Source organism: Pinus tabuliformis, chromosome 5_2, assembly GCF_031772625.1.
Source record: "Pinus tabuliformis cultivar Carrire ecotype Pingquan chromosome 5_2, CPIR1, whole genome shotgun sequence".
In the NCBI taxonomy this organism is placed as follows: domain Eukaryota; kingdom Viridiplantae; phylum Streptophyta; class Pinopsida; order Pinales; family Pinaceae; genus Pinus; species Pinus tabuliformis.
Genome location: NC_142306.1, coordinates 873,675,262 through 873,819,440, shown reverse-complemented (window position 1 = coordinate 873,819,440; position 144,179 = coordinate 873,675,262). Strand labels below are relative to the sequence as shown.

Sequence of the window (144,179 nt, the reverse complement as noted above, 5' to 3'; positions counted from 1 at the left end):
ATCAGGGTTGGGGTCATGCCAACACGTCTTCCTGCTCTGTAAGAAAACCGCCTAGCCTCAACAACATGATGAATGATGAGAAATTCAGAAATAGTCCATGGTTTCAGGCATTACCTAAATATTACCAAGACACAGTTTTAAAGGCATAAGATCCTACCGTATACAGGCCGTAGATAGCCACGTCGCAGACCACCAAGCTCCCCAAATATCCCTGGATGCCATGAACCAAGAAGGATTCCCAGAGCCCAGACCCAATAAGAAGGTTGCCCCGATACTTGCAATTTGGAAAATTCACGATGGAGGAAAAGGCTAAAACTGTTATAATTGAAAGTGAGGACGAAGATGAGGGTCCTCCCACATACATCAAAGAAGTCCCCCTGAAGAAGATCCTATACAGCCAGTACGGTGACCCAAGTATGTGCCACCAAGCAAAGGGAAGGCCAAGGTACCTGCAAACTTGGATGAAGTCACCTCTGTAATCGTCACCCTGTCGCTACCAAAAGAGGTGCCAATGGAAAACTCGGTGGTTGGCCATGTGGCAAAAATGAAGTTCGAAGATTGGGACCTTGCAGATGTAGTCAAATTTCCCCATCTGGCGATGGACGAACTAATGGACTGGAAGATAGAAGGGACGGTGACAACCCTATAGCCAAAGGAGTGGCTACAGGAGGTGGAAAAAGCTGGATTGCTCTGTCTCTTTTCGATTCCTCACTTCCTCTGACCCCCTATCACCATGTTGGTCATAAAACAACTACTCTGTTTAGTTCATGAGGACATATTATGGGTTGGTAAACCCGTCCGGATAACAATGGAACTTGTTCATCGGGTCTCACACCTCCCCTGCGATGGAAGAGATCCTCAGGAGATTACTGATAAAGGTAACGATGTCGCAATGATAGAACGACTAAAAAAGAAGTACCAGCTCGCCAAGGGACAGTAAGGGTATATCATTGATAGTATCTCTGATAACATAGTCTACGTTGCCACCCAGTTGCTGGCAGGGAAAGTCATGAGGAAATGTAATGGCACTGAGGTCCCCACTCTCATTATCGCTCTTGTAGAGGAATGCACAGTCGACATACAATTCAATTGGTCATAGTTCCTGTGTGAAGAATTTCAGACCAATTGCCGCGAGGTGCAGGAGGAAGGCATGAGATTCTATTATGCATGGTTTCTCCTATCAATCATGCTGGTCACCACTGACTTACATGAGGAAAGCTAGTTTCCAGTCTTGGAACCAGAATGGCTTGAAGCCGCTCGCTATGCTTCCCTTTGAGCGACAAGGGATGCGGGAAAAATTCGCAATATCAAAATCTTTTGGGTATTAATGGATGTGACTATGTGTTAATTGATTAATCAGTTACCCTGCCTAACTGATGAGATCTATGAAAGCATGAAGCACATTGCTGAATTTAAAGCAGACATGCATCATGTCTATAGTAGGGAATGCAAGGACGTGGCCCAGGCATGGAAATCACTCCAGTTTATTGCTATTAATGACATTATTGATGGGATTATGGATACTTGGCCAGTGGCCTGACATGGACCCTTGGTGGAAGAGCATGACGAGGCTACCATTTGGAAAAAAAAAGGAGGAAGCTAAGCGCACCACATAACAAAAGCGAAATGCACAGTTGGCCATGTAAGTTAAAGCAGCTCAGGAGGTGGTGCTCACAACAGCAGGAAAGACACAACCATGTGAGGAGACATCAACAAAGGAAAAAGGAAGTCAGAAGGAAACCACTCAGCTGGTCGCGACAGATTCTCCATCTACTACTACGGGGCCCTTTTAAAGCGCTTAGCGACACCAGAGCAGCCGAAGCCGTGAAAGAAGGCGAAGGCCTCTAAGACAGACAACGAGATGACCACCCCAATCAAAGGTGACCTGAATGACATCGAAACTGCTATTCGTGAGGCCACACATGATGTAGTGGATGAAGCTATGTCTGGGCAGCAGATTGTGTTGGGGGAGCTCCATACGCAGTTACAAATGTTAGGAATCCACGTCGCAAGTGAAAGTACTGCTACAAAGGGTTCCGGTATGGCAGCTATGGAACCATTATTGAAGACCCAAGTCGCCTATTTTGTTGCAATTCCAGAAGGCGCGTTGATCGTCAACAACATGAAGGATAGAGTTGTGCTAGGATGGCTTACAAGACTGGGACTCAACCTAGCCATGTTGCCACGAGAAAGCTTGTAGTAGCTCTAGGACAGTGCCACGATAGAGCTTTGTAACCGGGAAGGCCATACCAAACAAATCCCCCAGGAGCAAAAAATCAATCTCGAACAGTTGTGCCTCCAACGGGACAAAGCCATCACATAGAACCATCAAGTGCAGCGGATTGTCATGGAAGCTTGCTCAAGTTCCCCTGAATTAGAGATTCCGACTGATCTCCCTACTGAGACCCAAATTCAGAATTTGGCTACTGGGTTTTGTAACACTAAAGAGGAGGCCGCAGGGATCCATGGGGAGCTTAGTGTGTAGATTGCAGAGTTGAAATTGTAGACTCAGTCGATGATGCCCCCTGAGATCATGGAGCAGCAAAAGAAAATCATCACCACCGCCAATGCAATGCTTATGACGATGATAAAGGAATGTACGAACCTGTTCACAGAGTCGATTGTCACACACATGACACTTCAAGAGGATCCAACCCTTTAGCGCTTGGAAATCGAAGCTCTGGAGCTTCAGGAAGCCTATGACATAATCAAAGGAACTGTGTCGACTGTTGTTATTACACAGTGCCTGGCTAAGATAAGGGAGGCCCAGGACCTAAAAATCCAGGTTGACGTGGCCCAGCAGAAGGCAGCTATGATTAAAGCTCGTCTTCAGCCATGGCTGGATGAAGCATTTGCAATTTTGACCACCTTAGAGCATAGGGTAGCTCATACGCAAAGCGAGTTTTCCACTACTTAGACAGTGCCACCAGAGACTGAGTTAACAGCCACATGAGTGGAAATGATGCAATGGATGACAGAAGAATTTGTTGTCGGAATAAGTGAAGCACAAAAAATGCTAACTGACCTCCGTGAGAAGATCGCTGCATCAGCCAAGTGACTCGGGATGAGTCACGATGATTGTGTTGGGGGATTGTTGGGTAGCGAAAGCCCCGCGCAACTGTTAGAGGGTGTGAAGCTAGACATTTTGGGTAAATTTAGGGAAAAGACACAATTGAAAGCGTGGAGCACAGATTATAATAGGTCGAGTCAAAGGGTAGTCCACTCGAAAATAATGTAAAGAAAGATAAATAGAGTCGGCCCGCGCAGGGATCGTGGGCCAGGAAAGGGTATAAATAGAGCGAGGCTCTATGGGTAGAAGGAGTAGAATTTTTGATAGGAAATCCGAAATATGGAATGTAATGGGTTCCTAAGGAAGATAGTCTGAAAGCATCTATAAGTCTGAGTTGAGGGTTGGTTAGTAGGTAGAGGCTTTGCAATTGTGTGTGCAGAGGCCTGGAAAGTCTGTAGCTGTGTGCGCGGACCCCTGTAGCTGGGTGCGCAGGGTAGATCTGGATGTATTGGTGAAGAATAATAATAAAAGATAAGTTTTCTTCTATAAATTCAGTGTTATCGCTCATCTGTCTTTATAGTTTACCTTTCTATATCTGGTTAATGCAAATGTGATAAGTGTATGCGAATCTGGGTTCATTTTGTGCATGAATCGATTATAAATGTTTGCTTAAAGACCCTGTTGAGTAGTTCTGAATCATAACCGCTTCCTTCAATAGAAGAGCGCATTAATAAGAAAGATATAATCACTCTGGATTTGTGCGAGTGCCGAGCAGTGCAGAGTTGTAAACCAGTGCGCGAAACCTCCAAACCACACCAAGACATCCCTAGGGTGTGGAAACCTGGTTCCAGCACCCTCCCCTACTACCTTGGGTGAGACCTCAGTCCGCGCTTTGCGGGCTGTTGCCGAAAGGGCCAGTAGCTGTGGGATTTGTTTGGCTAAATAACTCTTCCAACTTGGTTCAGGCCCATATAAGCCAACAATGAGGTAGCGTGTGATGTATTTCTAGGACAACCATACTTGTGGAAGAAACATGTTGTATATGAGTCAAGACCTGGCTCTATTATTATTTCTTTGGGTAATACATTCTATAGGATATTGGAGGTAGCCCCACCTACCACCGCCTCTTTGATATCTGCTAAGAAATGCAGTAAGATCATATGCCAGACTAGGGAATTTATTTTCTTTTTGGTTCACTCTCATAGTAAGGGGAAGATCGTAGCCACATCCATGGCCCCCAAGAAGGGTTCCTCCACACAGCAAAAGCAGGTGGATATGGTCATGAATTAATACATGGACATCTTCTCCTAACCCACAGGGGTACCATTGCACTATCAGGTCAAGTATTTGTTTGATCTAACTCTTGGAGTACCTCTATCCAATGGGCTAATATATCGTCTCTCCATTGTGGAAAATTATAAGCACAAGCAACGACATGATCAACATCAGGTGTCACACAAGTTTTAGGTGGACGACAAAGTATTGTTGCATGTGTAGAAAGAACACCTTATGATAGCCCATCGGAAGCTCAAAATACTACGATATGGTTCTTACACCATTACCAAGGCTATGGGAGACATTTGTTTGGAGTGCAACATTCCCCCATTTCTTAGCTTGTACGTAGTGTTCAAAGTGGACCGCCTTCGACCATGCCTCCCACCATTACTGGACAAATTAGACATTGCAAAACAGCTTACACCAGAAGAGTTAAACCCAATATGCATGGAAAAATTCAAAATTGATCAGATCATGGACACACAGATCAATAACGACTGACAACAAATGATCCAAAAATATCGAGTTGTCAAAGCAAGCCAACTCCTTCACCAGGGCAAGTGGCTCACCAGGGACCAAGTTGAGTCGAAGTTTTCTCATCTCATGGAGGAAGTCAACGTAATGTGTACCATTGCTTCCTAAGGGTGAGGAATGATCCAAGTGGATATTGATGCTATTCCACTTGGACCCCCACGATTTCTTCTTTCAATTTTTCAGTTTCCTCATTTCTAGCACAATTTACTATTTTGGTAGTTTTTTGGTCCTGAAATTCCGGAGCTGTTTTGCGGCCCTAAACATCATTTTTTTGGATGTTGATGGTTTTCCATTGTTTCTCAATAATAAATATGCCTCTGAGCCTCATTGTAACACAGTTCATAGGCATGTAGCCACCACATCTCTTCTCAGATATAAGTTACCATTGCCCGAGATAGTCTTATTTCCATCCTGTTTGTAAGCATATTTCATTATTTGATATCAATGAAATGAAGTATTATTTCTGTTGCATTTCCGTATTTATGGTTATATCTATGAATTGTTGCGTTCCTGTTTAAATTGAAATCAGTGGTGTTAGACGAGTTTGCTCTTTCTCTGTTTTTCTTTTCATTTCCCCAACGAGGTCGGGATATAAGGAATTAGGGCTTGATCTAGTTCAACCTTTGCAAGATCAGCCTCACAAACCTTGACGGCCACCCATGGGGGCAGAAAATAAATATGAGGGAGAAGGAGATCGTATCAAAATATTGCTCGAGCAGGCCCTCAAGAAACAAAGGAATGTGACGATGGACAACTTTGCCGAGATCCTTCAACGGCTATCTAGGGGTGACATGCCTACTTCCAGAAGCTACTCTTGCAGCACCACACTCTTTTAGGTACAAGTTAACTTTGACATCATCATATTTGATGGTCAAATAGATGTAGAGACCGTGGATAAATGGTTGAATTTTCTAGAAGGATATTTTTCTGTTCATGATTTTTCTAGATGGGAAAGGATTGATTTTTATCTTCCCCCACATCAAGGACTATTGGGAAACCTATTGTGAGAAGAAAGATGAAAGTACATTGTTTTCAACTCCACCCAGTTGGAATTTCTTCCGGGACACAATCAAGGAGTAGTGCTACCCTATCAGAATCTATGAGGATAAATACATGGATTGGACCACACTGCGGCAGGGAAAGGACCAAGACGTGCCAGAGTTTACAAATATTTTTTATACCCTTCACACCAAGTTGGGTGTCAAGGATTATGAGCGGAATTTGGTACTCAAATACTTTGGCTACCTACACAAATACATCCAGGATGAGATGGAGTTCCTGGACATCTCCTTGCTTGGCACGATGTACCAATACGTTGTCAAGATCGAGAAAAAGTTTAAACAGAGGAAGTGATCCTTTGGATCTATGAATTCAAAGCAAGGGAAAGGTGTTCCCAAACCATAGAACCTAGGACAATGCCAAGGCATGGTGACCCAAGACAAACCGTTGAAGCTGAAAGAAAAGAAGACCACCACAAAGTCAAAGAAGGACACGAGAAAGTAGTGTGAGTTCTGTAAGAGCCCCACTCACAACATAAGTGAGTTTCGGGCCAAGCAGTCACTGGTGGCTGAGTTAAAGGTTTCCGAATCAGATGCATGTTGTGATCCTGAGTCAGAACCTTACAATAAGAATGAAAAGTGGAAACAGATTATTGATGCAAAGCCTAGCACCATCGTTGACACCACCATGATCCAGAAGAATGAGCTCGAAGATCCAGAGGAGGGGGAGCATCTCTTCGACTCACAAATGTCGGTAAAGGGTTCGCCGCATTAATTCATTGTCGACAGTGGAAGCCAAAAGAATCTCATTTCAACAGAGGCCATGAAGTGGTTGGGCATACCAACTACACCACACTCGCAATGATATAGTATCAGGTGGCTTCACTAAGGACGAGATCTTCTAGTCAACCAATAGTGCCACCTTCCCTATAGCATCAAGCCTTCACATATGAGGTATTGTGTGATGTTGCTCCTCTTGACATACTATATATGAATTGAGACCTCTCTCTATTATTATTTCTTTGGGTAATACATTCTCAGGTAGCCCCACCTATTGCCACCTCTTTGATCACTATTAAGAAATGCAGTAAGATAATCTCCCAGACTAGTAAATTTATTTTCTTTGTGGTTCTCTCTTAAAGTAAGAGGAAGATCGTAGCTACATCCATGGCCCTAGGGAAGGGTTCCTCCACGCAGCAGAAGCAAGTGGATAAGGTCATGAAAGAGTACATGGACATCTTCTCGTCACCCTCAGGGGTACCGTTGCACTGACAGGTCAAGTATTCATTTGATATGACTCTTGGAGTACCTCTACCCAATGGGCTAATATATTGTCGCTCCATTGTGGAAAATTCCATGTACAAGCAGTGACATGATCAACATCGGGTGTCACACAAGTTTCAGATGGGAGACAAAGTTTGGTTGCATTTGCAGAAAGAATGCCTTACCAGAGCCCATCAAAAGCTAATACCACTCTAATATGGTCCTTAAAACATTACCAAGGTTGTGGGAGAAAATTATTTGGAGCATAGCATTCCCCCATTCCTTAGCTTCTACCTAGTGTTCAATGTGGACCACCATCGACCATGCTTCCCACTATTACTAGACACATTAGACATTGCAGAAAAGCTCACGCCAATAGAGTTAAACCCAAACTGCATGGAACAATCCACAACTGATCAGGTCATGGACACACAGATCAATAATACCCAAAAGTAAAGGATCCAACGATATTGTGTTGTCAAAGCAGGACAACTCCTTCACTAGAGCAAGTGGCTCACCAGGGACCAAGTTCAACCAAAGTTTCCTCATATCATGGAGGAAATCAACACAAGGGGACCATTGCTTCCTAAGGGGGGAGGAATGATTCAAGTGGATATTGGTTTCCACCCACCTCTTCCACTTAGACCCCCACCAATGTTTCTTTAAACTTTTCAGTGTCCTTATTTGTAGCACAATTTACTACTTTTGGCAGGTTTTTGGGTCCTGAACTTCCGGAACCATTTTGAGGTCCTAAACGACATTTTTTGGGAAACGGGGGCTAAAATGTGTATTTGACCATGTTGGCTGCTCAAAAGTTGTAGTCTTCAGATAGATATTTCTAACGAGGTATGGTGCACATCAAATGGAGTTCGTATGCCAAAGTTACCACCCTAGGAACTTGATGTACTAATTTACCCAAACAGGGTCCATTGTTTGGTGTTTTGTCTCCCAGGGTTAGGTTATTTGATGTTTAGGGTTTTCCATTATTTCTCAATAATAAATAGCCTCCGAGCCTCATTGTAACACATTTCAGAGGCATGTAGCCACCACATCTATTCTCATAGATAAGCCACCATCAGCCGAGCTAGTCTTATTTCCATTATGTTTGTAAGCATATTTCATTATTTGATAGTAATAAAATGAAGTATTATTTTTGTTGCATCTCTATGTTTATGGTTATATCTATAATTTTCTGCGTTTTTGTTAAATTCAGATCAGGAAACCTCTGTTTCCTCATTGTGATGTCCATCTCCTTTATATGGCATCCATGTGTATGCATTTGAAAGAGGATTGTTGAGGCTTGGGATGGACGGATTCAAAGGAAGGTTTTGCTTGGAGCCGTGGATGGATCAGGTTGTATTCTTCCACATTATTTTGCAATCATCAATAAAGAATCCATGTCTTGTTCCTGATGTTAGGATCTTAGTACTTTAATGCATGTTTTAATCTAACTAATGTATGATTTCATGTTTTATACTTATATTCTTATATGATCTAACACTTATATCATGAACATGCTTTCAATTACTGCTGGTGTATATGCTTTTCTTGAATGAGTTGCAGGTTTTAAGGCATTGGAGGAAGTAGAGGGTTTGGACCCTACAAGAACGACCTCAAACGTAGGACCTTCAGGTAATACTTCTTCTTCCTACTTCAGTAGTTTAAGTATTAAGGTTGCTTGTTTGTTTGCTTCTTGTTGGTGTATGCCCTTTGCTCTATTGGGGTGCTCAACCCATACCCTAGGGTGTATTATTCCCATAACAGAATTGGCAACTCCACTGGGGAATACTTCTAGTATTTCCTAGTTTGGGTTGTTTCTTGCTTGATCTAGGATTTCTTGTTTGGTTTCTTGTCTTTCCAGTATCTTTGACTTGTCTGCAACCTAGGCAAAACTTCTGATCTTCTGGATCAGACCTAATATTTTTTATTTTTCCTTACTGACTTTTATATACGCGAGTTTTAGTTTACACAGTAGCGTATACATACGCTTTTGTCTAAAGAAACATGTGTATACGCATGTTTCCTTGAGAACAATCACATATACATGCTGGTCTATCACTACACAGTCACATATGCCTGGTTTTGTTTGAATGTTTCAAATGTTGAGTCTAGTAAAGGGTTTTGCCTAATGTTTCTTGCTTCTATTTAATCATTGATTATCTTGGAAAGTCCTACTTCTTGCAGATTTTCATTTTCATGTCTCTCTTTGAGAAAAGACCTAGTCAACCTAGGGTTTGATTTTTGGTAAGGTGTTGGTTTCTTTGTTTGTGTTTAAGGCTTCTCAATGAAGTTCTTGGTTGTTCTGAGTCTTTGGAACAAAGAATTGGTTTAAGTTCGTTTATAACTCAGCCTTTGCATTACTTTGCCTTTCTTGATTGAAAGTTGGTGTTCTTGGTTTTTACTTGGCTTTTGAGAAAGTTTTTCTTACAATCTTTCAAAGTTTTGTTGGTATTCTTGAATTCTTTCTTGTTTGCTAGAGTTTGTGTGTGGATCTTCAAATCATTGTATCTGAGTTTGTAGCCTCTTGTCACTCTAAGTCTTATCATGCTTGTGATATCTGTGGCTTGTGAAGTTTGAGGTTCTTTATGCTTGAATTTGATTTTGAAGCCTTTAGTAGTTTTTATTTTCTCAAAAACTCTTTGTGTCCTTAAAAGGAAAAAGATAAAAACATTGTTTTGTTGCCTTTCTATTACATAGTATTTTATCACCGACCTCGGATCCCCTGATCCCAGGTAGAGTCAGTCCCTGAATGGCATCTGCTCTATGTCATACATAAAAATATCTGTCCACATCTTGCATATCACTCAAGAAGATTAACCATGCTCATTAATCCTGAAGTTGACCCTTTTTACCTATGTTTCATGATCATTGCAAGACATCAGTATCATGCCTGCGACGATGGCTCAAAGTGAACGAGAGCCTTGCAACACCATCACAAGAGTACATATGTTCTCAGTGATGATTGGATTTTATGGATCGTCGCGGGTCGTCAATATCCTGCTTACGACGATAGCCCAAGATGCACTAACGCCTCGCGACGTCGTCTCTGAGTCTCAGTGTTTGACCTATGATGACCTAGATATTGCAAATTAGTTCAAACAGAATACTTCTAGGTGGTTCTAGAGCTAGTTGTTGGGTCAAAGAAGTTTGCCTCTCCTCATCTAAGATGGTGATTCTACCTTTTTAATAACCTCCCATGAAGATAAGCTTCCTCTCCCCTAATTTATGGAGGTTCCTCCTCTTATAAAAGCATCGTCCATGGCTATGATCAGCTAGTTGGTGCTAGTTGGTTGGGTTGATAGTTTTTGGAGTGATAGTTCTTAGTTTGGATTGCTGATAGTCTAGCAGTAGCTTGTGAGGTATGAGAATAGCCTTTCATGTTGTGGATTGAAAGTGTAAAATGGTTTTGTAAGAAGGAAGCCTTGTGGTGAGTGCTTTACTTTCATACTTGTTCTTTTGGGTGAGAGAAAGTCATCAGTCTTTATAGGAGACCTTTGAGAGTGAATTCTTATGGAGACATACTGATTGAACCCTTCAAGGAAGCTTGCGATGTCAAGGAATGGTTGTAAGCCTTACTGTTTTTTATATTAATACAATCAATGGTTATTTCCTATATCATGTATGAAATGTATGTTGATAGCTTATGGTTCCTTGACTCTATAAGTAGATAGTTCATTGTTGTGCTCTATTATGTGTTTTGTTATTTTCATATGTTGTTTCATGTGCATCATTCATTAAAGAGAAGAAAGTGATAGTTGAAGTGACGTGACGAAGACTTCATCGAACACAGGTATAAGGTAGGCCTCTTCAACGAGAACTATTTAAGGAATTAGCTATTGTCTTTGTCTTGCTGTGACTAGACCCACTCTAGGGCTAGAGGGTTTGTCTCTGTCTATAGAGGGAACTTACCTACATCACACTTTCTTTTTTCTTTTTGGTTTTTCTTTTGGTCTCTTAACCATTTTGAGCTAGTGTGAATTGTTTTCATTAGGTTGAATTCCCTTGCTTTTGGGAAGAGTTTGTGAGTGAATTTGTTCTTCCTCTTGTCAAGTTTGGCCTCTTGATCTCTTTGAGAAACACATTTTCTTGTTTTTAGAGTAGTCTTTTGAATCTTGCATTAAGCATTTAGTTTGCATTAGGATAGTTTCACTGTAAGAATTTTTAGTCTTTTTCTGTAGATTTTGATTGTGTGAGTGTTTGTTTTGAAAATACAAAAAAGAAATTTTTGCTTTCATGTGTTGTTCATTGAACCTTGTAGAAATATCTTTTCATCAAAAGAAAAAAATTTGCATCTTCATGTAGCCAAGTTTTATATTGATTTATTTTACATCCATAAAATCATAAAGTTGCACTTCCATCTTACTCCTCACCTAAGAAAATTCATTAAAATCAAGTGCTCAATTTAAAATGAACTAGATTTCTTTTGAGTTTTCATAGTAACATCAACTAGTCTAGCTCATATTAAGGCCAGGGAATAGGCGAGTGGAGTGTTAACTCTCTAAGGGCACTCTAAATTTAAAACGTAGAAGTTGATTAAAAGAGTGAAATCTAGCGTCATGACGTTACCCATGAAAGTTCTTCTCTTCTGGGAGTTAAGCACGAGGGCGAGTGAAGGCAGAAAAGAGAGATACCCCCTCTCCAAATTGTTGGATCCCAACAAAATACTATTCGCTCGACTGTCGATATGAACTAGTGACCTTAGTTTCCTTTCCTAGGGACCACATAGGTGACTATGGGGCTGAATACCCATGGTACCTAAGGTAGACATTGTATCACTCTCATTAGTACTTCTGGAGGGTGACCTTACAAAGCTTGGGTACTTACACTGGAAAAGGATTTGATTGGAGGTCAGTGTAACTATTTATGTTACCTTCCCTAGTAGGCTTGGGCCATTAGTATCCCAAACTATCTTTTTAAAGTAATTTATATCACTTTGTTGTATTTTAGTGTCTGGTCATAATCACCTAGAGTAGAAAGACATGAAATTAGCTTGATTGATTGTATCTTTAGGGACATTTTAGTGAGTTCTATTTGCTCCTAAATTTCCATAGATTTATAATTTATTGAGTATTTACAACTTATCCTAATAATTAAAAGTTGTTGATCGACCAGTTCGTCGGTCCAGGAGGCTTCATGGGCTCTCACTTATAACTGTTGAGCCTTCTACTAGAAGACGTAGGAGCAATTGTGCTAGTGATTTTCAATCAGTAGCAGCGAACAGATCGAAGATTGATCCTTCGCATTAGGCTATAGTTTCACATGGTAGACCTAGTGCAAGTCGTGATTTGGATAGGGATGCCCCTATCCTTTCTAGGATCCTCTTCCAGTGAGAAGATGAAGTTGAGCTTGAAGAGATTACTGAGTCGCCTGTGACTACTTCTTCACCTCTTTCTCATAATTATCCAAATGTTCTTTTGTACGTTGGGACCCCAAATCACAGGTTGGAAAGCCTTGGCTTTTATCATCCTTTTCCTTTGATGGCCACTGTTGGGAGCAAAACTATTCCTATGAGTGCTACTAGTGAGAATACTCCTCTTTTAGTTCAAGGAGGAGGTACTATTTCTATATCTATTGTCACTCCTAGTACCGCAATATTTGGCTCTACTTCCATTCCATGTTTGAGTGGAGGCATGCAAGCTTTTGCTTCCAACATTTGTTCCTTCCCCTTTGGGATGCCTTCTAGTGCAATTACCTCGGTTCCTCTATCAACACCATCCACTATTTCCACAACCATGACTTCTATAGCTAGTGGTTCAACCTCTTTTTAGTTTTTCCTTTTGGAAGTGGTCACATACCTTATTTGAATCCTTCTTTAGGATCTCTTCCTTTTTCCGCTCAAGGTCAAAGTTATAATCCTTTTCAAGGGTGGACTAACCCTTCTTTTTATGTCTTAAGAACCAGGAATCATTTTTCTTTTGGTCAACAAGGGAACATGCCTTACTCCTCTGTAAGTTCCTTTCAGGCTTTTTCTTCCTTTGCTAATGCATGGAACCCTTACCAAGGGATCTCCTCTCCTTTTAATACTTTTCTTCGGGGAAGTATCTTTTCGGTAGGAGTTGGTCAAACTCTGAATTTATCTGGACCATAAAGTTTTCCTTATAGTTCAGTTTCTTCTACGAGCAATCCTTGGCAACTTGGTGCCTCTACAAATCCAGGATATTCTTTTTATACTATTGGTAATCCATCTCATAGTGGGTGGAATTCTCAAGCTCCTCCATGCTTACCATTCCCGTCAACCCTAAATTTTCCACATCTCTCAAAATTGACAAGTGATCCCATCCGATATAATCCGGCATGGCCTCCGATTCCTACAAAAATTTCATCGGATATTCCAAAATTCAAAGGAAAGTTTGGGGAGGATCCGGCTAAACATCTAACAACATTTCATTTATGGTGTTCATCTAACTCCCAAATTGGCGATTCAGTCATTTTTAGATTGTTTCAATGCACCTTAATTCGAAATGTTGCTAAATGATATATAGGGCTTAATGCAGGTACCTTTGCTTCATTTGGTGAGTTGGATACTATGTTTTTGAACCATTTTTAGGTGCCTATTTGGTATGATTCTGGAACTGAGATATTGGCTAGTTTCCAACAAGATATGTCAACTCACAGTTTTTACCATATTCGTGAATGGAGGAGAAGTAAGAGGCTCATCAAAGCCTATATTCCTAATGAATTCCCTGTCGAATGTTTTTTAAATCTTTACAGCCAGAAATTTCTAAGGATGTATCACTCTTCGGAGTGTTCACTAAAGAACATGCTATCTTTAGAGCCCAACAATTAGAACTTATATATTCTCAGACTAGGATTCTAGAGAAGATTTTTCTTGATTCTCCTTGATCCAAGATCAGTTTAGCTAAACCAAAGCTAGGTCCCCATGCCGATGGGATTGTCAAATCAACCGATAGTAGTATGGATAACCTACTACGTGAATTTCAATAGTTGTGTTTACAAACTGCTTCTTCAATTCAAGCATTGCCATCAATGTCTAGTCCTTCTAAACCTTCAGCTATTAACAATGTCTAATCTTCCAACCTTAAAGGAAATCAACAATTCGATGGGAAGGAGAAGGGACGAGGTAAGAAGAAACATAAGGATGGGAAGGGTAATGCGAAAAAGCCCAGTAATAATACTGGGGAGGGTAAAAAGGAGTCTAAAACGAAAGTTAAGTTCCCTTTCAAATTGTGCAATTAATACCATTTAACTCTTATTTTCCCTAAGATTCAGGATGCTCAGCGCATGTTAGTGTAGCAAGGTTCTTCTAGATCCCAAGTAGTTCTAACTAACCCTTTTCCCCAGGGGAAAATTTTTTTTACTGGCGTGAATGCAAGTATTGGAAACCCCACAGGGGGCAACTAGGAAAGGGCAAATCCCTCAAATGTATATATGATGAGTACTCATGTCGATGTTGCTACAAGTTCACATGATTATGGTGAACCAAAATCCTCTAAGGCTAAGGTTTTAGAGACGATCCATATTGAGAGCCCGCAACTGAGTCTACACCTCAGATGCTAAAAGGCTATGAAAAACGCTTGATGATTAACCTTAATGTCAAGGCTAACCAAAACTACTCCATTGTCAAATATCTATCCCAAATCCCTTATGCGATGTCCTTGTTAGAGGTACTCCAATCGTGTCTAACATAAAGGAGTGTGCTACTCACTGTGATCGGGGCTATAGATCCTAAAAACTCTCTTATTGTTACATTTTACATGTAAAATATTAAGAAGAGACTACCTCATCACATGGATTTTCAAATTAAATATACATATCGAAAGATAAATATCTTTCGAACTGTAGTTGATGAGGGAGCTTCCACATGTGTCATGTCTATTATATGTTGGAAAGCTATCATATCTCCTTAAGTTGTTCCTTCACCTACTCTCTTGACTGCATTTGATGGTCATTCTCATAGGCTGCATGGAATTATTACATCCTTTTGCATCTGTGTTGGGGGAAAGGTGGTAAATATAGAGGTGGAAATAGTCGATAAAAATTTGGAATATAATCGTATATTGGGACAAAATTTGATTTATGAAATGGATGCCATTGTATCATCCTTATTTCACATCCTATGCTTTCCCCATGAAGGGATAATTTTTGTTGTTGATTAGATGGAGTATTGTCCAAAAGAATCCAATGCGTCCTTTGATTCCTCCATTCCCTTGGTGAATAATCCCAAGCAACCTGTTGAGAATTTATGTTAGAAAATTATATATTACAGAGCAATGGAACACATAAAATATTGCAGAAATAAAAACACAGAAAATTCATAAAACAAGAGAGACACAGATATACATGGTTCACCCAGTTTAGGCTACGTCCATGGAGAAACAACCAGTCCTTCCTTTTATCTTATCCAGTAAATTGAAGAGATACAACCTACAAATAGATTTGTTGTGATTCCCTCTTTGCTCTCAATCTCCTCTCTCTTCCTCACTCAGAATATAGATCTACATAGACGTAATACAATTCCCTGATATATAGTGAGGGGTTGCCTTCTAGTGCAAAAAAACCTAAATTAAACATAACTTCTACTGTCAGATCTTCACCTAATGAACAGCCTAGATTGACTACGAAATTAAAACATTTTACAAGGCAATTTTACACCTATTTTTAGCTTTGGGGGCACTACCCCCTATCCCCCCTGCCATGGGCGGGGCTCCCAAAGGTCGCAGCCACCCCCCTAGACCCTCCATGCAGTGAATATTTTACGGGTGGAATTGCTGCCCCATTACGAACTGGGGTCCAATGCGGCGATACCTTTGAATACAAAAGATAATCAAGCTCCACACCCAACAATTTAGGAGTTGTAAATATTCCTCATTGATGGGTACTTTTGATATTCCTTCTCCTGTTGCTCAAATATTCAATTTCATTGTCCAAGACCCCTTCTCGAAGAGAGTTTTTCAGAACTCATTATTTTTCTTATCGTTGGCCGTTACCCTCTCCTATGACCACATTAGAAGCATGGAAAGTGGGTGGAATGGCATATCCTATGTCTATAGTTAAAATTTCTTATCAATTTATTTTCAACACTACAGATTCTGATCCTAAACCTCTTTCACAAGAGGAATTGGATGGAGATGTGGCTCTGCCTTAGACTCTTGACTCTACTTCTTCTATGGATTTCCTTGATATTGTTTTACCATCTGAGGAAGCAATCCTAGAAGCAATGATGGGTATAGACACACCATGGGATGATTTTCATCATCAGTCATATTTTCTACTAGACTTTTGTGAAGTAGAATCAAGTTTGTGTATTCCTTCATTGGTTGGTAATATTCACATAATTTTAAACCCTTTGGCTCCAGCACATGTTTTTGCTGAAGGAAACATGTCTGTTATTTAAGAAACTATTCCGGTGAGCATCTCTAGGAATCCCAATATAATCGAGAATGTTTTCATCGGAGCCGAATGCTCACCTGAAGAAATTCAAATATGTACTTATCTTTTTAAAGAATTTCATCATATGTTTGCTTGGTCTTATGAGGAAATGCCTGGAATTGATGCATCAATAGTCCAGAATGGGATCAAGGCTTATGTGAATGCGAAGCCTATACAAAAAATATTCGGCTGGTAAACCCTAGGAAACTAGAAGCTATCAAAGCCGAGGTTGAGAAGCTGCTAAAGTTGGCTTTTATATACCCCTTTCAGTTGACTGACTGGGTCTCGAATCTAGTCTTGGTTGATAAAAAAAAAGGAATGATCCATGTGTATATAGACTTTAGGGATTTAAATAAGGCTTGTCATAAATATAATTTCCCCACACTATTTATTGATCGGATTATTGATGAATGTGTGGGAAATGGGATTTTATCCTTCATGGACGGTTTCTCAGGTTATAATCAGATTACTATCTGTCCTGAAGATTATCATAAGACAAACTTATCTACCCCTGGGTACTTTTACATACACAAAGATGCATTTTGGCCTTTGTTGGATCGTTGGTGCCTGACCTAGGTTTAGTGTTAATTAGACAAACAAATACCGGTACTACTGGCCCTTTCGGCAACAGTCTTCAGAGCGCAGACTAAGGTCTCACCTGAATTAGTATTGGAGGGTGATAGAACTAGATTTCCAGACCCTATAGAGGTTTGATGAGCTCTATTGGTCCTTTGTTTGTTCCTTCGCACACGTGGCTTCATGCGCCTTCCGTTCCTCGTGACCTGATACCCTGCCTTCGAGTAGCCCTAACCAGGGGCTGTGCCGTGCTCTGCACTATTACCTGAGATGTTATTTATCTTCCAGTATTGTTTAAGCACCTTCACCTACATAAATGTCTTAAGTTATACTTAGCAATACAAAACATTCATATAGGTTCACACAGTAAATAAACAATATATTTTCAAATTATATCCACTCATGCATTAAACTAGGAAATGATACACAAAATTATAGCAAAACTTCTCTTTATTAATTCATCCAATGGTTACAGACTCAACCTGCCCTCGCACTCAGCTTTAGGGGTCCACGTACTCATCTGTGAACTACTAGTCCTCTATGCACTCAGCTGTAGAGCCTTATCCTACTCTACGACCCATAGACACACTTTACACTTCGACTCAATCACTTAGACTTCTCATTCTTCTTCCCCTGTTTTTTTTTTACACTTAGAGCCTCACTCTATTTATACAATCCCATGGTCCGTAGATCATGGGTAGGTCTATCCAGCCAACATTACATTACAGAAACTAGGGCAGACAACCCTGTGACTCTATCATACTTCGCGCTTTGCGCTTGTAATTCACGGAGCTTTTACAAAATACTTGCTCAAAACTTGGGCTTTAAGCCCCAACACATGCTTTTGGGGGGATTCCATGCCCAACAAGCCCCCAACACAAACATCATGACTCACCCTCAAGTCACTCTGTTGGTGCAGAGATCTTTGCGCGGAGTCCCTCCAACTGTTCTCGAATTGTGGCAAGGTCAACAGTGCACTAAGCTACTGCTTGTTGGATATGTTGCATACGTTATTCTAAAACCTCTATATTAGGAGTGCTTCTATGCATTAAGGTGTGCATCCCCTATAAGTGTGTGAGCTTTCCTTCAATTTCTGCCGTGATGGTGAAGGCCTCGTCCATCCAAGGCTAAATGCGCGCCTTTAGGTTTGCTTCCTTGTGTCGTGCCACATCCACCTGCTCTTTTAGTGCTTTAGCCTTTTGCATCCACGTGAGCCTTTGAGTGAGGACCACCATCTGCGCAATTCCTTAGACGTTGTCATACTACTGTTGGAGTTCTCACACCTCTTTCTTTAAATGTTGGATGTTGGGGTCCACCTACAGATTTGTGAGGACCTCAAGTGATACTTCCAACATATTGTTGCAGTCTTGCACCACATTGCAAATCTCGTCAAATCCCATTGTGATAGCACTAGCATGCTATTCTCTAACTTTTGGGGGGGTGTATGGCTACACCTTCAACTGCAGCTCGGTAATCTAAAGGTTCATCTCCAAATGACCTTCGTCATTTCTTCCCTTGCCTCACGGACCCCTACTACTAACCTATGGATCCGTGCCTCTGTTAGTATGCCTATTGGGATGGCCAGCTCCAGGATTCTTTGGCAAGCATCATCTATTACCTATAACAGTTGGTGATTCTGTAACACCACTTCATCATTGCAAGCTCAAGTGTTCCATATTGATTTTTTACACACTGAGGACTTGCAGTGCACAACTCTCCCTAGCATGCAGCTCTACAGTTATCCCATATTGCAAAACATATAAGGTCTCTCACAGGAGTGCAACCATATTAAGACCGAGACCTTTCAATGCACTAACTGTAGGCCTGTCGGCCTCGTTTGATGTCACTAGTGCCCCTTCTGGTAGCACTATGGTATTCTTCATCCGTGCATGCAACATATACTCTACTGTTGTTGAGCCAACTACGAGGCTAGTTGAAAGGGTACTAGATTGAGGAGGGTGCGCCTGTAATTCCTAACTCTGCACTCTGAGGGCACCCAACACAATCTGCTTCTCCTGCATGAAATCTTGGAGAGCCTTATTAGTGACATCGTGCACCATCTTGTTGATGTCGTGTAGATCACCCTTGGTTAGGGTGATTGGGTCAATAGACAACTTCGATAGCTTGACCTTCTTACGTGACCCTGCACACTCTATTGGGTGTTGGTGCTTCAACTATGTCGATGCGGTTTGTGGGTCTATGCCTCCCTCTTATGTCTCTGCTTCCTCCGCTTCCTACCCCTATGAAGTCATCGTTTGGCGCTCACCCACATTCACGATTACCTCCTATGCTATTGCGGCCTTTTCCTTCTCAGTTTCTTTTTGTGCAGTGTCTCGTGCTGCCCATACTTCTATTGTCGCTGCTTCCTTCCTTCGCTTTTTGGCCAACTCTGCAATGCATAGCTTGGCCTCATCTTTCTTTCTTTGTACCTCCAACTTCTCAATCTCTGCAACATTTGGGGTGCACCACTCTGGCGACCATGCCTCCAAGACGTTAAAAATGACATTGTCTATAGCTATGAAGGGTAGATTTATGCACTGTTTGGTCGGGTCCTTGCGCGCTCTGATATAAATGTTATGCATGTCCGCTTTGAATTCTACAAAACTCTGCAGACTGTTGTAAATAGTGGGTAACAATTGTGGCTTATGGTTGATACCCATTCTGAGGTTCATGTCCATGAACACCCAGAATATTTTCCTATCGCGGATCCTCTTAGCATCCTTTGTGGCCTAGAGGGAAGCATACTTCGTCGCGTCTAGCAGGTCCCTGTCAATTATGGGGAATTGACTATCCTCAGGTAATTCCCCTGCCATGAGAAATATGGACAGCAGAAGCTATGCATAGTGGAACGTTTTGCCCTATTCCTGAGCTTCGCGACAATTTTCTAAAAACACCTTGCAGAGAAACTCCTACCAGTTAAACTAGACCCCCTCCATGCACTGCTCAGCTAGTGCTACCACCGGCACAGGGACTTCATCCGCACGGCACTTGCGCATAACCTTTCCTACCAGGATTTGGGTCACCGTGTGTACTGCTTTCTCCTTGATGCTGGAGATGGTGTAGCCCCTCTTCTTCTTTTCCAGCTTGTATTTTTTCTTCATGGCCTCCGCGATGGCCAAGTCACTACCCTTCCATTCCAAGATGTCCATGGGGTCCTCCCTTTGCATGGAAGTTGGGAGATGGGGTAAATCAAGTCTGTCGTGATGGGGATGGGCTCCTCTAGACACAAACACCCATCATGCACCAGGCAGAGTAGTTTCTTGACGACAAAAATGGTTATTGGGGCGTGGTGGAAATGCAGCACCCAGAGTAGATTCAGTAGCCCCGCCTTTTCCACTCTGTGCAACCACTTTCGTGGCTCTAGTTCTGTAAACCCCACTATGGTGTTCTACTTGGGCTTTATTGTTGGAAATAATACTGAGAGGGGAGGGTGAATTAGTATTTGCAAATCAATATGTTTTTTATTTCCATAATTAGATTTATATATGCTACTACAATGAAGGGAAGTCGTGTGTGTACGCAATTGTTCTTAATCAACCAACATATATCTAGTGAACTTATGATTCAGTTAATTCATCATATGTTGATCTTTAATCTGTGCATTAGTACTTTATTAAACATTAAACAGTAACCATGTGTAGTTAATAACAGAATGAACCATCACACATAATCAACATGCATGAACACTAATATTTAAGGTGGAAACCTAATGTCGGTGAAAACCACCTGGTGCTGTCGTCTTTGTCTTCCTTTAATAATAAGAAAATATGTTTACAACATTGTACTGGTGCAGACTCATACCAGTATGTAGGGTTGTACCTATAGAAGTTTACAACCTTCTCTCATTCTCTAGCTTCTACTGGAAGGGAGCTACCACCCCCTAGCTCTTGTACTAGCAGATATGTTTACTAGTACGTAGGCACCAACCTATAGAAGGCTAAGACCTTATTTCTTCCTCTAGGGACCACATTTCATAAATTTTCAGACTGGATGCTCCTGGTACACAAGAATACACATGAAGGCCTCGTTTCATCCAATTTTCATATTGGACCCATCAAGAACATTGAAGCTTAGAATCAATCATCATTGCAATACAACCATCAACTACATATGCGTCAACCAATTACTGAAACTCAATCATCATTATCTGAATCAACCAAACTCAATCAATCAATGACAACCTATGAACCTCTGACACAACTGAATCAACCATTCAATCATACTTAATCAACTTCAACAAATCCACTGGAATAGATAGATCACTGTAACCAGTACACAGATTTGAACCTAGAATACTGCATCATCCTTCAAAACCAATTGAAACCTAAAAAACATGCACCATAGTGTATACGCAACTTCATCAAAGCGAACCAGCGTATAGATCTGTAAATACTTACTTATAACTTCATTGCACTTCTCGACTTCAAACATAACCAGATCATCAAATATAAAGGATAAAACATGTGTTAGCAATCAGATCTAGCCCATCAGATCACATAATGATTAGTCATTATGATCTCATCCATCATCACTGAAGAAAATCACAATCAATCAATCTAAACACTCTCACCAGAATGCAGTCACCAGAACATAAAACAAAACCCAGAACTCTACATCAACAAACAGAACCAACTATAACTCCAAACATCATAGTTCATAAGGTATATGCTACTTCAATGTGTTGAACCAGCCTGTATACACGCTTTTACCAAAGCGAAACAGTGTACATAACTGCAAATGCTAACTTAAAACTTCACAGACATTCCAGACTTCAGTCATACCCAGATCATATCATTTACATAATAAAACATGTGTCTGTATCGAGATCTAGACTATCCATGATCAAACTACATAATGATAATACATTTAAGGCTTTATGATCCCGATCCATCAACTATCATCAACCACATGGGTGCATCCTTAGATCAGATCAAGCAACACATTAGAAGCTCATAACCTGCATAAATGATCTAACACTTCAGAAGATATTCAATACTTGCACACTTTGGCACAATGATCTTCTCCTCCTTATATAGTTTTAGGCATTTCTCAATACCTTGGACCAAAACCACTTACGACCAATACCTTGGACCAAATACCTAGGGTCAATACCTTGGACCACAATACCTTGGACTAAATACCTTGGACCAAAACCTTGGTTTTCCAACATGTACGCGCCTTTCCTCCTATGAAAGTGTGTGTATACGTATACAAACTTTTTGTTCTGTTAATCCATGTGTGTATGGTCTTTTTATACATTTAACCCACGTATACAACTTAACATACCTAAAAATGTCCTTTTTATCCAACTTCTTGATTCTGATCTGTAGTCCTTTGTTCCTTCATCCTATTCTTTTGTATCATTACTTTGTTCCCTTTGAATAGACTTGTTATAATGTGATTTTCCTTTGTACATTTCTTCTGAACTGATTCCTTTGAGCTACCCTGCATTTTGTAATATTTGTAAACACAAATGTCATGCATTCTATCACATTTGATATCTCTCATGTAGATTCATCTAGATACATAGATTCATCTAGTTACCATATACAAGTGAGTTGTTCTACTATAAGTGGGTTTCCATCAAGTACAACACATCCATCGTAATGCCAACAATCTCCCCCTTTGGACCTGATGGCAACCATGTTGGTGTTGATTATTGCAAGCTGTAGAAACTGTTAGAGATAACAAGCAACACCAAAGAAACACCAAAATACTCTCCCCCTTTGACATCAAGGGCAAAGGGCAGACCAACATATTCTCCCCCTTTGATATCAAGGGAAAAGGGTTGACCAAAATGAAGACTTTCATATCTAAATAGCTGAATATAAACATTGATCATGCTTCCCCTAGGAACATGTTGAATTATTTGATGAACTCCCCCTTTGTTTATGCTGAGATGCACTATATCATCCATGCCCCCCCTGAGCACATGCAGAGTCTGCAAATATTTTCCAAAAGAATAACATGATTCTATAACTCAACTAAGTGACTTTGACCTTCCTATCACCAATGAATCATACATATATCAATCTCCCAACCAAGTGGGGATATACCAAATTTGACTCATCCTCCCAACCAAGTGGGGATATATCAATTTATGCATGTCTGAAATGTAGCAATTATTACATCATCCTTCCTATGCACAGTGGAGGTACAAATTACATCATATGACCAAAAAGGACTCATCAAAAGATAGAGACATATTATTACATCATGGATCTTTATATGACCTTTACATCGAATGATATACATGAAATTTATAACAAAGACCAAATATCTAAACAAGACCATGATAGTCATCAAAAACTATCATACACCATGTATGATCTGCACCATAAGCATCTATCAACAACATCCAGACCTGTAACCTGTATATGTCCATCATCAGTTCTGAAGATATGAAAAAGTAAATATCATCAACCTGTGACTAAGTATGTTGTATATGGATATCAACTCATCCTCTTGATCTCATCAAGATCAACTTGCTTAGTTTCCTTAGTAGAAAGAGCCTTATCATAACCTTCCATGAATCAACTAAGCATATGTCATATCTCCAAGCAGTAACACAAAATCATTCACATCATATCATATGTGAAAATGCCATAGTCATCACATCATCATCAAGAACTGCATGATCTTTCACAAGAATCCTTAATATATCAACCATGTATCATCACTAGGGAACATCCCACATTTGATAAGCATAACATATCTGAGTATCAACCTATCATCATAAGGTAAGAACTCATCATCATTATGTGTCTAAGTAAGCCATGTCTTCAAATATCCACGTCTTCAGATAGCTATGTCTTCATGTGACCTGCAATAACACCATTCTCTTGGCCAACCAACAATATTTATCATTATGCAGCTTAAGTAATCATCCATGTATCCAGCATACTGTATATCCATCAAAGAAATAGCAATATGTATCTAGCTTTCTTGATATCGTCAACGACAATAATGCTCAACCATGGGAGAGTCAAGAACTATAGGAATCATGCATCATAACTACACCATATGAACTTTAGGCATCTTTGAAGGCATGATGACAGCAGCATAAAAGAAATGAGTGGCTCATCATCAAATAATGAAGTTGTGTACTCAAGCTTTGTACTTCTCCTTGTCCTTATGAAGATCACCATGTAAGCAACATATATGTACTATATGCATCATCAAAAATTCATTCACAATCATCCATAAATCTGATATGAATACCAACTCTGTGACCCCAACTGTCATCTGAGATTTTATCATGGGAATCATAACCGTAACATAGCAAGATGTATCATTTAGCCACATAAGCATCATAATCGTTGATTAGGTACCAAAGACTTCTAAACATAATGCCAACAATGCTTTATTAGAAGCATAGCACGTTCTCCCCCTGAACTTGTTCCACCTATTGACTGTCAGATCTGATCATTGCATATATCAGTAAGAAGTATCAAGGTATCATCATCAATAAAAAATACATCAAGTTATCAACAACTTGTGAGGATCAAAAGCACTTCTAAATAACATCCACATACTGTAGTCATCTATCATCACAATATAAAAGATAACTGATAATTTTTTGAATCATATCAAATCAATTTTTCTGAGTCTATCCCACTGCATTTTCCCTCAAACCAATATATACGCAACTCTGTAGCTTCGAACTCACGTATATACACGACTTGTCTTCATGGAACTTGTGTATGAGAGTTAGAACATTGAATTTTCAAACTTTCAGCTCCCCCTGAGTTTGTTATGTTTGTACACTATGCCATGCCACATTTTTCTGACTGTACTTCCTTCTTCTTCCATATCTTCGATGATGATGTTTTCTCCTTTTAGTATGGTGTCCAAAATTTTCTCCTGCATTCCTTCATTATATCTCCAAACTTTTTACATGCATAACATCTTACATGTTTCATATTTCTTCTATAGAAGTCAATGGCTTTGTGACCAAATGTTGGCTTATTTGGGCCTAACCCAGGTTCATAAGACTTATTTAGCCAAACAAATCCTGCAGCTACCGGCCGTTTCGGCAATAGCCCACGGAGCGCGGACTAAGGTCTCACCCAAGTGTTACAATAAAAAATGTCACCATGGCTATTTACAGTTAGTATGGCTCTATCAACAGTCATGCTACCCTCTTAAGCAAGTCTTATGCCTCTGCTATCCATGTCAAACTCCAAGAAGAGAGAAAGTCTTTATAAATGTATTTATCTCTGGGTACACAGGTTCTCTCAACCTTACCTGTGGGTACGCACCCAATGTTCACAAAGCCTGCGTCCAAAGACGCTTTGTATGTAAAGGGGTAGGTGCGTCCCCCTGTAAAGGTCAAAATGCGCAAGTTTCATCTTTAAAAAGTTACTTGTGGTCATTTCTAGAGCATTCTAGAAGGTTGTTCGACGTGTATGAAGCGCCTCCAGATGGTTCATGTACCCCTATCAAAGAGGAACTTATCCCATCAATAAGGGAGCTATCCCATCCAAAGAGGGGATTACCCCATTGATGGTGGACCTGAATAACTTCCTCTTGAACACTATAAATACAGGCATTGGGCCAGAGGGAGGGAGGCTGAAAGCTAATAATTCCTAAGGGTAGATGCTGCTGGAATTGGGACCTCTTTGTGAGAACTTGTGAGGAGAGATTGTCATCTTTACTTGTTTCCATTGGGAGGTGGGTGAGCTTTGTCAAAGTAAAGGAAGACTCTTGTGGACCCTGGAAGGAGCTTGCACAACACCAAGGCTCAGGTTGTAATGGTTCCTTTTGTTACCTTTAATGCAAATTAGTCCATTCTTCTCAATGACTTGTTGTTTATGAGTTGTTTCATGTACTCCTTGGTCTACATGTTGAATATGCTTTGTTTTATGTTATAATCAGGTGCTATTTAATGGTTTGACTGTTGGTGATTGCAGGTTTCGAAGAGAAGGAGGAGCTCATCCGGATCAACGGAGCTAAGCTACTACAATAGCGTTTGGACAAAGGTAAGAACAAAACACATGATATCTCATATCATAATGCATGTTTAGAGAAGGATAGCTCTAGTTTGTTTTGTTTGTCATTAGAATGTCTTAGACTTCTAGGAAGGTCGGTTGTGTCCGCACTATTGACTGATTCCGTGTGACAAAATGGTGACTCCGCTGGGGATCCATTGATGTCAAAGTCTTTTCCTTTGAATAAACTTTGCTCTGAGAAAATTGGTTTATTTTTCGGGTTTTTGACTGTGTGAACTTGTATTTGGGTGGGTTAGCTTAGGATTAAATTGGATTTAGTTTTTCTTGATTTCCAGTAGGACGCACCCTCTGAGTATTGCACAGTGCGTCCAGGGACGCACTGTCTCTATGTGCACAGAGCGGGCCCGCACCTGTCCTAACAGGCTGCCTGCGTCCCCTGCTAAAATTTGAGAAAATTCCTTTTTTTTGCATTTTTTCTCTTAGATTTTGTTTTTTCTTAGTTTTTCCTGCCCAGATCCATTGGTTTACTGTCAGAGATCTTCATCTAAGCTTGTTTCATTGGCATTCTTGCTCTAAGCTTTCATCAATTGGGTGTTTTGAGTCTCTTTTTTGAGAAATTCTTGATTTGTTTTCCTTTGGTCATTACTTGGAGGTTTCTCTCAGTCCTTTCACAATTTTGCATATTTTTGCTTTTGTTTTTGCAAAAAAATTGTGTATGAGTGTTAATCGCCTTTGAGTGTTTTTATTTTTTGATCTTTGGAACTCTCACCCAATTTTATCGACTTGCACTTGATTGGTTCTTAGATCACATTAGAATCATCTTGTGTTTGAGAATTCTTTTGCATAGATCACATTTGCATAATTAGAATTCTCATTTTCGGAATGTGAATGAAAAATGTGCATAGATTACATTTGCATACTTTTCAAGTGAATTGTGCATAGATTACAATTGCATAGTTTACATTCTGAAAAATCAATCGTAGATTTAGATCAGCTTTCTTTGATTTGAATTTACACAAAAATAAAAATTAAAAAAAACTATTTTGGAGTTGATTTGCATTAGTTTTTCTTGATGAAATTAGTGCATTAGAGAATTTGTTATTTTTTCTCTTAGTAATCAATTCTTGCATTGTTGGAAGTGAATGGAAACTCTCTCCTTACTTTAGTTAGGATTCATCGAATTGAAAATATTACATTATCATATTCGATTGCATTCAGTTGAGTCGGGTCATAACACCATTGGTTTCATCTCCATTTACCCATTTGAGTAATAACAGCCTTAATAACACAGCGCTTAATTAAAATTCATCTAGTAATTTTTACATTTCTAGGGCTCTGAAACACCAACATAGCTTAGGCTAGTGTCTTGGAGTAGGAGAGTAATTAACTCTCCAAGACAGCAAAACCAAACAAGTAGCTTATCTTGTGGTAGGATAAATCCAACTGTTGCATTTATACTCTGGGAAAGCTCCTCTTAAAGGAGAAGCACGAGCTCGTGTCCGAACCAGTGAGGGGATCAATCCTCCCTCGTTGGGAACGACGCCAGATACGCACGTACTACAAACGGTAAACCTCGGATTAACCATTGTCGAGGAGCCTGGGGTCACTTATCGGTAAACCTTGGATTATTGTCAAGGAGCCGGTAAGGGGATTGAGCTTGATACTCTGCCCTTGCGTGCTGTCGGAGCATAGACTGTTCCCCCAGGTGTATTTGTTACTGTTGGTGACCTTAGTGACCATTATCTTTAGGATTCTACCCAAGGTGACGGTGGAGGGAAGATCCCACTGTACCTGGAGCAGACGTCGGCTAGACTCACTTGGATTTTCTGGGGGGTTCACTTCACTCGAGACGGTTAAAGTGGAGGAACTTGGTCCAGTCTATTCATTAAGCAGGTTGCCGGGGTAACTGTTCCACCCGCCACTTCTGTACTGAATTCTGCGATGTTGGGCTTCATCACCAACTAGTGTTTTCGGTCCGGAAGGTTACTGTTTGTGTGTGGTTTGACTCCTAGATTTGATAGTGCGTGTTAATTTGTTTGTTTTTACTTTTAGAGACCATAGGTGTGAATTGTGAATTGTTAATTTTAGTTTTAAATTGTTAATAAAATTCACTGAAGTTGAATATAATGGCAAATGTTCCGGAATTTATCAACCTAGGAACCCCTCCTAACGAGAATCCTAGTACTTTTCCTTACTTTGGAAATGTTGGTCCTCCTTACATGGCTACTTTGTCATTACCTGGATTTACAATAGGTTTACCAATATGGTTATTTTCAACTTCGTTGGCCCAAAATACTCCAATTGTTCCATCTCAACCGAATGCTTCACCTCAACAGAGTTCACCATCTCAACATCACCAACCTTCTGTTGACCCTTTACCTTCTTCGCCTCACTTTTCTTCCTCCATTTCTTCCTCTTCGCCTGGTAAAAGCCTTGATGCTAGTAACCAGGAGGCTAAGAAGAAGAAGAAAGGGAAGAAGAAGAAGCAAGATAAGAAAGAAGTCAACCAACCAACCACGACTGTAAGTGTTAGTTGTGTTGAGGAAAACTCCGACATGCATCATAAACCCAAATACCCTTTCAGGCTTTGTAAGGGTGACCACTTCCTTGTCAATTGTCCTGGTATTCCAAAGGTCTTGGAAGTATGGTCAGAAAAATCTCATCAACTTTCCATTGATCCATCAACCAGTGATAGTCAGGTTCCTGGGAAAAAGGGTAAAGTTAGGTTTCCTTGTAAGTTATGCAAAGGGAGTCATCAAACTCACATTTGCCCTCACATGGATGAAGCCTCAAAATTGTTGGAAAACCTTACTGTTCCACAGCAAGAATTTCCAACTGGTTACCGTAAACTTTCTCCCAACCTACCGTCAACTGACGGAGTGATTGATCAAATTTCAAGTATGGTCAATCACACTCTTCCATTGGAGAGTGAAACTCATGTCACTCAGGTTGATGATCCATTAGTTGATCAAGTGGTTGATTCAATTTCACATTCGGTCGATCACACTCTCCCTTTCAAGAGTAAATTTCATATCGCTGATGTTCTTCTTGTTACATCGGATTCTTCTATGCTGGGGGGCATTTCACCTGTTTCTACAGAACCCCCTCCACGCACTGAGGTCTTTTCCTTTGATTGGAATAGACTGACAGAACCTCGTCTTCCTTCCTCCATCCCTTTTCAAATCATTGTCAAGGCTGGTAGTAGGGACATACATCGTACACAGGTAGATGAAGGTGCTTCTATTAGTATTTTATCCTCAACTGTTTGGAAAGCTTTGGGTTCCCCTCAGCTTGCGCCAATTACGCAGAATCTGAAAGCTTTTAACAGAACCATTAGTGAACCTTTAGGTATCCTTCCTAAGTTTTCTATTACCTTGGAAGGTAAAACTGTCTGTATTGATCTTATGGTAGTTCGAGGTCCCTTGGATTTCAATTTACTCCTTGGGCGAGATTATGTTTATGCAATGAAAGCTGTCGTATCGACACTCTTTCGCGTGATGTCTTTCCCTCACAATGGCAGTATTGTGACTGTAGACCAGCTTTCGTTCCCTAGTCTTGTCTCAACTACCAATAAAATGACACCCCTAAATGTTCCTGATTCTAAAGTGGTATCTACCCTGCCACGGGTTAATTATGTGGCAACTGGTCCCATGTTTTCAGTTACCGACGTAAGTGAGCCTCTCATTGTTTGCTCATCTTCCTTTGATTTAGATCCGGTAATTGACATGGAAAACTCTATGGGATTACTTGAACACGATGTTCTTATCCCTTTTGAGTCCCTTGACATGTGTTCCTTCCAGAGAACTATTCTTCCTTCTGATGAAGACCTCTTGGAAGCCATGATCAAGGTGTGTCCATCAACATGTCTTTCTTCCAGTTGGAAGCCATGATCAGTGAGACCGAGGAAAGTTCCTTTTACTGTGTCAACCTCGTTAAAAAATGAATCAGTAAATGAGGATAGTTTGTTCCTCTCTCAACCTCGTTAAAAAATGAAATTGGATGTTGCGAGGATAGTTCCTTTTCCTGTGCCAACCTCGTTAAAAAATGAAACAGGCTGCATCGAGGAAAGTTCCTTTTACTGTGTCGACCTCGTTAAAAAATGAATCAGTGAGTAGTGAGGAAAGTTCCTTTTACTGTGTCAACCTCGTTAAAAAATGAATCAGTGTGTACGAGGATAGTTTTTTCCTGTATCAACCTCGTTAAAAAATGAAACAGGCTGGCATGAGGATAGTTCTTTTACTGAGTCAACCTCATTAAAAAATGAATCGGGTAGATTTTAGAGAGTAGTCACGAGCAAAGTTCCTTGTCTTGTGTCAAGCTCGTTAAAAAATGAATCAAGGATTTTAGAGCATAGTTCCTTGTCTTGTGTCAAGCTCGTTAAAAAATGAATCAAGGTCTTTAGAGTAGAGTTTTCTGTTAGGTAGATTGTAGAGAGTAGTTATGAGCATAGTTCCTTATCTTGTGTCAAGCTCGTTTAAAAAATGAAACAAGGGTTTTGAGGATAGTTCTTTTCCTGTGTCAACCTCACTAAAAAATGAAACAGCTCCCACAAGTCTTTCCAAGATCTTGAAAGTAAAGCTTCATTCCATCCACCTCATTGAATGCAATGAAGCTTGGGGGGCATGTACCTCGATTTGCGTCATTATGCTGGGGGCATGTGAACTTATAACAAGCATAGTTTTTCGTTTCAAGCTTGCGTAAACATGAAACCGAATCCGAGCATAGTTCTTTTCCTATGTCAAGCTCGTTTAAAAATGAAACAAATCCTCCTCTACTTGAGTCGAGAGATTGACTAGATCTCGTAAATGTTAAGTGGTATATTTAGGTTAGTTATTTCAGTTTTTTGCATAATTTTCTTACAGTTTTAGGTCGAGTCTTTCAAATGATCTCATAACTCAACCTTCATTTCATCCAACTGGTTGAATGAAATGAAGCTGGGGGGCATGCGCTCTAGAAATTATGCTTAGGGGGCATCAAGCACAGTTTTCTCTCTCTTTCAAGCTTGTGTAAAAATGAAACTACTCTGAAGCATAGTTTTTCTCTGTTTCAAGCTTTTTAAAAATGAAACCTATCTCGAGTCAATTTCAGTTATTTTCAAGACTCGTTAAACTCATGAAAATACCGAGATTATTTTGCTATCTTTCATTCTCGTAAAACAAATGAAAATGATGAGTTTTTTCCGTCTTTTCCTACTCATAAATTAAATTGAAAGACGGCCATATGAGTACATTTTTATCATTTTTTCAAACTCATTAAAACTTATGAAAAAGTGAAAACCATGAGTATATTTTTATCCCTTTTTCAAACTCGTTAAAACTCACGAAAAAGTGAAACCTCAGAGTCATCTTTTAAGCCCTTTTCTGACTCCTAAAATATGAAAAGATTGTCGAGCATCTCTTTTACACTCGTTAAAATGGAATTAAAAGACGGTCCTCTTATAGCCCTTTTCTGACCGTAAAAACAAGAAAAGATTGCCGGATTTTTGTTGTTTCAAATTCGATACTGGAAATAAAACGACGTGCCCTTGATCGCTTTTTACTTTTCAGGTCAGAGGCACTAATCACGAAAGTACTCCTTGGTCGCAAGATCAAGCGGTTCCCCCAGGTATTATTTTATACTTTTTCGGGCTTGAGGGACACAAATCTACGAAAAAGTTCAACCTGGAGTCTTCTTAAGTTTTTCAGACTCTCTAAAATTGAAAAACACCGAGTTTCTCCTATACTGGACTCGTTAAAATTTCACAGTAAAGGACCTGTTCAATTACAACCAGGAACGAACCACTCCTTCCTAGGGTTCGAATCAAAACTAGGTTGGACTCATCCGAAGGATGAGCTTATAATCAAGCATATGTTATCCTCCTCAAGCTTGTTAAAAATAAAGAGGTACTTGCCAGAAATGGTGGGGGAAAATAGAGAAGAATGAGCCTATTTGTTATCTTTTGTCTCAGAAGAAACTTTATTACCACTCTTGGACATGACACTTTTCATTCACCTGGGTTGGGAAATCCTTTACCTCACAGTTGATCAAACCACTTTGAAAGACTTCAGCCGGGTTCCGGGGATTAACTTTGAGTCATTCATCACCAAGCCATCTGTCGTGTCATTATGTGTTCAAGAGGTCTGCAAACAAAACTTTCATCTGCAAAATACTTGTCATTCATTTGACCATCCCTGAGTCAGTCCTTACAGCAACATTTCTTCAACTTGATCAATGATTTCGTGTTGTGGGCTTGCCTGCAACGGGTCGCTTTCTATCGACATCAGCACATTATCTAGAGAGATGACTTAGAAATCGTCAGTACCTTGAAGTCTGCATGCATCAATGGTAGGTTTCTCGCCTTTGACGTCAGTTTACATCATTGACTTTCGATCAAAGGATTCCGTGAAATGTTCGACATCAACTCATTCATTCACATCTCATGGATTGTACTGGGTACTTTGAGAACCATTGACATCAATGGTGGTCTCTCTCACACTTGTTAACAGTTCACATCATCGACTGGTAATCAAGTGGTTTCTACCATGCTCGACATCAACTCATTTATTCGCATGGATAGGATCGTACCAATTCGAGAAGTAGAAATGAAGACCCTGGATCTAGTTTCCACCATCCAGGCTGCGAGGAGTTTTGTATTCATTATCTAAGTAGACTAATCATAAACAGATGGCTGCACCCATACTGTGTCTACAAAAGTCTATGATTATGATGTACTGCAAGATCATTCCTGTATCAGAGTAGTTAGTCTGTTAGTTAAAGCTTTGATCTGAGTATGGGAATGCCTACCTCAGTGATGATATAATATTATACATGTATTTTGTGTTGAAAATTGCAGGTTCTGACCAGGCTCTCCACGAGATAATCCTTGAAATGATAAAGCGCTTCACCCTTCCTAGATCTTATGAAACCCTAATCTACTATAGGCTTCGCACTTTCGGGGGCAATCTGTTACACTAAAAAATGTCACCATGGCTATTTACAGTTAGTATGGCTCTATCAACAGTCATGCTACCCTCTTAAGCAAGTCTTATGCCTCTGCTATCCATGTCAAACTCCAAGAAGAGAGAAAGTCTTTATAAATGTATTTATCTCTGGGTACGTAGGTTCTCTCAACCTTACCTGCGGGTACGCACCCAATGTTCACAATGCCTGCGTCCAAAGACTCTCTGTATGTAAAGGGGCAGGTGCGTCCCCCTGTAAAGGTCAAAATGAGCAAGTTTCATCTTTAAAAAGTTACTTGTGGTCATTTCTAGAGCATTCTAGAAGGTTGTTTGACGTGTATGAAGCGCCTCCAGATGGTTCATGTACCCCTATCAAAGAGGAACTTATCCCATCAATAAGGGAGCTATCCCATCCAAAGAGGGGATTATCCCATTGATGGTGGACCTGAATAACTTCCTCTTGAACACTATAAATACAGGCATTGGGCCAGAGGGAGGGAGGCTGAAAGCTAAATATTCCTAAGGGTAGATGCTGCTGGAATTGGGACCTCTTTGTGAGAACTCGTGAGGAGAGATTGTCATCTTTACTTGTTTCCATTGGGAGGTGGGTGAGCTTTGTCAAAGTAAAGGAAGACTCTTGTGGACCCTGGAAGGAGCTTGCACAACACCAAGGCTCAGGTTGTAATGGTTCCTTTTGTTACCTTTAATGCAAATTAGTCCATTCTTCTCAATGACTTGTTGTTTATGAGTTGTTTCATGTACTCCTTGGTCTACATGTTGAATATGCTTTGTTTTATGTTATAATCAGGTGCTATTTAATGGTTTGACTGTTGGTGATTGCAGGTTTTGAAGAGAAGGAGGAGCTCATCCGGATCAACAGAGCTAAGCTACTACAACAGCGTTTGGACAAAGGTAAGAACAAAACACTTGATATCTCATATCATAATGCATGTTTAGAGAAGGATAGCTCTAGTTTGTTTTGTTTGTCTTTAGAATGTCTTAGACTTCTAGGAAGGTCGGTTGTGTCCGCACTATTGACTGATTCCGTGTGACACCAAGGTAGAAGGGGAGGGTGTTGGAACCAGGTTTCTGAACCCTTGGGATGTCTAGATGTGGTTTGTGATGGCCACACACTGCTCTGCAGGCTCGTGCTATGTAGATCCGGTTACCTTTATTGTGCTTAATATAGATTGGATCAATTATTACTATTCTAATCTAGCTAGAGCAGTCTTTAAGCAAACTGTTATTATTTTTGGTTACTTTCGTGCATCAAGAATAAACCCAGTTCACAAGTATTCAACAGTGGAAATGCATAGATCATAACAATTCAAAAAGAGCAAAGTCACATTTAACACAAAATTTAGAATAAACTTATCTTTATTAACAATCTTCACCAATACATCCAGACCCACCTTGTGCACTCAGCTGTAGGGGTCCATGCACAAAGTTGCGAACTTTCTAAGCCTTTGCGAACACATCTGCAAAGCCTCTACCTACTACCTAACCCTCGACTCAGACTTATAGACACTTTCAGACTATCTTCTTTAAGAACCCATTACATCTTATCTTCCAAAAGAACTACCTTTCCCTCATAGATCCATGCTCTATTTATACCCTTTCCTAGCTCGCGACCCCTGCATGGGCCGACTCTATTTATATTTCTTTACATTATTTTTGGGCAGACTACCCTTTGAATCAACCTATCACAATTCACGGTCCGCGCATTCAGCGGAGTCTTTACCCTAACTTTACCCAAAATGTTTGGCTTCGCGCCCTTTAACCGTTGCGTGGGGCTTCCGCCACCCAACAGTCCCCCAACACAATCATCGTGACTCATCCTAAGTTAGTCGTTGGCACAACTAGACGCTCTACCTTGGCTTCACAGTTTACCTTCTTGTGAGTGATGGTTGTCGTCCTGGTACTCCTTCCATGTCTCCTACAACACTTCATCTATCTCCTGCTTCAGTGTTTCTACCACATCTCACAACCGATGATGCTCATTCTTCTCTGCTCGATTAACACAGAACATGCCCTTTAAGGATTTTAGCACGAGCGAGGGAGCCGCCTACAGTATCACCTGGTATGAGCGCAACCATTTTCAAACTTCATATCCTCCCTTCGCATCATCGTCTGCAGCCTTTGTTGCAATTTTGCAAGACCCTGGCTACTATCCTCAACATCCCAAACTTCAAGGGACATCAGAGATGACTTATTAAGTGCATATCTACTAGTGGTCCCCATTTATCTAGCCTTTCGTTGTTCTATTGTAGTGCACCGGCCTGCCCCTAGGCAAGGCGACGACCTCCAGACCAATTCTGCTCCAGGTTCCCTCTTTTCTGGTACATCTCCTACTGGTGATGCTGCAGCTAGTACCTCCATACTCCTTAGAGAGTCCTGCCTTGCCATCGGCTAGATTACTACCTTCGGGCACATGTCATGTGCATAGATAATGAACAAATCCATTGGTGTTTTGAAATTGTAGGGCACCGAGTGGGCTCCCCTTGGTAATTTCTAAGCCATGCAAAATTCAATGGCAGTGATTTCCACTCATTCCTGCTTGTGTAACCTTCCTGTGTGGAATCAGTGGTCATTCATTCCATATCTGGCTCATACTTTATCTCTTAATGTCTCACTACCCGCTCCATTTTGCCATGTTCCTGACATCGTATCATGAATAGTGATATCAATGGTCATCATTGTGATTGGTGCATCCACGTGAGCCTCCTTGCGCCATTGTGACCCTTATGTTTGGTCAAATACTTGCGCACCATGGTACTCGTACATTTGTCCCCCAAGCTACTTTATCGTCCCGCGCTCTCTTTCAACTGGTTGGAGTAGTGAGACTATCCTCTTTACGGCTAGTCAGGTGGTCGGCCCACCCATGTAGATCTTAAGGCAACTGCCATTCACTCTTCACGGGAAGGGGTCTCCATTGAGTTTAGCCAGCTGAACCGCACCTCCATCGGTAACTTGTTTGATGATGTAGGGTCCTAACTACTGCATGTGGAGTTTACCTGGGAATTTGTCGAACTTACTATCATACAGCAATACTAGATTTATCCTTGAAGGTGCACACCTTGATATGGCAATCATGCCATGCTTTCTCACGATGTTTCTGCACCTGTTGATGGAATCCAGATAGAAATCATTCCTCGTCCAATTCGTCTAGCTGTGTGAGCCTCTCTTCCCATGCCCCATGATCTGCCATACTTGTGATATTTACTTGCCTTATTTTCAACGGTGTCATGATGTCTGGATCTTCTATCTCAGGGCCACGCACCTCATGATTCCCTTTGTATTATGGTATATTCATGTTACATGGGTCATCCTCATCATCTTCTATTTGTACATTGTAACATGCTAAGGCCTGGTTCAACTGTCGCAACCAGTCTGATGGCCTGACTTCTTCTGGTTTCAATAGTGTTTTGAATATGGCACCCTTTACTCGCTGTAATGCGTCATCCACAGTTTCCATTCATGGGTCTTCGAAGAGAAAAGTCGACAATAACCCTTCATGCAGGATATCCCATTCACCAGCGCCATGCGAGAGCTCTGTTTTTGTATACTAGTTTCTTGGAATGACATCCAGGGTATGATAAAATAAGTCCACACATTCTAGTTGAGGCTCCACACCATAAGCTCGGGTCCAATTGGTCAGGTGCATGCATGGATCATCTCTTCCATTGTATTTCACCGTTAGTCATAGCTCATCCTTCCCAAATCTTATCTACATCATGCGCCTACAGCTTCACCAATCTTCGAAGGTTCCTACATGGGTATCCCACCATCACGTCAGTGTCACACGCAATACCCATTTTAATGCATCGAACCATTGGTATTCTGGTACCATGCTTTTGAACTTATCTAGGAATTCCTCTACTACTGTTAGCCTATCATACGTCGGCAGTTCGTGGTTCTGAATTTTAACGCAATACAGGGATTTCATCATCATATTACAGTGCAATGTGATTGCCTCATTCACCCTGTTGCGCCATTGTTTGTCCTCCTCATCTCAATCACTTGCGTAACCCGGTGAGAATCTCCATTCCTTTGTTGCAGCAAGTTTGTAGATATTATCTAATACATCGCCCCTCTCTTTGCTATGCATTGGTTCTGCGTAGCGTGGTTCATCTGTTGGGTCCAGTAGAACAACAAACCAGAGTGACTTCTTCTCGAATATCATCTTCCTCTGTTTGAGGTTAATAACCCCATTCATGTCAATGGCCCAGTCTATCCCTAGCAACATAGGAGACAGACTATGTTTGTCCATAATTTCAATAACTTCAAAATCCGTCTGGGTACCCACACCATTAATGTCTACTATCACCCCTTGCTGCCTTCCCATGGGCAAGATCTTCTGGTGGTTGGCCAGCCGTAATTGGATAAGAGACCACTGTACTGTAGGCTTACCCATGTGCTCCCAAGTCTGTTTAGGCAATATGTTTGCATCAGAACCCAGGTCCAAAATGACCTGATCCATCTCGTGGTCACCAATTTACATTGTTAGTTGCATTTCCCGACCCGTCCACGATGCGTATATTCCTATTTTCTAAACTACGTGAGGTTCACCCCACCTTACGCATCTATTAATCATGTCCTGTAATCGTCTAACTGCTTGGTTGTCATGAAGTAGTTTTAGGCAGGTCTCTAAGAAGGTAGTCATCATTGAGGGATCCTGAGTTGGCTTAGGTGGATCCCTGCTACCTCGAGTAGAGACATATTTGAAGCTTTCCCTAGCTTCCATATTAGTCTTCCCATCAACCTTTCTTGTAGTTGCGTCGTGTTGCAATATCCTGTTGACCATGGGTTCATAGTCGTGGGGTTCAGATCTCATCATCTACACATTTTGTGTTGTTGTAGGAGGCGCTGCCTTCTTTTTGCAAATCTGTGCTATCAGCATGGGACAATCTAGCAGCTCGTGATCGAATTTCTCATAATACGGACATCATATTCAGGTTGGATTGGTACAATCTCACGCATAATGTCCTAGTCCTCCACAGTTGTAATAGATTAGCTGCTCGCGACCCCTTCCTAGTCCCATTCCACCCCATCCTTGACCCCGCCCCTCAGTCTGCATTTTTTAGGCAGATGCCTGGTCCATCAACGTTCGATAACTATGACAATCCCTTTCCTCATGACGCACAGATCTACAAAAGTTGCAAAAGAGCTGCTGGGGGTTCTGGTTGTATTTTGGTAATAGATGACAATTATATGTGTCGTGCTTTCCCCCTACCTGACAGATTGTGCACCAGAGAGGGGTGACTGCGCTCAACCCTATTTGTGCCTCTAGTCATAATGGTGTCGGTCCCCATGTGACCACAAAATACACTGACACTGGACAATAATCCTTATCATGTCCCTGGCCTATGCACTTGATGCACCATACTTCCTCCCAGATTTTTGAATGCGGCGTCTAGTTGTGTTTTAACTTTTGTATCTCCAAATACAAATTTTGAACCTGCACTTGGATTTGCTAAACTCCCAACCCTGGGTCTTGTACCGGGGTTTCGTGCAACTACATTGCTGCTTCCAGTGCTTCCGCTTGGGTTGAGATATTTTATTGGGACAAAGTCATCTTCAGAAGCGTTAATGATGTGACGAACCAAGCGCAGTGTTGTGCATCCATCAGGGTCATGTTGGCCTCGTGAATGATGCTTTTCAACTTCTGATCTAGATCCCATGGAGTCTTGCCAGGCATCATCGTGATCTCTTTGAATCCTATGACCGACTGCACTTCTATCTTTGGCCAGATAAACTCCTTTTTCAATTGACTATGGATATCTGGTATACCCGCCATCGGGTTGGTGCTTGAATACTTCATGTATCATGTTAGCGCCTGGTCCTACAGTGTGCTGATTAAGATGGATTTCTTGATGTTATCATCCGCGACTTGCTGCGCATTCCATACTGATGTTAGCACAAACCGAAATTGTTCCAAGTCTTCGCCTCTGGCTCCCTTAAATACAGGTAACTGAATTGTATTCACCATTGCTACTCTTAATATATTACTGTCCCTGGTCCTCTCAAATTTTTCAATGTTCCTTCTCTATTGGGTCCCCGCGTTCCACACCTAAACACCCTTTAGGCAAATCTCGATCTTGGCAATGGAACCATTTGTTAGCTTATTTGGGCCTGACCCAGGTTCAAAAGAGTTATTTAGCCAAACAAATCCTGCAGCTACCGGCCTTTTCGGCAACAGCCCATAGAGCGCGGATTGAGGCCTCACCTGAGGTAGATGGGGAGGTTGCTGGAACCAGGTTTCCACATCCTTGGGATGTCTAGATGTGGTTTGTGAGGGTCGCATGCCATTCTGCGCAGATCCATTTACCTTTATTGTGCTTATTACAAATTGGATCAATTATTACTATTCTGATCTAGTTAGAGCAGTCTTTAAGAAAACTGTTATTATTTTTGGTAACTATCGTGCATCAAGAATAAACCCAGTTCACAAGTATTCAACAGTGGAAATGCATAGATCATAACAATTCAAAAAGAGAAAAGTCGCATTTAACACAGATTTTAGAGTAAACTTATCTTTATTAACAATCTTCACCAATACATCCAGATCCACCCTGCGCACTCAGCTACAAGGGTCCGCACACATAGCTACAGACTTTCTAGGCCTCCACGCACACAGCTGTAGAGCCTCTACCTACTACCTAACCCTCAACTCGGACTTACAGACACTTTCAAACTATCTTCTTTAAGAACCCATTACATCTTATCTTCCAAGAGAACTACCTTTCCCTCATAGATCCGTGCTCTATTTATACCCTTTCCTGGCCCGCGACCCCTGCGCAGGCCGACTATATTTATATTTCTTTACATTATTTTAGAGTGGACTACCCTTTGACTCAACCTATTACAATTCAAGCTCTGTGCATTCAGTGGAGTCTTTACCCTAACTTTACCCAAAATGTCCGGCTTCATACCCCTTAACCATTGCGTGGGGCTTCCGCTACCCAACACCAAACATATTGAAAGAAACACAATATCCCTTAAAGTACCTGGAAGCTTATGATCTTTCTGTGTGATGGTCTTGAACCATTCTACTTCCACATCTCGCCGCAACATGTCCAAGATTTTAACATATAAAACATTCAACATTATTCATTTGAGGAAATAACCAACTATCACTTCCACAGTTAGGAGTAAAATATTTTCTTTGAAGAATTTCTTTCCTTGGTTGTTGATGGGGTTGACCTCTAATCTCCTTGTTGAGCATTTAAGATTTTGCATTAGAGTCCTTGCCTCACTTTGATAGCTATATTCACCTTCAATAGATTCATGAAAACCAAGACCAATTTTGATGGCAAGAGACCTTTGACTATTAAGAATATCATCCAAAATCTTAGTACTATCTTGAAATCATAAAAGCTTATCCTTTTCTTCTAATTTACCTTTTAGGATATTTACCTCAACCTAATATTTCTCTTCCTTTTCAAGATATTGTTTCTTCATGATTTCTTCAGCTTTTCTTCCTTCTTCCACTTGTTGCCTTAATTCGAGAACTTCATTTTCTTGTTCTTCAAGAGCTTGGAGTAGTTCTTCATTCTGCTTATTTGATTTTTCAAGATCTTCTTTTAGAGAGAGGATCTTAGCTTCAAGACTTTCATAGTAACTGGATCTATCTTTAAGTTTCTTGATTGTTGTGCTCCTTTTATTTACTTCATTTCTTAATGATGTCACTTCATCCTGCAGCTTTTGACATTGATCTTCCTTTTCCTTGTACTGCTTCCTTACTTTGTTTCCTTCCTCCAGTTGAACTTTTAGTCTGGTAGCTTCTTCTTTGGAGGCACACTCCCTTTTTTCCAATAGATCTTGTTGATCTCTAATTTTGTCTGTGATTTTTTAAAATTCTACCTCAATTTGATATCTTTCTCTTTCACTCATAAGAGAAAATTTAATTATTTCGTTGTCACTTTCATCATCTTCAAATGGACACAGAAATGTATCACTAGAGGATAACAAATTCATACCTGATAGTTCTTTTGCTTGTTCATCTTCATTCTTAGGTGATTCTAAATCTGAAGAGTTGCTTCCACATAATCCCCAATCGACTCTCCCATTGTCATAGTTCCTTTGAGATGCCTTTTTCTTTTGAGGTTCTTTCTTCTTTCCCATTGTTTCTACGGATCTCCTTCAAGCGATAAAGCTTTTGCCAAAGGACCTACTCTGGTACCAATTGTTGGAAATAATGTTGAGAGGGGGGGGAATCACTATTTGCAAATCAATATGTTTTTCATTTCCATAGTCGGATTTATATACACTACTGCAGTGAAGGGAACTTGCGTGTGCATGCAACTATTCTTAAGGCAACTAGTGTATATCTAGTGAGCTTATGATTCAGTTAATTCATCCTATGTTGATCTTTAATTTGTGCATCAGTACTTTATTAAACATTAAACAATAACCATGTGTAGTTGATAACAGAATGAACCATCACACATAAGAAACACACATGAACACCAAGATTTAAGGTGGAAACCAAATGTGGGTGAAAACCACCTGCTGTTGTCGTCTCTATCTTCTTTTAATAATAAGAAAATCTATTTACAACATTGCACTGGCGCAGACTCATAACAGTACGTAGGGTTCTACCTACAAAAGGCTACAACCTTCTCTCATTCTCTAGCTTCTACTAGAAGGGAGCTACAACCCCCTAGCCCTTGTACTAGCCAATATGTTTACTAGTACATAAGCATTGACCTACAAAAGGCTAAGAACTTCTTTCTTCGTCCAGGGACCACGTTTCATAACTTTCTAGATTGGATGTTCCTGGTACACAACAATACACATGAAGGCCTCGTTTCATTCAATTTTCATACTGGACCCATCAACATCATTGAAGCTTAGAATCAATCATCATTGCAATACAACCATCAACTCATCTGCATCAACCAATTACTAAAACTCAATCATCACTATGTTATCACTTAAGAATTCTAATTTCAAAACCACTCACATTAGTTTGATGGTAAAAAATTCAGTGCTAGTCTAGCTTTGAGTTTTTGTTTGCCTTAGAGTCTGAGTCTAAGGAGTCCACTATGCATCCTCATTCACCACTGGTCTCATAATTTACACAATTTCCATGTGTCAGCTTTGTTCAAAGGTTATTATGTGCTACAAAGCCCTTTAGGTGATTTCGTAGTGCATAAGTCAGTTTTAGGTGTTTTCGTAGCGCAACATGTTTCAGGTGATTTCGTAACGCAGAAGCTCGGTCTAGATGATTTTGTGCTGATCGGTAGCAGACCTTACCCAGCTGTCATGTTTATCAAAATCCATTTGGTTTGCATCAACAGTTGTCAGCTTATAAGGTTTTTAGTACCCCAGCAGATGGTGTTTCATTAGGTTTATCTGGAGCACTCTTTCCTTGGAAGAAGCCTTCTGTGGTAATCAGTGGAATCAACAAGGGATCAGACTGTGGATATCACATCATTTATTCTGGCACTGTTGCAAGTGCAAGGGAAGCTCTCATGTCAGGGGTTCCTTCTATTGCAATATCTTTGAATTGGGAAAAGGATGAGAGCAGCGACAGTGATTTCAAGGAAGCAGTGAGGAATTATTTGAAATGGTCAGTATTCCTGCCTGGTTCACAATGGATACCAGACTTGGAAGCATGTCTGTGCATTTAGATACACCCCAATGCTTTACTGCTGAAATGTATGCAGTTGACTTAAATGTTCCAGATGCACCAGAGGAACAGAAGATAAATCTTGCACAGGAGACTCTCCGTGGACTTTTGGCACATTGGTTGTCGAGGAGACGACAACGGTTGGCAACTCAAGCTTCTGCTAATGGGGATTTTCCAGCAGGGCAAGAAAATGCTCTCAGGAATCATATTTCATCCAGAATAGATGTCCATGATGATGCCGAAACCCATATTGCTGGAATTCATCCAGCATTCGATTTCTCAACTACGTCACCACCATCAATAATTACCGAAGGTTCTCAAGGAGGCCCATGGCGTAAAAAGATAACAGATTTAGATGGAACAGAGGATGAAAAGGATTTCCCATGGTGGTGTCTAGAATGTGTACTGCACGGCCGACTTTCCCCTAGAGAAAGTTTAAAGTGTAGCTTTTATTTGCATCCATACGAGGGAACAACTGTGCAAGTGCTTACCCAGGGAAAACTCAGTGCACCCAGAATATTGCGTATACAGAAAGTTATGAACTGCCGATAGCAATGTTTGCTTGTGCTCGTTTTGGTGTTGTTCATTCAGTTGTATTTGCTGGATTTTCAGCAGAGTCTCTTGCTCAACGAATTATACACCACAAAGCTAAAGCACTGCTAACTTGTAATGCTGTCCGCAGGGGTGCTAAAGTCATTAATCTGAAAGAAATAAATAGACTCTGCGCTGGTGGAATCATCTAAAAATGGAGTTCCTGTAGGTGTCTGTTTGACATATGCAGATGAGTTTGCATTAAATAAAAAACACACCATAGAAGAAAGGAAGAGACATCTGGTGGCAGGATACAATTCCAAAATACATGACCGAATGTGAAGTTAGATGGATTGATGCAGAAGATCCTCTGTTCCTTTTATATGCAAGTGGTAGTACAGGGAAACCTAAAAATGCTGCTCAAAGATTGCTGGTCTTGTGAACTTAGCTGGTCTTGTGAACTTGACAAGTCTGGATCTAAAGATGTGCTCAGGGATTCATGGTGAATTGGTGCATCTAAAAGGGCTTACAAAATCAGAAGCATTAAACATTGGATGGTGCAATTGTATAAAGAACTCAAATTTAAACCTATGGCTGGGCTTACAAACTTGAAGCAAGCTGCAAATTTCTCGAAGTTTTGTTGCTTTGAATCTCAACATAAAGTCATTGCTGGTCTTGATAAGGCAGTAGAAACTATGAAGACAGGGAAGATTGCCCTGATTGGTGTTTCTGCTGCTTGTCGCATACGAAAAAGCTGCCTTTGCTTAGCAACAAACGCAGTCTCAGTAGATCAGTGGGCATTCCAGTTCAAGCTGTGGTCTACTATACGGGATGACCAGATATGCCGTTTTACTTCAGATAGTAAAGAAAGGTTTCGGGGCAATGTTGGTGTTGTTGTCACTACATACAATATGGTGGCTTTTGGAGGCAAACGTTCTGAAGAGTCTGAAAAAATCATTGAAGAGATTAGGAACAGGGAATGGGGTCTTCTTCTTATGGATGAGGTACATGTGGTTCCAGCACATATGTTTCGTAAAGTCATTAGCATTACAAAGTCTCATTGTAAACTTGGGCTTACAGCTACACTTGTCCGAGAGGATGAGCGCATTACTGATTTGAACTTCTTGATTGGGCCCAAGTTATATGAAGCCAATTGGTTGGATTTGGTGAAGGGAGGATATATTGCTAATGTACAATGTGCTGAAGTGTGGTGCCCCATGACAAGGGAGTTTTTTGCAGAGTATCTGAAGAAGGAAAATTCTAAAAAAAAAACAGGCCTTGTATGTGATGAATCCAAACAAGTTTAGGGCCTGTGAGTTTCTCATCCGTTTCCATGAACAACAACGTGGAGATAAGATCATTGTTTTCGCAGACAATCTTTTTGCACTTACTGAATATGCAATGAAGCTCAGGAAGCCTATGATTTATGGTGCTACCAGTCATAGTGAAAGAACAAGGATCCTGTATACATTCAAGCACAGCCCTGATGTTAATACCGTTTTCCTTTCAAAGGTGGGAGATAACTCAATTGATATTCCTGAAGCTAATGTGATTATACAAATATCGTCTCATGCTGGTTCTCGGCGTCAAGAAGCACAACGTTTGGGGCGTATCTTGCGAGCAAAGGGTAAGCATCAGGATAGGATGGCTGGTGGGAAAGAAGAATATAATGCTTTCTTTTACTCCTTAGTATCTACTGATACACAGGAAATGTGTTTGTGTTAGCACACATGCACATGGGAAAAGCTTACAACACACGAAGGACGTGGCACTTATTACTAATTCAAGAAAATCAACATGGCTAATTACTTCCGAATATCTTTGAGGAAAACAAAGGCATAAAAACAGGGACAGTTTCCTGTTTCTCAGCAGAGGTAAAGGGATACGACATTAAGGACCAGTAAGAAGCTTCGAGCATCCATCACAGCTAAACTAAAAAAGACCAATTGTCAGAGAATGAGCCTGTTTTCTCCTTTTTCTCGTAGGAGCACCATCTTGATTGTAATAAATGATATGTTCAGCATGATGTCGAATTAGAATCCTAATTGTTTTAGGTTTCTAGAGCTGTCAATTTGTAGTCTGCTGTATTTATTAGTTAGTTTCAAATGTTAGTAGGTGTCATCATAGGCAGAATTGGAGTTCCCCTCACGCTGGAGGAGGAACCTCAGTTAGGTAGAAGAGCTCTATATATAGGAGAAAGAGCAATGTAATCAGGGTTGGAAAATTTTATGATACAGCTTGTATTTGGCTTATGTAAAAACTCATTTCAGTAATATAATTTTGACTTTACTTCTCATGATTCATGAGGGATTTCTATTGTTCAGAATATGTGATATTGTTCTTTCCATAATTTTTACAGTGGTATAGATGTATAATCACTCAGAACTCACTGAATGTGCTCTGATTTCCTGTATGCATTTACAAACTCTGGTCCTATATGAGTTATGTTCTGAATATCTAAATGCTGAGTGCCCTGAATTCTATGTAAGGTTGAGTTCACTGTTATATTGAGGTGTTGTTGACTCCATAAGCCCAATGGATAGATGCTTAATGTTTTTCCAGCATTCATATTTGTCACACGTGTTCTATAAGAGTTAGCCATCTTAATCTTTATCAAAATCATTAACCTTTGAGAGAGCCCTCTCAGGTTGAGGAGGCTAAGCCTCAGCCTAAAGTAGGTCTGAAATAGTTACTTAGAGTCAACCTGACCAGCAGCCTATCAGGATCTGATTTTGAGATAACACACTCTATGAATCAACCAAACTCAATCAGTCACTGACAACCTCTGAACCTCTAACAAAACTGAATCAACCATTCATTCATACTTAATCAACTTCAACAAATCCACTGGAACAGATAGATCACTGTAACCAGTACACAGATCTGAACCCATAATACTACATCATCATTTAGAACCAGCTGTAACCTCAAAAACATGCATCAGAGTGTATACACAACTTGGAACAGCCGAACCAGTGTGTATACGCAACTTCATCAAAGTGAACCAACATATAGATCTGTAAATACTTACTTATAACTTCGCTGCACTTCCCGACTTCAGACATACCCAGATCATCAAATATAAAGGATAAAACATGTGTTAGAAATCAGATCTAGCCCATCAGATCACATAATGATTAGTCATTATGATCCTGATCCATCATTAGATCTCATCCATCATCATTGAAGCAAATCACAATCAATCAATCTGAACACTGTCACCAGAATGCAGTCACCAGAACATAAAGCAAAACCCAAAACTTTGCATCAACAACCAGAACCAACTGTAACTTCAAAAATCATAGTTCATAAGGTATACGCTACTTTGATGTGTCGAACCACCGTGTATACGCGCTTTTACCAAAGCGAAATTACGTACATATTTGCAAATTCTAACTTAAAACTTCATAGACATTCCGGACTTCAGTAATACCTAGATCATATCATTTACAGAATAAAACATGCGTCAATATTCAGATCTAGACTATCCATGATCAAAACAAATAATGATAATACATTTAAGGCTTTATGATCCCGATCCATCAACCATCATCAACCACACAGGTGCATCCTTAGATCAGATCAAGCAATGCATCAGAAGCTCATAACCTACATATATGATCTAACACTTTAGAAGATATTCAATACTTGCACACTTTGGCCTAATGATCTTCTCCTTCTTATATAGTTTTAGGCCTTTTTCAATTCCTTGGACCAAAACCACTTAGGACCAATACCTTGGACCAAATACCTAGGGTCAATACCTCAGACCAAATACCTTGGATCAATACCTTGGACCAAAATACCTTGGACTAAATACCTCAGACCAAAACCTTGGTTTTACAATATGTACTTGCCTTTCCTCCTATTAAAGTGTGTGTATACGTATATGCACTTTTTGTTCTGTTAATCTGTGTGTGTATGCTCTTTTTATATAGTGAACCCACGTATACAACTTAACATACCTTAAAATTTCCTTTTTATTCAACTTCTTGATTCTAGTCTGTAGTCCTTTGTTCCTTTATCCTATTCTTTTGTATCATTACTTTGTTCCCTCTGAATAGACCTATTATAGTGTGATTTTCCTTTGTACATTTCTTCTAAACTGATTCCTTTGAACTGCCCTGCATTTTGTCATATTTGTAAACACAACTATCATGCATTCTATCACATCTGATATCTCTCCTGTAGATTCATCTATATACATAGGTTCATCTAGTTACCATATACAAGTGAGTTGTTTTGCTATAAGTGGGCTACCATCAAGTACAACACATGCATCATAATGCCAACAATCTTCATAATGTTCCTGGTCTTAAGGTGAGGGAACTTCTCGTGGTTAGCGAGGTCCAAATCTTCTAATTTCTGGCTCGGCACGTGTCCTAGTTGCGTGCCCTCAAACATAATGTTGTTGGGGAGGAGCGGGGTCTAGAGCGAGCTCTTGATCTCATCCAGGTCCTTAGGCACTTTAGCCTTCCCTTTTCACGGGGGGACATAGGCAGGCAATATTTTTGTGGGGTGCGCATGCTAAGTTTCCTCCTCCATGCCTTCATCCTCATCCTCTGCGATGATAAGATCCTCTAGATCTTCTTCTTGATCATTGGTTTCTATGGTGATGGCTTTCCCCTTCTCCTCCATCGATAGCTTGGTGCGTAGTGGGTTCCATGCGGACACACGTACAAGAACCATTGCTTGTTTTTCCTTCTTGGGTCTTGGTGTGCACGGTGATTTAGGGATTTCTGCCAAAATCTCAACACCTTCCAGAGCATCCCCCACAGCCAGGGCCTATGTGGCCTCTTTGGTAGTCATTTCGGTTATCTCCATAAAATCCTCAGCTGATGCCATCATATCTGTCTAGAAATATTGCACTCTCGAACTCAGGGGCTCAATCAATGCTCAACACACAACAATAAGGGCTCTACTCAATACCTCAATTCACAAATGACCAAGTGTTGTTTGCTAGGAAGCCCTTTGTATTTTAGAGCACTTTTCGAATTTGAATTTGACCGTTCCCCCCAAATCTGATTCAATAATGCTCCCTTCGTGGCAGATTTTGCCATATCTTGCCCATAAATCGCGTCTTAAATGCCTGCCACTTGCTATCTTTGGCCTCAAGTAGATCATCCCATCATGAATAGTGTCATCAACGGTCACTTTCTAGCCAACCTACATAGGAGCGCTTCCCACCAGTTGCGGTCGTGGACCTTGCGACTCTTTGCTTCTACACGTAGCTCCCGAGTAGAATAGTTTATAGTCCCGTGCTCCCTTTCAACTGCCTAGAGCACTAAAACTGTTCTTCCCTCAGCTAGTCAGGTGGTCGCACCACCTGTGGAGAGTTTCATCCTGTCATCCTTCATGTTTCCTAGAGAATACCCACCTTTTATTATTACGGTTGGCATTGTGCACATTACCATCTACAATGTGCTACCCTGCTTAGCAATGTGCAGTCCAAGCCAAGGCATCAAATTGATCAATTCACAATGATAGGCCTTAAACCTGTCATTCTGATCATATGCATCCTACCTTATCACCCTGTTGTTTTTGAGAAAATCTTCCTTCATCTCATCCTCCAACTTCTTGACTTCCGCATCCACCAGAGCGCTTTTCTTCCTTAATCGTATCCTTTCTTCTTCAAGTTATTGGAGTCTGAGATTTCCTTGTTGGATTTCTGCTTCCATGGTTCTGCGAACCATCGTATCTATCGATGTTATCATCCTTGGTCTAAGTTCTCCAAGTACTATAGGGCTTACTGTGGTTGCTTCATACTCCAGCCTCGGTCGTGCCTGCACGGTCAGGTTTTTACACGCAGTCCTATTAGCCAAGAGAACCGTGAGTACGCGCAGGTCCCATTCAGTCTGCTTCACATTGTGAACCTTGTTCAACACTTCATGTACTCTTTTAAAAGCTTATGCATGGATATTCTTCTGTGCACTTGGCCTTTCCATACTTCATGGCCCCAGTTGGAGGGGTCATTCATGCAATTGCCTTACCCGCACTTGCTTTTCGATCGTGTCTAATACCAACAGGATGATGTGCATTCATTTAGGTTTCACACCATATGCTTCTATCCACCTCGGTAGGTGGGTATGCGGGCCAGTTCGTCCAACAATTTTGTCTGTTAATCACATTGGAGGCTTCCCAAATCACATGTGCATCATCCTTTGGTAGTCATGCTAGTTCTCAAAACTCTTCTGGTGCGTACCCCACATTATTGCGGGCGTAGCGCGCAGTGCCCATTTCAGAGCATCAAAATGTTGTTGTTCTGGCATTTCTCTTTCAAATTTTTTCAAGAAATCCTCCACTTAACCTAACCCATTGTACATAAGTAGATCCATTACCTCTGTTGTTACATAGCATAGTGATCTTGTCATCATGTTACAGTTGAGCATAGTTACCTCGTGTAACCAGTTCTACAATCTTTCTATCTCTTTGTCAGAATCTGATGTACAGGCGATTTCATGCTCGCATGAAATTCAGCCATCTGCACTTGGATTTACCCAGTCTTGGTCACACACAATTATCTTGTAGATACAGTGTATATCATCATCACAGTTGTAGTCACACACTAGCTTTGTGTAGCGCAATCCTTCTGCAGGGTCCAACGGTACCACTATGTGCAGTGACTTTTTCTCAAAAATCATCTTGCGCTTCTTTAGATTTATCACTCCATTCATGTCAGTGGCCCAATCTATTCCCAATAGTGTGGGGTAGGGATTGTTGTCATCAACAATCTCTATCACTTCGAAATCTACTAGCGTGCTTGCTCCTTCGATGTCTGTTGTGATCCCCTACAATCTCCAAATAGGTAGGAACTTTTGCTAGTTCACCATCCGCAGTTGGATAGGAGACTATTGGAACGTAGACCTACCCATGTGTTCCCATGTCGACTTTGGAAAGACGTTTGCATCCGATCCTAGATCCAGAATCCATTGATCCATCTCATATTCCCTGATCTGCATAGTCAATCTCATCTCCCTCCCTGTTCGCATCGTGTGATTCACGAGCTTCCAGACTACGTGCAGTTCTCCTAGCGCGGTCCTAGTGCATCTAGTTATGAGTTGTTGTAGCCCCTTTACAGCCTTGCTACCGTGCAGCAAATTCATGCATGTCTCCAAGAACGTAGTGAGCACTAATGGGTCCATTTTTGGCTCTAATCTATCTTTACTTCCTGAAGTGGAGGCATCAGGGAAGCTCCTCTTATCTTCCATGAATTACTCCTTAACACACTCCAAATCAAATTTTGGTTCCTTTGTTGGAGCCTTAAGAACTCAGGTACTTTCTTCAGGATGCTTGCCTTGGTCATCCCCTGTCGTAATACCACTTCGGAGCATGATATTTACATTAGGGTCTTCCTCGCATGGCTCAGACCTCATCATTTGTAGGTTTTGAGCCTGGGGAGGTTGGAGTGCTCCTTTATCATGCAACCTCGCTATCACTGTTGGACAGTCCTCTGTCTCTTGATCAAACAATGTACAATACAATCATGATGGTCACATTGGATTTGTACAATCGCGGGCATAATGTCCTGGCCCTCCGCAATTGTAACATATCATCTGTTTGTGACCTCTTCTTGGTCCCATTCCACCTCGGCCTTGTCTGTGCCCCTGAAATCTGGTTTGTGCCATCCCTGCGTTCTGGTCAAGGGGCCTTGCTTCAACATAAACTCTGTAGGTAGGAGTCCAATCCATCATCAGCTCATATCTCCTATAGGTGTGCTTGTCATGGCCTACTAATCTACAGAAATTACAGACCAACTGTAGTGAATTTTGCATATACTTCTGTAATAGATGACAGTTATCTGTAGCATGCTTTCCTCTTATCTGACAAATTGCACACCATAATGTAGGCACCATGCTCAGTCCTACTTGTGCCTCTAGTCTCAATGGTATTGGTCCTCCTCCCATGAGGTAATTCACGAACACCGGGTAGTGTTCCTTGTCGTGCCCCTGGCCTTTGCACTTTATGCACCATACCTCATCGCGCACTTCTAGATGGGCCGTTCTGTCTTGTTTCAAACTCTACATATCAAAGCACAAGTTTTTCAACTGTGCGTGAATTTGCTGAACTCCTAGGTTAGGATCTTGTATTGGAGTCTCGCGAAATCTCATTGCAACCTCCAAAGCTTTAGCCGGAGTGGTTAGTCTTTGTTTCACTAGCGCATTCCATAAATGTGGTGTTAACAATGCTACAAACCATTCGCGGTGTTTTGCATATGTTAATGTCACGTTTTCTTCGCGAATTGTTCACTTCAGTCTTTGATCCAACTCCCACGGGGTTTTGCCTGGTAGCATTGTGATTTCCTTGAATCCAATAATCGACCGTGCCTTCGGTTTTGGCCTGCTGAATTCTTTGTTTAGCGCAACTTGAATGTCCACTATCCCCACATTCAGATTTTCATTGGAATGCTTAATGTACCAGGTCAGCACGCGATCCTGCAGAGTGTTGACCAATGTTGCCTTCTTTATATTGTCATCTATGACACCCTGTGCTTTCCATACATCTTTTATCATGAACCAAAACTAATCCGGATCTTCATTCCCTACTCCTTTGAACACTGGTAGCTTTATTGCGCTGGCCATATTGCTTTGCGGTGGTGGTGGAGGTGGGATGGGCAATGTCGGGGGTGAAGATGGTGAAACTGGTGGTGGTGTGGGTGGGGGTGGTATGCACAAATTCTCTAACTTATTAGATTGATCACACTTCTTGGCGAGACCTTCACGAGCTCTTCTTCACCCCCTCGCGGAGGTGAAATCAAGGGGCTAGTCTCTAGTTCTATGGTACCTTCATTTATATAGATTCTCCCACTTCACGTAGCCCCAAACATCAATTTATTCACATAACCTGCTTTTCACATAGTATAATTTTAATCCAAGTGTTCAAAGATTTAACGTACTTACCTCGTGGTCCCTTGAGGAAGCATTGTTATGCCTCGCTGTAATTGACTGAATTTTCTACTGTGAATTCGGTTATGAACCCTCCTATGATTCAATCAAGCTAGTGGTCGACAACATGTGTGATCTTATCTTCCAATGCTTCTAGTCTACACACTAATTCTGGAGTCCACACAATAGGTTTGTTGAGTTTACACCTTCCTTGGCTATCTGCTAGCTTTGTGATCCACTCGTACAACTCAATGGGGAGGGATGGAAAGAAAATTTCATGGATCTCCATATATAAGTAGCAGTCTAACCACTCTTCCTTTGATAGTCACAGATTCCTGTTTTCCCACGCCGCGAACTCGTGAATCTTTCTGTCCAACCAATCTTCAATTCCTTTCTTTGCCAAATTCTAGTGATATGACATCAGACATCTCTATGCCGATCCCGGTCCTGGCAGCAGATCCATTTGTTGGCTTGTTGGGGCCTGACCTAGGTTTAGATTTAATTAGCCAAACAAATCCTAGTACTACTAGCCCTTTTGGCAACAGTCTGTGGAGCGTGGAGTGAGGTCTCACTCGAAGTAGTATGGGAGGGTGCTAGAACTAGGTTTTCGCACCTTGGAGAGGTCTGATGAGTTCAATTAGTCCTTTGTTTATTCCTTTGCGCAGGTGTCTTCGTGCGCCTTCCATTCCTCGCCACCTGATACCCTACCTTCGCGCATCCCTAATTAGGGGTTGTGCCGCGCTCTGTGCTATTACCCAAGATCTTATTTGTCTTCCAGTATTGTTTAAGCACCTTTGCCTACTTAAATGTTTTAAGTTATACTTAAAAATACAAAACATTCATATAGGTTCACGCAATAAATAAACAATATATTTTCAAATTATATCCACTCATGCATTAAACTAGGAAAAGATACATAGAATTATAGCAAAAATTCTCTTTATTAATTCTTCCAATGGTTACAAACTAGATTTGCCCTACACACTCAGCTGCAGGGGTTCGTGCACTCAGCTGCAGACTACTAGGCCTCTACTCACTCAGTTGCAGAGCCTTCTTCTACTCTATGACCCATAGACACACTTTACAATTTGACTCAATCACTTGGACTTCTCATTCTTCTTCCCCCGTTTTTTTTTACACTTAAAGCCTCGCTCTATTTATACAATCCCATGGTCTGCGGACCATGGGTAGGTCTATCCAGCAGACATTACATTAAAAAACTATGGCAGACAACCTTGTGACTCTATCATACTTCACGCTCCGCGCTCGCAATTCGCGGAGATTTTACAAAATACTTGCTCAAAACTTGGACTTTAAGCCCCAACACATGCCTTTGGGGGGATTCCATGCCCAATAGCCTTACAAATGTTGGAGATACTTTTCAGCGGGCCATGTCCCATGCTTTCCATGATATCAAATATATCATCAAAGCTTATTTGGATGACCTAACTACTCGTTCTTGAAAGAGAATTGATCCCCCTCATCATCTTCAATTGGTTTTTGAGTGATGTCATTTTTACAAAATCTGGTTGAATCCAAATAAATGCATTTTCACTGTCACATCCAATCGATTATTGGGATTCATCATATCTACTGAATGGATTCATGTAGATCCTTTCAATGTTGAGGCAATACTTCAGTTGCCTCCCACCTCTATCATCTGTCAACTTCAAAGTCTCCAAGGAAAAGCCAATTTCTTGAGGAGATTTATCATCAATTATGTACATATTACAAATGGATTAATGTGATTGCTGAAAAAAGGAGTTCTGTTTCTATGGAACAATTTGACTTAGTTCTCGTTCGATGCTTTGAAAAAAGCATTAACCTCTGCTCCATTACTGAGTCCACCCGATTATAGTAGGGATTTTCTCTTATATCTTGCTACGACAAAATCAACCATTGGTATGGTTCTGGTTTAGGAAGACGATGCTCTTCACGAGAACATGATTTATTATATGATTCGAGGCTTGGTAGGTCCTGAACTATGATATTCTCCTGTAGATAAATTAGCTTTGGCAGCTGTTCATGTTGTCCAGTGACTTAGACACGATATTCTGCTTACGAATTTTTTTGTCTTGGCAACTGTCGATCCATTTCAATTTGTTCTTAGTGGGTGAGTGATTGGGGGAAAATATAATAGATGGATTGTTATTATTGAAGAGTTCGATCTCGTTTTATTGTCAGCCAAATCTAAGAAATCGTTTGTCTTTGCAGAATTAATTTCATAGTTGCCTTGTGAGGAAGAAATAGTTTATGAGGAATCATTCCCTGATGACAATATTTTTTTTTTATTTCTTCACAAGATCCTTGGTATGGAGATATTATTATATATCTTTAGACGTCAAAGTTTCCCCTCTCTTTTTTAAAGGATTAGTGAAGAAAATGGTGTCACTTAGCGAAAAGTTATGTTATTATCAGTGACACTTTATATCCATAGACGCTGCTTAACCTTAGAAGAAGTTGAGTCAGTGTTGAATGATTGCCACAGTGGAGCTTATGGTGGTCATCTATCTCGGCTTGCTACAACCTAAAAAATCTTCCATGTAGAGTACTTTTGGCTTTGATTTTTGAATATTGTGTTCAAGTGATAAAAAAATACCATCCTTGTTAGGTTTACACTCATAAAATGCGTGCTCATCTAGCTCCGATTTTTCTTTTAGGTTTACACTCATAAAATGCGTGCTCATCTAGCTCCGATTTTTCTTTTTATTACCATCGGTCCATTCACAAAGTGGGACATTGATTTTACAACTTGTAACCTGCCTTCGGAAAAGGGTCATAAGTATATTATCATAGCAATGGACTACTTTACCAAGTGGGTCAAAGCTGTGCCCACTATAGGGAATGATGATGAAACAACAATCCTTTTTCTTTTCAACCAAGTCATTTCTCATTTTGGTATTCCAAAGGAGATTGTCACTTACCATGGAAGTCATTTCCATAACAAGATGATGGCTGAATTGGCTCTCAGGTTGGGTTTCCAGAAGGAGCATTCATCTCCTTACATCCTTAGGCCAATGATTAAGTGGAAGCCGTGAATAAATCCCTAAAAGTTATCCTGCAAAGGACAATTAATAAGGCACAATCCAATTGGCTTATCATGTTATTTTCTATGCTCTAGGCATACTGGATGTTGGTTAAGATCGCTACGAGTTTCACTCCTCTTCAACTCGTTTATGGTTTGGAATCAATATTCCCTGTGGAATGTGAAATTCCTTCTCTTAAATTAGTTGTAGAACTTTTTCCAGACACTTCTAGTCTTGAATAATTCCTCGTTCAGTTGGAACATCTTGATGAGTAGCGTCGAGATGCTACCATAATTAACGAAGCTCATAAAAAAAGAGTGAAAGTCCAATATGATAAAGTTGTGCATCCTAGGGTTTTCTTTGAAGGTGACCTTGTCCTAGTCTATGACCAAGACAAAGACGCCTTGGGGGAAGGTAAGTTTAAACCCATGTGGTATGGTCCTTTTATTGTTAAAAAGGTCTTAAAAAAGGGAGCTTACGAATTGGTTGATTTTGATGGAAATGAGTTGTCAGAGCCCAGAAATGGGATTTATCTTAAAATGTATTATGCCTAGGTTTCTGCCTAGCATTTTCTTGGTTGTAGATATTGTATATATTTTTGCATATCTATCTATAGGTTTCATAGTGATATCGATATTTTTGATCTACTTTGGTAGGTATCGATGGACAATTTGGTATATCTTGGGTTCGTCGTTGGTGCTATTCAACATACCTGGAATTTGATTTATGTGACTTCAGTAATTTACTATCCATTCGGTCAGTTGCTAGTTTCAAGAGGCATATGTGTCAGCCCTACTTCAAATAATTTTGCTGAATATACTACTGTGGTTAACCTACTATCCAAAGAAATATATCTTGGTGTTGGGACAAGGGTTCCCTAGGGTCATCTTCAAGGCAGAAAAAAAAAAAAGTTCTTTTGTATAAAATGTAAAGTCTCCATAAGTTGTGGTTGCAGAGTGCGTGGATAGTAAAGTTTTATAAAGGGTTTTACCCCTCTTTTATGTAAGATGTGTCAGCTTTTGTAGATCCACCGATGGTCAGCGGACCATGGGATTGTATAAAAAGAAGAGTCTTAGAGAGTCTAAGGCAGTAGAACATGAAAAGATGAATGTAATGGATCAGTAGAAGAAAGAGAGAAGAAGTTTTAGAGTAGAAGGAGGCTCTGTAGTTGTGTGTGCAGAGGCCTAGAATAGAGTCTACAGCTGAGTGTGTGGAGCCCTGTAGCTGAGTGCGTAGGGAAGTATTGAGTCTGTAAGTAGAACTGAAGTATTAATAGAAAAGACTATTCCAGAAATTCATGTGTTTATCTATTTCCTTCTATTATGAATTAATGTGCTATTATGTTATGATGAATGATGGGTTTATGAATTAATACTGTAATGATGAACGATTTTACATGATTTATATTGTCACATAAACACAAGTAATAATAAATGTTTACATGAAGAATATCATGTTGCATGTTAAAGTTACCAACCATTAAGCTGATCTGGGTAAATATGTGATTAAGGGTAATCACAGAGGTGTGTAAGTGGTCGATTCGCCTGCTTAGGTTCTGAAAAGGATGGTTGAGAACATTCATAGAGGTATAGAAGTTGATTAAGGGAACTTGCATTGATAAGCCCTAAAGGCTTATCGATATGCGTGAAGGCATAGATAGGGCATAAAATGAAATTACACTAATCTTTGGGTGTGGAAACTTGGTTCCAGCATCCTCCCATACGGCTTCGAGTAAGACTTCAGTCCATTCTCCGTGGGTTGATGCCGAAAGGACCAGTGGTGTAGGGATTTGTTTGGAAAAAATAACTATGAAGTAGGGTCAGGACCCACTAAGCCAACAAATGGTTTCATTTCCACCTAGATTCTGGCTGGAAAAGTTATGAGAAAGTTTTACATGGATGAGGTGCTAGCACCAGTGGTTTCATTGGCAGCTCAGTGTGTGTACAGTCTACAGTTCAACTGGGTGTGCCACCTATGCATTGAGTTCCTCACGAACTAGAGAGAGGCACAAAATGATAGTAATACATTCCACTATTCATGGTTATTTCTTTCAATAGTGCTCATAGCGTGGGATTTTCCAGAGGACAACCAGCTTCCTCCAGTGGAGAAGGATTTACTAGAAGCGACAAAGTTTGCATCTCTCTGGGCCAGAAAAGATGTTGTGCGAGTCACAGAGAGAAAAGTCATTTGGGTACTGATGGAGGTGAGCATTCGCATGACCATAAACCAGATGTCATGGTTGTCACCAACCATGTTTGAGAAACTTTCGAGGTATGTAGAGTTCAAAGAGGAATTCCATCATGTTTACATCCAAGTGCGCAAGGACCACGAGCAGAAATGGTTCGACTTACCCTATCTAGCTACGGATGACACTATTGCATAGGTCATCAAGTACTAGCCAATAGAGTGGCATTCTACATCTAATGTGGCCATCGAGACTAGCAAGTTTGTAGAGAAACAAAAAAAGGAAGTGGCCAAATAGAAGGTTCAGCAATTGGATGAGAAGAGGAAGAAAGAGGTCGATGAAAAGGCTCGCATAGAAGTTGATCGTGCTGCAAAGGAACAAGCACAACAAGAAGAGCATGGCTTCAAAAGAAGTTAGAAGTCTCCTTCACCCCAAACAAAGGAAGAAGAGGGGTCAGAGCAAGGAGATGAAGATTAGTAGGAGAGCACTCCCTCCCGAGTCAAGCGGTACAGGGAGCAGGAAAAGGAAGGACCGTGCAAGAAGACAAAGGCACTAAGTCATCGCTAGATCTAATTACCTTGACGGAGGGCGACTTGGATGATATTTGAGATAAGGTGTGGGTTACAAAAAAAAATAGCTATAGTAGTTTGAGCAGTAGCAAAAGCAGGCACTGGTCGCCATACAGATGTGTCTGTTCAAGCTACAAATCCAAACGACTAGACTCTAGGCAGGTGCAGGACAGAGCAGCGCTGCATCAACCAGTTTGGCACCTAGGACCACTCAAGCAATAGAGATGGTTCGATCAATGGATCTCTAGGGAGTTGTGCTAACTCATGGAGCTTTGAGAATGGAGGCGGCTACTAACAAGGCTATTGTCAGTTCCTTGAAGAATATTGGCCTCAACATGGCCATGCTCCTGAGTGAGTTCCTTCACACACTGCAAGAAGGTGTGATAGCAGAAGTTAAGGCCTGCGAGTAGTGTGTGCTTAGCATGAGCAGCTAGTACAAAGTCAATAATGAATATATGTTCATGGAGAAATCTGTAGTGCTGGAAGCATGGAAGAAATTTAAGGCGCAAAACAAACAAACTACAGTTGTAGTGGCCAAGGCAATCAGAACAATCCCTGAACTGCATATCCCAAAGGAAGCATGACAAAGGTGTGCATGACATGAAGATTATAGAGTTAGATTTGAAGTCACAGCCTTCAACTATGCCAGAGATCAGATAATAGAGAGAAGCCACTGTGAAAGATGGAGTTGTAGTAGTGGATGCCGCAGTGGTGGATTGCACTGTGCTTTTCGAGAAAGCCATGGAGGTAGTCATGGCACTGCAAGAAGATCCTAACCTATAGAGGTTAAACATAGAATCTCGTGAAGTGCAGTAGTGGTGTGATGAAGCAAGAGCGATGACATGCACCATTGCTATATCACAATGATTGGCCAAGCTACATGAGGCAAAACAATTGCTCGAACAGGTGGAGGTAGCACAAATAAAAGAGGCAGTCCTCAAGGGAAGTTTGGGACCTTGGCTGGATGAGGCCTATGTTATCTTTGCCGCCATAGAGGAGAAGTTGGCAAGCCTACAAATAATGCAATAGAAAATCAAGGAAGATAGTGCAGGACCAACAACAAAGTAGCTGGTGGAGCAGATCCAACAGGCAGCCACGTAGAGTGTGGCTAAGGTAGCAGTGGTACAAGTAGAGTTTGGAGGTCTCTATAGTAATATATCCATGCCATTAGAGTAACTCGAGGGTGAGTCATGATATTTGTGTTGGGGGCTTGTTCAGACAGAGTTCCCTAGGGTCAATTTTGGGGCAAAAGACCAAGTTTTGGGGTAGAAAGCCCAAGTTTTGTTGTATAAAATGAAAGGTCCCCGCAACTTGTGGTCATAGAGTGCGTAGATAGTAAAGTGTCATATATGGTTTTACACTTATTTTATGTAAGTTGTTTCGGCTTTTCTAGATCCACCGATGGTTCGCAGACCATGGGATTGTATAAAAAGGAGAGTCTTAGAGAGTCTAAGGCAGTAGAAGATGAGAAGATGAATGTAATGGGCTAGTAGAAGAAAGACCGAAGAAGTATTAGAGTAGAAGGGAGGCTCTGTAGCTATTTGTGCATAGGCCTAGAGTAGAGTCCGCAGTTGAGTGCGCGGACCCTTGCAGCTGAGTGCACAGGGAAGTCTTGAGTCTATAAGAAGAAATGAAGTATTAATAAAAGAGATTATTCCAGAAATTCCTGTCTTTATCTATTTCCTTATGTTATGAATGAATGCACTATTATGTTATGATGAATGATGGGTTTATGAATTAATGCTGTATTGATGCGCGATTTTATATGATTTATATTGTCACATGAATGCAAGTAATAATAACTTTTTATGTGAAGAATATCTTGTTGCATGTTAAATTTACTGACGATTAAACCAATTTGGGTAAATATGGGATAAGGGTAATCACAAAGGTGCGTAAGTGGTTGATTCACCTACTTAGGTTCTGCAAAGGCTGGTCGCGAACATTCGTGGAGGTATAGAAGTTTATTAATGGAAGTTACATTGATAAGCCCTAAATTCTTATCGATCTGCGTGAAGGGTGGGTTAGGGCATAAAACAACATTACACTAATCTCTGGGTGTGGAAACTTTGTTCCAACATCCCCCCATACTACTTCGGGTGAGACTTCAATCTACGCTTTGTGGGTTGATGCCGAAAGGGCCAGTAGTGTAGGGATTTGTTTGGAAAAACTAACTCTAAACCTGGGTCAGGACCCACTAAGCCAACACTTGGTATTGATTCGTTACTAGTATACTTTTATTCACAATTGGTGGTTTCTCAGTTAAACAACATCTATCATGTGAGAGATCCTTATTTATATCACCAATTTCTGAGAGTGCGTTTATTACAAAGATCATTTGATTTTATCACAATTATTCATATTCCATGAAAAGAAAACTGATTTTTTGATTCCATAGCTAATCAAGCATTAGATTGTCATATTAATCGTTCATCACATTAGAAATAAAAAATAATCAAACATCATCTGCATATATAATTATCAAATCATGAAACCGTCTATATATAGATAGAAGTTTTTGTTCAAAATGTTATACAAAATTGGGACAACACGTCCTACAAAATTAGGGCTTAATCCCAATCATGCCTATCAAAATATGGACACCTCTAATCTATATTTATGGGTCTAGCCCTAGATGTGCATCTTGGAAGAAGACAATGGCAATAGCCACTCGTCAGAAGAGTCACATCGAATCTCATGGTACTCCTACCATGCGTCTCTGCATAGCCTCTGATAGATCCTCTATTGTTGCCATAGGTACCTAGTGAGTTAACCTCTCAAAGTTCCTCTATACAGTATGGGGGAGTCTCTCAGTCTTAGCTGCAGCACTCTTCGTGTCTCTTCCATGATGCCTATTCCTGGGTAGACCCTCAAGTCTTACTATTCCCACATTTGTATCATGATCAAATAATTTTGTAAGAATATTTGTCTCATAAAAAAGAATTTCAATTCATAATTTTTGAAATCAAAAAAAATCAAATAACTTTAAAAAACATAAAAATATTTTTACCTATGGCACCCCATACATCATCTGGTGGAAGCCCTAGAACTGGATCTCGTATGAAGTCCATACCTGCATAGGGGTAGTCCTCAATGGCAATGACTTGTTGTTCCCACCAAAGGAAAAGCTCATCATCAAAAGTTATTCTAGGGACCTCACCACCCCCTAGTGTCTTCATCAAATCATCCCATCTACCTATATGTGGATCCCTCGGGCTATTGATGGTAGAGAGCACTTTGGGTTGAAGCCCTGGTATCCTTCCAAAGAAGAATGTGCAAAGGATGGTACCATACCCAAACTTTTTGGTATTGCTCTTTTTGATAGAAGTGAGTTTATTCTTTAGATTGATCAAGAGGGTTGTACACCAATCAAAGGCTGTGGTGAGGCAATCGACTGCTAGGATCATTGAAATTCATGATGCTTGGTGCAATGAAGCTGAACCTTCTACCCTCACAATAGTAAAAAGGAGAATTATGAGGGGTATAATCTCCACATTCTTTATTGGGATATGTGTCCCTGCCTTCTCATTATTTCTGGGGAAATATATGTGAATATAATCATCTACACTGAGGCTACCTCGGGACTTTCCTTGAAAGTTAACTGGCTCCCTTCTTCAGGAAATTCCAGTGATAAAGTAAATATTTTCTACTTCAATTCTCAAGGGCATTTGATCAATCATAAAATTAGACTCTTCTAGATCCCATTAATTCGCAGGCATCTCCAACAACCTTGTGTTGGTTTTCATATTAGGCATTTCTAAAAATTTGAATAATCCAAACCCTCTCAATGCATCCATTGATAGTGGGCCATTCATTACTTCATTGTCTACTGCACTATGCTCTCTTTCTTTCCATGTGATAGTCCTCCCGCAATTCAAACATGAAAATCCATTAAAATTCCTAATTTGAATTTTTTCACTATGCACACGTGGGTTCACTTCACACATAGTTGTGTATAGGGCTTACTCATACGCAGCTTCGATATGCCCAACTCGCGTATTGTAATGCCCCACTTAAATCTTATCCTACAAATTTTGTTAATGTTTACATTATCTGAAAATATTGAGAAATATTGGTCTAATATAAAATTCATGATTTCCATTATTCAAATTCCCCACTTACCTTCTCAAACTGAATATTAGGTACGATATGGTCTCCTTCCATTATTTCAAAATATATGTATTCATTTCACATTACCCAATGTACCCTCACATTTACTAAGGGGAAGACATGGTCCTCTCTATTATCACAAAATCACTACTGAGGGCTGCAACCAAGCAAGATTTCATGTAACTCTTTCAACCTAACTTTAGATCAAAGATTATCCTCTTTGATCAGAGAGGGCTCTCTCACAAACTCTTAATAAAAATCCTTCACTACAACAGATGGCTAACTCTTTACTCATTCATGAAAGCAAAAGCTGGTTGGATACATATCAAACTGGTCTTCATTGGGCTATGGAGTCTCATACACTAAGTAAACAAGAAAACATAGTCATTTCATGGAAGTCAAGGCTCTTTGCATTAAATGTCCAAACATATTCCATAAAAACCACAGCTTGCCAAATACACAGGAAGTCAGAGCATAGGATATGAATTCTGAGTGATTGTACTATAACAAGGCTATAAAAGAACATATAATATAAAACACCACCATTATATTTGAACACAATAATCCATCGAGAATCTTGAGAAGAAATCAACACTGTTTTACTATTACTGTCACAAGTCTTACAATGGCCCAAATAACTCTGTTTTTGTATAAAATGTCCAACCTTTTTTACATCAGAGTCATTTCTATATATAGCAAACCAAAATACTACTACCTGAGACTCCTCAACAAGCATGAAGGGAGCTCGGACTTCTATCATTAATTATCTTATCTATATCTTAAACAAACTAATTAATTACAAAGGTATTGTGCTGCGAAAACAGAGGGTTCCATTCCCATTGAAACTTCAAGTCTATCTCCTCGTGTGCATTGATGCGTTCTTGAAATTTGACACCTGTAGAACTTCAATAATAGCCAAGCCAAGCTGGAAGAACATTCACTGAATGAGCAGCTTCGGATGCCTGATATATGGATGATTCATCAACTGATAAGAATCTGTGCCCTATGTTCACGGTCTCTGCCTCCCATTAGTGTTCATGCATTTAAGATTATGCTTCAAGCCATTTAATCCTCTAATAGTCACGTATGATGGAAGAGACCTTATGATCTGGCCATCTCATAAACTGAACAGGTGTACCACTCAACACCTCGGCAACCCTACCAGAACCCTAAAAATTCGGATATAAAGTGAAAACTTTAACAAAAGACAAAATTTCACCTTTTCCTTAAATACTTACACCTGGCACCTTTTTAAACATCTGAATGGCTTTATATAATCTCCATGCTAGCCTCGAGTCATCCCTTTAAGATTCGCTGACCTCAGCATCAATCTCAAATTTTTCATATAAACAGTCATCTACAGCAGTTTCGTAGCGCGCTACGAAACTGCTGTAGGTAATCAAAATTAAGCATATGAACCTTAAAGCAACAATGACTTAACTCTGTGATCTCTTCAGCTATTTTACACAGGTGTAAGGACTTCAAAAAGTTTCAAAATGATGACAGCCAAAATTTACCAAAATTTGGAAGGCAAATTTCCCCTTGGATCAATTAGCTAGTTTGCCTAGCTTCCTTTTCAAGCTGCTAACTTCTTCCTTTAACACCTTGTTTTCTGCTCTTAAGCTTGTATTCATTTGTTTCATGATTTTTGCCTGCTTCAGAGCTGGCACTATCCACACATATGCATCAGATACTGAGTCAGTTTGTCTAATCAAACTTGTTCTGCCTTTCATTACAGCCTTTTTATAATTTGTATATCTTACTGCCCTTTCCTTAGAAACATTTTTAATCTGAGGTATTTCTTCCTTTGTTGCTCCAACTTGTTTCTTGATAGCAATAACATTTCCACTTTGACTGATGATAACCTTATTATTCTTGTTCTTGCTTTTGGCTGCTTGAACTATTCCGGTGAAAACCTCAAGTACCTCTGTCCTAGGCATTTCTAATGGTGCCTTCTCTTTCTGTGCTTTCTCCACTTCTTTGATTTGCCTTCTTGTAACTGGTCTGCGTGGCTTAAAAGCATATTCTTTACTTGGCTCTTCAAATTTCAATCTTTTAGAAGCCCTTGATTTTTTAGAACTTTTAGGTGAGGACTGAGTGAGGTCAATATGCATTGGCTGCACCGAGTGATCTTGCTCAAATTCTAGTGGTTCAATTTGTACTGGCTGATCTTGCTCTAGTTCAATGGCTTCAAGTAAGTCATTTAAACTACCTTTTGAAATAGGACTTTCTTCCACAGTAACTGACTTTCCTTTCTCCTTGTTTAGTTGACCTCTGGTTCTCACCCTTGAAATCTTTTCAACTTCACTTGATTTAGCTTCATCCTTCTTTTTCTGAATCTTCTGCTTTGATGACTGAGGTGTTTCCTTTTCTGATACTCTAGATGGCTTAGGAGTTTTCTTCACTGATGCTTCAGGTGTCTCTTTAGCTGCCACAGACTTCTCTGATTTCCTTGATTTAGTTTTAGGCTGCTTATGGTCTGTCACTTCTCTTCTAAGTTCAGCCAAAGTGGGTTCTTCACTCCTTTCTTCCCTTTCTCTCACAGGCAATGGAGTGAGGCCTGTTTTGCTTGGGAAGCCGGCCATAAACACAAATGAATCCCAATCTCTACCAATTTTTTGTAAACTATCCAACACCAGCAACTTTACTAGACCATGATGAAAAAGGGATGTTTCACAACTATCTTTCTTTAACTGAATTTTATCACACATTTTGCTAATGCTCCTGAACAAATAGAAAGGTATGTCTATTGAAACCTTACCTGTGAAATGTAACAGAAGTTTGAAGTGGTAGGAGTAAACTTTATTGTACCTACCCTCGCATGTCAGGTATTTCTGGATGCATGTGAGGAGCATAGCATAATTCTCTTTTACATAACTCTTTGGCACCGCTTTGGTGAGGTCTTCATCTACATAAGGTTCCTTCAAAAACTCTTTACAGGGACTCATGTCGAACTTGAAGTTTTTGAACCATTCTTGGCCACCCCTCGGAATTTCAGTGACAGTGGAAATAACTTCAGGAGACACCGGAAAATCTAACATTGCCACCTTCGAATTCAGTCCAGTGAAATTTAATGCGAAAGCCTTCGTCACCTCTGCATGTCCTCCCTTCAATTTTTCGCAAAACCGCCAGCAGCCAGCATTTCGAAAGGCTCTTGCTACACCTTCATTCCTGAGAGTAACATCTAACCCCTCCGGCTCTGTCCTCACACACTTACCAGATCGGTGTTCCCTCCTTTCCATCTTGCTTTGAATATTTTCACACAGGAAACTAATGGTAGCTTGTAGCACGAAAACAAACTTCGACTTTGGAGTGCAGGCTCGCTTGCAATGATCCCTTTAAATAAGAACTTGGGCTTCTCATACAGCAATCATGTTTACACATTATGAAAAACCCATTATGATATAACCATCCCTTGTAAAATCCCTTAAACTGACACTCAAATGCATGACTCTGGACCTTATGGCGGAATGATGGTTTATCAAGACCTGGAGAGGACGTAAACTGACAAACATGACCGGACCTATGACTCACCCATCCCGGATTTGACATTGCAAGAGAAAACGCTACAAACACCCCGAAACCCCGATTTCGTAGCGCGGACAGTTCAAATTTAACAAAACGCGCTACGAAATGGCTGCTGACAGTACGCTGCGAAAAGACAGAATCATCATTGCGCAGCTAAATGGACCAAACAAACATGCGCTGCGAAACTGCGCAAAGTACTAATGACATGACAGGCTTTAACTAACAATGATGGAGGCTATCTAATGATCTTTTCTTTACACGAATTCACATCAATACCTTTTGAAATTCAAATTTCAAATTGACATACACCAATAAACCTATTCACAAGACTTAAAACCTTTATATGAAACTTATGGACAACCTTATATACATGAACTATAGTTCTGAGTGATAACACTCTCCATGTAATTACATCTCACATTCCCCAATGTACCCTCACATTTACTAAGGAGAAGACATGGTCCTCTCCATGTAATTACATCTCACATTCCCCAATGTACCCTCACATTTACTTGGGAGAAGACATAGTCCTCTCCATTTAATTATCAATATATATATATATATATATATATATATATATATATATATATTCACCTCACATTCCCAAATGTACTTTTCAGATTTACTTGGGAGAAGACATGATCCTTTCCCATTAAATTCTCAATTTTATATTCATGTCACATTTCCAAATGTACTCCTAGCTTACTTGGGAGAAGAGAAGTCAACTGTAAGGATGGATGAGAAATTAATGACATTAATGAGAGGTGGTTGAGATGGAGAAGGGAAGGAGGGTATAAAAAGGGAAGGGGGAAGGAAGAAAGGGGAGGTTGGGGGTCTTGCTTATGATTGTGGGGGTTGGTTGTGATTGTTTGGACTTGTTATGATTTTGGGAGACGTTGGAAACCTATGGAGGTTTCTTGGGTTTGAGAGGAGGAAAGTATTGTTATCTGGTTTTGCACATTCTTCTTGAGGACACACTATATCTGTTTCGACTTGGGCACAGAGGGCTAGGGAACCTGTGGAGGTTTCCTGGGCTAGGAATTTATTTCCTAGTTGGCTGGGAGGTAAATCTGGTTGGGTCAGTGAGAAGGAGCATTCAGCTGGAGCTATAAGACAAAGGTATCATCATCAACCACCGGAACAGGTATTTTTCCATGGACTACTCTTATTAAGTTGATATCAATGGAATACTCACCTTAATTTATGTTGCTTATGATAAAATGATAAGATGTTAAATGTTTAAAGCTATGTAAGAAGGTCAGTAAGCTCCTTTTATTACTTTTAAATCAGCAGGAAAATAGATCCGTTAGTGTATAATAGATTGAGGCTCTCATAATAGGAATCAGGCCCTTACACATGGTATCAGAGCCTAGGTTCAAAATCTGGACCTTACAGGCTTATTGTCATAGCCAATGGCAAAACCTCTACAATTGTGGTAAAGTCTCATAGGTAGAGGGCCGAGAGGAAAAATAAAAAAATAAAAAAATAAAAATAAAAATGAAAATTTGCCCAATTTTTGCACTTGCAAAGCCTTGCCTTGCATATGCATGCTTTCTGCCAATCATTTTATAATGAATGTCCCACCTGCAAGGAATCGGCTAAATTAAGCCAAAAAGAACATTGACAACTTTGGCTGACGAGTGGGAGCCTCGCTGTATCTCAAGCCCCCGAATTGGATGGTTTCAAAGAAACAGGAAAAGGCCTGTGTTGCTACCCAGGAAGAAATAAGTAAGTAGTAGGAGATATCATTGTGGGCATAGACTTCTAAAGTAAAGATTTTTCAACATTCATCTTAGCTCAGACATTTTACACGAACTCCTGCTGATCCGCCCCAGAAAAGTGAATTTATCTTCAATGGCAGAGGATTTGATCCCCTGACCTTTCTGTCGTCTCAATTTCTGGATTTTGAACTACGAAGGTCAGAGGAATTCGCTATATGCACCACAGTTTAAGATATCATACCTCTTCCCCGCGATAGACTTGCCGTGCCTACTGCATGTTATAAATGTTGGAGTCGAGTTTTTTATGTCATCCTTTAAATTTGAAGGTCCTTCGTGTCGGAATCCTGTAAAATGAAAAGCGAGGTTTGTATTAAAGGAATTTTGGTTGTTTCTTGGGTGTCGAAAATAAATCTTTGGTTGATTCTTGGATATTTAAGATGGAATCCAGTTCCTATAATCACTCTTTAAATATTAACCTGTGAATCGCATGCATACTTGTCTAGTTGTCTTCTCTTGTTCTTCTATTCAAATCGTTGCGCTCAAGCCAATGTGTAGTTCTATTTTTATCGAAGCTGTCATTTGGCTGAAGCTGTGCATACGATCATTAAAAAAAAGCAGTTGCATTTAGTATGCACGGAATGGCGTATGCATTCTCTTTGTCTAAAATGCTGCAGTTCTTAAAATGAGGAATACATCGGCCAATACAATGTCCGCAAAATAGCTTTAATTGGAGCCACTGTGAGGTTTCCTCTAATGCCTAGCAATCCACTGTACTGTTAGCATCTGCATAGAGATATCACAGTCAGCATGTAAACTTTTAAATTTGGAAATCCGAGCCTCTGTTCATTAAGTATGTGGTTCGAAACTCTTGGCATAGGCTACTTCCTTGTCAACGCTGCAAACATTTATGGATTTCAATATATTCATTCCATTTTCTTGAAGTCCGTAGACAATGCAATGTTTTTAAAGGACTGTACTTGCTAACATTCCCCCTACTATTTCCGAGATCCAGCTATGGGGGTTCAAGTAGTGAGTCAATTGTTGCCAGCTATAAGGTGAAACTTGTGCCAGGTGAAGCACTCGTCTTACATTTTCTTAGCCCAAGCACTTTCTTGTTCCTTTCTACTTCGAGAAACTCATTGAGGATCTCCTTACAGTTTTGTAGATCTTCATGCTTTCGAATTACTTCCCTTCGGGAGAACCAGACAAAATGCCTCATCGAATAATTTCCGCTAATGTCATTCGCCTACTTTGGGTGTGATGATTGACATGGGCAATTTCTTGCTCAATCAAACAGTTGATGGGTTTCTCAAAATTGGAACTGTTGGTGCTTTGCGCGTGGTTGTTGAAGAGACTTATGGCATTTTGAGTAAAGGTCAAATTTTTAGATCCATTGTTGTTTTTGAATAAATTCTCTTGTTTCTCTATCTAAATAAAATTCACATTCTTGTTGACTGCATATATTTGCAAAAGATGAGACTTGATCTTTAAATAGATGTAGTGAAATTTTCTGTGTACTTTGTACTAAACCTTTAAAAAGTTGAGAATTTTCATTGACTTCCAAGGCCTGAATAAACTGACAGTAACAGATCCATTTGCGACTCCATTTGCTGATGATATCAAGAAAATCCCTTGTTCATATCAGGTAAACCTCTTATTTTTGTAATTTAAATGCAAAAATATAGATTCATTTGAAAGCTTTGCTCAGTAAGGAAAATGCCTAGGGTGGAAAATGCCTACAATGGCAGCAATGAACAAACCTGTTTTCAAAAAAAAAAATGTGTTGGCGGAGACTTCTTCTTCTCCAACCAGAAATCAAGAGATGTTATGGTTAAACCCTAGGCGTCATTCCTTCTTCTTATATATAAACCAACAACCTCCTCAAAACTCATCCTTGTCATTTGAGGAGACCCTTTTAACACGCTACCTTGTCACACATCTACGTCCAAAGTCTATCCCTTGGCAGGACTAGAGTTTGGACCTTGTTTCTTTACACATCTTTTAAATAATGTTCTAAAGGCTTTACTGCGTTTTATAAACCACATGACAGTTCTCTCGAGTTATTCTTCCTTTTGCTGTGTTTTATAAATCCTATGATTGGTTCTCTATATCTTGTGATTTGTCTATGCAAATTTGTTGCTTTCAGCTTCCATAATTTTGGGGTTTGATGTAGTTACTATCACTACTGCGGAAGCGACATCATTGCCTTCTGTAAACATCATTATTTTGAAATAAGCAGGATGACCAGAAACAATTTGGAATTAACAACTTACACAATTCAAATTCTTCCAAAAGGGATCGTGTTGCAGTAATTATGCGTGTGAAAAGTGAAGTGCTTAATTTCGTGACCTTTTCATTGTTAAAATACCCTATATTTCGAATCATGTGGCACTGCACAAACATTGAGTACTCACGAACCAATAATATCTACATCGGATGTGGTTCATTGTCCATATTTTGGCTGTCACTGCCGATATGGGTAATTCATTATCGATATCCAAGAAAATCGTTAAGAAATTGAGAATTGGAGCAATTGCCGCATTCCATCCATCACCGTCGCTATTCTCCTTTGCCGGAAGAGGAGTAAAAATCTTTTACAATCTAGTTTATCAATGGTCCTAACATCTGTTCAATAGTGGTCCTGACATTTCATCCGCAACACACTGCGTGTTGACAACCTTCTCTGACATTAATTTCATATGCTGGGTGATGTTACCATTTTCAATGGAAATCCCTGCATTTTGAATGAACTTAATAGGCTAGTACCCACCCGATTACGTGTCTCTCTTTACGAGTTCAAGTCTTTTTTTATATATTATATACAAAGCAACCCTATAATGATTCAAATTGTTATTATATCAGGTTCTTCTTAATGTTTTATACTGTAATCATAACTTTCAAAAATTATCTTTCAAAAGTCCTTTATTTTCTAATATCTTCCTCGTATGCCTCTTAATAGTTATTCACGAGACAATATGGGATAGAAATGGGGTAGTTCAAAACAATTACACACATCAGTTATATATATATATATATCTATATATATATATATATATATATATATATATATATATATATATATATATATATATATATATATATATAATATTTTCACTTTATATTATTTTATGGAAATAGAAAAATGGCAATAAGAAATACAATCTATATTCTCTTATTACATTAAAAACATAATATTCCATTTACCAACGAAAATGTTATTTATGGTTCTCCATATAGCATAATCATACCTTTATCTGTATTGCTAATATATTTAAAGTGTTTATTGAGCTTTGACATGTTATTTATGGTTCTCCATATAGCATAATCATACCTTTAACTGTATTGCTAATATAATTAAAGTGTTTATTGAGCTTTGACCGAATTAAAGTGTTTATTGAGCTTTGTCCGAATTGTAAAAAAAATAAAAATAATAAACATATCAAACCTTATAAGGTATGAGGCTTGCTATAAGTCAAATTAGATATTTATAAAACTATAAGGTAGAATTAGTAAAAAAAAAAAAGAAAAAAAAAGAGAAAGAAATAAATAAATGAAAATAAATGGAGTATAATATTATTTAATTTAAAAATAAATAAACTAAAAATAAACAATTAATTGGATTGAAATTTAAGTGATTTATTAGTTAGATGCAATAATATATAGTTAAAGGATATTATGGATATTTAGGGAAGAAATATATTTTATTTATTCATCTCAAACAATTTAGATATAGTATCATTATATGTTCACATTTAAATGGAAAATATTAATGATATTTGATATTCATATATATATATATATATATATATATATATATATATATATATATATATAAAGGGGGGAGTGTATGCTAAAAAAGCCAAAGAAATATAATCAAAGGATTGTCTAATTAAAAGCTCAACAACTATTGGAGTTGGTTTCCCAACTTAGTTTCAAAGATAAATATTGTGTTCATTATGCCTTGAATGGTTTTGATACTTCTATGTCTAAAAAAAAAAAAAAAAATACGTGTTTGCGAGCTTTCCTTATATGTAAACTACTACTTAAAATAGGATTAATGGTTTGTTGGTGAGTACACAAGAATGGTTCAAAATTTCATTTTATATGAGTATTTTGAAGGCCACTAAGAGCGAACTAATATTTGAGTATATTAAACCAATTCATTAATTAAAATTATGTAGGCTATATAAGAAATCACACATGAGAGGATTTAATAGATCCTTGGGAATTTTCTCAGTACTAATAATGCTTGTTTACAAGAATAGTAAAAGAAAAACTTATGACTATCATGTATGTAAGTCAGCTAAGAGGGACAAGACCTAGGATGGATTAATGAGTCTTGCGTATCATACAGATATTTGAACAATCCAAAATGGTGAGGACACGAAGAAATCAAGGTCCAGGAGAGTCATCACAAGGACCTCCTACAAATAACCCATTACCTTCGCCGGAATTGACTCTCATTTTGCGTTCCCTGGAAGCAATTAATGAAACCTTAAGGGGGCGCCAAACAAATGAAATGGAAGGGGAACACCCTTCATCAGGGTTAGGGAACCCCGAGAGATCTAGAGATTATGATAGAAGACCTCCAGTTGATGACATTACTAGGGAGCTTCAGAAGATTAAACTCCCAGAATTTGCAGGAGGTCGTCCCAGTGAGCGTACAGAAGCCTGGTTAGAGGGGATGGGAAGGTGTTTCGCACTAAGGGATTACAATTCCAATTCCAAAGCCAAAATAGCAATATTCCAACTCAGAGATAGTGCTCTAAATTGGTGGGGTAACTTGGAGTGTCAACTACGCCTGACTCCAGATACAGTTACTTGGGAATTGTTTGAGGAGAGGTTTAGGAAGATGTACCTGCCAACGTATTATGAAGAACAACAAGTAGGAGCCTTTCATGCCCTGATACAGGGAGGTCGTACTATAGAAGAATATGAAATTCGATTTATGGAATTGGTCAAGTATGTCTCCTACATGCATACTGACTAGCGCCAAGCAGATCGTTCTATGTATGGATTGAGACCTAAGATTAGGGCAATGGTACAGATGTGGAAACCATCCTCAGTTGCAGAAGCTGTAGAATAGGCTCGTTATGTCGAAGAACACCTAGACTTAAAGGGTGAAATCAGATCCATCTTTCCACATCAAACAAGGTTTATGGGGAAGGCCCCTCGTACCTTCCCAAGGGGGGAAAGTCGGAGGCCACCACCATATGGAAATAGGGTTATACCTAGAACACCAACAGTAGGAATTTCAATGGTTTCTAGTGCAGCTTCACCCACAGCTTCAAGGGCGCGTACAAATCAAAGTCATAGGCGAGGAATAGAAAGTGGGGGAAAGGGTTCTAGGGGAAGAAACTCTTTCCAAAGAACTCCACAACATTCGGTTCAAGGTCCACCACGCATCACTTGTTGGGGATGCGGAGGACCTCATTACTAGCGGGACTGCCCAGAGTTTCGAACCACTAACAATAGAAGAGAGGGAAAAGAACCAATGGGGAGAGCAGGTAGCCACCACCGAATCTATGCCGCAGTTGACAATCAGCAAGTTGAACACCAGTCTGCCGTGGTAGAAACCTCAGGTATGATAAACAAAGTAAGAGTTAAAATTTTGTTTGACTCTGGTGCTACAGATAGTTTCATTTCACTAGTTGCATTAGAAAAATGTGGGTTGGCAACCTATGAGCACGATGACTTTAAACAAGTTGAGATGGCTTCTGGAATAAAACAAGCAGTAGGGCCTAGTGTTGACCAATGTCAGGTAAACCTCGGGGTGTGTATGACTAAGTTGAAGGCATACGTCACAAAATTGGGAACGTATGATGTAATTGTTGGAATGGACTGGCTAGAAGCTCATCGAGCTTTGGTAGACTGTTTCAAGAAGAAGGTGATCTGTTTAGATGATGAAGGTAGGCCAATTGAGATTTGTGGAATCAAGAGGGGAGTGTCCCTACAATTCATATCCATGATGAAGGTAAAACGTTGTCTCAGACAAGGTTGCAAACTATATTTGGTCAAGACTGTAAGTGACCAGAAGGGACCTTCCCTGGATCAACATCCAGTTTTGGTAGAATTCAAGGATGTTTTTCCAGAGGAATTGCCTGGATTACCTCCTATAAGAGAGATTGATTTCACCATTGATCTGAAACTAGGTGCAGAACCAATATCTAAGACACCCTATAGGATGACAACTCCAGAGCTTTGTGAGTTATAGATGCAGTTAAAGGAGCTCTTAGACTTGGGATTGATCAGACCTAGTATTTCCCCTTGGGGTGCACCAGTAATTTTTGTCAAGAAGAAGGATGGTTCCTTGCGACTATGCATAGATTATAGAGACTTAAACAGAGCCACGATAAAGAATAGGTACCCAATACCTCGAATAGATGACTTATTTGATCAAATGAAGGGGGCAACGGTCTTCTCAAAAATCGATCTACGATCTGGGTACCACCAATTGAGGATAAAGGAGGAAGACATCTCAAAAACTGCATTTCGAACTCGGTTTGGGCACTATGAGTTCGTAGTTGTTCCATTTGGTTTAACCAATGCACTAGCAATATTCATGAGCCTCATGAATGGTGTGTTCAGGAAGTATTTGGACCAATTCGTGCAAGTCTTCCTTGATGACATTCTTATATATTCCAAGAATGAAAAGGAGCATGAAAAGCACCTAAGGGTAGTATTGACTTGTTTAAGGGAAAATCAATTGTATGGGAAATTGTCAAAGTGTTCCTTATTTCAGAAGAAAGTCCATTACCTTGGGCACATCATTTCAAGAGAAGGGATTTCAGTTGACCCAGAAAAGGTGAAGGCCATAATGGATTGGCCAGTACCAAAAAATGCCCATGAGGTACGTAGTTTTATGGGGCTAGCTAGGTATTATCGTAGGTTTGTGGAAGGGTTTTCAAGGATTGCAAAACCCATCACCACATTACAGCGAAAGGGGGTTAGGTATTAATGGACAAATGAATGTGGCACTGCATTCACAGAGCTGAAGAGGTTACTAACTAGTGCACCGATCCTTCATGTACCAGACATGAGAAAAGGCTTCACTATCTGCACCGATGCTTCGGTGCAGGGATTGGGTGCAGTATTGATGCAAGAAGGCGAAGTAATAGCTTACGCTTCTAGAAAATTAAAGAATCATGAAGCGTTATATGCTACCCACGACTTAGAATTGGCAGCAGTAATGTTAGCCTTGAAGCTATGGAGGCACTACCTCATTGGGAGAAGATTTGAGTTAAGAACAAATAATCAAAGCCTAAAGCATCTCTTCACTCAAAGGGATTTGAACGCCAGGCAAAGGAAATGGAGCGAAGTCATGAGTGAGTATGATTTTGAAATATCATACATCAAGGGAAATGAGAATGTAGTGGCGGATGCACTAAGCAGGAGGCCACGAACTTTCTCCCTAGTAACCTTAAAGGTGAATTTAAGGGCGCGGATATTGGAGAAACTCTTTGAAGATAGTTGGTATTTAAAAGTCATCTCAGTTATCCAAAATGGGAAATAGATAGAACCAAAGTTTGAAGGATATGTCCTTGAACCAGATGGGCTATTGAGATTCCAAGGGAGAATGTACGTACCTAAGGAAGGGGGTATAAGAGAAACCATCCTCGGAGAGTCTCATAGAGCACTCTATTGTGCACATCCTAGGGTAAAGAAGATGTACGCAGACGCAAGGAAACTCTTCTTTTGGGCAGGCATGAAGCATGACATAGTCCAGTTTGTCACCAAATGTCTTGAATGTCAGCGATTGAAGGCTGATCATCGCCATCCAGCAGGACTCCTACAACCTCATGACATCCATACATCTAAATGGGAAGTAATTTCCATGGATTTTGTGGTGGGTTTGCCACTCACTTCCCAGAGGCACAATGCTATATTGGTTATAGTTGATAAATTGACCAAAAGTGCCCATTTCATCCCAGTAAGGGACTCTTACGATGTTACAGATGTGGATTGAGTGTTTGCCAATGAAGTTATCCGACTGCACGGATTGCCCATAAAGATCATTTCTGAGAGAGACTCCTGATTTACATCTAGGTTTTGGACAAGTTTGCAGTCAGCACTGGGAACTCAGTTAAACCTAAGCACTGCATATCATCTAGAAATAGATAGGCAGACTGAAAGAGTAAATCAGGTTCTGGAGGACATGCCTAGGATGTATGTCATGGATAATCAGACTCAGTGGGAAAGGTACTTACCATTGGTAGAGTTTGCCTATAATAACAGCTATCACAGTTCAATCGGGATGCCTCCTTATCAAGCTCTATATGGAAGACCTTACAAGACATTGTTGAGTTGGGAAAAGTTGGAGGACCGAGTGATAGTTGGCCCGGAATTAGTTGAAGAAATGGAGGAACAGGTAAAGCAGGTTCGGCAAAGGTTAAAGAAGCACAGGATAGACAGAAGAGTTATGCTGATTCACATAGGATTGATCGCAGTTATGAAGTATGGGGCCAAGTTTTTATTCGTATCCAGCCCAAAAAAAGCACCATCCGGTTTGGGAAGGGCACGAAATTGTCACCTCGGTTCGTAGGACCTTTTAGGATCAAAGAGAAGATAGGACCAGTTGCCTATCGTCTTGTACTGCCGCCGCATTTGCATAAAACTCATGATGTTTTTCATGTCTCTGTTTTACGACATTATGTTTATGATGAATCTCACAAACTGGATTGGCAGGACTTGCAAGTCTCGGACATGGGAACCATAATGGTAGAACCATTACGCATATTGGACCGTAGGGTTCGACAGCTTAGACGTCGCACGGTGGACCATGTTAAGGTCCAGTGGGATAAGTATAGCCCAGGATCTGCTACCCGGGAGGATGCAGAGACTATGCATCATGACTACCCCTCACTTTTTGAGCATCTGTGATGCTTATTTTGACTTAGATAGCTACCTATGTTAAGATCATATTTCCATGTTATTTATTTATGAACATTATGTAATATTGATGCATTTGGTTGACACATAAAACTACTTATATGAATCAGTTGATATATTTGATATTAATGATAGAAAAGGTTGATGTATGGACTACATGTATGACTCACTTAGTGATGGACTATCTAGTGCGTAACTTATCAGAATTATTTTGGTTCATATATAGCTCAAGTGGATATGATTTATTTAAATGAATGACTTAGTGAGAATTCCTAGATTGACACATGGATACTAGACTTAGTAATGTGATGATTATATGTCTTGTTGTTATATAAATGCATGAATGAGAGCTAACCCGCAGGGGAAAAGAACTATGTGATAGCCAAGAGGGAAGGATGAGACATCTCATGAGGAAGGTATAATGTACATTATTTTACTTCATTTGGTATCTACTTGATATGCACTCTTATGATACAAGAAAAATGCAAATGATAGGTGGTAAGACGACCTGACTGGATTATTCGATGACAAGTCCAACCAGCTTTGTAGTGTGGTCTGTATTAGGGTATTGCCCCTAGTTCTGAAGGAGGGGTGGAGGAATTTCCCACCATGTATCCTCCGAAACCTGGAATCGTGGGAGGGCAGTGGTGGACACGCTCCCCTAGATGTGTGATGACGATTGCCAGTTGCCTGCTGGGGAAGTTAGGTCAATGTATTTGTCTAGTCAATTTAATGTCTTAAATTGCTCTACATAAATTATCAATCCGGGTATCGTAAACTGATGAAGTGTGGTGCACCATATGTGCTTAGTTAACCTTTCTCTTACTTCGTTGTTTTATAGTTTATGTTGTTTTTGGGGTTTTGTTCTTGTTGGTTTTCTAAAGTGTTTAATGCAAATGGAAATCCTATTCTAAGGTCTTAAGAGTACTTTTAAAGGACAAGTATGGATAAATATTTCAAGACAAGGCCTATGTCCCTAATGGTAATTTCCAAAACTTAGCACTTCAAAAGAACTTAAAACATGTTATTGATGGAGTTAGTATTTAAACAAAAGTGTAAATATACAACTAGTTCAATCAAAATAAAATGCAATAACCAAATAATGAGTTAATGACTATGAGACCCAGTATCCTTGCTGCTTCAGCAAAAGGACAAGATGATTCTATCACGTCGTTAGTTCATTAAAAGGCTATGTGCATCACTAATCTACAATCAACTTGAAAGCAATTTATGTACAGCTAATATACATGAGAAAAATGTAAAACAACAGTAATCAAAACAACTTGTTATGTACAGCTAATATACATGAGAAAAATGTAAAACAACAGTAATCAAATTTCTTTGTTATGTACAACTAATATACATGGTGAAATAAAATGCAAAATTAAATGACAACTATACAAGGCTTTAGTGTGCAGGGGCCCTCTGCCACTTGCATGAATTAAAATTGCATGAATGAAAAATCTAATCTATCAAACTTGAAAGCAATTAAATAACACAATGAAATCAAAGCAATATTTACAAAATGAAATCTACTCTACCTTACATTCTACAAAGCAATATTTACAAAATGAAATCTACTCTACCTTACATTCTGTTGTAGGGAAAAGTATCCAATACGGAATGACCCTATACCACTCTAAGGGTGATAGTACCTCAGCAACAAATGAATACAAAGCTATTCAAGATTACTTCTTTATGAGATGTAAGAGAGAGGAGAAAGGGATCCACTAACCGTTGTCTTCCGCTAATGGTTGATCCAATCTTCCCTCGTTGCTGCTTGCTCCCAGCTCCTTGCTCTTTCACTGGCCCAACTACACAAAGATCCTGCAAAAGCACAAGAAAGGGAAACTACAAGAAGCATACATCCATAATTGATTCAAGGATTAGAATAAATCAAATATACAAGCATCAATACACCATTAAGACACATGCATATAGAAGAACCTCAAATGCTTTATTAATGGAAGAAGTAAAGTTCTGAGAGTGTTACAACCATAAGAGGCCCAATCCAGCAACACCTCCCAGCAGAAAGAAATCTCCTCTTCACCTCCTTCAAAGCAATCACCCAATAGTTCTATGCACAAACCAACATCACTTCCTTACATTCACCCTATTCCAGCCTCCTTAGACCTCATGAGAGAGCTCTATATATAGGAGATTTGGAGAAAGGATGAGTCAGCTTGAGGCTGGCATGAAGCTGACTACTGTCCTCTCCCACTTTAGTTATACTTCAGTTCTTGAGTCCACTTGGAGATTCTTGCTTCCACTTGGAGGTCAAGACCCTCTTACTCATCACAAGGCGAATTCCTTGACCCAAGTGTCAGTTTGGAAGCTTCCTGGGCAATTGACACCTTGCAGAATGACTGTGCCACTTGGCCAATCTCGCCCAGCGTAGGTAGCCTTCATTAGATTTGACATTCAGCGCAGGTACAGAGTGGAGCAGTTGACATTCAGCACAGATGCTCAGTGGAGCAGTTGACATGATCCAGAAATAGCTTGTTTTTGAGTGTTTTCAGGTGGAGAACTGATTTTCAGTGCTGTGGTTTGCTGACCTTGTTCCTCTAGGGGTAGGAACAACATGTTTAGGGACTTTGGATCCCTTATATTATTGACATTTCATGCTTCATGCTGTAAGGCACAAAAATTTCTATAACAGTTGCCCCCTAAAGTAAGAGGTCGTTTATCGGGTGAAATGCTTTATCAGGAGGATCCGAAGTTCATTCAATCGCTGAGAGGTGCCCTGTAACAAAGTACAATACAATACATTATTTTTCATTCTGCTTTCATGATCTAGCTGAGGCGGGCATTCCCATGCTCAGCTTTATAAATTCATTTTGGTACATAGAACAGACGATCGTCTGATGGTAGACTGATAATTCTCTGCTGAAATTATCATCCTTTGAGTAGGATGATCATCTGCTGCAATGATGTACATAATAAATGTCTTTATATTTCCTGAATATATATCGCAGCCCGGATGGATGAAACTAGATCCGGGGTCTTCAAACTCGTTCGATCTTCACTCTAAGTACAAGTCGATCCATGTGAGAATTGCGCTGAAGTCGAACATGGAAAGACATCGCTTGATTACCGGTCAATAATGTAAACCGTTAACAAGCGCGAGAGGAATCACCAATAATGACAATGACCCTCAAGGTACTGCAGTACAATTCGCGTGGTGTGAATAAAGGACTTGGCGTCAAACACCACGCAAAATCTTCTGGTCGAAGGTCATTGATGTATACCTGTCGCCGGAAGTGAGAAACTTGCCATTGAGGCATGCAAGCTTCAAAGTACTGAGGGGTTGTTCCTAGATCAACTTCTTGGATAATGAGCTGAAGTCGACAAGAAGCGATCCGTCAAAGGAGGGCCTTAATGAATCCCACATCAATGACATGGAACGGAGCTAATGATTTTAGTGGAGGTGAAAACAATCTGTGAAATATGATTCAGGGTGGCGATCATGGGTGGATGAAGGATAATGTATGGCAGTGGATGGGACATGGTTGACTCTTTCTGAACAACATCTCTTGAACATATAACGACACTGATGTGATGGATCGGTAGCATTACCCCAAACGTGGATGGTTTGGCGAGGACCATGGTGATGAGACCGGTGAATGAAACAACCCAACCCGATGTGATACGGAGGACAAAGTGTCATGTTCAAGAGCGACTTGCTACCATTAAAGCTTTGAGGTTCTCCCAATTTTTCCCCAGTCATTTCTGACCAGTACCTCTTTATTTTTGTCAAGCTTGAGGAGGATAACATATGCTTGTTCTATAACCTGCCCTTCGGGCAAGCCCATCGCTATGTTTTAACGAGCTTAGCGATAGGGAAACTCGTTCTCGTCTAAAGACAAGTTTGTCGCTATTTAATCATTTTAACGAGTCTAACAACAAGGAAAACTCGGTCCTTTTCATTTTTAGAGAGTCTGAAAAGGTACAGAAAGTTAACTCCAAAATTCCTTTTTCGTCATCTAATCCCTTAAGTCTGAAAAAGTATAAAACACTACAGAAGGGATGAATTTTCGATAACTTTAACGAGCCGAATAAGACAAGCGCTCGACCTTTTTGTGCAATAATCCCTCAGGTCCAAAAAGATTAAAATCTAGAGGAGGGATAGCTCTTCCGGTCACTTTAACGAGCTGGAAGGCCAAAACTCGGCAAACTTTTCATATTTTACGAGTCAGGAGAAAAGAGCTCAAAGAAGACTCGTCTTTTGAGGAACGAGTGATAAACAGGGATAGCAGCAGATTCCAGGTACAGGTTGGAATTTTCCAATCACGGCAGTGTCACAAGGATGGCTAAGTGAAATCACTCTTCGTAGCTGTTCCTCAAAATGGGTAAACAATCATATGGAGGTGAACGATTGGCCAAATGAAATGGAGGTGGCAAGTGCAAAACACGACCAAGGCTTTTATGGCTAATAAATTTATGATCACAATGGTTATTTACCGGTACTGGGTTCATTTTTTAAAGAGCTTGAATGTGCCAAAACACTGCTCAAAAGCTTATGTTTATTTTTTAACGAGCATGAACTATGACGCTAAAACTGCTCGGATCTCACTTTTCTATTTTTTAACGAGCATAAATTCCGCGGTAAAACTGCTCGATATACCAGTCATAGGATAAGAAATGTCTTCCTGCAAGATTCCAATTTTTATAGAGCTTGCACCTCACATAAGCTATGCTCTTCATTTGGCAAATTTTGACCTTTGCCCCACATCCTTTCTTTATGTAAGTTAGGAAACGATCAATGACCGCTCTTTGCTTACACTCCAAAAGGTTTGCATGCCCCCAAGTATAAAATATAATTTCAAGGCTGCCCCTACTTATCCTTCAAAACATTTCTTTTGATGGGTGAGGCTTGCCTCTTTCTGGTTACCCAAAGAATGGTTTTATTTGCTGCCGCAAATGAAACTCTTTCTTCAGCGATGTCTATCATTAGGTTACTCAAAGATGGTTACTATTTGTTGCAGCAAAGGAATCTCTTTCTTTGGAGGCTGCCCCTACTTATCCTCTAAAACATTAGTTTTAATGGGTGAGGCTTTCCTTTTACCCAAAGATGGTTACAATTTGCTGCCGCAAAAGAAACTCTTTCTTTGGCAGCCTACCTGTTTAGACAAAGTTGAATGACCTTTGTCAAACAAGTAACCTTGACAAAAGAATCCTGTTCTAGAACAACCCCTCTTCCTTCTTTCAGACGGGGTACAGACTAGTCATATTCTTTCGCAGAAATTCTACTTTATACCCAAGGTTTCCTCTGCCCGAAGCAGACCAGGATGCATGCCCCCTGGGTTCCAGTCCTATCTTTCTGAATCACTCACACTCATCGGGAAGGAGGACTGGGGGTGGAGACATTTCTTGAGTGAATAGACCATTGAGGGTTGGTATTTGACTATTTGCGATGCGTGATCCTGGAAATGAAAGATGGTCTACGAGCTTGACCATTCTTCCTTCGTGTGGAAAACAAATTACTCTAAAGAGTGAGGAGACTATAGCTCCTATGCAATATATATAGTCTCGTCCAAGGAGTAGGTTATAATCCAAGGGTCCTTGAACGACCATCACGTTCAATTGAACGGTCTTCCCTTTCAATGTAACAGGCACATTGGGGAGGATCCCTAATGGTCGACTGGTTCCTTTATCAAAACCTGAGAGATTTCTCATCTCAGGCAAAAGCTCTGGGGAACCCAGTGCTTTCCAAGCAATAGAGGAAAGGATACTCACAGATGCCCCTTCATCAATGATAGTTCCAGCCATTACCATTCTGTAAATTTGGACTATGATTCTGAATGGTATACTGGCTGGTAACCGGGGTCTGCCTAGTTGGTTCCAATCAAAGGACACAACCAGGTTGCTTGGTGGTGGGACCGAATACACGGCCGGATACGACCCTGACGATGTTCCTTCCTGCGACAAAGGAATGGGCGCATTGCCCTGATGCTCATCAGAATCTGTGTTGATGAAAAGAATCTGGATGGTGTCATCCTTATTCTCTTCAGTGAGGGTGTCATTTGAAGATGAATCTTCAGTGACAGTGTCATTTGAGGATGAAACCTCTGAAGGAAGAACCGGGTCAACTGCCGTATCGACCTTTAGACTTTCATCTGGTCTGGATTCAGTAGGTTCATTTTCAATGACTGACGCTTCAGCTGACCACTTGAGCAGGCCAGCTGTATTTTCAACCAACGAAGGACTCGGCACGAGTTTTTTGTATCCAGGAGGAAGCATTACCGGTGAAACCGGACGATCTTCCAAAACTCTCTTCGCTTCATCTAAGAAGGGACAACGATGGATGGCGTGACCGCCTTCACACAGTCTGCAGGGGGATCTTACTCCCCCTCTTCGTCTTGAACCTTCACTTTCGCTGGTTGATGGTAAGCATTCAACCTGACTATCAGAGGTTGACGCTCCCGAATTGTGCAACCGAGGGGACCAGTCCCTTAGTATCCGGGGAATACAGGGACAATCTCTATGGAAGTGGTCTCCTTTACATATGACACATGGCGATTTAGGCCCGGTCTGTGCTGTGTGTGGATTTTTGTCAGATGTCTTTGGCTTGCCCCCAGTCGCCTTAGGCTCCTTCTTCTTCTTCTCCTTCTTCTCCATGGGAGCTTGGCTTTTGCCAGCCCTACCTTGTGAAGATGAAGGATTGGAGGAAGAGTTATAGGAAGTTGAAGGCTGGTGGGCAGCTCTAGATTGATCTAACTGTTGACTCGACTGCTCAGGAACCATGGTGGTCTGAACTACATTAGTTGAGAATAGCCAAATAGGCAGGCCAATTGTCAGTCCTGGAAGCGACAATGTGGCCATGTGGGGCGCACCAACTTCTCCCCAAGAGGAGAATGGACTAGGATTTCCATCATGTGGAGCTCCTTGGTTGGGGCGTTCCATATTCTCAACCTAAAGATCAACGTAGGAATAAGAGGTGATTATGTTCCGTTTAAAATGAATTTTATAACGACGCTTAGACACAACTTGCTTTTTCACTTTTTAAGAGTCGAGAAAAAGCTAAAGATGACTCTAGTCTCCTTCGATGTTTTAACGAGCCCGAAGTGACAAATGCTCGGATGGACTTTTTCAGTTATAGAGTTTGAAAAAGGCCAAAAGAAACTGCTCTGGAGTTCTAGGCAGAGGGTGTGCCAAACTTTTCGCAAAACTACAGAATACGTTTTACGGTACGGGTGGTCGATCTTCGTGAATGTTGTGTTCACTGCATTGCGATCAGTAGGGCGGCCGACACGGTTTCCTATTGGATAAAGGCTTTGATCCTATAGGGGTCTCCCAATATATACGTGACGGTACGTGGGAGCACAAGTCCGTATTGATACTTATCGCTTCACCGTGGAGGAATCACCCAACCACTCAACGCTAAGATATCACGTTTAACGACGCCGAAACACGTCTCTAGCTTAGACCTCTATGTGTTTGCGTTATGTTTCAATGCGTTGTTATGTAAATTCAATTCATTTTAATGTTGATCTTGTTTAGCAGTTTGCCTTTATGGATCACCACGAGATGTATAGAAACACTCCTAAATGCAGTCTAAGATGATAAGCAAGCTTTTCAATCTTTCAACTTTGAAAATATTAACTACTGAGGGAAAAGAAAGACAACATCTTTTCACACAGATCATAGAACACACACTAATGCACTTTTTCCTAAATCAACATGCAAGCTGTCATAATGCACATGCACAATGCAAGTATTTCTTTTCTCTTTCTTAATGTTGGTGAAACGCAAAAAGAAAGCTGTTGTATAATTTTGAATTCAATTTCAAATGAAAGCAAACAAACTTGTCCAAAATCAAAAGACACCTTAAGATTTACTTGTTTCGACACTAGAAATATATAAATTCAAACCATATGACGAAAGCAAAAGCTCAATCAGCTATGAACAACAAACAAACTAACTCTTAAGATCAAAACGACACTTTATCACAGGTCTAGATCTAAGAGGCCACAGCAAGACTGGTTCACTTTCGTTATGGGAAACTGTAAATGATACCAGAAATACACAAAGAAAAAACACAGTTTCTTTATACAACCGAGGCGGAATAGTGACAAGGAAAGTTGGTTTCAGATAGGCCCACTGACTGGTAACAAACAGCAAAAAAACAAGAGTGAAATCAAGGCAAGAAACAGCAGGAAACCCCAGCAGCACAAGGCAGGACTGGTCCAGCGCAGGTGGAACACTGCCTGTTTGACCTTCAGCGCAGGTAGCCCCTTCGGGAACTGCGCTGAAATGCAGACAACCTTTGTACAACCTGCACTGAAGAACGAAACTTTCGTTTCTGGTGGTTTCCGGGTCACAGATTGCTCAAAAATTCACAGTTTTTGCTCAAATCAGAAGCTATCAGTCAAGGACACACTAAGGGATGACAAGGAGGATGAAAAGCTATCACTAAGAGCTTATTAGAGTCCTTGTGGATCAGCTTTTCAAATCATAAACTTGCCCAGAAACTGAGCTAGAGTAGTTGCCCTCTACTTTGTATTTGAAGGATTCAAACACAGTTCGATTCGATACTCCCTTTGTTTATGAAATGAATAGCAAAAGCACAAACAACCAACAATATACGATCCCCAGCGGAGTCGCCAATTTGTTGTAGGGAAAAGTATCCAATACGGAATGACCCTATCCCACTCTAAGGGTGATAGTACCTCAGCAACAACTGAATACAAAGCTATTCAAGATTACTTCTTTATGAGATGTAAGAGAGAGGAGAAAGGGATCCACTAACCGTTGTCTTCCGCTAATGGTTGATCCAATCTTCCCTCGTTGCTGCTTGCTCCCAGCTCCTTGCTCTTTCACTGGCCCAGCTACACAAAGATCCTGCAAAAGCACAAGAAAGGGAAACTACAAGAAGCATACATCCATAATTGATTCAAGGATTAGAATAAATCAAATATACAAGCATCAATACACCATTAAGACACATGCATATAGAAGAACCTCAAATGCTTTATTAATGGAAGAAGTAAAGTTCTGAGAGTGTTACAACCATAAGAGGCCCAATCCAGCAACACCTCCCAGCAGAAAGAAATCTCCTCTTCACCTCCTTCAAAGCAATCACCCAATAGTTCTATGCACAAACCAACAGCACTTCCTTACATTCACCCTATTCCAGCCTCCTTAGACCTCATGAGAGAGCTCTATATATAGGAGATTTGGAGAAAGGATGAGTCAGCTTGAGGCTGGCATGAAGCTGACTAGTGTCCTCTCCCACTTTAGTTATACTTCAGTTCTTGAGTCCACTTGGAGATTCTTGCTTCCACTTGGAGATCAAGACCCTCTTACTCATCACAAGGCGAATTCCTTGACCCAAGTGTCAGTTTGGAAGCTTCCTGGGCAATTGACACCTTGCAGAATGACTGTGCCACTTGGCCAATCTCACCCAGCGCAGGTAGCCTTCATTAGATTTGACATTCAGCGCAGGTACAGAGTGGAGCAGTTGACATTCAGCGCAGATGCTCAGTGGAGCAGTTGACATGATCCAGAAATAGCTTGTTTTTGAGTGTTTTCAGGTGGAGAACTGATTTTCAGTGCTGTGGTTTGCTGACCTTGTTCCTCTAGGGGTAGGAACAACATGTTTAAGGACTTTGGATCCCTTAGATTATTGATATTTCATGCTTCATGCTGTAAGGCACAAAAATGTCTATAACACATTCTAATATGCTCCATGACATCTACTTCACATCTCCTTCCATGTTGAGAACATCAAAGCTTTATTCAAATTCTTCAAAAGTACAAAGTACAACAAAGTTCTCCAAAGCTTTCAAAAGCCATCAAGGAAGAACTACTAACTGAAGAATTAGGGACTAAAGACTAACAAATGAAGGAGAGAGATCTCCTATTTATACAAAAAGATGAGAACCATCTCATTAATGATAGTCCATGAATCTCTCCCTCTACCTCTAGAGTCCTAATCAAAATAGGAACTGATAAGACACATGTCCTTTTAGAGTTACAATACAATTAGGAGATGTGACACATATCCTCATGATCTCATGATTCTTTCCACTCAAATTCGAATTTGGCCTTGAGGTGCCACATAAGGATCTTCTAGAAGCCTCCTTTCAACCTACACATGTCAACAATCTCAACCCATTTGTTAGGTATAAGCATATGCACATTATTTTCTAATGTTTAACCACAAATTCACTTAAAAGGCTTAGAAATAATAAAGATTGGAAAAACATAAAGGTGGCCCAATGATAATGAAAGTGGGATGAATGTGGTGACATAGTAGTGAAGTGGAGGTGATATAATGGACATAATAGTGAAAGTGTAATGGAAATGAATGACATTTTCAAGGCTCGACATACCCCCCAACTGAAGCTATTGCATGTCCTCATGCAATATATATTACATTAACTCTTTTGATCCTTGAGCTTTGGCTTAACTTTGCATGATATCATTTGATAACTTCATATTTCTGCAAAGTGTTTTACTTGAATTGCAACATGGTTGGTTCTTGTGTTACAACCATTTTTTTTCTTTGTTGTTGCCTTCTACTTTGATCTTTGAACTTTGCATAATGATATTTTGATTATTGTTGCAAAGTATATCTTTATTGGATTGCATGATGGTTGGTTCTTGTGTGACAACCATGATTTTGTTTGTATCCAATTTATCCTTTAAGCACTTTTTCAAAAGCCATTGTATGCTCATAATAGCAATGTAATAATTAATATATGTTGGAGGTATGTGAGCTCCTAAATATGATATGGACATGGCAAGATATGAATATGAATGCATTCCCCCCCCCCCCCCCCAACTGATGATATTGGCAATTTTATGAGGAAGAGAAATGTTTTTCCAACAATTATCATTCTAGCTTTTTATGGAATTCTATGGTCAAAAGTTAGAAAATGACGTACCCTCACTTACCCTTTGGAATGGATGAGTTGTATGTGTGGTGGCTGAAAAAATCTGATCATATTCTTCTTCAAGTGGCTGAACAAGAGGAGTCATGGATAAAGAGATGAGATGACTTTTTATTGCTTCTACTAAAACTTGATGAATCTGCTCCAAAATACTGAAAATAATAGCCTTCATGTCTTCAAAACTCATTGGCACAATTCCTACTATGTGAAAAGATGTTCTGATGTCGAACATAGTAGGAAATTGTTGGCTTAGTGGCCATTAATGGATGCCACTAGTCAACACGAGAACTCTCACCATTGATGACAATGAGAGTCAAGATGCCCAAACACATCTTGCTAGGTACGAATGAATTTGTTGATGTCGAGTCACCTAGAAGATCTAACGAACAAGGGACATTAATGTATTCCCATTGTTTGTCAGCATGAGGACTTGCCATTAAGGCATGCAAGCCTCAAGGTGTCTTTACAAAGAAATTAGACTCAAAGGACTATGGACTCAATAATTTGCATTGAAGCAGGGCTTATTTGTGGAATGAAAATGACAAGGAATAATGAAAATGGAAGATGGCAATGGAGAGTAGAAATGGCAATGGGCAACAAGCATATGAATGAGCCTCTTGCTTTTATTTGTGGGTTATGAATGGACAAAAAGAGATGGAAAGTGTATGTGAATGTAAGTGGAAAGTATGGAGTGGAATAAGGTGAATGGTTTATTATGAAGTATGGATGTGATGGATGGATGTGATGGAGACAATAGTATCTGAAAGTTTTCTAGTGTTTGGATCTGATTTTGCATCAGCATATTTCCTCTCTGTTGTTGATCATCCTCTTATGAAACAAATTGGTCTCTTAGAGAGACACCATTCTCTTGTAGTCATTTGTCCTTCCTCCTGGAACATGCAAAAAACTAATACTTCTTCTGCAATGGAATGTAAGATTATCAATGGTGAGAGGTGATCAATCTCTCTAGTTATGATATTTACACACAAAACAAAGAATTTGTATTAATGAAACAAGTTCTCAAAGGAAAAATCAAAAGAATTTATACCTGCTTTGGAATTAGTGCCTCAAGTTGATGTTGCTTCTTTTCAGCAATTTATTTCATTATTTGCCATTTCAAACTCAGATGATAGATTTCTCTTTCTGTAGATCTTGTTGAGATCTTTCCAATGGTACTTAAATCATCAAAATCTGATTTTGTATGAAAACGTTAGGTTGATTTGAACAATGAGGTTTTTTCTGGCTGCAGAATTGGACTTTAGCTGCGGAATGTGCACGGTTCTATAGCTAAAAATCTTGAATACAAAGTTAGCCATTCATCTTTCATCATCAGTCCAAAATTAATCAATACCTTCAGAAAAGTGAGCAAATAACTTGTTCATTTCATTGATTCAAAATTACTATTTTTTTCTTGACATGTAGCGACTTAGTGTGGCGACTCAGTGTGGCAACTTTGTGATAACACTCAACTTGACTTCCCTTTGACTGGGGTCTTTTTCATCAAATTTGACCGAATTAATAGGACACCATCCATGTACTGACATTCCCCTAGCTACCCATGTGGCTTGTTTTGCTTGATGACACCTGCAATCTAGAGTTTAACAAAACAGCTGCGGAAAGTTGGGCCAGCTGCGGAAAGTTGGTCTAGCTGCAGAAAGTTGGGCTAGCTGCGGAAAGTGGCTAAAACAATCAACCGAATTATTTTTTTATTGTCTGCATTTAGGAACTCTTTGAATGGAGCAAAACAGTTTTATTGATGGACTTATAATTTGACAAACAGCCTATAACCATGATCATAACTATTTTTCCCTTTAGGTTATGCCCTTAATAACCGACCCATCCTTTCCTCTGTTTAAAATTCAACCTGGAATTCAACTGCGTGTGATGGTTTAACAGAGGTAAGATGACTATGTTGCAAGGTTTATGGAAGAATAATGACTGAAAATGGAAGATGGGTAGGGGTACGGGAGTGTTCAGGAGTTGTAAGCAGAAACAGAGGATGAACAACTGAGATGAATTCACATAATGAAATGGAGACGTAGCGAACAAGGTGCAGCTTTAACACAATGGTATGGTAGGGAAGTGGAGTTGGATTTTTTTTGAACTGAACGGCTGTGTGAGAAATGTTTACACGTTGATGAAATGGTTGCACAAAATATGGTGGAGAGGACCCGTATGAGTTTTAAACACCTCTTGCTTGGCGGAGTTTTATGGACACGTCATTGCTGTGAAGAGCCGTATGTAATGGAGTTAGACAGTGCCGTGTTCAATTCAGACTGTTGCTAAACAGGTATTAATGATTTGCAAACGGGTGGCATAAGGGCAGAAGACGTGGTGGCAAAGGGTGGAAGACGTGGTGGTGCCAGCACACAGCCGAATTAAATCACTGTCCGCTCATTTAATTGAAAGTTCTGTTTTTTTCACGCGCGGCAGTCAAAAATGGGCTCCAAAGAACCGAAGATTTCTCCCAGACCGCCACAAATTTCTTCAAACGGTTTCTGGGTTATCTAATTAACCCACCTGGCAAAAACATCCATGTTTTAGTTTTTTAAAATGCGTCTCCATTTGGGCAAATCGAACGTTTAAAATATGTCATTTTTCTGTGTTTACGTTTTTCTGAGTTATTATGTTCACTGTTCTGCATTCGGTCGGCTTTACAGGTTTTGTATCTTTTTCTCTCAGACTAAAATAGAAGTCTGACCCATTGTCTTTGATCCAGTTACCAGAGGAGATCAGAACAAAAGGCATTCCCAGAAAGCTACTTTTGTCAATCTCAATCTCAACAGACTTTAATGATGCATCTCCAGCAAACCCCTCTTTAAAAGGTGTTTCACAAGCTAATTGCAAAAGATTCGACCCTTCAGGTAAAATGTCCAATGGAGGTGGCGTCCACTCCCTAGTTGAATGTTTTGACAAGCCCCAGTGTAGCGTAAGTGGTCCTTCCATATCTGTAGCCAACCTTACATGGACCTTGCCTCTTGGATTTGTTATAAGAACCAGGAGTTCTTTGTCCCCAAATTTGAATATCTTCTTTTGAAGAACTGACCCACCATCCAAGGCTTCCATAACCTGTGAGCACAGCTCAAGTGCACTACGCTTTTCTGGCTCAACAGAAACTTTGATATTTTCCTTCTTATCAGGAAATTTGTTAAGCATCTGTAGTATATCACGTTTTTTTTCGTTGAATGCGCTGAAAGGTTTTAGGCTTTCCTATTCTATCTGCAGCTTTCTTTTGAGTGTCTCCTGATTGTAGCTTCTATTTTTTTTTTTAACAAATGTTCTTGCAGGTTTGTTTCAGGGCCAATGCTTGGTCAGGGAGGCGGATTTTTATTGAAGCCACAGTGAAAACTAGGAATGGAGATAGCCATAGATTGCTTTTCTCTTTTTTTTTTCTTCTCTGAAATTGTAAAATTTTATAAAAAGGATTAATGATTTTCAATTTCAGGCAGCAAATACTTCAAGAAAAACATGCTAAAAACAAGACTTTGACTGAGGTCTTAGGCTGATTTTTCATAGATCTGAGCTAGGTGACTAGGATAGGATCCATGTTGGGACAATTCTGGAGATGCCCATGTGGTCGGTTTTTTCATTGGATGCCTGTAACCTGCTAAACCTTGAAACAACTGTGGAATTCTCAGCTAGCTGCGGAATCAGGGCAGTTTCCGCAACTAAGTTGCAAAACCTTATTAAAACAGGATACAGTGTTTTGAAGACCACTACAAAGCATAACTAGACAATTTTGGACAATTTGAACCTATCAAAGCAGTTGAGTTTCATTTTTTCATCATTTTCTTTTTTTTGAATCATTTGAAATGTTGAAGTTTATTTTGTCTCCTTTTTTTTCTTTTTTTACATAATAATTATTTTTCTGATCCTCCAAATCACACAAAGTGCAAGAGGAGAGCATACTCAAGCATTATTAACTTTTTTTTTTTTACATAACAATCATTTTTCTGATCCTCCAGATCACACAAAGTGCAGGAGGAGAGCATACTCAAGAATTGTTAATTTTTTTTTTAGATGTAAGAAATAAGGTCTCCTAATTACACTTCCCCGGCAACGACGCTAAAATGTCTAGTCAATTTAATGTCTTAAATTGCTCTACATAAATTATCAATCCGGGTATCGTAAACTGATGAAGTGTGGTGCACCATATGTGCTTAGTTAACCTTTCTCTTACTTCGTTGTTTTATAGTTTATGTTGTTTTTGGGGTTTTGTTCTTGTTGGTTTTCTAAAGTGTTTAATGCAAATGGAAATCCTATTCTAAGGTCTTAAGAATACTTTTAAAGGACAAGTATGGATAAAGATTTCAAGACAAGGCCTATGTCCCTAATGGTAATTTCCAAAACTTAGCACTTCAAAAGAACTTAAAACATGTTATTGATGGAGTTAGTATTTAGACAAAAGTGTAAATATACAACTAGTTCAATCAAAATAAAATGCAATAACCAAATAATGAGTTAATGACTATGAGACCCAGTATCCTTGTTGCTTCAGCAAAAGGACAAGATGATTCTATCACATCATTAGTTCATTAAAAGGCTATGTGCATCAATAATCTACAATCAACTTGAAAGCAATTTATGTACAACTAATATACATGAGAAAAATGTAAAACAACAGTAATCAAAACAACTTGTTATGTACAGCTAATATACATGAGAAAAATGTAAAACAACGGTAATCAAAAAGCTTTGTTATGTACAGCTAATATACATGGTGAAATAAAATGCAAAATTAAATGACAACTATACAAGGCTTTAGTGTGCAGGGGCCCTCTGCCACTTGCATGAATTAAAATTGTATGAATGGAAAATCTAATCTATCAAACTTGAAAGCAATTAAATAACATAATGAAATCAAAGCAATATTTACAAAATGAAATCTACTCTACCTTACATTCTAATATGCTCCATGACATCTACTTCACATCTCCTTCCATGTTGAGAACATCAAAGCTTTATTCAAATTCTTCAAAAGTAGAAAGTACAACAAAGTTCTCCAAATCTTTCAAAAGCCATCAAGGAAGAACTACTAACTTAAGAACTAGGGACTAAAGACTAACAAATGAAGGAGAGAGATATCATATTTATAAAAAAAGATGAGAGCCATCTCATTAACGATAGTCCATGAATCTCTCCCTCTACCTCTAGAGTCCTAATCAAAATAGGAACTGATAAGACACATGTCTTTTTAGAGTTACAATACAATTAGGAGATGTGACACATATCCTCATGATCCCATGATTCTTTCCACTCAAATTCGAATTTGGCCTTGGGGTGCCACATAAGGGTCTTCTAGAAGCCTCCTTTCAACCTACACATGTCAACAATCTCAACCCATTTGTTAGGTATAAGCATATGCACATTATTTTCTAATGTTTAACCACAAATTCACTTAAAAGGCTTAGAAATAATAAAGATTGGAAAAACATAAAGGTGGCCCAATGATAATGAAAGTGGGATGAATGTGGTGACATAGTAGTGAAGTGGAGGTGATATAATGGACATAATAGTGAAAGTGTAATGGAAATGAATGACATTTTCAAGGCTCAACATACCCCCCAACTGAAGCTATTGCATGTCCTCATGCAATATATATTACATTAACTCTTTTGATCCTTGAGCTTTGGCTTAACTTTGCATGATATCATTTGATAACTTCATATTTCTGCAAAGTGTTTTACTTGAATTGCAACATGGTTGGTTCTTGTGTTACAACCATTTTTTTTCTTTGTCGTTGCCTTCTACTTTGATCTTTGAACTTTGCATAATGATATTTTGATTATTGTTGCAAAGTATATCTTTATTGGATTGCATGATGGTTGGTTCTTGTGTGACAACCATGATTTTGTTTGTATCCAATTTATCCCTTAAGCACTTTTTCAAAAGCCATTGTATGCTCATAATAGCAATGTAATAATTAATATATGTTGGAGGTATGTGAGCTCCTAAATATGATATGGACATGGCAAGATATGAATATGAATGTATTCCCCCCCTCCCCCCCCCCCAACTGATGATATTGGCAATTTTATGAGGAAGAGAAATGTTTTTCCAACAATTATCATTCTAGCTTTTTATGGAATTCTATGGTCGAAAGTTAGAAAATGACGTACCTTCTCTTACCCTTTGGAATGGATGAGTTGTATGTGTGGTGGCTGAAAAAATCTGATCATATTCTTCTTCAAGTGGCTGAACAAGAGGAGTCATGGATAAAGAGATAAGATGACTTTTTATTGCTTCTACTAAAACTTGATGAATCTGCTCCAAAATGCTGAAAATAATAGCCTTCATGTCTTCAAAACTCATTGGCACAATTCCTACTATGTGAAAAGATGTTCTGATGTCGAACATAGTAGGAAATTGTTGGCTTAGTGGCCATTAATGGATGCCACTAGTCAACACGAGAACTCTCACCATTGATGACAATGAGAGTCAAGATGCGCAAACACATCTTGCTAGGTACGAATGAATTTGCTGATGTCGAGTCACCTAGAAGATCTAACGAACAAGGGACATTAATGTATTCCCATTGTTTGTCAGCATGAGGACTTGCCATTAAGGCATGCAAGCCTCAAGGTGTCTTTACAATGAAATTAGACTCAAAGGACTATGGACTCAATAATTTGCATTGAAGCAGGGCTTATTTGCGTAATGAAAATGACAAGGAATAATGAAAATGGAAGATGGCAATGGAGAGTAGAAATAGCAATGGGCAATAAGCATATGAATGAGCCTCTTGCTTTTATTTGTGGGTTATGAATGGACAAAAAGAGATGGAAAGTGTATGTGAATGTAAGTGGAAAGTATGGAGTGGAATAAGGTGAATGGTTTATTATGAAGTATGGATGTGATGGATGGATGTGATGGAGACAATTGTATCTGAAGGTTTTCTAGTGTTTGGATCTGATTTTGCATCAGCATATTTCCTCTCTGTTGTTGATCATTCTCTTATGAAACAAATTGGTCTCTTAGAGAGACACCATTCTCTTGTAGTCATTTGTCCCTCCTCCTAGAACCTGCAAAAAACTAATACTTCTTCTGCGATGGAATGTAAGATTATCAAAGGAGAGAGGTGATCAATCTCTCTAGTTATGATATTTACACACAAAACAAAGAATTTGTATTAATGAAACAAGTTCTCAAAGGAAAAATCAAAAGAATTTATACCTGCTTTGGAATTAGTGCCTCAAGTTGATGTTGCTTCTTTTTAGCAATTTATTTCATTATTTTCCATTTCAGACTCAGATGATAGATTTCTCTTTCTGTAGATCTTGTTGAGATCTTTCCAATGGTACTTAAATCATCAAAAACTGATTTTGTATGAAAAAGTTAGGTTTATTTGAACAATGAGGTTTTTTCTGGCTGCGGAATTGGAGAACAGCTGCGGAATTGGACTTTAGCTGCGGAATGTGCACGGTTCTGTAGCTAAAAATCTTGAATACAAAGTTAGCCATTCATCTTTCATCATCAGTCCAAAATTAATCAATACCTTCAGAAAAGTGAGCAAATAACTTGTTCATTTCATTGATTCAAAATTACTATTTTTTTCTTGACATGTAGCGACTTAGTGTGGCGACTCAGTGTGGCGACTTTGTGATAACACTCAACTTGACTTCCCTTTGACCGGGGTCTTTTTCATCAAATTTGACCGAATGAATAGGACACCATCCATGTACTGACATTCCCCTAGCTACCCATGTGGCTTGTTTTGCTTGATGACACCTGCAACCTAGAGTTTAACAAAACAGCTGCGGAAAGTTGGGCCAGCTGCGGAAAGTTGGGCTAGCTGCAGAAAGTTGGGCTAGCTGCGGAAAGTGGCTAAAACAGTCAACCGATTTTTTTTTTTATTGTCTGCATTTAGGAACTCTGTGAATGGAGCAAAACAGTTTTATTGATGGACTTATAATTTGACAAACAGCCTATAACCATGATCATAACTATTTGGCCCTTTCGGTTCTGCCCTTAATAACCGACCCATCCTTTCCTCTGTTTAAAATTCAACCTGGAATTCAACTGCGTGTGATGGTTTAACAGAGGTAAGATGACTATGTTGCAAGGTTTATGGAAGAATAATGACTGAAAATGGAAGATGGATAGGGGTACAGGAGTGTTCAAGAGCTGTAAGCAGAAACAGAGGATGAACAGCTGAGATGAATTCACATAATGAAATGGAGACGTAGCGAACAAGGTGCAGCTTTAACACAATGGTATGGTAGGGAAGTGGAGTTGGATTTTTTTTGAACTGAACGGCTGTGTGAGAAACGTTTACACGTTGATGAAATGGTTGCACAAAATACGGTGGAGAGGAGCCGTATGAGTTTTAAACACCTCTTGCTTGGCGGAGTTTTATGGACACGTCATTGCTGTGAAGAGCCGTATGTAATGGAGTTAGACAGTGCCGTGTTCAATTCAGACTGTTGCTAAACAGGTATTAATGATTTGCAAACGGGTGGCATAAGGGCAAAAGACGTGGTGGTAAAGGGTGGAAGACGTGGTGGTGCCATCACACAGCTGAATTAAATTATTGTCCGCTCATTTAATTGAAAGTTCTGTTTTTTTCACGCGCGGCAGTCAAAAATGGGCTCCAAAGAACTGAAGATTTCTCCCAGACCGCCACAAATTTCTTCAAACGGTTTCTGGGTTATCTAATTAACCCACCTGGAAAAAAATCCATGTTTTAGTTTTTTAAAATGCGTCTCCATTTGGGCAAATCGAACGTTTAAAATATGACGTTTTTCTGTGTTTACGTTTTTCTGAGTTATTATGTTCATTGTTCTGCATTCGGCCTGCTTTACAGGTTTTGTATCTTTTTCTCTCAGACTAAAATAGAAGTCTGACCCATTGTCTTTGATCCAGTTACTAGAGGAGAACAGAACAAAAGGCATTCCCAAAAAGCTACTTTTGTCAATCTCAATCTCAACAGACTTTAATGATGCATCTCCAGCAAACCCCTCTTTAAAAGGTGTTTCACAAGCTAATTGCAAAAGATTCGACCCTTCAGGTAAAATGTCCAATGGAGGTGGCGTCCACTCCCTAGCTGAATGTTTTGACAAGCCCCAGTGTAGCGTAAGTGGTCCTTCCATATCTGTAGCCAACCTTACATGGACCTTGCCTCTTGGATTTGTTATAAGAACCAGGAGTTCTTTGTCCCCAAATTTGAATATCTTCTTTTGAAGAACTGACCCACCATCCAAGGCTTCCATAACCTGTGAGCATAGCTCAAGTGCACTACGCTTTTCTGGCTCAACAGAAACTTTGATATTTTCCTTCTTATCAGGAAATTTGTTAAGCATCTGTAGTATATCACGTTTTTTTTCGTTGAATGCGCTGAAAGGTTTTAGGCTTTCCTATTCTATCTGCAGCTTTCTTTTGAGTGTCTCCTGATTGTAGCTTCTATTTTTTTTTAACAAATGTTCTTGCAGGTTTGTTTCAGGGCCAATGCTTGGTCAGGGAGGCAGATTTGTATTGAAGCCATAGTGAAAACTAGGAATGGAGATAGCCATAGATTGCTTTTCTCTCTTTTTTCTTCTCTGAAATTGTAAAATTTTATAAAAAGGATTAATGATTTTCAATTTCAGGCAGCAAATACTTCAAGAAAAACATGCTAAAAGCATGACTTTGACTGAGGTCTTAGGCTGATTTTTCATAGATCTGAGCTAGGTGACTAGGATAGGATCCATGTTGGGACAATTCTGGAGATGCCCATGTGGTCGGTTTTTTCATTGGATGCCTGTAACCTGCTAAACCTTGAAATAGCTGCGGAATTCTCAGCTAGTTGCGGAATCAGGGCAGTTTCCGCAGCTAAGTTGCAAAACCTTATTAAAACAGGATACAGTGTTTTGAAGACCATTACAAAGCATAACCAGACAATTTTGGACAATTTGAACCTATCAAAGCAGTTGAGTTTCATTTTTTTATCATTTTTTTTTTTTTTGAATCAATTGAAATGTTGAAGTTTATTTTGTCTCCTTTTTTTTCTTTTTTTACATAATAATTCTTTTTCTGATCCTCCAGATCACACAAAGTGCAAGAGGAGAGCATACTCAAGAATTATTAACTTTTTTTTTTTTTTACATAACAATCATTTTTTTGATCCTCCAGATCACACAAAGTGCAGGAGGAGAGCATACTCAAGAATTGTTAATTTTTTTTTTAGATGTAAGAAATAAGGTCTCCTAATTACACTTCCCCGGTAACAGCGCCAAAATGTCTAGTCAATTTAATGTCTTAAATTGCTCTACATAAATTATCAATCCGGGTATCGTAAACTGATGAAGTGTGGTGCACCATATGTGCTTAGTTAACCTTTCTCTTACTTCGTTGTTTTATAGTTTATGTTGTTTTTGGGGTTTTGTTCTTGTTGGTTTTCTAAAGTGTTTAATGCAAATGGAAATCCTATTCTAAGGTCTTAAGAATACTTTTAAAGGACAAGTATGGATAAAGATTTCAAGACAAGGCCTATGTCCCTAATGGTAATTTCCAAAACTTAGCACTTCAAAAGAACTTAAAACATGTTATTGATGGAGTTAGTATTTAGACAAAAGTGTAAATATACAACTAGTTCAATCAAAATAAAATGCAATAACCAAATAATGAGTTAATGAATATGAGACCCAGTATCCTTGTTGCTTCAGCAAAAGGACAAGATGATTCTATCACGTCATTAGTTCATTAAAAGGCTATGTGCATCACTAATCTACAATCAACTTGAAAGCAATTTATGTACAGCTAATATACATGAGAAAAATGTAAAACAACAGTGATCAAAACAACTTGTTATGTACAGCTAATATACATGAGAAAAATGTAAAACAACAATAATCAAAAAGCTTTGGTATGTACAGCTAATATACATGGTGAAATAAAATGCAAAATTAAATGACAACTATACAAGGCTTTAGTGTGCAGGGGCCCTCTGCCACTTGCATGAATTAAAATTGCATGAATGAAAAATTTAATCTATCAAACTTGAAAGCAATTAAATAACATAATGAAATCAAAGCAATATTTACAAAATGAAATCTACTCTACCTTACATTCTAATATGCTCCATGACATCTACTTCACATCTCCTTCCATGTTGAGAACATCAAAGCTTTATTCAAATTCTTCAAAAGTACAAAGTACAACAAAGTTCTCCAAAGCTTTCAAAAGCCATCAAGGAAAAACTACTAACTTAAGAACTAGGGACTAAAGACTAACAAATGAAGGAGAGAGATCTCCTATTTATACAAAAAGATGAGAGCCATCTTATTAATGATAGTCCATGAATCTCTCCCTCTACCTCTAGAGTCCTAATCAAAATAGGAACTGATAAGACACATGTCTTTTTAGAGTTACAATACAATTAGGAGATATGACACATATCCTCATGATCCCATGATTCTTTCCACTCAAATTCGAATTTGGCCTTGGGGTGCAACATAAGGGTCTTCTAGAAGCCTCCTTTCAACCTACACATGTCAACAATCTCAACCCATTTGTTAGGTATAAGCATATGCACATTATTTTCTAATGTTTAACCACAAATTCACTTAAAAGGCTTAGAAATAATAAAGATTGGAAAAACATAAAGGTGGCCCAATGATAATGAAAGTGGGATGAATGTGGTGACATAGTAGTGAAGTGGAGGTGATATAATGGACATAATAGTGAAAGTGTAATGGAAATGAATGACATTTTCAAGGCTCAACATACCCCCCAACTGAAGCTATTGCATGTCCTCATGCAATATATATTACATTAACTCTTTTGATCCTTGAGCTTTGGCTTAACTTTGCATGATATCATTTGATAACTTCATATTTCTGCAAAGTGTTTTACTTGAATTGCAACATGGTTGGTTCTTGTGTTACAACCATTTTTTTTCTTTGTCGTTGCCTTCTACTTTGATCTTTGAACTTTGCATAATGATATTTTGATTATTGTTGCAAAGTATATCTTTATTGGATTGCATGATGGTTGGTTCTTGTGTGACAACCATGATTTTGTTTGTATCCAATTTATCCCTTAAGCACTTTTTCAAAAGCCATTGTATGCTCATAATAGCAATGTAATAATTAATATATGTTGGAGGTATGTGAGCTCCTGAATATGATATGGACATGGCAAGATATGAATATGAATGTATTCCCCCCCTCCCCCCCCCAACTGATGATATTGGCAATTTTATGAGGAAGAGAAATGTTTTTCCAACAATTATCATTCTAGCTTTTTATGGAATTCTATGGTCAAAAGTTAGAAAATGACGTACCTTCACTTACCCTTTGGAATGGATGAGTTGTATGTGTGGTGGCTGAAAAAATCTGATCATATTCTTCTTCAAGTGGCTGAACAAGAGGAGTCATGGATAAAGAGATAAGATGACTTTTTATTGCTTCTACTAAAACTTGATGAATCTGCTCCAAAATGCTGAAAATAATAGCCTTCATGTCTTCAAAACTCATTGGCACAATTCCAACTATGTGAAAAGATGTTCTGATGTCGAACATAGTAGGAAATTGTTGGCTTAGTGGCCATTAATGGATGCCACTAGTCAACACGAGAACTCTCACCATTGATGACAATGAGAGTCAAGATGCCAAAATACATCTTGCTAGGTACGAATGAATTTGCTAATGTCGAGTCACCTAGAAGATCTAACGAACAAGGGACATTAATGTATTCCCATTGTTTGTCAGCATGAGGACTTGCCATTAAGGCATGCAAGCCTCAAGGTGTCTTTACAAAGAAATTAGACTCAAAGGACTATGGACTCAATAATTTGCATTGAAGCAGGGCTTATTTGCGGAATGAAAATGACAAGGAATAATGAAAATGAAAGATGGCAATGGAGAGTAGAAATAGCAATGGGAAATAAGCATATGAATGAGCCTCTTGCTTTTATTTGTGGGTTATGAATGGACAAAAAGAGATGGAAAGTGTATGTGAATGTAAGTGGAAAGTATGGAGTGGAAAAAGGTGAATGGTTTATTATGAAGTATGGATGTGATGGATAGATGTGATGGAGACAATAGTATCTGAAGGTTTTCTAGTGTTTGGATCTGATTTTGCATCAGCATATTTCCTCTCTGTTGTTGACCATTCTCTTATGAAACAAATTGGTCTCTTAGAGAGACACCATTCTCTTGTAGTCATTTGTCCTTCCTCCTGGAACCTGCAAAAAATCTAATACTTCTTCTGCAATGGAATGTAAGATTATCAAAGGAGAGAGGTGATCAATCTCTCTAGTTATGATATTTACACACAAAACAAAGAATTTGTATTAATGAAACAAGTTCTCAAAGGAAAAATCAAAAGAATTTATACCTGCTTTGGAATTAGTGCCTCAAGTTGATGTTGCTTCTTTTCAGCAATTTATTTCATTATTTGCCATTTCAAACTCAGATGATAGATTTCTCTTTCTGTAGATCTTGTTGAGATCTTTCCAATGGTACTTAAATCATCAAAATCTGATTTTGTATGAAAAAGTTAGGTTGATTTGAACAATGAGGTTTTTTCTGGCTGCGGAATTGGAGAACAGCTGCGGAATTGGACTTTAGCTGCGGAATGTGCACGGTTCTGTAGCTAAAAATCTTGAATACAAAGTTAGCCATTCATCTTTCATCATCAGTCCAAAATTAATCAATACCTTCAGAAAAGTGAGCAAATAACTTGTTCATTTCATTGATTCAAAATTATTATTTTTTTCTTGACATGTAGCGACTTAGTGTGGCGACTCAGTGTGGCGACTTTGTGATAACACTCAACTTGACTTCCCTTTGACCGGGGTCTTTTTCATCAAATTTGACCGAATGAATAGGACACCATCCATGTACTGACATTCCCCTAGCTACCCATGTGGCTTGTTTTGCTTGATGAAACCTGCAACCTAGAGTTTAACTAAACAGCTGCGGAAAGTTGGGCCAGCTGCGGAAAGTTGGGCTAGCTGCAAAAAGTTGGGCTAGCTGCGGAAAGAGGCTAAAACAGTCAACCGAATTTTTTTTTTATTGTCTGCATTTAGGAACTCTGTGAATGGAGAAAAACAATTTTATTGATGGACTTATAATTTGACAAACAGCCTATAACCACGATCATAACTATTTTTCCCTTTCGGTTCTGCCCTTAATAACCGAGCCATCCTTTCCTCTGTTTAAAATTCAACCACTTTTCCATTTCATTATGCACTCTAGCCTCCATAATGTGATATGTTGCCTTAGGGTCGATCCCATCGTGTTATGATTCTTAAAACCATTTTCAGTCACTGACTTATAGAACCATGGCATCATGGCAGAGCCATACTTTACATGGGATTTCTAGTTAGATCTTCACTAACATATGTTTCCCATGCTGCAAAGATTGAGTAGGCTCAGGAGTCCTCTTTAGTCCTGCCATGACATTTTGCGATGAAGCTTCATTCTCCTTCTTCTTTGTTGTGTTTCTGGCTTTATACCATAGAGGCTCCCACATGTCGAGTTGTACTACCGCATTGTATGTTGACTATTTGTGCCTTTTGGCCATAATCTGGCTTCACTTGGACTCGTGTATAAGACACTTTTTGATCATGTCTTTTTGAAAAATCAACCTTGCAATCACTTAGCCTCTGCAACTTGACACCTTTTTCCTATGGAAAGAACATTCCTTTGAGTGTCATTGACCAGTTTCCTCGCCTTGCATTAAGCATAGGAATGTTTCCCCAACCAGAACCTAATGCGTCTCTATTCGGACACTTGTTCTTTCCACTGTACCATAGGAATTCTTTTATTTTTTTTCAGGCTTTCCAAATATGCAAAAGACAAAAAATATATATTCCAAAAAAGAGTGGGAACGAGTCTTTACTTCCATCATTTTTAGTAGCAAGTGTTAGTTGTGTTTCCCTTGAACAAAGCACTTAAAAGGAGTCTTTTTTCCATTGGGATGGGCTTTATTTTGACTTAGGAGGGACATAATCTTGTTATTGAGTCAGAACTCCTCCAATTGGTTATCTTTCCAATCAAATGGAGAGCTTGTTTATGCCTCCTGCATGACAAACTTACACAAAGTTATCATATGCTGCCATATAGTCATAGTTGAGTTGTGCTTTTGTTCAAAGGAAGTAAACGTGAATCAGCCTTTCTGTAGTTTCTCTTGAATCATATTTAGTAGGCCATACCCAGTCTGTCATAGTTATGTTCCACATCATCAATTTGGTCATTTTCTTGTGCTAGTTTGAGAAGGTCTCCATTGACTTCTTACTGGCGGCTCTACTCTTATCGACTTTGACATCTTACTCTGAGAGCAGGCCTAGAATCACACCCTGGCCTTATTTACATCATTGATATGTGACCTTGTGCTCAACATCGAACTGTATTATGGGCCTTTGACTGAGTGGTTTCCCTTGTGTTCAACGTCATATTACATTATCACACATTGGAATTGATGCAGTACCTTGGTTTTCATTTGATAGTATTGGTGGATTCCTCACCTCTTTGTCAGCTTTCATTGTTGGCTGGTTCTAAGGGTTTCTGTCATGCACTAGCCACATCTTGTATACACCAAAAATGTGCTTTGGTTTGGTTACTTCATCTTTCTTCATCTGATTCCTTCTAGATTATTGGCCAATGGATTTCACTCATGCTAGATTGATGTAGGATGCTTTAATGTCTAACTTCTAGTAGATATTTTCCCATCGACTCTAACTTATTGCTCTAGGAATAAGATCTAGAGTCCTTTTTCAATACCTTTGGTTTTTCAGTCATTAGTGGTAGACTCCTCCACTATCGACAGTGAGAGTACATAAATGTCTCCTAATTGATAGATTTTTTCAAGTGTTCGACTTCAACTCATTTATTCGCACTTGTTAGATTGTCGTGGGGTACCTTTACTCTCATCATCATTATCGGTAAGTTGTCTCACGTTTGTTAACGGCATACATAAATGACTGGTAATAGAATGATTCCTCTCATGGTCAACTTTAGCTCGTTTATTCCCATAGTGTATAAATATACCATGGTAGTCGCTGAAGACCTCGGGTTGCATCAACATTTCATGGTTCACATGTGAGTCCCTCCAGTTTACTTCTAGTGACACCATCCACCTTATATGTTGGAGTTCAGCACAACGACATCTTATATGTTGGCACCCGAGTTGCATGCATTACCATTATTCCACTTTTTGACTTGGTACTTTGGAGGATTAGTTATGTTATTTCAGTGATCAGATATCTACTTTAACATCATTGATTAGTTCTTCTATATGTGATATTGTGACATGGCCTTGATATGTAATTTTGTGGCTATGATTAGATGATCCACTATGTATTTCTCAGTGTCCTCTGTACTTGTATACATATTGGATCAACTCTACACTTGATATGCGAACATGATTTACTATCTCTGAGCATGGACATGCCCACCTCAGACATAATCTTTCCTTCTGATCTCTTCCACTAGTTTCGCAGGATGGAATATGGTGATCTTCTCCCAAGTCCTCGTATGATTCTTTATATACACTTAATACATTTCCACCATCATGTACCCCTTCTGACGTCATATATTAGGGGGTATTTGTTATAGCATCATTTACCACCTTTGTATACTTGATGCTCTGAGTCATGGCCATGGGCAACCCTTTCCCTTCAGACTTGGTCCAAATATTAAAAAATATTATTTTAAATTCAATACACAACTCTGCCCTGTAAAAAGCTCATTCACATGCGGGTTCAGTTATACGCAACCCACGTATATGATTTAAAATATCAAAGAAATATAAAATCCCTATTTTTTGGGCGAGGTGTATGAGTTACACCAGAAGACTACTACAGGAGCCCATGGCGTAACTATTTCCCAACTGAAAAAATTGTTTTGAGGTCATATAAATACACCTCATAGGGAAGGCCTAAGGGGAGAGAAAGATATGATATTGATGTTATATCCAACTTGTCCCTGATCAAGTATGATTTATGCCTATGCCTCCTACACTCCCAGCTATAGGAAACCCCTATTTCCCCATTGTGATGTCCATCTCCTTTATATGGCATCCATCTGTAAGTGTTTGAAAGAGAATTGTTGAGGCTTTGGCTGGACAGATGTGGAGGAAGGTTTCACTTAGAGCCGTGCATGGGTTAGGTTGTATTCTTCCAAATTCTTTTGCATTCATCAATAAAGAAGCTATGTCTTGTTCCTAACATTAGGATATTAATGTTTTAATAGATGTTTTAATCTAACTAATGTATTCTTTCATGTTTTATACTTATATGATTATATGATCTAACACTTATATCATGAACATGATTTCAATTACTGCTAGTGTATATGATTTTCTTGAATGAATTGTAGGTTTTAAGGCATTGGAGGAAGTAGAGGGTTTGGACCCTATGGGAATGACCTCAAACGTACAACCTTTAGGTAATACTTCTTCTTCCTACTTTAGTAGTTTAAGTATGAAGGCTTCTTGTTTGTTTGATTCTTATTGGTGTATGCCCTCTGCTCTGTTGGGGTGCTCAATCCATACCCTAGGGTGTATTATTCCCGTAACACTTCATTTCCTTATAACTCCAGGAAAAGGAATCCAAATGATTTCTTAGCATGTCACATAACTCCTCTTCCTAATGTGTAGAGAGAGGGGTTGATTTTCAATGTTCTTTCTAGACCAAATTCTACCCTCTTGACATGAGTAGGACTGGAGTAAGCTAGGCACAAATCAGTCCAAGGGTTATCTTGAGAATTATTTACTAACTGCTCAAGCGACATGGTGTTGGGGGGATGATTCTGGAGGATTTTCTCAATCAGGTCATCTTCATCAGGTTCCCCCACTCCTAGAGTAGCATTAAGGGTATAAAATGGGGAAGAGTAGACTTCATCTTCCTCCACCTCTTCTAACCATAAAGGTAAGTCATTCTTGTTGGGTGTGGAGCCTGATTATATTCTGTATTCAAAGGTATCGCCACATTGGACCCCAGTTCGAAATGGGGGCGGAAACGCCGCCCATAAAATATTTGTTGCGGGGGGGTCCAGGGGGGGTGGTTACGACCTTTGGGGAGCCCCCCCCTGGCAGGGGGTTTCGAGGGAAGCACCCCCAAAGCTAAAAACAGATGTAAAATTGCCTTGTAAAAGTATAGTAATTTCTAGTCAATCTGGGCCGTTCATTAGGTGGATGATCTGACAGTAGAACTTATGTTTAGTTTAGGGTTTTTTTGCCCTAGAAGGCAACCCCTCTCTTTGTATGAGAGAATTGTATTTGAGGCTGTGTAATAGATGTGTATTCTCTGAGCGAGAAGTGGAGAGGTGAGACTGTGAGAGAAAATAGAGGATATTACAGTGGATTTGCTATAGGTTGTGTCTCTTCATTTTGCTAGATAATAGAAACGAAGGATTGGCTGTTCGGGGTGGACGTAGCGCAAACTGGGTGAACCACGTATATCTGTGTCTCTATTGTTTTATGTGTTTTCTATATTTATATTTCTACAATATTTTATGTGTTCCATTTCTTCGTAATATATAATTTTCTAACAATTCTCTATAGATGGTTGAGCAAGAGGGTACATGACTAATTGTTTGGACAAATGCCCATTTTTAATGGTCATATTCCCATCCCTGCAACTTATGTAAGCCTCAACAGTGGCTAACCATGGCCTTCCAAGGATGAGAGGATAACCATTGAACTTGGTCTTAGGTTGGAGAACTAAGAAGTCAGCAGAGTATTCCCATGAATTAATGGAGGCCATCACATCCTCAAAAACTCCCTTGGGAGCTACTGTAGACCTATCTGTAAGCTGCAAGAATGTTGTGGTTTTCCTTAATGATCCTTCGAGATTCAATGCATAGTCTCCTTAGTCATCACATTGATGGCAGTCCTTGTTACACGATATATTGTCACTATCCCTCTACTTCCCATTTATGATCCTAGAGGACCTATATAGTGTACCCAACATGCTTTCCCATCATGAAGAAACTCCCAGTATGTCCTTCTTCATGAGTAGAATAATTCCCCTTTGCCTCATTTCCCAAGAATCTTCCTTCTATCCCAGTTTACCAGACCGGTGCTACTGACTAGTTTTCTCCTTGCCCTGATTTATAGAGGTTAAAATTAGACTTCGCATCATTCAGATCGAGTAATCCCTTTTCCAGTCATGTCGATCCTCTCTTGGAAGGTTTTTTAAATAAGGAGTTGAATCTTCCATGTCTAGAAGCTTCGTAATGGAATTCTGGTAGATGGTTTGGCCGAATAGAGCCGAGGAAATCAGCTTGGGCTCCTTTCCCCTATTAGGATGGAACAAACTCAAGAGATAAGGCCCTCTCCCATGATGAGAGGAACCATCTCCAATCCATCCAAGCTATATAAACCTCTCTTTTTCCCAAGGAAAAGCTAGTTGGAGTTTTGGAGCAAGTTTGAATAACCAACAAGTCATCTATAGCTTGTACCTTTCTAGTGTATGTTTGAGGGAGAATAGTGTGATTTTGGTTTGGTTTGAGACTAGAGGGAAAGAAGCCTTAAAAATTCCATTGTTGGGGCTATCCATGAAGTGCTAGTAGAAGTGTGGGGACCTAGATACATCGGAGGAGACTAGCAATGTCAAGGCACCGATTGTAATCTCTTTTTGATTTATATAAATGCAACTATTGATTTATTTCCTACATGAAGTTTCATTTTACATCTTTATGGCTTAATGTTCCTTGACCTATCAAGTAGGATGAGTACAATATTGTATGCTATCACGTTTGTTGTTGTTATTGTTTTCTTGTTTCAAGTATTCGAAAGATGGAAACAGAAGATAGTTGGAGTGAAGATGAAGGATCACCACCAAGCAAAATAATGTTCTAAGAGGTAGGCCCTCTTAATTGATTCTAGCTTAAAGAGATTTTCCATAGATTGTTTGTTTGTGGCATCCTTGAATCCTTGGTCAACAGATTTATTTTTATGACAGTCACATGGATGAGTGTGAGTTTCTCAAAAACAGTCGCACCAACCACCTTTTGTTGCGTGTTTCCAGTTAGGCAGTCATGCCAATTCCTGTAGGTGAAGATCAGGGTTTACCCTAGATCATAGCCAGTGTGTCTTGCCCTTCTAATTTTTATCTCTCAGCTTGTTTTGAATGTGTTCTCCTTGGCTAGAAAGCTCTTTTAGCCTATTTTGTATGATTGGTTGATTTGGATTGTCTTCACTTGGTTTCTTGAGTTCTTGGCTAGTGTATAACCCTAGGGCATCTAGGTCATCACCCATTCACTTATTTTCCTGCTCAGAAAGTCAAGTCGATAGTCAAATTTATTCCTTGCATTTCATTTTATTAGTCCTTTTGTTGAATTGATTTCCAATTAAAAAGTTTGAAAAGTTTCATTTAGTGTTTGAGCGCCTCTTTTCGGGAATAGATCACATTGCCCATCTTGTTTTTGGTTCAGTCTTTGCTTCATTAGTTATGAAAGGAATTATTTTTTGTGCTTTGTGTTTGCTTGTCATTTATTGTATTGCGAATATTTCATTGAAGTGTTTGTGAAAGATTCATTCCATCATTTCATTGAAAAATACATAATTCTAGCTTTTTGAATCAATATGTTATATTAGTTAGCATCATTGAAGGCTAGAGTTGCATCGTCACTTGCATTGGAAAAGAAATGAAATCTATTTACTAGTGAAAGGACTCCTTGAAGTACATTTGATAGGAAAGTTAGGAATTGTAAAGATTTTTTTCATCATTTTGTTTTCAAAAGGCGAAATAGTGAAAAAGTCATTTTTTCTTTCAATTGCTTGTTTTGTTGCATTCGAGTGTGTTTTCTACTCTCATTAGTGTAGAAAATTCATCGAATTGAAAGGGTCTTGTCCCATTTAGCTACATATAGGTGTTTTTGAGTCACATCAATAAGACCTGAAAATCGAGACATAATTTCAAGGTAAACTCTAAAATGTAATCAATTAACCTAAGGTAGATTTGAAATCTAACGATCACATTTTAGAAGATTTGGGCTAGAGACGTGTTTCGGTGTCTTAAAACCTAGCAGCTATTGTTCACTTTGGCACTAGATAATGCTAATACACACTTGTGCTCACCGTACGATTGAGTATATAAGGGGAGACCCCACCAGGTTGCCATCCTATATCCATAGGAAGCCGAGCCTGCCACCTTGTAAACGTGATACACCAAACACAATATTTTGGGGAGATTGCCTACCCGTACTTCTCAGTTCACCAGGGGGTATTCTGTAGTTCACGTTACCTAGTAATTCTTTTTACCTAGATCATCATGAGTAGTCATTTTGATCTTTTTTACTCCCTAAATATAAAATATCACTTGAGTGCTTGTCCTTTCGAGTTCGTTTCAAACCGAAAGTGTTAGAGTCACCTTTGCTTCTTTCTCCACTCTTAAAACATGAAAGAGTACCAATTTGCTTTTGCATCTTAAAAAATTATTGCCCACAATCTTATAACATCCCTGTTAGTATTTTTTAGACCACATCATGAGTATACCTTTAAATACATTTTAAAGCCCTTGAAATCAATCTCTCTTTTGGTTATTTGAAACAAAATCATCGTGGCTAAACCAACTGGTTCACCTATTTCCTCTTCCTCTCCTCTGTCTAAAAGATTATCTGAGGTGCCTTTTTCCAAATTGCTGCAGTTGCTTGAGAACCAAGGTGTTGAGATTGGAATTGTTTTGAGTATTCAACCATTGTCATCTCGTCCTCCCCCTTCAGATACTGGGTCACTTTTTGACATTGGCCTAGAATCTCTGGATAACCCTATCCAGACTCCTGAGAGTCTGCCGATTTCTGAAGGTCATCTTGGACTGGTTGTTTATCCTCTGAATCCTTTGTTTGATCCTATTGTGATATCAATGCAGCGTCCGTATAGTCTGTACGATTAGCTGAGTATTCCTTTGGAATTATCACCTCGAACATCTTCGGTACACCATCATCGTCTATTTTCACCCATGGAATCAGAAGGAAAAATCTCAGTCTCCTCTCTGGGTCACTAAGAAGTTTCCACTCCATGCACAGTCAAGGAGTAGGAATATCCTTTCACTCCTGAAGGTTTCCCTTACACAGGAAGCATTCTGACTAGTGTTCATCCTGAGTTATCACATAATTACTTGACTTTAGCTCAGTAGATTTCAAACATGCCTACTACCTCATCATTGTATCAAAAACCTATTTGGTAATCTGGTGTTATGCCTACCATAGGTCCATTCATTCAGAACCCAACCTCCCAAAAAATAGTGATTTTTGCAGTTACTTCAGTCCCAGTGCAACCCACCATTCCCAATCCTCTTGTTTTGTCGATCCAAGTAACCCATTCAGTTCAACCAACAATCTTGAGTCATGTCACTGTCAGTTCTTTGATCCCTCCCGTAAGGGGATAGGTTATCCCACTACCTCGGGGGTAGAGTCCGAATGTTCCTATGATGTCTGGCACAACCAATGTGAGTGGCTCACAACCTCACATGGTTGGGATGAATTAACCCTCTTCGGGTGCCATTTCAAATCCTACTAGTCCTACTGAATCAAGCAATGTACAGTACCAACACCCCAATGTTGGTTTTTCTGGGTCAAGTAATGTCCAGTACCAATAGTCTAATGTTGGTCCATCTGGGTCAAATCATGTCCAATACCAACAACCCAATGTTGGTTCGTCTGGGTCAAGTCATATCCAGTACTAGCAACCCAATATGGCTTAAGGTTAGTACCAACCTCCTTATGTTACATATGGTTAACAAGCGATGGATAATCCATCATACATCCCTCATCCTGGACCTTATGTCCAGCCTCGTCCATCCGTTGCACCCGATGGGTATGGCTAGATACAGTTCGGGAACTTTCAAGCTGTCATTCCGCGAACTACTCAAGTACCTTTGCAACAACAAGGACAACTCCTATAGTAGCAAGGGCAACCTTCATTGCAACAAGGGCCATCCATGCAGTAGGAAGGCTATATGATGTCGTAGTAAGGAAAACTATAACAACCACAGAGGTAGCACTTGCAACAGTTGCAGCAAACCATGCAACCACAAATGCAGTATGCACCATAATCCTCCCAGCCTATGCTTTCACAAGGGCAACCTCTATAGCTGCAGGGACAACCTTTACAGCTACAAGGTCAACCCTTGCAGCAACAAGGTCAACCCGGGCAACAGCTACCATTATAATCATATCAACAGGGTCAACCCTTGCAAGGGCAAGGCCAGGGTCAAATCCTGTAGCAGCAGGCATAGAATCCCTACGTCGAACGGCAACAAGTTCAACCTCCTTTTGTATAAGGACAACAATCCCAAAATCCTTATGTCCAAGGATAGCAAGTACAAAATCCTTACATCAAAGGGTAGTAGGTTCAAAACCCATTCGTCCAAGGGCAATAGGTCCAAAACCCTTATGCTCAGGGACATCAGGTGCAAAATCCATATGTCCAAGGCTAATAGACTCAACAACCTTTTAACCCATATGTTGCTTATCACCAACCTATGGCCGGACAGTTTCAAAGATTTCAAGGTCAGAATCCTCCTTACGGGTAAGGTAACCTACAATGGGGGCAAAAGAAAATTGCCTTATGGACAAAATCCTCCACTTTAAGGGAAAACTCATTACCAATAGGGATGGGCCTCGCCAGTTGGGTCCTCTTATCGACCTCAAATTCCTTTCAATACTCAATTTCCATTCTTGGCTATGCTAGAATTGGTAGATGTGTCTAGACTCATGAATGACCCGATTGTTCATTCGCCATATTGGCCTCCAGTTCTGTCCAAGATTCTAAGCGATTGTCCAAAGTTTGAAGGAAAAGCACAAGAGGATCCTCAAGCCCACATGATGACATATCAGCTTTGGTTCTCCTTGAATTCGTACATTGATGATTCCATTCGTCTTTGCCTTTTCCAATGAACTCTTACGGGGGCTACAGCCAAATGGTATATCAAGCTACCTCCGAATACCTGTCATGACTTTAACACTCTAACCATGGCCTTTTTCACACATTTCCAGCTATCAGTTCACTATGAAACTAGTACCCATCTATTAACGTCACTCAAGTAAGACACTGCGACCCAAATCTCTGATCACATCCATGAATGGAGACGTAGGCACCGTCTGATTAAGTTTGAAATTGTTGATTAGTTGTTGACCGAATGGTTCACCAAATCATTTGTCAACAAAATTGCTGAGGACATTAATATGGGTGGATGCATCACTAAGGAAGAAGCCATCACACATGCCCAGTATCTAGACCTTGTGTATTCACAGTCCAGGACATTATATGATGTGTTACCCGATGCGCCGAGACCATCGTCTATTCTGAAAACATCTAAGCCTTCGACTACCCCTCTTGTTTATGGAGTAATTGGTTCAGTGACTCAAACCCCTGCAAAATCTTCTTCCAAACAAAAGTTAGTCTCCAACACTTCTCCCAATGATTCCTCTCATGATGCATCCAGCCCTGGTGAACCCTCGGAGGTTCATGCTATCAAGTCTACCACAGTGGATGAATCCTCTAAAGGCAAGAAGAAAGGCAAAGGCAAGGGTAAAGTTGATGCCCCAAAATAGGGCCCTCCTAAATCATTTGCTGATGATGCTTCCCAACGGAAACCCAAATATCCATGCCTCATATGTGAGGAGGATCACTATACTAAGTATTTTTCCAGACGGTTTGAAGTTATTCGTTTGCTTAAAGGCACCCCAGTTGTCTTGAAAGAGCCCTTTCCATCTTAGTAGACTCAAATGGTAGACCAACTTTAGTCATCTGCTTCCTCAGGTTCACAAGTGTTCATGATGAGTACCCCAGTCAACGTGGCTACCGGGTCAAAAGATTATCAAACTCCCACCCCATTGGTAGGGAAAGTGAAAGAAGTTACCCCTTCTTCTTTCGCCCCGTCCAGTTCTGGTCCTCTCCATATAGAGCAACCTAGTCCTGATTCTGCCATTCGACCACCCTCTTGAGGTGTGATTTGAAAGTCCTTGTACAATCCCAACGCTCGAGCCACTCAACATTATAACATTGTTGAGGATTTGTCTCAAGCGTCATTAGCTATGTATGCTATCGAGGTCCTTCAAAGTTGTCCCTCTTAGCGGAAATCGCTACTGTTGGCTATAGGGTGTATTGATTCTGCTCACTCTAATCTCATCTATTTTGACCTAAAAAACCACGTTGCAATTTTACCTCATCAAATTTCCTTTCTCATTCAGGTAATCATAAAACCATCCATAGGACTATCATTGATGAAGGTGCTTCTACCTACATCAGGTCTGTCGCTTGTTGGAAGGAAATTGGTTCTCCTACTCTAAAACAGTCCCCTAGCACTCTAGAAGCTTTTGATGGGCACGATTCGTGACCTTTCGGTTTCCTTCCAAACCTTGCCATTACGTTGGAGTGAAAGATGGCACATTTCAAAGTAGAGATTGTTGATGCTAATATCAACTACAATATTCTACTCAGATAGAGCTTGACCCATGCCATGCATGATGTAGCCTCCTCCCTATTCCATGTGATTTGTTTTCCCCGTCAAGGGAAGATAGTCATAGTTGACCAACTATCCTTCATTGCCTCTTCCTCCTTGGATGGAAATGTTTTGTATGTCAGGCACACTAGTACTCCTTATGAGAGTGTGGGTGCAAGACTTTTCAAATATCCTGCTTTGATCGACATATTTCTACTCCCACCTCCTCATGTTGCCTCTGTCAACATGATTTCAGTCAAGTCTGATCCTTGGGTCATTCCTTCGCTGGATCTTGTTGATACATGGGGCGAGGTTATTCCGTGAAGTCCAGCCGAAACTAATTACGTGGAAATTGTTTTGGCTTCCCCTTCAGTATCCTCTGATCATCCTACTTTGAGAACATCTCTCAATACGTATTCTGAATCCCCATGGCTTGGTTCTACGTAATCTCCCAATCCCTTAGCCGAGACTTTTCTTTCTGAGGAAGTAATGTCTCTGGAGGAAGTACCTTGGAACAACCCTCATCATCGTTCCTCATTATTGCCTAGCTCGTCGGTCATGTCTACTTGTCTCGAGGAGTTCTCTTCTCAGTTCCCGTCCCTACCACTTCAGACGCTAATCATGACTCGTGAAGTTTGGTTGGAAGAGAAAATGGGTAACATTACCCAAATGATGCCAATTGATATTTCTCTCAAACCTGGTGTCGTTGAAAATGTCCATATCAGGGTAACTTGTTCTATATAAGAGATTAAGATCTATACTCGTCTGTTCCAAGAATTTTGAGATGTTTTTACGTGTCATATGAATAAATGCCCGACACTGACCCAAGTATAGTCATGCACGAGATTCCAACATATCCTCATGTGAAGCCTGTTCTCCAACAGCTTCTTCCAATGCACCCTAGAAAAGTGACCGCCATTAAGGGTGAAGTTTAAAAACTTCTGAAAGCTAGATTTATTTATCTGATCCCTATTATGGATTGGGAGCCGCATATTGTACTAGTGACAAAGAAACATGGTACTATTCATGTTTGCATTGATTACCATGATCTCAATCATGTCTATCCTAAGGATAATTATCCCACTCCCTTCATTGATTAGATCATTGATGAATGTGTCGGGAATGAATTCTTTTCTTTTATGGACGATTTTTCTGGATACAACCAGATAAACATTGTGCTGGTTGATCAAGATAAAACAACCTTCATCTGTCCATGGGGGACCTTCGCATATAAAAAAAATCCCTTTTGGCCTTAAGAATGTTGGGGCCAGAGAGCGATGTCTTATGCGTTCCATGACATTCGAAACATCATTAAACCTTACTTGGATGATCTCCTTGCTCATTCTCGTAAATGCTATGATCACCGTGATCATCTCCGTCAAATTTTTCTTCATTATAGACACTACAACATCCAACTGAATTTGCATAAATGTGTCTTTTGCATCGAATCTGGACAACTCCTTGGCTTTATCATTTCTAAAGAAGGGATTCGCCTTGGTGCTCTTAAAGTCAAGGCCATAGTTAATTTACCCCCTCCATCTTCATTGCATCAACTGCAGATTTTGCAGGGAAAAGCAAATTTCCTCCATCATTTCATACCAAACTATGCTAAGCTAGCTTCACAGTTCACCCAGTTGCTCAAACAAGGGACCCCGTTTGTTTGGGATGAGGATTCTCGAAAGTCTTTCGATGACCCAAAGACTGTCCTCATCAATGCTCCTTTGCTACATCCCCCAAACTATCATCGCGATTACTACCTTTATCTAGTTGCAGCTTCTAGTACCATTACCATGGTGCTAGTACAAGACGATGATGAAGGAAATGAACATGTTATTTACTACCTCAGTCACAATCTCCTCGACACCGAAATGTTTTATGCTCATGTCAAGAAATTGGCTTTGGCTGCTGTACATGATGTTCAACGCTTTTGGCATTACATTCTACTCCACACAACCACAGTGATTGCGGAATGAAGCCCCATGACCTACATCCTGACTCATCACTTGCTGGGGGGCAAGTATTCAAAGTGGATTGTTATCCTCCAAGAATTTTATTTGGTGTTTACTCCTGCCAAATCTAAGAAATCACTGGTCTTTGCTTAGTTGATTTTGTCCCTTCCCTCCACCTCTCTTCGTTCTGGTGTCGATGAGCAGCTCCCGGACGAGACTTTTTTCTTAATTAACACTCTCGACCCATGGTGTGGTGATATCATCATATATCTCTAGACGTCCACCTTTTTTTCTGCGTTGACCAAGGATGATCTCCAATGCATTCATCACCAATCCCAACCTTACCGTATCATTGGAGATACTTTATACCACATTGGTGTCAATTCAATTCTTCTTCGATGTCTCACTCTTGAGGAGGTTGAGGGAGTCTTGAATGACTTCGATTCTAGCACATGTGGTGGTCACCTTTCTAGATATGCTACTACTCAAAAAATTCTTCATGCTAGCTATTTTTGGCCCTCTGTCTTCAAGGGTTTCATCCTTGTTGCTCGCAAGTTCCATGAGTGACAAATTTATCAGCGTAAGATGTGCACCCCACCTGCGCACCTACACCCTATTATTATCGTCAGTCCTTTTGCCAAATGGGGCATCGACTATATGACTTGTAACCCTCGTTCAGCCAATGGTAATGGGTATATTATCGTTGCTATGGACTATTTCACCAAATGAGCGGAAGTGATGCCTACATACTCTGCAGACAGTAAAACAAAGGCCTAATTTCTATTCAATAACATTATTTCTTGGTATGGAGTGCCTCAGTACATTGTTACTAACCATGGCTCCCGTTTTTGAGATTATATGATGGTTGAGCTAACTTCTACGTTGGGCTTGCGCCTTTATGGCTCAAACCCATACTACCCTTAGGCCAATGGCCAAGTTGAAGCTGTGAACAAAGTTCTGGTCACGATGATTCAGTGCACCATTGGGATTCACAAGTCAAATTGGCATCTCATGCTCTTTTCAACTCTGTGGGCTTACCAAACCTCGACCAACGATGCAACTGGATTCACACCATTCTAGCTAGCCTACTGTCTGGAAGAAAATTTACCGATTGAGTGTGAAATTCCATCCCTCAAGCTAGCTGTTGAGATTTTGCCTGAGACCTCACCACAGGAAGAGCATCTCTTGTCCCTAGAATGACTTGATGAGACTCGTCGTCTTGCTGCTTTGGTCATCGAAGCACAAAAAAAGCGGGTCTAATCCCATTTTGATCAGTGTGTCTTCCCTCGAGTTTTTTCCGAGGGCGATTTGGTTATTCTGTATGATCAGGATAATGATAAGCTGGGGGAAGGTAAGTTCGAACCCATGTGGCATGGGCCCTACATTGTTAAACATGTGTTACAAAAAGGGGCCTATGAGCTCATTGACTATGAGGAAAATCCCTTAGACAAGCCTTGAAATGGGCTTTATATAAAAAAGTACTATGCTTAGGTCATCTTGCATGGTTACTTTGTACAACAATGTGTTATTAATTTTCCTCCTTATTATGTTTTTTCTTGCTTTACAGATGTCGGTGTCTCCTCACATTGGTTTCGTTGATGGTGCTTGCTATAGTACCTAGAATATATCATTCACGACATGGGCCATTTATGACGCCCATGGTGAGTTGATTGATCTTCAAGGTATATTTCTAGGTCAAACAACTAATAACATTGTTGAGTATAGTGCAGTTATCAAAATGTTGTCAGAAGCTATCACTCTGGGCATTCGGGAATTGGTTGTCAACCTTCATTCGCAACTTGTTGTTCTTCAACTTAACAGGCAATATTCCGTCATAAACCCTTAGATATTGAGAATGTATCTATGTATTCGTATACTAGAAAGAAATTTTGATTACATTACATATCATCATATTCCTAGACACATGAATACATTAACATATGCGTAAGCTAATTATGTGCTGGATAGACATTTGCAAAACATGTAAAAACTTAGAAACAAAAGCATTTGTACCATAGTAAGCAAGGAATTACAACATCTATATATGTGTGTCAATAATGTTTGTGATACATCAAAACCTCAAAAAATAATATGTGTGTTCAAAATACATTGGTGGCTTGCAGGCCTTATACATCCGTGGCTCACAGGCCTCAAAAATTTCGAATGCTAGACTTATGCACTAAACAACATGATGCTCATGATAGCATGTAACTTCTTGGACTATGTGAGTCAGCAGTCAACGGATCTAATATGACACCCCCACCATATGCCTCTAGTACTGGCATGGGACATCACCCATCTGGGCATACTCTGGGATCCCATGGGTCAAACCTTCGAGAGTTCACACAATCTCCCCCTCGTTGTTGCTTCCCTCCTGATAAGGAGTGACATTGAACTGCCGAGAAATGCACCTGGCGATCGGGGACATCTCGACAAGGCATTCTGGTCCAACATATGCATTCATAAAATCAAAATTTCATGAACACATATATCTCAAAAATAATAAAAACATCAAAAAATTAAAAATTGTTTCTTTGTAACTACATCATCAAAATACTCCCCCTCTGGGAGTGGCATATTTGGACCTCCGTAGAAATCGATACTGCTGTAAGGCCAACCCTCCACTATGATCAGCTTTCATCGTAGCTACGAGAAAAAGGTGGGCTTATAGGACATCTGTTGGTCCCCAGTAACCCTTGGCATCAACTCACTCCAATGGACCATCCGTGGGTCTCATGGCATCAACAGATCCATCTCAATCAGTTGGTATTGGAACAATAGAACCTGGTACAGGAAGAAGGTCACTAGCACAGACCTGAAGCAAAACTACTTCAGGTTTCCCTCCTTAGCTTTTGATAGCTTCAACCTAGTTAAAGATAGTGGGCACCATGCAGTCGATACTATACTAAAACTTTCATTTGTTGGTCTCATGCGGTGATTGGGATCTAACCACATTATTGATGGTCAGCAGTAACACTCTGAACACGAGATCCTAAGCATTCATAATCTCAATCTTGCCACTTTTTGATTTGAGAGCTTCTGGGCAATGTTCGGCAAGTAGCATGGTCACACTTGCCCCAATCAGCCTCGACCCATATAGATTGACGGGTTCCCCTCGTTAGAACAATCATGTGATGAAATAAATGTATAAAGTTTCCAACTCTAGCTCTTGGTCGCTAATGATGAAAATTTCCCAATTCATGTCCCAGGGACTGATCAGGTACTGTAGCAACTAGGGTTGAGCCCATAGGCTTGGTGTAAGAAAGAATTTTAGGAGCCCACAGTTCCTCAAAGCCTCCAAGCAATTTGTGTTATCAGGAAATCTAGTGTCTATTAAGAGTTGCTACTCCCACTAAGATGGGTAGCTATCTTAGAAACAAACATATTAAAGTTACTTGTTTCTCCTTTACGAGAGAGAGATGAGAAAGAAGCAGAGAGTACCAACCTCGATCTTCTGCTTGGCTCCTTGCTTGTTTCCTTTCCCCTTTGATGGAATCTCACCACTGCTTGCTTACCTGTCCCACTTCAAAGAGCACTTGTAGATTCATAGCAGCATAATACCATCAAAGCATAGAGATCTTTCACTGTAAACAATATAGAATCAGATATATATTGACCATACAAATGCATATATCAACACAATATTCATAGATACACAAGAATATGGAGGAAACCTCAAATAGATTTATTAGTGAAAGTAGTAGAAGAGAGGATTACAACCACTTGGTCTAACCCAGGGCCATCCTCCCAACTTGAAAACCCTCTTCACCTCACACAAAGCAAGATCACCCAACAATGTCTTCAAAGACAAACCAGCAGCACCTCTTTGCAAATTACCAAATTCCAACCTCAGGATCTCTGGGATGAGAGATCCATTTATAGATATTTGCAAGGGGGTGAGTCAGCTTCTGGGATTTTTATTAGTGTCATCTCTCTGATAGTTCCTAGTTCCACATGGAGATTTTAGATCTCTTACTCATCCCTGGGCGAACTCAGAGAGGCAAGTGTCAAATGAGCAGTTTCCAGAAGATTCTCTGGGTTTCCACTTAGCAAGCTGCTTGTGCCATTTGTCTACTCTCACTCATCACACCCTATAGAAGGGCTTTCGAATATGCATCACACTTTTTGCATGGGGCTGGTGAGATGTATTGCACCTTTAGCACCGGGCAGTCTGTATGGTCCCGGTTTGACCAGTTCTGAGTAGTTCTTCATGGAAAACTTCTGGGAGATGATGTAATCAGCTGACCTTGCTCCTTTAAGGTATGAAACAACACTTTTAGGGACTTAGAAGCCCTTGGTTTATGGACATGTATGATTGGGGTTGCAGTGCCAAAATATGTCTATAACAGTTTCCCCCTAAAGTATGAGGTCCTAAATCCTTTTTGATGTTGGGTGAAATGCTTTATAATGAGGATTTGAGGTTTTGCGCACTGGAAGGTGACCTGTAATAAGATACAATACAATACATTATCTTCATAATATTTCCATGATCTGGCTGAGGCGGGCATTCCCATGCTCAGCTTTGATAAATTCATTTTCATGTACATAGGACAGACAACCATCTGTGTGCGGACTGATTATTCTAGTAGAGCCATCTTCCCTTAGTTTGGATGATTATCTGTGCAGCAATGATGTACATTTGATGTCTTTATTTTCTTAAATATATCGCAGCCGAGATGGATGAAGCTAGATCGGGGTCTTCAAAACTTGTTCAATCTTTGCCCGAAAGGACAAGTCGATCCATGTGAAAATATGTTCTGATGTCAAACATGGAAAGACTCGCCAGATTACCAGCCAATGATGTAAGATGTTAATAGACATGAGAGGAATCACCGATAATGATGATGACCCTTAAGGTACTGCAATACAACTCACGTGGTGTGAATACATGAGTTGATGTCAAACACCACGTAAAGTCTTTCGGTCGAAGGTGATTAGTGTAAACCTGTCACCGAAAGTGAGAAACTTTCCATTGAGGCATGCAAGCTTCAAAGTACTGGAAGGGTTCTCCCTAGATCAGCTTCTTGGATAATGATCTGATGTCGACAAGAAGTGACCTATTGTAGGAGGGCAGTAATGGATCCCACATCTACGACACAGAATGGAGCAAATGATTTTGTAGAGGTGAAAACGATTTGATGATACAAGGTTTAGGGTGGCGGTCATGAAAGAATGAAGCATGAAGGTATTGTACTGGATGAGACACAAGCTGGGTAGGTGAATTCTCTAAGTGACTTCTCTTGAACATATCGGCGACAATGAAATGGATTGGTAGCGTTAACCCCAAAAGTGGATGGTACGGTGGACCAATGGTGATATGACCAGTGAACGGAATAACCCAACCCGACTCAATCATGGTGATGGAGTGAAAGTGTCATGTTCAAGAGTGACCTGCTACCAATAAAGTTTCTTCAAGTTTTCTTCCCAATTTTCCCCAGTCATTTCTGACCAGTACCTCTTTATTTTTGTCAAGCTTGAGGAGGATAACATATGCTTGTTCTATAATTTTCCCTTCGGGCAAACCCGTTTCTATGTTTTAACGAGCCTAGCAACAGTGAAACTCGTTCTTGTTTGAATGGACAAGTTTGTCGCTATTGTTTTAACGAGTTTAAAGACAAGGATAACTCGATCCTTTTCAATTTTAGAGAGTCTGAAAAGAGATGGAAAGAAGACTCCAATATTCCTTTTTCATAATATAATCCCTTAAGTCCGAAAAAGTATAAAACAATGCCAAAGGGATGACTTTTCGATAGTTTTAACGAGCCGAACAAGACAAACGATCGATATTTTTGTGTAATAATTCCTCAGGTCTAGAAAGATTAAAATCTAAAAGAGGGATAGCACTTCTAATCATTTTAACGAGCTGGAGAGGCCAATCGCTCGGAAATCTTTTCATATTTTACGAGTCAGATGAAAATACCTTAAAGGAGACTCCTTTTTTAAGGAACGAGTGATGTTTTTAGATAGAAGCTGGTTCCAGGTAAGGTTTGGAACTTTCCAATCATGGCAGTGTAAAGAAGGTGGCCAATAGGATCACTTATTGTAGTTGTTCCTCAAAAGGGGTAAACAATCAAATGGAGGCAAATGATCAGCTAAAATATATTGGAGGTGATGGTAAGAACATGACCAAGGCTCAAAAGCTGATGATAATCATTCACAATGGTTATTTACCGGAGGTGGGTTCATTTTTTAATGAGCTTAAACTCTAGTGGAACATATGCTCATTGATAGGTTTAATTTTTAACGAGCTTGAACTTCGCGTAAAACTGCTCATTCCAATCGTATAATAAGTATGTCTCATCAATAGGTTCATTTTTTAGGGAGCTTGCACCATTCGAAATTATGCTCCGACTCCTTTTATTATGTAAGCTAGGAATGACCAATCCTACGAGTTTAAAGGGTTAAGAACCTACAAACTAAGAAAATAAATGGTCTCTTTTCACTTTCACACAAAAAGGTTTGCATGCCCCTAGGTATAGTGAAGTAGAGTTTCCCAGGTTACCCCTCAATTTGTAGACAAAACACTTGTTCTATCGGGAAAGGCCTACCTTCTCCAGGTTACCCTTCAATTTGCAAAGAAAACATTTGTTCTATCGGGAAAGGCCTACCTTCTAACATAGGTATCTTATTCTGGTCTATTCCCATTTTCCTAAACGGACGGGTGTGTCAGACCAGTCATATATCCTCTGCGGAAACCTACCCTATACCTAAAGTTTTCCTACCGAAGCAGACCAAGGTGCATGCCCCCTGGGTTTCAGTCTTGACCGCCGAATCACTCGCGCTCATCAGGTGGATGGACTGGAGATTGATGAGACATTTCTTGTGCAAAAAGACCTATTAAGGATGGCATTTGACTATTAGCTATCTGTGAATTGGGGAATGAAAGTTGGTCTATGAGCTGGACCACTTTGCCTTCATGCGGAAAACACATTACTCGAAACAGTGAGGAGACGATGGCTCCCATGCTATAAATGTAGTCACACCCAAGGAGTAGATTGTAATATAAAGGTCCTTGGACTACCATTACATTCAGATAAACAGTTTTCCTTCTCAAAGTTATAGGCAAACTGGGAAGGATCCCTAACAGTCGACTAGTTCCTTTATCGAAGCCTGTCAGATATCGCATCTCAGGCAAAAGATATGGCGAACCAAGCGCTTTCCAAGTAGTGAAGGAAAGGATACTCACAGAAGCCCCTTCATCTATGATGGTACCAACCATGACCATTTTGTAAGTTTGCACTATGATTTGAAATGGTACATTAGATGGTAAACGGGGTCTGCCTAGTAGATTCCAATCGAAGGAAACAACTAGGTTGCTTGGAGGTGGGACCAAATAAATGGTTGGATACAACTTTGAAGAATTTACTTCCTATGGTAAAGGAATGGGCAGATTGTCCCCATGTTCATTGGAGTCTATGTTTACGAAAAGAATTTGAATGGTGTCGTTCTCATTCTCTTCAGTGACTATATCATCTGAAGGTAAATCTTCTAGAGTCAAGATGGGGTCGACTGTCGTCTCGACCTATTGACTTTGGTCCAACATGGAATCAGAGGGTTTATCTTCAATGATAGGTGCTTCGACCGACTCCAAAGGTGGGTCAGTCGGATTTTCAACTAGCAATGGATTCGGCAAGAGTTTCTTGTACCCAAGAGGGAGTCGTTGCGGTGATGCAGGACGATTATCCAAGACTCTTTTAGCTTCGTCCAGGAAGGGACAACGGTGGAGGGCATGATCGCCTTCACACAGTCTACAGGGAAATTTAGATTTCCCTTTCTGTCTGGTGACTTCGCTTTCACTAGTTGATGGTGTACTTTCAACATGATCGTCAGAGGTTGATGACACCAGATTGTGCAAGTGGGGAGACCAGTCCCTTAGGATCCGTGGGATGCAAGGAAAATCTCGGTGATAGTGGTCTCCTTTGCAGATGACACATGGAGATTTAGGTTTGGATAGTGCAGTGTGTGGATTTTTGCTAGACGATGCACGATTTCCCCTTTTTGCCATTGGCTCCTTCTTCTTCTTCTCCTTCCCCTTCTTCTTCTTCTTAGTTACTTGGTTTTTAGTTTTACTATCTTTACCAAGCGAAGAGGAAGAAGGAGAGGGAGAGACAAACAAAGTAGAAGGTTGGGGAGGGACTCTGGTATCATCTAGTTGCTAATTCGATTGTTCAGGAATCACGGTGCTTTGAACGACAGAGGTCGATAAAAGCCATACTGGCAGGCCAATTTTCAGTCCTGGAAGGGACAATGTGGGCATATGGGGTGCACCAACATCTCCCCAAGAGGAGAAAGGACTAGGATTTCCCCCGAGGGGAAATCCTTGGTTGGTGGACTCCATTTCCTCAACCTAAGACCAATGAGCAAATAGTGACGTTATTCCGATTAAAATAAATTTTACATGCTTTGACACAACTTACTTTTTCAATTTTTAAGAGTCGAGAAAAAGCTAAAGATGACTCTAGTCGCCTTCAATTTTTAATGAGCCTGAAGTGACAAGTGCTTAGATGGAACTTTTCCTTTAAGGAGTCTAAAAAGGAAAAAAAGAGACTACTCTGGAAATCTAGACTAAGGGATTACCAAACCAATCGCAAAACTGCAGAATACTTTTTATGGTACGGCAGTCAATCTTCCCGAGTGTTGTGTTCAGTGCATTGTGATCGATAGGGTGGCAGACACGGCTTCCTAAGGATAAAGGATATAGCCTATTGTGGTCTCCTAATATATACTCGATGGTACGTGGGAGCACAAGTCCGTACTGGCACTTGTCATCTCAAAGAGGAGGAATCACCCAACCTATGAGGAAAGCGATAGTTACCAGGGTTTATGACGCCGGGATATGTCTCTAGCCTAGACTTCTAGATGTTGTGCATTAAGTTCCAAAGCATTTTTATGTTCATTAAATTTATTTTACAGTTGATCTTTCTCAAGAAATTTTCCTTTCATGTTCACCACATGATGTAGGTATAAAATTCCTAAAATGCAATCTAAGATGATAAACAGTCATTTGATCTTCTTTTTGCAATGAAAATCCTAGCTACTAAGGAAAGAGAAACGAAATCCTTTCAACATAGAGCAGAGAGCACACACTAGATGCACTGTCCTAAATCAAAATCAACAAGCAATCTAAATGCAAATGCACATGCATGTATTTGTTTTTGCTTTCTTAATGTGTGAATGAAAAAAAGAATGCTAAGTACAAATCTGAACTATTCCTTATTTCAAAGCGACAGTACTAACAATTTTATTTTCAAAAAATGAAAAAGAGACAAGACGACACTTTACGATTTTGAATTGAAAACTACTTTCGACACTTGAAATACTACTAATTCATATCAAATACAAGAGTAACAGTGTAATCGACTATCAAGAACAATAGGATTCTTTTCTTTGACCGAAAATGACACTTGCTACACTTTCAAATCAAAAGACGACAGTTCGATTAAGCCACTTCTTTGTAAAAAAAACTGTAAATGGCGCACAATACATAAAAACATTCAAAATTCTTTGTACAATGGAGGTTGGATGATGCAAAGAAAGGGGGTTTCAACAGTGTTCTACTGATCACAGACAACAAAAATCCTGAATAAAACTGAAGAGAATGAAGTAAAACCAAAATCTGGAGGCATATTTAGTCTTGTCTGATCATCGCACCTATAACACAGGGAAACAAGGATGCATCCCACCTACTACACATGGGAGGTGCGATGCATCCAGATTGCCAAGAAGACAAGGTGCGATGGTCCAGGGATGAGACTTTAACTTGGTTTTTGGTCACAATTTGCAGTTTAGTTTAGGGATTTAGGCTGAGCAAATGATAGTCAGTAACTACAAAGTACAGGGGCTGATCTAATGAGGTTACTCAAGCTACCTCTAGGGTGCTTAGGATGTTTGAAAGTCAATTGTACAGTTCATAAACAAACCTGGATATTGACTGAAGCAGCGTTGATCTACTTTGCACTTGCATAGCAAATGCAGTTTGAAGGCTAGTTGGCTTAACTTCAGGCTCCGTCTATGGTTTATGAATCAAACAAATAGAGACAAGCAATCAAACTAATCGCTCCCCAGTGGAGTCACCATTTTGTTATTGGGAAATCTAGTGTCTATTCAGAGCTACTAGTCCCACTAAGATGAGTAGCTATCTTAGAAACAAACATATTAAAGTTACGTGTTTTTCCTTTACGAGAGAGAGATGAGAAAGAAGCAGAGAGTACCAACCTCGGTCATCCGCTTGGCTCCTTGCTTGTTTCCTTTCCCCTTTGACAGAATCTCACCACTTCTTCCTTACTTGTCCCACTTCAAAGAGCACCTGTAGATTCACAGCAGCATAATACCATCAAAGCATAGAGATCTTTCACTGTAAACAATATAGGATCAGATATATATTGACCATATAAATGCATATATCAACACAATATTTAGAGATACACAAGAATATGGAGGAAAACTCAAATAGCTTTATTAGTAAGAATAGTAGAAGAGAGTATTACAACCACTTGGCCTGACCCAACACCATCCTCCCAGCTTGAAAGCCCTCTTCACCTCACACAAAGCAAGATCACCCAACAATGTCTTCAAAGACAAACCAGCAGCACCTCTTTGCAAATTACCAAATTCCAACCTCTGGATCTCTGGGATGAGGGATCCATTTATAGATATTTACAGGGGGGTGAGTCAGCTTCTGGGATTTTGATTAGTGTCATATCTCTGATAGTTCCTCATTCCACATGGTGATTTTAGATCTCTTACTCATCCCTGGGCGAACTCAGAGAGGCAAGTGTCAAATGAGCAGTTTCTAGAAGATTCTCTGGGTTTCCACTTAGCAAAATGCTTGTGCCATTTGTCTACTCTCGCTCACTGCACCCTATAGAAGGGCTTTCCAGGATGCATCACACTTTTTACATGGGGTAGGTGAGATGCATCGTACCTTTAGCACCAAGCAGTCTGTATGGTCCTGCTTTGACCAGTTCTGAGTAGTTCTTCATGAAAAAATTCTGGGAGATGATGTAATCAGCTGACCTTGCTCCTTTAGGGTATGAAACAACACTTTTAGGGAATTCGAAGCCCTTTGTTTATGGACATGTATGATTGGGGTTGCAGTGCCCAAATATCTCTATAACAATTTGGGTCAACTATTGCTTTAGTGTCAATATCATCATGCTCATGTTCTTTCCAATCCACCATTTTTAATGCTTTTTCCCTGCAAAAACCATATAATCAAGTCAATGATCATATTTGGCTTGAAAAATTTGGATTCAAATGGTTGAATTGAGCAAAACACAAGAAATTTTTTTGCTCATGACATTAGTGTGACTATTTTAAAAATAGTGGTGCCGACGGCATGGTTGGCAGTCTTAGCAACCCCCGATCGGCGTGATTTCGTGCTCAGAAATCATGCTGACCAAGGGCGATTTTTTTTCCAGAACCTCCCCATTAAATCCAAAAAATGGATAAAAACACGTGAAATAAGTATGAAAATGGAGCTTAAGATCTTGGCTCTTACCTACAACTGTCGTCTCGACGAATGACTTCCCAGAGCTCCCACAATCTGACCCAGAAAAATTAGGGCACAAGTGGGTAAAAAAATCTTCGCACAAAGGTAAAATGGTAAATGGTAAAAAATAATTACTTTTGCCTCATTTTATTCATTTTTTCATGAAATATTAAGGTTTTTGAGTATTTTTGACCTATGTTTCCTCATAAATGGATAATGCATTTACCTTTTTGTGCAGCGACATGTGACAGATTATCGATGATGGTACTGGAGTCATGTTTCAGCTCTTTTCTCAACTCGTAAAACTCAAATGAAAAGGTCATAGAGTATTTTTCCCTTTTTGACTTGTAAAAGAGAATAAAATGAGGGGTCTACTTTCAAGCTCTTTTCCAACTCTTTAAACACGAAAAGATTGTTGATCTCTTGTTGTTTTGAACTTGTTAAGGGTTGCTGGCAGGGGACCCCCCGCGTAATGGTTTTGGGGCTCAAGCCTGCAATTTTGGGTAAAAGTATGGTAAATGTTCCATGAAGTGCGTGGAGAACGAATTGTAATGGGTTAAGTCCAATGGTAGTCTACCCTAAAATATTAGAGATTAATGAAGAATGTGTTGGCTTGCCAATGGTCTGCGGACCATGGAAATGTATAAATAAAGAAAGGATTTAGGTTTAGAGGGTAGTTCTTGATAGTAGCTTTGAGGAAGATCTAAAAGTGTATGGGTTTGTGAAAGCGAGAGTGCCTTGATTCTGTAAGTCCAAGTAGTGGGTGGTAGAGGTTAGAATAGGCTTTGCAACTATGTGCACAGAGGCCTAGTAGAGTCTGCAGCTGTGTGCACGAACCCCTGCAGCTGAGTGCGTAGGGTGGAAAGTGGATTGTACTGAATGAAAGATTAATAAAGATAAGTGTTTCTGAATTATTGTGTATTTGATCACAAGTCTGAATGTTTATTCTTATGTTATGATTTTATGAAGTATAGTTAAGAATTATGGTTGCGCGCACTGGGTTTAACTATTAATGTTTGCTTAAATACCTTAAAGAATAAATCAGCTCTATAATAACTGCAATAAGACTAAGGATCTAAGAAATACCCCTTCACGGATCTTCGCGAAGACGAGACTGTTGCGTGGAACAACATAAGTTTGTAGATTGGGTTAAGACCCCTCCAGACCTCATCAAGACATCCTAGGGTGCGGAAACCTAGTTCTAGCACCCTCCCATACTACCTCGGGTGAGACTTCAGTTTGCGCTCTGTGAATTGTTGCAGAAAGGGCCAGTAGTGCGGGATTTTTTTGGCTAAAAACTCTTCCGAACCTAGGACAGGGCCCAATAAGCCAAAAAATGGTTCCGTTCATGGGACAGGGATCTACCTAAAGGGATGTCTGATGTCAGGATGCTGGAACCCTACGAAAAACGATATTGAAGAGTGGTTGGATTAGAATCTTCATGAGTTCGTGGTATAGGAGAATAAAACCCCACAGATATCTGAGAAGAGGTGGTTGGATTGCTACATATACATATAAATCCACGAGATCTTTTTCACGTCCTTCACGTTAGAACTGTATGAGTGGATCGCGAGGCTAGCAGATAGCACAGGAAGGTGTAAGCTTGATTAGCTAATAGCGTGGACTCCAGAGTTAGTATGCAGGCTAGAGGCATCTGAAGATAAGATCGTGTGAGTCGTAGATCATTGGTTGGATCGGATAATAGGAGGGTTTATCACTGAATTCATGGTAGACACAACTGTCAGCTACAAAAAAGCTGATAGGAATTTTCTCAAAGGACCACGAGGTAAGTACATCAAATCGTTGAATACCTGGATTAAAATATTGTTATGTGAAAAACAGGTTATGTGAATCCATTAATGTCTGGGGTAACGCGGAGCAGAAGAGGCTACCAAGGGATCGAAGGATTAGAGAACAGTCCCCTAATTTCAATTTTGCGAGAAAGCGAGGAGGAGCATGTTGGATTTTTGAAGTGCAGTCTGGTTGAGAAAGCAAGGCATTCCGCAGCTACTTCCCCCATCCACACCATCGCCTTCTTCACCTACATCCACCCCATCTCCACCTACCCCACCTCCACCACCTTCAAGGGTTGGAATGGTGAGTGCGATCAAGTTGCTCGTGTTTAGGGGCATAGGAAATGAAGAACAAGATCAGTTCTGGTTTGTGGTAAAGGTAGTATGGGAAGCCCAAGGTGTTACGGATGATAACATTAAAATGGTTACCTTGGTGAGCGCGCTACAAGATCGTGCGTTGACGTGGTATATTAAGCACTCTAGTGATAATCTGAATGCTGGAATAACGGAGATCCAGGATGCATTGAACAAAGAGTTTAGTCGACCAAAATCATAAACTCAGTCAATCATCAGATTTAAGGAAATTGTGACGCTTCCAGGTGATAGACCGTGGGATCTAGATCAACATCTGAAGAGTATGATCCGCAAAGATAATATGACACTTTCAGATGTGCAGCGTCGTGCCTGGTTTGTGGCATCCTTGACATTGCACCTAAGGACGACAATGCCACAACAAAAGATCTTGACCCAGGCCAAAGCATTAGAGATAGCGATGAGGTTGCATGAAATGCTAATACAAGATCCTAGGTTGGGAGTCCAAAAAATCCACATGCAATTACAAAACCTATGCATAGAGATGCAGAATTTGAAGAAGGATGGGGCACCCCAATCAAAGGTGCATGGAGAAGTGTGGTGTATAAAGTGTAAGGGCCAGAGGCACGAAAAGGTTTACTGCCCTATATTCGTGAACTATTTGGCAGGAGGGGGACTTATGCCATTGAGACGAGAAGTGTAGGAAGGTCCGAATGCATCCGCTAATCTCTAGTGCACGATTTATGAGGTAGGAGGGAAGCATGCGACAAACAACTGTCACCTATTGCAGAAACATAACCAGACTCCGTAGCAACTGTACTGTAATTTTTGTAGATCAGTGGGTCACGATGAGTGAACATGTCGAAGCTATGAACTAATGATGGATAGGACTCCAGCCTACCGAATGTAGATGGAAACACGAGGCCCCGACCCAGCTGTAACAATAGCATGGGGTGGCTTCCAAGGGTGAGATCAAGGACGAGGAGGGATGGGACCAGGAAGGGGTGCGGACAGTTAATCTGCTACAACTGTGGAGGACTCGGGCACTACATGCATGGCTGCATAAATCCAACTAGAATAAGTTGTCTGTACTACTATCAATTTGATCATGAAGTTGTAGATTGCCTGACACTGATCGCACAGATGCATGAGAAGGGGGTACTACAACCCGCTCCAACTCAAAATGTCCAGATGATGAGGTCAGAACCACACGAAGGAGACCCCAATGTGAATATGGTGCTTAGAAGTGGCACGAATATAGAGGAGGATAAGGAAAAGCAACCTGGGGATGACGTATGGGTCCACAAGACCCCTACAAAGGTGCCTGAACTTGACTTGGGATGCACAAAGGAAATAGATATGGAAGCTACGAAGAGCTTCGCGGAGGTCTCTACCTCAGGTAGTAAGAAGCAATCAGAACCAGGAGTGGATCTGTCTATGATTACTACCTTTTTAGAGACTTGCATGAAGTTGCTATGGGACAATGAGGCAGTTCAAGGACTCCAAGAGTTGATCACTAGGTGCACAGGACTAAGAGAACCACGTGTAATTCGAAAGATGGGAAAACATACTTTGCGTACAGGAAGGGAAAGGCAGCCAAAAACGCAAATTAGTGAATATGAGATGGATCAGGTAGTTCTTGACCTAGGTTCAGATGTGAATGTGCTACCAAAATAGACTTGGGAACGGATGGGTCGACCCGCATTATAGTGGTCTCCTATTCAATTAAGGATGGTGAATTAGCAAAAGATCATGCACATGGGAAGACTACAAGTGGTAACTGTGGATATTGATGGCACAAGTACACAGACAGATTTCGAGGTAATAGAGATTGTGGATGATAGTAACCCTTACCCTACATTATTAGGGATAGATTGGACTACAGACATGAATGGAGTCATTAACCTGAAGAAGCGAAAAATGATTTTCGAGAAAAAGTCACTACGCGTCATTATTCCACTAGATCCAGCCGAAGGAACGCGCTACACTGAACCTGTGCGCGATGAGGACAGTGATGATGAACTATACTGCATTTACCAGATAACGCCGCAAGACTAGGATCGTGTGAATCCGATGGCAGACAGAATAATTTCATGGGAACGTGACAGTTCCTGCACATCGGATTCAGATGAAGAGATAGAGTGATGGCAGAACCGATTGCATGAAGTTACAGCACTAAAATGTAATATGATGATTAGATCGTTGTGGTGTGTGACAACTGAAGGAAGGAAATTGCCAATAGAGGACGGCGCCACAAATAATAAGGAAGAATTCGTACACCGCTGGGGAACTACAGTTATGAAGCAGAAGCGACATGGTGCGCAAGAAAGGGTGTTGTGCGTAGCAGCTACACAAGGGTGGAGAGCACCTGGAAAGATTAGGTGGAATAGGTATGACCATGAAAGGCAGCTGCGTGTATGGGTTAGAGGCCCTTAGCATCGAACACGGTTTGGGTAGCCAAGACAGAGTGGTTTGGGCTCCTACCTACGATGAGGAATGCAGTCGTATGCTGTGTAACTAAATCTACATGTAACAAGGGTTCAGTGGGCGTATAGGACCATAAAAAAACAAGGCATGCGAAGATGACCCTATCCATGCTTAGATCAAATGAAACTAGGAAGGCGGAGAGAATTTCCCTGCGCACCACCCCTATAGTTTGGACTAACCTTGGAGAAGGAATTCAGCCATTGCATGGAGCTATTCAGCATGGTAGCTTGGGACTTCGCAAACTTGATGAAGAATGGGCAAGGCTGAGGAGGAAAAGTGTAAGGTTGGACGAAGAAATTAGTAAAATAAAAAGTGGAGTCGCACAAACGGGCTACGCGAATCCGAGAATAAGGGGACCAGACCTGGCTGGCTCTTCTATGATGCTAGAACGAGCTGCGACCCTGCTATCATGGTTGCGACCGTACCCTACTGAATGCAGGAGCACAAAACGCGATGCACTACTAGATGTAAAGGTACACGGAGGGTTCCTGTAGCCCAAGCTAGTAGGGAAGTGGAAGCCTCACACAAGGGGTGCGACCACTTGACTATCTGTAGGAGGCCCAGTCTCAGTGCTTCAAGTAGTTGAAAGAAGGCGCGGGACTATAAACAAGTCTACACGAGAGCTGCGTGGAAGGGACGTTCTGTGCAGAACCAATAGATCATTCAGATCACGGTCGTGAATGAAGGGCTGTGCTGCCACATGGAGGGGCTAGGAGGTGATTGTTGACAATACTATTGATGACAAGAAATTTGATTTATGGCCAAGAGGAGCAGGTAGTGGGCCATTAGGACAAGCATTCCAAGTTAGATATGAAAAGATATGTCGCCAGGAAGATGTTAATGAATCATAAGTGGAGGGAAGGGTCGAATTCAAATTCGCACGGTCTTATAAAAACCCTAACTAGCTGCCCATGTATATGTGCCCGAGTGAATCCAGGATAAAATTCATGTCTCGAACCAGTGCAAGGTTCGCAGAAGAACCCTATCTGACCCAGGAAAAGCCAAAAAAGGAGGCCACTACCCAGAGATTCCAAAATCCCTACGTACACCACGACCCTGGAAAAATAAGCTAGCTATGGGGCCAATCCAAGCATCATCGCAACTCAGTAAATCATAAATGGCAGAAAAGGGTAAGACAATCACTACTGAACTCGAGGAGGATGAGGAAGATTTCCAAGACCTAACAGCTCAGATTGAAGCCCAAGATGAGGAGGATGAGAATGTTCCCCAAGTGCCTTCGACAATAATGCTACCACTATATATTTCTTTGTGGAAAGGAATGACCAAGATTCCAAAGGACCTAGAGGCCATAAAGAGTACGCTCCAAACCTTGCTTCTTCCAGATGAAATAAGGTTTGAAGGTTTTCGACTGGGTCAGATACCGAATATCAAGTTCGAAGATTGGGATCTCGCAGAAATGGAGAAGTTCCCCAAGTTGGCCAAGGAGAATTTACTACAGTAGAAGTGGTTACATGGTGTGGCGAAGGCTGGATTACTCAATCTAAGGTGGATACCCCACTATCACCGCGCGACCATCACAAATTTTTCTATCCAACAGTTACTATGTCTCGTACATGATGGGTATCTCTAGCTGGACAAACCAATTCCCATCACGACTGATCTCATAAGCTGAATCTCCCAGCTGCCTACTAAACAAAACAACCCTGCAGACATCGCCGGAATGAGTAGCGACATGGGCCTCACCTAAGCCATGAAGGTTAAATACAAGCTGAAAAAGTGGAAGCGAGGGTATGTAATAGCAAGCATCAAAGACCGAGGGGTGCGCATCGCCTCCTAGTTGCTGGCTGGTAAGCTCATGAGGAAATTCCGCGCAGATGAGGTGCCAACCTCTGTCATTGCGCTTGGGAATTGAACAAAGCCACTAAAAAGGACCATTTCCATTTACATTTCATAGATCAAGTGTTAGACGGTCTGGCAAGGAAAAAAAATTTCTCCTTCGTAGATGGGTTTAGTGGGTACAATCAGATTCAAATAAGCCCGGAAGACCAAGATAAGACCACTTTCACCTGCCTTGGGGTACCTATGCATACCGAGTCCTTCCTTTTGGTTTGTGCAATGCTCCAGCCACGTTCTAAAGAGCGGTATTGAGTATATTTTCTGAACTGGTTCATGATGTAGTAGAAATATACATGGATGATTTTAATCCTTATGGCTCTGACTTTCAGGAAGCTTTATCTAACCTAGGAAAATTTCTAGACAAGTGTATTGAGATGAAACTATCCCTCAGTCTAGAAAAATGTGAATTTTTTATGACTGAAGGGACTGTGTTAGGTCATACAATATCTTAGCAAGGACTGCAGGTGGACCCCAACAAAATCGGCATCATCCAAAGGGTCTCACCTCTTCAAAAGGTGAGATATTTCATAAGTTTCCTAGGCTTAGCCAGATATTACAAAAGATTCACTAAAGATTTCAGCAAGCTAGCCTCTCCTTTGTTTGGCCTCCTAGGCAAAGATGTTGAGTTCATATGGTCGGAAAAATGTGAAGAAGCCTTAGATACCTTGAAGAGCAAGCTAGTAACTACCCCAATTCTTAGAGGCCCAAATTGGGCCCTACCTTTCCACAGTCACACAGATACCTTGAACAAAGCAATAGGAGCAGCCTTAGGGAAAATTGATGAAAAGTTACCTTATGCCATATACTTTATAAGCAAAAACTTGTCAAAGGCAGAGTTAAACTATATAGTGACTGAGAAGGAGCTCCTACTGTCGTGCATTCCTTAAAAAAATTCAAACATTATATCACAAGCTATCAAACCTTTGTGCACATTGATCATGCTGCAATTAGATATTTGATGAACAAACCAGATGTAAATGCTTGCATTATTAGATAGTTGGTTTTACTACAATATTTTGATTTGAAAATTATTGATAAGCCTGGTAAAGAGAATGTTGTTGTTGACTTTTTGTCTAGAGTGAATTTGCCTACAGGTGAAGAAGGAATGGTGGATGACCAAATGCAAGATGAACACCTATTTTCTATATCAGTACTCTCTCCATGGTTTGCTAATATAGAAAAATAACAGTGGGAGCTGTAGAAGCCACACAAATAGTGGGCTGTGATGGAACAAACATGATTATGATGTCGTGGATCTGAGGTATGAAAGGTTCTGAGGTCGAGGTTATAGCACGAGACCACATAGACTTCTGGTTGAGAGACATGGAACTCATGATGTCAAACAAGGCGCGATAGTGAAAGGATAATGTCATGCCAAGACCCGAGTGAAAAGGGAAGCCCTCCGAGGGAAGAGGAATTTCTTCACTTGTCACAAGGTTCTCTCAACTTGTAACGGGGCTCATCTCATCCATGTCGGAAGAAGACATTACCACCGAAACAACAGGGGGAGTAAACAGGAAGTCTTCTTCTAAAGGTTCCCAAAGAGGATTCCAACTGATATCGTAAGGCTCCCCTCTCGGAGCTCGAGAGTAAAGAGTTTGAATACTTAGGATAATAGGAAGGGTACCACCAACAACCAATATTCAGAAGAGATGGGGGATGTAGAGTCTTCGTTGATTGGTAAAGGGGACAGGATTGGTGAGTCCACCAGGATGGCCTCACTCAAAATCCAAGAAAAAAAGATAATAGAGTAGGGTTGCAACTCTGCACGAACTGAGAACATGGCCAATATTAGTAGGTAAAATGTGAGCGTGGACAAATAAATTTTATGACATAGGAATGAAACTTGACCTTTTCATATTTAAACAGTTGAGAAAAAGGACAAAAGATAACTCTAGTCTCCTTCAAATGTTTAATGAGCCTGAAAGGACAAGTGCTTAGATGATCCTTTTACTTTTAAGGAGTCAAAAAGGAATGAAAGTGACTGCTCTGGAGTACTAGACAAGAGGTTTACTAGACAAATCGCAAAACCACATATACACCTTGGTGATCAAATGAAAGAGAAATGACCAAGGACTTTCCGTGTGGCAGTCAATCTTCCTGAATGTTGTGTTCAGTGCATTACGATTCGTAAGATGGTAGACTCAGCTTCCTATGGATAATAGGCTGATAACCTAGTGGGGTCTCCCAATATATAATCAATGGTACGGGGAGCACAAATCCGTGCTAGTACCTATTGGATCACAAAAGGAGGAATCACCCAACCTTAGTGAAAACAATAGTAACTAGGTTTAATGATGCTGAAGCACATGTCTAGCCTAGACCTTTAGATAAGTGTTCGTTAGGTTCCAATGTGTTTTTAGGTTCATTCAATAGATTTTAAAAGTTAATCTTGGATTAAGTTTTAGTTTTCAGGCCCTATCGAATGTATTTCAACAATTTCTAGGATGCACCTACAATGAGTAAACACCATTCCTTTTGATGAACAACTAACTAAATGAGGGTAAGGAGTTCATTTCCAAGTGAACACAAACCAAGACAAGCAAATGCAAGAACAACAGTGCATGCAAGCAATCCAATCACTAAGAAACACAATGCATCAATGCACTTATCCCATAACTACTAATGAAAGATTTGAAATTTGCTTCTAACTTCTCAATCATGAAAATTCAGTAATGCAAATGCGCTTTCACTTTCGTATGTTGTATGAATGCAATATTTTTTATTTTTGGAATTTTAATGACAAACAAACAAGTGCAAGCCTGACTAATCCAAACAAATGTAATCTATGTTTGATAGTGTGGAAATCAAATCAATATGAGAAACTGGTTCAATAACCAAACACTAGAGACCAATCAGAAAAAAAACAAGCAGTAGAATAGCCTCAAACAAATCAATCAGATGGTTGTGGATGAATCTTGGATGGACAAGTAACCCAAAAAAATGACTTCTTGACGAAACCTTGAAAAGAGCTAGGTCACACAGTCTGAAAACAAAAGACTCACTAAATGAAACCAAGGAGAAAGTGCCTTAACCAATACAGTCAACACAAGTGTGATAAGAGACAAGAGATAGCAGTGGACAAGCAGTGCTAGCTAATCCAGGACGTAAGGCTATGAAAAATAGCCTTACAGGAATCATTGCAGGGGTTAAACTAGCAACCTGAGATGAAAACCTAATCGTCGCAAGCACAAAGCTAGCAACTGCGTGAAGTTGTCGCAAGTGTACACCTATCTTTGGCGATGGTCTGATTTCAGGAATCATCACAGCTATATGATGAGATGTCTACAACATACTACTTCACCGAAGAGGACAAACATGACTCGTCGCAACTGTTAAGCTATAAACAATGACAATCTTAATTAAGAGAAAAAAACAAAGCAAAAAAACCTTAAGGACACCAGACTTATCTCTCAAACAGTGAGAGGGACTCCCAGATTGACTCAAGTAACCCAGAACACTGATGGCTCAGCCCAAAAACCATGAGACACTATGTAATTCAATCAAAAACAAATCAAGAGAAAAACAAGAGACAACACACAAAGGACTCCCTAGTGCAGTCGCCAACTTGTGATGTAGGTAATGTTCCCTCTACAGATAGAGGCAATCCCTCTAGCCCTAGAGTGGGTCTAGTCACAGCAAGAGAAAACAAAAACTAATTTCCTTAAACAGTCATGGTTGAAAGAGCCTACCTAAAAACAGTGTTCGATGGAGCTTTCATTGTACTGCTTCAGCTATCGTTTCCTTTTCCTCGATGAGAGATTCACCTGAAACAACACAAGAGAACAAAAGAACATGTAATAGAGTACAACAATGAAATATTCACTTATAGATTCAAGGAACCATAAGCTATCAAGTATAATTTACACATGACATAGGAAATCACCATTGATTGTATTAAAATGAATAAAAGCAAAGCTTACAACCAAGCCTTGATGTCGCAAGCTTCCTCGAAGGTTAAAGTTATGAGTAAATATTTGCAAATCTGTACGCGGGTTCACTTTGGTAAAAGTGTGTATACACGCTGGTTCAGCTCATCAGAGTAGTGTATACAGTATGAAGTATGATATTTGAAGTTACAGTTGGATCTGGTAGTTGTTGCAGAATTCTATGGTCTGCTCTATGTTCTGGTGACTGTGTTTTGTTGACAGGGTTTCAGTGTTTCAGTGTTGGGTGATTCAGAGATTGATGATGCAAGTGTAGTTGATGGGTGTATTGTAGTGGTGATTAATTTTTTACTTCAATGTTGTTGATGGGTCCAGTATGAAAATTGGATGAAGCAAGGCCTTTAGATTATGGTGTTGTGCTTCAGGAGTATCTAGTCTGAAAATCTATGAAACGTGGTCCCTAGAGGAAGAGAGAAGGTTGTAGCCTTCTGTAGTCCGGCGCCTACATACTGGTAAACATATCGGCCAGTACAAGAGCTAGGGGGTTGGAGCTCCCTTCCAGTAGCAGTTGGAAAACGAGTGAAGGTTGGAGCCTTTAGTAGGCCAGCACCTATGTACTAGTAAACATATCGGCTAGTACAAGAGCCACAGGGTTATAGCTCCCTTCCAGTAGTTGCTGGAGAATGAGAGAAGGTTGTAGCCTTCTGCAGGTGGGTGCCTACAAACTGGTATGAGTCTGCGCTATTACAAGATTGTAAACAGGTTTTTCTTATATTAAAGGAAGACGACAGTAGGTGGTTTTTTTCCCACATTGGGTTTCCACCTTATATCATGGTGTTCATGTGTGTTTCTTATGTGTGATGATCTATTCTATTTTACTGCTCTTGTTTACTATTTATATGGTTAATGAAGTTCTGATGCACTAATTAAAGATCAACATATGATGGACTAACTGAATCATAAGTTTACTAGATATACACTAGTTGCATTAATCACAGTTGCGTGTACACGCGGGTTATCTTAACCGAAGTAACATATGTGAATCAGAGTATGAAATGAAAAAGTTATATTGAGTTGCTAATACTGATTCATCCCCCCCCCTCTTAGTATTATTTCCAACAATTGGTATCAGAGCACGTCCTTTGGTAGAAGCTTGATCGCTTGAAGGAGATCCATAGAACAATGGGAAAGAAAGCACGTCAGAAGAAGAGGACAACTCAAAGGAACAGTGATAGCCTGCCATTAGGTGGAAGCAAGTACTTAGATTCTAAATCACCACAGATTGAAGATGAACAAGTAAATGAAGCATCAGATAAAATCATAGATCAACAAGATCTACTTAACAAAAGGGAGAGTTCCCTCAATGAAGAAGTTATCAGCTTAAAAGCTCAATTGGAATGTGCCTTCAGAGTACATCAAATGTTGCAGGAGCAGAATGAAGAACAAGGAAATGATATTCTCAAACTAAAGCAGCAAGTGGAAGAAGGAAGAAAGTCTAAAGAAGTCTTGAAGAAGCAATATCTGGAAAGGAAGAAAAACATCAGGTTAAGGTAAATATCTTGAAAGGTAAATTAGAAGAAAAGGATAAACTATTACGATTTCAAGACAGTACTAATATTTTGGATGATATTCTTAGTAGTCAAAGGTCGCCTAATATCAAAACTGGTCTTGGCTTTCATTGTTAAGTTATGGTATGTTCTATGCTTGTAGCAGTTTACTTCTTTTTCTTATTATACTCCACCGATTAGCAATCACATGTACATAAAGTAAAGTGCAGATAGAACATTAAACGATCGACAGAAAACAAGCCAAGACAAGAGACACAAGATGTGGCGGCTAGTCAGGGACAAACCCCACAATGTGTGGGGAAACCCCTTGATCAAATATTCTTTTATCTTCAATAATTCAGCAGAGAGAAATAGTACAATAAATCTGATTCATATCAGCAGTAGCAAACCCTAGATCAGCAGCATCAGTATTAGCGGCTTCATTATCAAACTAGGGCAGACGATATCTCACAAACCGACCGTCAGATTGACTTCATTCCACCACCAAACGTTTCGGCTTCCAGAGGAGGTTTAGATGAAACTACAGTGTAGTTCAGATGAGGAGATATTCTAGGCCACGCAAGTCAATCTTTACTTCCGCAGTTGCAGCTTCAGTTTCAGCAGTTTCCGGCTTCAAACTAGGGCAATCGATATCTTGCAAACCGTTCGTCGGATTGACTTCATTCCACCACCAAAAGTTGCGGCTTTCAAAGGAGGTTCAGATGAACCTACATCGTAGTTCCAAATAGGAGATCTTCTAGGCCACGCAATTCAATCTTTACTTCTGCAGTTGTAGCTTCAGTTTCAGCAGTTTCCGGCTTCAAACTAGGGCAGTCGATATCTTGCAAACCGTTCATCGGATTGACTTCATTCCACCACCAAAAGTTGCGGCTTTCAAAGGAGGTTCAGATGAACCTACAACACAGTTCCAAAGAGGAGATCTTCTAGGCCACGCAAGTCAATCTTTACTTCTGTAGTTGCAGCTTCAAATTCAACAGTGTCCAGCTTCACATGTGTGAGAGAGAGAGACCCATTTTAGCGCAGTAGAGAAGAGACTCATATCTGCGCAGTAGAGAGAGAGATGTGATGAGATGAGTGAGTCTAAATGAGGAAAATTCCTCTTATATTTATACACAATGTTGGTGGGTGAATAGATGCAACTGTTGGGCTTCTGAGCCTACATGAGTTGTAGGTCGGCTTGATAATAATTCCATAATCAAAATAAATTCATATCTCCATGAATACTTATCTGAATTGGATGATCTTTATATCAATCCTACACCTCTCAACGAGAGGAATCTAATAAAAATATTATCAGCCATTAATAAGATGAACCACATGAAATTTTGCCCTGGTTGCCAATTTTAACACTCCCTCTCAACCATGGAGAACTTCATCTGCAATATGTCTATCGGTCATTACTATTCATCCATCAAATGCACTGCCCTGTACAACCTGACCCTTACCCTGCTCTGCTCTATTCTGCCTGTTCTGCTTTGTCTTGTTCTGCCTGCATTGTTCTATACTGTTTTGCTCTGTTCTGCTCTGCTCTTGCATTGTTCTGTTCTGCTCTGCTTTTGTCCGAATTATGAAGAAGAAGAAATGATCGAGGATGTATCATACTAACTCAAAGTCAGTCTCAGAGTATGTACCACTAGTCCCAGACCAGTCTCAACCAACCCAAAGTCAGCGTCATAGTGAGTACAACTCCAATGGTCCCAGACCAATATCATCCTCCACTGACTCAAAGTCAGTCTCAGAGTATGTACCACTGATCCCAGACCAGTCTCAACCGACCCGAAGTCAGCGTCATAGTATGGTACAACTCCTACCACTGGTCCCAGACCAGTATCATTGATCCCAGATCAATGGAGGTCATCCTAGCGTAGGGAGTACGGTAGTTACAGCGATGCGTCCATCGGTACTACTATGGTCCCTAAATTCATTTCCCTTCTCATTGATCAGATGAGAGGTACTTCCCATGAGTCCCAGACTGCATGGGTAGGATGCCTTGATAGGAGAACTAATCAATCCTGTCCTCACAGGAGAACACATCAATCCTGCTACAATTTCCATGGAGAACACATCAATCCAGGCCTCACATCTCTGGCAGTGTATCTTAATCCATGAGAGATTGTGTCTTGAAGACATCTCAGAAGATTCCTGGCATCAATCCAATGAGGCTCAACCAAATATGAGCTCATAATGCTAACTGCAAAAAAATATGTTCGGACAGAGGTTCACCAAGAAAATCAATGTGAATGAGTTTTTGAAACTCAGAGGCATTTCCCAAGTCTGGTCTGACATCACTACCATATAACTTCTAAAAGTTAAGATCCTCGAGGTAGTCACAGGTTTGCAGTCCATCATACCGAATCTTTCCAATATATTTACCACATATTTTCCTTGAGATAGGAAAATTTCCCTTGGCTTCTGCCACACTTCAAGTCCTTGGTCCTTCATTTCAAATTCAGAAGCCAACTCCCTCTTACATTTGTGAATGAGAGGGTCTGCACTTGTTAGAAAGAGGTCATCCACATACAGCACCGGTATGAGAGGCTTGTCATCTTCAACCTTAAAGTAAAGGTTAGGATCAGCTTCACTCCTAGTGAATCCCAGCTTCATCAAGTAGCTGTCGATCCTCTCATACCATGCCCATGGTGCTTGCTTCAGCCCATAAAGAGCCTTCTTCAACCTGCATACATGAGATTTTCAATCATAAATTTCAAATCCTTTGGGTTGCTCCACATAGACCTCTTCTTTGATTGAGCCGTGTAAGAATGCAGTCTTGACATCCATCTGATGTAGGTTCCATCCTGTGAAGCAGTATATCTAGCAATAGGTGCAAATATCACATCATAGTCTATACCTTCCTTCTGGGAGAAACCACGAGCAACAAAACGAGCCTTATACTTTTCCGTACTTCCATCTGCTGCATGCTTTATCTTGTAAAGCCATTTGGAAGTAACAACTGTCTTGTCCTGGGGTCTGGGAACTACTTCCCAGACATCATTCTTCATGATAGACTCATATTTTTCGGTCATAGCATCCTTCCATACTTGATGCTTGACGGCATCTGAGAATGATGAAGGCTTATTTTGTATGATCGTGCTCATGATGGTCAGGTATCCCTGATACCTATTAGGTTTCTTACTTTCACGAAAGGTTCCTCAGGGTGCAGCATCTCCTTCAACAGCATCAAGTAGCCCCCTAAGCCATGAAGGCCTCTTCCTAGAAGAGGAAGGCTCATGTGGAGGAGGATCAATCGAATCCATGGGTTCTTCTACATCAGGCATTGATTCATCATCCTCTTCTTTTGGTTCCCTAGTGTCGGCTTCTTGAGAGCTCCTCAAGGTCGGAAGATTGTTCACCTTGCTGATACCGGTGAACTTTCCTTCAGGAGTCTTGGAACCCAATGCTATATGGTAGTGTTTGTAGATTTAGCCCATAGAAACTTCGGAAGTATTTGATCATGTAGCATGGCCCGGACAGCTTCCACAATCGTGCGGTTCTTCCTTCCCGCCACACCATTCTGCTCAGGAGTATGTGGTGTAGTAGTCTCCCTCTTAATGCCAGCCTCAAATATGCCTGAGTGAACCAACTGTAATACATCGAAGGTCTTTCTTTGGCTTGAGGGGAATGGTCCCCTTTTTGAGCTTTCCTTCGGCACATCCCGAACATACACCTTCTACTTGGAATTCGGGCATCCTTGTTACCATCTGTCTTACATCGGGTAGAGCTTTGTAATGAAGGTGGGCAAACCTCCGATGCCAAAGTTTAGACTGAAGACATGACACCTAGTGGACTTCCATCGACCTGATATAATGAATCAACACTAAACCCAAGAGTAAAGGCATCTTTAACATTATTTTTCCATATACATACCTTGCCATTGCTGAAGGTTACCTTGTAGCCTTTGTCTTCCATTGCCGAGATGGACACTAGGTTCCTTTTTGAGGTCAAGTGCATTTAATACATCCTGGAATTTCTAGCCTTCTTGAATGGTTTTCCTCTTCCTCGATCCTCAGCTTTCCTCTTACCTTTGTTGTTGAATTTGTCATTCCTTTGATTTTCCATCAGAGGGATTTTGATCATCGTCCTGGTGTGAGTCCTTTCTATCAGGGCATTCCCTTGCATAGTGACCTGCTTTATTGCAAATGAAACATCGTCCTTTTCTTCCACCCTTAAATCCAGCCTTTCTTTTCGATTTAGACCCAGAATTATTTCTTTTCTTAGCATTAGAAGAAAAATCAGCAGGAGGACCTTTAGGCAAGGGCATTTCCTGCTCTTCTACCCTTGTTTGTTCTTGAATGCATCTAGCCATTAATTCCTCAAAACTAGGAATTACATTATTGTTCAGAAGAGTAGTCCTGAACACATACCATTCAGATGGTAATCCTCCAAGAGTTGTGAGTGCCATTTCTCTGTCAGTAATGGTTTCCCCAATAGATAGGAGATCGTTCTTGATCTCGGTGATTCTTAAGAAGTATGCTTGCATACTTTCATCTTTACCCTTCTTGATTTCCCTCAACTTATTTCTAAGAAACAAAACTTGATTTGTATCATTAACTTTAAATAAACTCACCAGACTGTCGTAGATTTCCTTGGAGGTGTCTAGATCAGAGATGTAGGCCACCAAGCGCTTGTCGATAGAGTCCCAGATGATCTTCTTTGTTTTGAATTCTCCATTTTTTCCATTTGTTCCAGGCAACAGCAGATGCATTTGATGAAGGCTCAACAATATTGCCTCTTACATGGTCCAACACTCCTTGATCTTCAAGGGTTAGATCGATAGACATCTTCTATCCGCGATAGTCAGCTTTCTCACGGAGCTTGTCTTCGGCAGGAAAGAGTGTTGATGACCCCATAGTTCTTTTAGGATAGCCTTGCCAATCTTCTCTTCAATGATTGCTCTTGCTCTTGCTTGGGCTTTGTCTTCACCTCAGCTCTGATACCATGTTAAGTTACGGTATGTTCTATGCTTATAGCAATTTACTTCTTTTTCTTATTATATTCCACCGATTAGCAATCACATGTACATAAAGTAAAGTGCAGATAGAACATTAAACGATCGACAGAAAACAAGCCAAGACAAGAGACACAAGATGTGGCGGCTAGTCAGGGACAAACCCCACAATGTGTGGGGAAACCCTTTGATCAATCTTCTTTTATCTTCAATAATTCAGCAGAGAGAAATAGTACAATAAATCTGATTCATATCAGCAGTAGCAAACCCTAGATCAGCAGCATCAGTATTAGCGGCTTCATTATCAAACTAGGGCAGACGATATCTCACAAACCGACCGTCAGATTGACTTCATTCCACCACCAAAAGTTTCGGCTTCCAGAGGAGGTTTAGATGAACCTACAGTGTAGTTTAGATGAGGAGATCTTCTAGGCCACGCAAGTCAATATTTACTTCTGCAGTTGCAGCTTCAGTTTCAGCAGTTTCCGGCTTCAAACTAGGGCAGTCGATATCTTGCAAACCGTTCGTCGGATTGACTTCATTCCACCACCAAAAGTTGCGGCTTTCAAAGGAGGTTCAGATGAACCTACAACGCAGTTCCAAAGAGGAGATCTTCTAGGCCACGCAAGTCAATCTTTACTTCTGCAGTTGCAGCTTCAGTTTCAGCAGTTTCCGGCTTCAAACTAGGGCAGTCGATATCTTGCAAACCGTTCGTCGGATTGAATTCATTCCACCACCAAAAGTTGCGGCTTTCAAAGGAGGTTCAGATGAACCTACAACGTAGTTCCAAAGAGGAGATCTTCTAGGCCACACAAGTCAATCTTTACTTCTACAGTTGCAGCTTCAAATTCAACAGCTTTCGGCTTCACATGTGTGAGAGAGAGAGACCCATTTCAGCGCAGTAGAGAAGAGACTCATATCTGCACAGTAGAGAGAGAGAGATGTGATGAGATGAGTGAGTCTAAATGAGGAAAATTCCGCTTATATTTATACACAACGTTGGTGGGTGAATAGATGCGACTGTTGGGCTTCTGAGCCTACATGAGTTGTAGGTCGGCTTGATAATAATTCCATAATCAAAATAAATTCATATCTCCATGAATACTTATCGGAATTGGATGATCTTTATATCAATCCTACACCTCTCGACGAGAGGAATCTAATAAAAATATTATCAGCCATTAATAAGATGACCCACATGAAGTTTTGCCCTAGTTGCCAATTTTAACATTCATGAATCTGTTGAAGGCGAATCTAGCTCTCAAGGTGAGGCAAGGAACTCTAATGCTCAACAAGGAGATAAGAGGTCAACAACATCAACAACCAAGGAAAGAAATCCGTCAAAGAAAATCTTTTACTCCAAACTATGGAAGTGATAGTCGGTCATTTTCTCAGATGAATAATGTTGAGTGTTATGTATGTCATAATCTTGGACATGTTGCAACAAGATGCAGAAGTAGAATGGTGCAAGGTCATCACACAGAAAGATCATCACATTCCACGTACTTTAAGGGATACTATTTTGCTTGCAATATGTTTGGTCACAAATCCATTAACCGCTATAGAAGGAATATGAAACATGTAAGATGTTATGCATGTAACAAGTTTGGACA

General features: G+C 40.1%; 1 pseudogene; it reads left to right on the top strand.

Annotated features, from left to right (window-relative positions):
- Window positions 1-43,690: 43,690 nt before the first annotated feature.
- Window positions 43,691-89,287, top strand: LOC149162089 (general transcription and DNA repair factor IIH helicase/translocase subunit XPB1 pseudogene; annotated as a pseudogene).
- The last annotated feature ends 54,892 nt before the right edge of the window (window positions 89,288-144,179 follow it).